General features: G+C 41.5%; 4 protein-coding genes across 10 annotated transcripts in view; 3 read left to right on the top strand and 1 right to left on the bottom strand.

Annotated features, from left to right (window-relative positions):
• LOC142150209 (hepatitis A virus cellular receptor 1 homolog) overlaps nucleotides 1–5,875 on the top strand; it is a 10,445-nt gene extending 4,570 nt beyond the window's left edge. Inside the window, exons 2-4 of the mRNA XM_075205414.1 lie at nucleotides 1,101–1,436; nucleotides 3,850–3,932; nucleotides 4,842–5,875. Of these exons, the coding sequence (XP_075061515.1) occupies nucleotides 1,101–1,436; nucleotides 3,850–3,926 (413 nt within the window). The 3' untranslated portion in view covers nucleotides 3,927–3,932; nucleotides 4,842–5,875. The remainder of the gene's footprint in view (nucleotides 1–1,100; nucleotides 1,437–3,849; nucleotides 3,933–4,841) is intronic.
• A 3,086-nt stretch (nucleotides 5,876–8,961) lies between these two features.
• Nucleotides 8,962–16,306, top strand: LOC142153046 (hepatitis A virus cellular receptor 1 homolog). Of its 4 annotated transcripts, none has more exons than XM_075210297.1 (6): nucleotides 8,962–9,261; nucleotides 10,345–10,617; nucleotides 12,817–12,900; nucleotides 14,282–14,343; nucleotides 14,907–15,006; nucleotides 16,103–16,306. In XM_075210297.1, the coding sequence occupies exons 1-6, from the start codon at nucleotides 9,189–9,191 to the stop codon at nucleotides 16,120–16,122; spliced, it is 612 nt and encodes a 203-aa protein (XP_075066398.1). In that variant the 5' UTR covers nucleotides 8,962–9,188; the 3' UTR covers nucleotides 16,123–16,306. The 4 variants fall into 4 exon arrangements, with proteins under 4 accessions (XP_075066398.1, XP_075066399.1, XP_075066396.1 ...); XM_075210295.1 differs by having other exon boundaries at nucleotides 8,968–9,261; nucleotides 10,345–10,683; XM_075210296.1 differs by having other exon boundaries at nucleotides 8,969–9,261; nucleotides 9,900–10,683.
• Nucleotides 16,307–34,616: 18,310 nt separating this feature from the next.
• Nucleotides 34,617–71,471, top strand: LOC142150842 (uncharacterized). The gene is made up of 13 exons (XM_075206018.1): nucleotides 34,617–35,208; nucleotides 36,623–36,712; nucleotides 37,257–37,318; nucleotides 38,199–38,295; nucleotides 40,076–40,128; nucleotides 50,693–50,819; nucleotides 59,009–59,347; nucleotides 61,144–61,215; nucleotides 63,350–63,409; nucleotides 64,973–65,034; nucleotides 67,486–67,588; nucleotides 68,244–68,280; nucleotides 69,965–71,471. The coding sequence occupies exons 1-13, from the start codon at nucleotides 34,818–34,820 to the stop codon at nucleotides 70,035–70,037; spliced, it is 1,566 nt and encodes a 521-aa protein (XP_075062119.1). The 5' UTR covers nucleotides 34,617–34,817; the 3' UTR covers nucleotides 70,038–71,471.
• Nucleotides 71,472–74,621: 3,150 nt separating this feature from the next.
• Nucleotides 74,622–140,091, bottom strand: PACSIN2 (protein kinase C and casein kinase substrate in neurons 2). Of its 4 annotated transcripts, none has more exons than XM_075210291.1 (11): nucleotides 139,994–140,091; nucleotides 102,974–103,110; nucleotides 89,691–89,847; nucleotides 88,629–88,864; nucleotides 87,485–87,640; nucleotides 85,957–86,132; nucleotides 83,492–83,612; nucleotides 81,947–82,068; nucleotides 81,053–81,160; nucleotides 78,305–78,495; nucleotides 74,622–76,962 (listed from the first exon to the last, which is right to left on the bottom strand). In XM_075210291.1, exons 2-11 carry the CDS (start codon nucleotides 103,031–103,033, stop codon nucleotides 76,850–76,852), a joined length of 1,440 nt encoding a protein of 479 aa, XP_075066392.1. In that variant the 5' UTR covers nucleotides 103,034–103,110; nucleotides 139,994–140,091; the 3' UTR covers nucleotides 74,622–76,849. The 4 variants fall into 4 exon arrangements, with proteins under 4 accessions (XP_075066392.1, XP_075066394.1, XP_075066393.1 ...); XM_075210293.1 differs by lacking the exon at nucleotides 139,994–140,091 and adding an exon at nucleotides 128,210–128,293; XM_075210292.1 differs by lacking the exon at nucleotides 139,994–140,091 and adding an exon at nucleotides 119,463–119,678.
• Between the last annotated feature and the right edge of the window lie 4,088 nt (nucleotides 140,092–144,179).

Raw genomic sequence — 144,179 nt, 5'->3', positions numbered from 1 at the left:
CTCCTTTCCTCCCAAACTCTTTGGCAGGTCTGATCTCTGCTTCACACTGCATTTCCGTAGCAACCTCAGCACTTGGCTGCTCAATATTAGCATGCCTGGTTACACTTACGCGTGCTTTGTAGAGCTTACTTGTAGTGTTTAAATAAAATAATTTAATTTTTTTATTTTATTTAAATAGACAAAGTATTGGATTACTCCGGACTGTGGATGATTCTTGGCAACATTTCGTGTCTCCACTCTGGGAGATCCTGGAGGGGAGGTAGAGAGAGGGTGTGGTGGCACGGCATCCTAGCCCCGCCTCCTTTCATGCACGGTCTAGATTCTCTGCATTTGCCCAGCAGGGGAACAGGGAGTAATTATGCAAATCACATCAATAAGCCCCGCCTCTGTCTGGGATCCAGGAGGGTGTCTGTTCTCCCAAGAGACCAGGGCATGGTGGGAGGGAAGGCAAATATGCTCTGGATGCATGCTTCCACCACAGTAATCAAGTATATATAAATCAGTATGAAATATAGTTAAACTGTCCTTGCCATGATAACTTTTTATTCACATGTCCCAGCATGACATAACAGCCACTGACAAGCTGGGATTGGTTGATATATACTATATACCGAATTAGTGTGGATGGTGGATACTGGTGAATAGGACCCATGTTCCCACTATGCATACACAGTCCACAGTAATGCTAGATACAAGATGACACTGGGAGGCCCACAAAAGATCACAGCCACGGCAGTCTGGCCTCCCCGTTGCTCACCTTGTACCGCTATTGTTAGTAACGGCTGGATGTGACAGGGGCAGCGTCATGTTGTGAGGATCTCATCAACAATTAAAGACATAAAATGAAATCCCACAAAAGTAGGCTCAGAGTGATTTTCAGAAGGCTGATTCAGTCACCAGATTGTGGGCACGTACCTATGAATGCGCCAGCAGACAATTACTCACATTTGTGCCATTACAAATGCTCTGTGGCGCCACCTAGTAGCAAGCCATGGTTACTGCAGAATGTAAAAAATAGAATTTGATTTTAGAATGAAAGATATCTAGGTTGGGAAGGCTTTGACATTTTATGGACACTTATCCTATAACTTTATTCACAGCTTCCATGTCAGCTGATAATGTGACAGGATCAGTAGATGAAACATTGACGTTACCCTGCAGTTATTCTGTCAGTGATGGTACAACCACAATGTGCTGGGGACGGGGCATCTGTCCATCCTCTAAGTGTAACGATGAGATCATCTGGACAGATGGCAGCACAGTGAACTGGAGGAAATCTGACCGATACCAGTTACTGGGAAACATATCACAGGGGGACGTGTCCCTGACCATCACTGGGGTGACTGAGGAAGATGAAGGAACGTACTGCTGCCGGGTGGAGATCCCAGGACTGTTCAATGACAAAAAAAAACAGATAATTGTGATGCTACATGACAGTATGTCCTTTCTCTATTAGCATGAAAATAAGAACATAGATAAATATGAAATGATTGAGCATATATATATATATATATATATATATATATATCACACTAAGATTTAAAAAATTATACAAAACTAGACAGAGAAAAATGTCCAAAGATGCGTGAAATAAACAGCACAATTATTGCTAACGCTGATCACATCCTTTCAGATATTGTTGACCAATTTCGTTTTGTGCTCATCAAATAACTGCTCCGAGCAATCAGATTTAAACAAAACCCCTGACACACAGAAATGCTCATTTACAATCTCTGCAATTTCTGGTTTAATGCTGAGTAATATGCACTACATATATCGGGTGCACAATTACAAGCTTAGAATTTAAGGTTGAGATAAAACTCCCAATTTTCAGATACCTCACCCAGAACCCTGGGAGAGAAAGACCTTCTCCTGGATCCCACCCACTTCCTAGTGTAGAGGGCAAGATGAGGGGCTCAATGATGCGATTCATGATGAATGGAGCTATTTTGACCAAACTGATGCGATTTGGTGCCTCATGCCTCCCTGATCTTGCCACTTGACATCCCCTCCATGAGATTAATGGCAGCTCACAGGGCTAATGGATTGGAACTCTGGAAAGAAATGAAGCTCGACGCTGAAGCTAAGCCTATTAGGACATGACTATTTTATCTACCTATCGGCTTTCATTTAATCATACGAATGGCGGGCATGTCTGCAACAATGTGACTATATAAATAAAATTTCCATATTATGATATGTGCTACTAATTCATTTACGTTTTTTGTCACATTAGCTGCAGTCCATGTATTAAACATAGACTGGGTCAGTTTGTAACTTTGGGCAAAAATGTTAAAATGCACTACCTGATACTTTCTGTAACATACCAGCGCCACGCCGTAGATTATTGGGGCCCCCGGGGCAGCTCATTGGAATGGGGCCCTTGTAAAAAAAAAATACCAGGCTTGTGTTTATAGTGCATTAAATATTCTATACTGCTACTACCACATAGAATATATACGGTATGAAAGAAGTGCAAGAGTATTATCCCTATCAGTCAATCACGATCTTTAGCGCATACATTAATAGATATCAACAATGGAAATGGCGTGTAAAAATGTTATAATGCTAGTGTATTGTTGAGATGGTGTAACAGCGATAACTGGATCACCCACTGAGCAAGGGTTGCCAAACCGTTGAAACCACGAGTATCCAATTGTTAAAAAATTTGTAGTGAATTAAACTCTTTCCTCCACATCTGTGGACATGCCCTTAAATTGCCAGATTCTGAAATGACATTGCCACCCTCGTATCCAATGATACTTTAATACCCACTTCTAAAGAGCCAGGGTTGTTTTTCCTAGGGCTGCCGATTGAGGTCTTGGATAACATCTCCAACAAATTGGGTACTCAAATTCCAAATGCGGCTAGATCCATGCAATGAGTGTACAGCAAAACATGGAAAAAAAATCAGATCATATGACTAATATAAAACACAAATTTACCCATACCTGGAACCTATGATATTATAAGAAAGCTTTGTCACATCTAAATATAGCCTCACTTGGTAGCTGCATATGTCTAATTTAACTTGTATGTGCTGCTCTTGGCTGTTCCTTCCATGAAATGTATCTTCTATTAGGTTTTCAGGATTTCCAGAGGTCAACTTTTACCCTCATCCCAACCTCCCCTTCTCCCCCACCTATTAAATTTTAATACGTACATCCACAGCACACAGGTCTTCTTCTACTTAGATATTACTTTGGTGTCAGAAAGGATTCTGCTGTTTATTTTGTGTATCGTTGTTGCCGTCTTGCATGCATCTAATGTCTGTGACGGGTATGTTTTGTTATACTTGCAAACTTAAATAAAGTCATCAACAAACAAAAATAGCAAAATTGATCAAACATAAATAACACATAGTCCAATTTCACCTGCTTACATAAAAAGTGCTTAAGTTTAAAGTGCCGTCTATCGGGAGCCCCTTTTGGCCAGGGGCCCCTGAGCAATGCCCCGGTGTCCCAGCCTAGATACGGCCCAGAATAATACTGAATAGCTTGCAGACACTAACAGCAAAAACTCAAAATATAACAGTATATATATATAGTAATGATGACAATATATTCAAAACAAATTATAATGGGTATTTTATAACAAAATGCATTGATTGAACAGTATTTATACACAGTAGGAACTATTTGGGGTAAATCTACACAAAGGTTGTATTTGGAAAGCATTGGATAATTATTCCCTTGACACTCCATCTGCTATTTACATTTGAGCGCTGCATTATTGTATTGCAGTTGTGTTTTCTTATCGTCCCATGTTCAAATATACACCACAGCCTATGCAATTACTCATCTGATTTGTCTTAGTGCAATGAAGATTTTTCTTTCAATTATTTTTCAGTTGAAGAGTGTCCTGATGATTCAGATTTAGATCCAACTAATGAGGAATCTTCCCCAACCTTGACTCCGAGCATCTAAAACCAGGTACAGTTTTTCCCCTCCATAAAAAGTTAATGTGGATCTATGAAGTTTGTTTCACATACAGACATACAGTTAAATGTTGTTAGCTAGTTAGTTAGTTAGTTAGTTAGTAGTTGTGACTGTACTAATGCTCTGATTATTTAATGCTCTATTAGTTACAGATTAGGTGATATTAGTCTTTGAATATCCTAATGTAATGGCTGGCTTATAGTACCAGTCACTTCATAGATGCTAACATGTGAACAAGAAAAAAAGTTAAAGATATTCACTCAAACATATTTTTTAAAAATCCTCAACCCCCATTAGAAGAGCAGGTGTCTGATATCTGTGACCTCTACCATTCCCGAAAATACTCACCTCCTCTTCCCGGAGATTCCGTAATGAGTGATTCCCCTGCTGCCGATACTATGAGAATGTTGAGATAATGTACCTAAGACACAGTGGAGCTTTTTACTCACACAAAAAAGTGCAATATCTTATAGCCACAATTAAACGTTTCACACCCAAAATATCACTCAATATAAGTAAAGCCCCTGCTCACCGGATTTCCAACAAAAAGAATTTGGGGAGCATGAAGTTGGACATAAAAGTTATGTGTGCAGCCTTGAGCAGAGCTGATTCCCCAATTGTTTCTACCTAACCTATTGAGTAACTACTGCCAGCTACTGTGGAACTACATGCATCAGCATGGCCTTCCACAATAATAAAAAATAGAAACTCACAGATGCATTTTAAAATAAAGTTTAATTGAATAAAACCCTCACAAAAAGTATGAAAACCTCCAGTTTGATCAAACCGCAGGTTAGTAATTCTCCCCCGTTTGTTTTTTCATGAGTGTACTTTGATACTTTGATACTTTGAACAGCCTGAGAAAATTATATTTTATTAATATATCTCACTTTCTCTCTGCAGGGCTAAATCAACAGGAAACACTGAAGAATACAGAGAAGATTGTGGAATAAAGGACTTGCCATCATCTGCTTATAGACAGAATAATATATAATATACACAAGTTTGCAAACACTCTAAAGGTTATTTAAAAACATTGCCCAAAGGTGAAAATTTAGACTAAACCTCTAGCAATCAATCAGCAATGGAATGTTGACTGTGTATAGTTGGTATGGTTGTATGCAACTTTCAGCAAAGTTTATAAATGATGTTAATTTCCTGTCATCCTCAGTTTCTGAAACCAGAGCTTGCGATATAACCTAAGATTAAGCCTGTCGTTTGTAAGGCAAGATGTTTATTTTTGTAGTTTTGGTGGCAGCATAGGTTAATGAAACTTCCTTTAACAGCTTTGAAATGCATAAACCACAAAGCATCATAGCTTCATTAACAGAAGCTAGCAGTGCACACTTACTTGCAAGTGGTGCTGGGGTGCTGTGTGCTAAACTCATTGAGCCTGATTCATTAAGGAAAGTAAGGCAAAAAAGTTTTCTCTTGGACAAAAACCATGTCACAATGCAAGGGGTGCAAATTAGTTTATTATTTTGCACATAAGTTAAATACTAGCTGTTTTTTCATGTAGCACACAAATACTTGATAGCTTTATTTGTACACTGAAATTTAAAATTGATCTAGGACATGCCCTACCCCAATTATAAATCTGCCATCACATTTTAAATTTACATCCTCCTCCAATGCAACATGGTTTTGCCAAGATGCAAAGTTATTCATTTTTTTTTTTTTGCTTTACTATCCATTATTTTATAATTAAATGCTATTGGTGCAGAACTGGAAATATTGCAAGTAAAGGCTGGGTGGTAAATCCCAGTTGAAACCTCATCTTGGACAGAGATTGTGACTGACTATCATCATATTGTTTGCTTCCACTGGAGTCCAAACTAAGAGGGCTTCCCAAGTGATAGAGGCGGGATCTCCACCATGTTTCTCCTTGTAAAATAATCATAATCGAATATAAGTAAAGTTGTCTTTTAGACCCTCAACTTCCTGAATAGTGTGATTTGAGACTGTGTGTTTCTCTGTGAGTTTGAGTCTCACTGTGACTCTGCCAGATATGTGTATAAAAGCATATATATATATATACAAGTTAACTCGTGCATGATACTCATGCATTCTAGTCAAATCAAGCTACTTAAGGTGTTAAAAAGGTTCTTGTTATGCATTTGGGCCATAGCCCAGGCCTCAACCACCAACCACAATATGTGCAGGTCCGCTCGGCAGTGACAGTGTGCTGCCCGGCTGCTCTGATTGTGTTTAAAACACAATCAGAGCAGCCGGGCAGCACATTGTCACAAAACACAATCAGAGCAGCCGGGCAGCACACTGTCACTGCCGAGCGGATCTGCACATATTGTGCAGCAGCCGGCAGCATTGAAGTAAAAAAGGGGACGGGGCCTAAATCGCCCCCCTAAATCGCCCCGGGTAGGATACTTTTCTAGATCCGCTCCTGGGCAGTGATGGGCGTTTCCTTATAAAGAGAAGGTGGGTGTGTCACCTGCCCTTCAAGCTAGGTCTGGGGGAGGAGTATCATGTATAAAAGCTTGACCGTGTTACTTGTTCAGGGAGATCAACGCTGGGGAAGCTGGCTGGTCTTGAGAGAGCTGAGCTATGTCTAGCTAGCGTTTAGGGTCTCCAAGTATTGCTGTGAAATCTGTACGGCGTCAAAACATTTATCATCCTGACAATAAAACTACATAAAAAGGAAGAAGTTGTTCGCGTGTGCTTCAGCAGTAGCGGGCTCTTTCCACAATATATATATATATATATATATATATATATATATATATCCTATTCCCACAGTAGAGTATAGAAATACACTGTTAGTAACTAAGACAGCCCTTATGGCCCCCTGACAGTGTATTTTTTTTACCATATTTTTATATATATATATATATATATATATATATATATATTTATATATATATATGGATGGAGCAGATCTTATATCGTTATTAGCACTTATTTATGTATATGCTAACATATTCTATGCAATCAGAGAATTTTTTTATGTACTACACCCAGTGTTGAAAAACAAAAATGCAAATGCCTGTGACACCCCTGTTATTGAATATACATATGTTGTTAATTAAGCCTTGGGAGTGAGTGCCGCAATTTTGAATAGGGTCATGTGATTACATGGACCAATGGCAAAATAGTCACCTGGAGGAATTCTGACAAATATCAGATCATAGCACAGTTATCTAGGGGCAATATATCCCTGATCATCAGCGGGGTGACAAAGAATGAAAAACAGGAATTTACAGCTCACGTGTGGATATCCCGGTTCTAGATAATGACCCCAAGAATAAGATCCTGGCTGTTAAATTGCAAAATTTGCCTGGTCACTATTGCTCAAAACTTTAAAGTACATCTAGTGATGAAGTGGTTACATTTTATAATACTATTAGCTATGGTTCATGTTCTATTACAAAACCAATAGAACAGTTACATAAATCCATAATATAAGTGAGAGCTAAAAATATATAATACCTTTAGTTTGAAAACTAAAGTTTTAGTGTTGTTTTAATGTATTTATTGTTGTTAATTGAAGGAATTGGCAGTCCTGTTTTTAGACGTCAGCCATAGTGCCATAGCTTTCCAGCATGCTGGGACTTTTAGTTCCACAACAGAGGGGAAGACTGGCTTGTAACTGCTATAAGAATATTCTCCTCACTGCAGGTCTTACAGACAATAGCTCTGACTGGTGGAGCATCCTGGGAGATGTGGTGCAGGGACTGCTGGGAATTACTGTGGCTGCATCTCCTAGTTCTGCAGATATCTCTGTCCGTGGTGCTGAACATGGTGATGTCCCAGAACAGTCACTAATACACTGATACCAAGAATCACCATTCCCAGGCTGTATATATCGGTATATTCCCACTGCATGACAACCCAGTGCTAATCATTTCATTTAATAAGAGTGTTAGGACTTATAATACACTGTAGAAATATCAGTCATTGGGGACAAAGATGTTATATTTGGAGTGTTGAGAGCAGTCTTTTACTTAAGAAAAAATGCTGCATCCATACTAGGCCTGGTCATTCAATAGCTAATTAGTACTAGTTATTTTGTTACCATTATTATGTCTGGGACTGTCAATCAGCGTGTGAAGAGGGGGAACTCAATTTTCAACTTTCTGTATTGCTCTCTACAGTTGCCCCTGACAATCAGGAGCCATTAGCCTGGGATAAAATCAGCAATAACTCCAGTTACCAGTGAGTGGTTCTCAGTGTAGAATAATTGCCATAATGTTACGAGCCGCGGCCACCGCCGCGACTCACTTCCCTCTGTCCCTGGCCGTCTCCATGACTACCGGACGGCACTTCCGGTTTTCGACCTGACCGTTGCTAGGGCAACGGCCCGTATCTGATCTGTCAGATTATCGCGCCCTGGCAACACAGGGCTATTAGGATTAATTACATTTATTAAGCCACACTTGGGAGGCTTCTTATGCCATTCAATTGCCTGTCCCTGATTGGCTGTCTCAAGTATTTAAGGCAGGGAGGGCTTAGCCTCCCTACCGGTTATAGCTTTATAGCTTGGATGCTGTCTGCTGCTGACCTGCTTCTGTACTGTTCCTGTCTTGTTCCAGTGTTCCTGTGGATACTCTGTTCCGCTGTTATTGGACCTCCTGGTTGTGACCTTTTGCTCTGTTTCTGGATTCTGCTTCCTTGCTGGTGACCCTGACCTTTTGGCGTGTTATATGACTACTCTGCTTGCTTCGAACCCCTGACCTCGGCTTACGTCTGACCATCTGTTACCATCTGAACCGACTCCTCTGGCCCTGGCTCTGCGGTGTTGTTAATAAACTTACACTACAATAAGAGTTAAGACCTGGGGCCATCCGAGTACCTGTGAGCACATCAAGCTCTACGGGAAAGGCGGCTGCTATAGGTGAAGACCTTTACCGCTAGTAAGTTTATTACGAGACCGGCAGTCTAACACATAATATGCAAGTCTTACTATAATATATGAAGACTCTACAGACCTGTAGATTTACCTCTGTTACCAGTGCAGGAAATCAGCCGTCAAGTTTACAGGATGCAGCATTGTGGCCATAAAACACATAGCTGTACAGTCATAGTGAAACATATACGATAGCCACTTGACATGCTTGGCCCTATGTATAGTTTTGTAGAGGAATGAACATTTCCCCACCATGTTGTGTCATTTAATATCTGCTGAGGAAATGACATCACCACTGTTGGCCGTCTTCTAGACACAGAGAAACGTCAACTAATTTTATGTGGAACAATATACACTGAGGTGGGAGCGGTCAGATAATACCCAGCAAGATGCCAACTGGGAGCCTGCAAGATACAAGAGGGATTTCTACTGCAATCTGTCTCTTACTCCTTCATCTCATTGGTGAGTACTTAAATTAAATTGGAAACTAAGCGGTGACGATTTTTATTTTGAAATATATGGTGAATTTATACCATCGTAACTTTCCTTTGTTATCGATACATCCCCGTTTTATACTTGAATTGTTGCTTACGGAATGTTACTATATTTCTGAGACCATCCACTGTCGAAATAACTTTTAACAAAACTAACAGAAATACATATAATAGAACTAATCTAAGATTAGGGCCTGTACTTTTAAGAAGGAAAAAAAATATTGAACTTTACCCCAGATATTTGGTCAAAACAAGTTAGATAAGCATAATGAGACACAGGTTTTTAGTAAATTTCCAGTATTTCACAATATCACCGGATATGGCCAAAGAAATATTGGCATCATATAGGGTCAAGATGACCCGTCCAAAAGAACATGTCACGTTGCCAGCAATGATGTAAGCTGGAAAGGTGTGTTTTAAGGTAATGAGTATCATCTCTATAAATGTATGAGTTAATCAAATATAGAGTGTCAATTGGCATTTGAGACCCCTGTGCGTATGTCTGCTTCGTCCAGTATGGCTGTATCTATGTATAATATCATTTTAATAATAAACTATAGAAATATTATATTTTGGAAACCTGCTCATCTCATTTATTATTTAAAGAGAAGAAAAGAGAAAATCTTATACACACTGCCTCTGGTAAGTAAACTTTCCTGTTACCAGCATGCACTGTATACTACAGAAAACTTATATTTACTTTTTGCTTCCGTTAATATTCTGCCCATAGTCTGCCCAACTCCTCCAGGCCATCCTCATGGGGCACTTTGAGGGCAGCACCTGGAGCCAGGTCACAGCATGTGAGGAGCACTTGGTACAAAGTGAGCACCAGCTGGAGAGGGACAGATAGAGGGGAGGAGCCACACCAAGATCCCGCCCACCCACTCACACAGAATTCATCCCAGTATCAATGCTCCCATCCCACCCTCAATGTAACACGGTGTTGGGGGAGGGGGGGCTGCTGTGTATTTTGTGTGTAGGGGCATGTGCTGTGGATATTGTTAGTGTCCTGTGTGGTGATATTCAATGCCAATCTCTAATTTCTTCACAGCTTTGTCCGTATCAGATGATACTGTGATGGGATCAGTGAATGATACATTGACCCTACCCTATACATACTCTGTGCATAAATACACACACTCTGTGTGCTGGGGACGAGGCCGCTGTACATTATCAGGATGTAATGATGTGATCCTACAGACAGATGGCAGCAGAGTGACCTGGAGGACATCTGACAGATACCAGTTATTGGGGAACATACCACAGGGGGACGTGTCTCTGACCATCACTGGGGTGACCGAGGAAGATGAAGGAACGTACTGCTGTAAGGTGGAGATCCCAGGATGGTTCAATGACCTGATGCGGGAGGTGAAAGTGTGGATACAAGAACGTGAGATATTTAGGAATTCCTAGAGCTAAGTACATATAGAGGACATATATGGGTTTCAATCCGCGTATATTCTGGACACACTATAATTATAAACGATCCTGGGAAGCCCATTAAAGGACAACTAGAGTCAGATAATGATACCCGGTAAATTAAAAAGTACTATTGGAGACATCTCTGGTATAGGATGAAACACGTCAGTATTTCTATTATGTCTCTTATTAATCCAATATGAAAAGTGATCTTATAACATACAGAAATGTAAGAGTTCATATAACCTGACTCTAGGCAAGACAGGTATTCTGATATGTAGAGGATTTTTTTTAAAGAACAAAACATGTTTTTTGTTTACATTTAAATATGTAATATCAAATCTTATTGCAGGGAACACATATGCTTCATTTATATTATTCACATAGAAATTCATGTTTACTGTTTAATATATTTATTTGTATTAATCTCTAAAGTTTATTATATGATTTGTTTAAAGAAAAAGCATTATTGAATGAACAAATAAGTTATAAAAGAGAAGGGCACAAATGTATTTTTTGCAGGGGGGCGCTATACTGGCACCTCGACTGGTGAGGCTACTTTGAAAATGCCCGCTGTAGTAGAAACTCAAAGGGTGATCACCAGGATGCTTCCTCTCTACAAAGGCAGTCTCTGGGCTAGTACTTATACTAGTAAAACCGTCCACACAGTCAGTGCAATATACAGGATATCTCTCTCCCTCTCAGTACCTGTGCTGTGTTCATCAAAGGGCCAGGCTCTCTCTATGTGTGTTATAGGGCATGTGGGGGCGGGGGGTCTGTGGGGCATATGAGGAGGTCTGATGGCCATGTGGGGGGGTCTGTGGGGCATATGAGGAAGTCTGATGGCCATGTGGGGAGGTCTGGGGGCATATGAGGAGGTCTGATGGCCATGTGGGGGGGTCTGTGGGGCATGAGGAGGTCTGATGGCCATGTGGGGGGGGGGTCTGTGGGGCATATGAGAAGGTCTGATGGCCATGTGGGGGGGTCTGTGGGGCATATGAGGAGGTCTGATGGCCATGTGGGGAGGTCTGGGGGCATATGAGGAGGTCTGATGGCCATGTGGGGGGGTCTGTGGGGCATATGAGGAGGTCTGATGGCCATGTGTGGGGGTCTGGGGGCATATGATGAGGTCTGATGGCCATGTGGGGGGGTCTGTGGGGCATATGAGGAGGTCTGATGGCCATGTGGGGGGGTCTGGGGGCATATGAGGAGGTCTGATGGCCATGTGGGGGGGTCTGGGGGCATATGAGGAGGTCTCATGGCCATGTGGGGGGGTCTGTGGGGCATATGAGGAGGTCTGATGGCCATGTGGGGGGGTCTGTGGGGCATATGAGGAGGTCTGATGGCCATGTGGGGGGGTCTGTGGGGCATATGAGGAGGTCTGATGGCCATGTGGGGGGGTCTGGGGGCATATGATGAGGTCTGATGGCCATGTGGGGGGTCTGTAAGGCATATGAGGAGGTCTGATGGCCATGTGGGGGGGTCTGGGGGCATATGAGGAGGTCTGATGGCCATGTGGGGAGGTCTGGGGGCATATGAGGAGGTCTGATGGCCATGTGGGGGGGTCTGTGGGGCATATGAGGTCTGATGGCCATGTGGGGGGGGTCTGTGGGGCATATGAGGAGGTCTGATGGCCATGTGGTGGGGTCTGTGGGGCATATGAGGAGGTCTGATGGCCATGTGGGGGGGTCTGGGGGCCTATGAGGAGGTCTGATGGCCATGTGGGGGGGGTCTGTGGGGCATATGAGGAGGTCTGATGGCCATGTGGGGGGGTCTGGGGGCATATGAGGAGGTCTGATGGCCATGTGGGGAGGTCTGTGGGGCATATGAGGAGGTCTGATGGCCATGTGGGGGGGGTCTGTGGGGCATATGAGGAGGTCTGATGGCCATGTGGGGGGGTCTGTGGGGCATATGAGGAGGTCTGATGGCCATGTGGGGGGGTCTGTGGGGCATATTATTGCTCCAGGTGTCATGGCTTCATATTACACCTCTGGGGATAGTCAAGGAAAAGTGGGGGGGGGGCTGCTTTATTTGTAATGGGCCCCACAATTTCTGATGGCAGTCCTGATTTCATATATACATATATAGTATAATTTATTCCCAGGTCCATCACAAGGAGAAATCCCAGTATTCCATACAGATGTTAAGAAACAACCCACTACTATGAGACAAGAAATGTTTTATACACGTAAGTAATATTAACTGTGTTTTTTAATTAATTTAAAAGGAAACCTTGGCTATGTTTATACAACACCCTGCCGTATGCCTGGAACCCCCGTCCTTTCTGAGATACAGTAACTTGATTTCTATTTTGTCTTTACACAATAGAACATGTGACTTTTCCATTGGCGGTCTGTTATCATGGCCATCCAGGATGCAAACCCAGATCTTCAGCATTACAATAGCTGCGTCTTACCCCTGAGATATTTGGACTAGTCCGGTGGCTTGTATCCCTGTCAGCTATAATACTGTACCATAGAGCTCCTGTTAAGGAACCCAGTTGAAGCCCTTAAACTAGTTACTCCCCGCAGGCTCTAACCCTATATAAAGCTCTTTGTAATACAGGTTGCCAAATGTAATTCAGTATGGTTAGGAAACCTGTGGCAGTCCAGAACTATAAGTCCCAGCATACTTTGACTACTATAGAAAAATACACCTCCAAATAGGTATCATAAATGTATTACAAATACAGAATAATGATTAACTAAACTGTGATCTGATGTTTGTATCCCGTGTGATTTACTAAGGACAAAATCGCACATGGAATCACATGAAACAAACCACAAGATCTCAAGCCGCATTTGAAAAGCATTTATCAAGTGTCTGTTTGCCAAACCACATTGCTGTGACAGGCTGTCAGTCAGAAAGGCGAGAGAATAAAGAATTAAATTAAAATATATATTTTGTTCCCTCCCTTAATTTAAATAGTGGCCCCAGCATTCTCAGCATCGGGATCGGTCCTCTAGGTAGAAGGCTGAAAAAATTATCAGTCCTCCTTACCTAGGGCCTGATTCATTAAGGATCTTAACTTGAGAAACCTCTTATTTCAGTCTCCTGGACAAAACCATGTTACAATGCAAGGGGTACAAATTAGTTTTCTATTTTGTACATAAGTTAAATACTGCCTGTTTTTTCATGTAGCACACAAATACTTGATAGCTTATTTGTACACTGATATTTAAAGTTAATAATTGTGTGCTACATGAAAAATCAGTCAGTATTTAACTTATGTGCAAAACAGAATGCTAATTTGCACCCCTTGCATTGTAACATGGTTTTGTCCAGGAGACTGAAATAAGAAGTTTCTCAAGTTAGGATCCTTAATGAATCAGGCCCCTACACATGAGTTAGTAAAACTCTGTGAATAGTCCAGACGTGCACCTCACTGCTAAATTTCTAGTATATTTTTGTTTTTGTGTTTGAACATTTTAAACAGAGGAAGATTACAATTCAATGCAAGACTCTGACACCTAGGTACACCTCGCCCCACTGCTTTGTCCATCATTTCTTTACCACTAGCTTTTATGTTTTTTCAATAAAGAATTATTTTTACTTTTCTCTGTTTCCAGATAGAAATATTTCCTACATTCCTACAATGCTTCCTCTGGAGAAAACCACACTCACATTACAGGTAACATACTTTATTTTCCATAAGTGTTCTCTTTAAGCCTTATGTACTAAAACTCACTGTGGTCCTATAACTGTAGGACTTTTTAGAATAACCAGGCACTTCCCCTTTGGGTAAACCAGCCTAGTGAAACCAGATAAAGGTTAAAATATAAAGATCACAAAAATGTAAGCGAAAAGTAAGTAGAAGTAAAAGAATTAGATTAATACACACTTTATAATACTTGCCCGTCCTGTGCTGCAGCTATCATATGGTACAAGAATATTTAAGAATAGTTATTGGGTCCAGGGATTAAGGTCTGCATTTACCCTCGCACAGTGCTGTCACCACACATGGGTACAATATATATATGTGTGAATAGATCCTTAAAGAAGAAGTAAGTTGGAAATACAAATGTGTGGGTGCTGGTACCATTTTTCAAACTTAGGGGTGGCCTTTGTCATGTGACATTTATGACACTCACGCAAAACAGGAGGCACATGCAATAATTAAAACATTTCTTTTACAGATGTAGACGGCCTTATGCCATACTGTCCTTCTAATAATTTGCACTTTTTTTTTTATAGAAGACTGAAAGTTCCTCATTATCAAATTACCAGGTTTATAGAATTGCTGGTTATGTCACTCTGATCCTGATGATTTATTTGGTAATGATTCTATACAGATGTAAGTGATTCAGTTCAAGAGCATGAAAATTTTGGACAATTTATATGTCATGTCAGTATACACAGGTGACCAGTTATCATCACACTCAAGTCAGGCAGGTGTAGAATTCCAATTATTAAAGTACTCAAGCATACAGATGTAGCAAGCCTTAAAGGGACATCATGATTTTACCACTTTGCCCCATTAGGGGTAGATTTATCAAATCTTCTAAAAAGGAAAAGTAGAGATGTTGCCCATAGCAACCAATCAGATTCTAGCTATCATCTATAAGAATGTATTGGATAAATGATTGCTAAAGTCTTATTGGTTGCTATGGGCAACACCTCCACTTTTCCTTTTTAGAAAGTCACCATTTTACATAACATTGCTATAACATAGCCTTTAAAAAAAAAAAAAAAACCATTATTTTTTCCTTGTAGTACCAGTACTGACCTCTTGGGGGACCCTTACAGCACATTGTGACGTCACTAATTTATTCCCCGTTCTAGGAACTGTCTGTAGTTTAAAAGAGCTTTCAGTACACAGATCATTTATCAATGAAGCACAGGAAGCAGGGCAAACTGTCCAAATAAATTACATGACTTTATTATTATCAGTGGTGGAATCTGGCCGGTACACGGTGGTATGTCATACCGCCACTTCTCCTACTGGCTTCATTGTGACAAATTCCATTCACTTCATACCGCCACTTCTAAATTTCCATCACTTTGACCACTGATTATTATTATTATTATTATTATTATTATTATTATTATTTTGAACTAAGTTTTAATAAACAAATAAAGGATGGTAAAGGAGGCTGCACAATGCTTCATTTTTAATTTATATATTTATTACAATTCAATTTAAATATATGACCAGACTCACGAGAGCTTCAATTAGCTGAGCACATTCGCTTTAATGTGGCCATTTAGTTCACATAATATTAATTTTGGATATAGATTATTTCACAGTGTTTAGTGTTCTCTCTCTATATGGCCACTTCCCCCAGTTGTATTTGTAATGTTATACCATTCCACTCATTGCCGTATTGTTTTCTCACCCCTCATTACTGCAGTTATTGTCATTGACCATACCCTTCTACTGTACACTGCAGTGACCAGGACGCACGGGTGAGACCAGAAATGTAGTTCTATGTATTGGGAATGAAAAACTACGGTGGCCTGCAGCTGTCACGCTGGATGAATGACCATAAAGAATTCATAAAGAAATTGTACTGTTCATGTTTGTACTTTTATTATCCGCCTTCTTATTTTCACACTGTTGAATGTATAATGTGTGAGCTGTGTGATAATAAACTTTTTACCAGTTTATTATTTATCATACCTTTATTTTTTATTTATTATCGGTTCCTCATGTAACAACCTTTTGCTAGGTATAATTGAGCGGTTATTGCCTCCACTTGATATTATAATACACTTAGGATAAATACTTGAGATACAGGTACAAGGGGTGATTCAGGAAACCCCTCCCTATAGTTCCCTGGTAATATTTAATCTGATAGATTCATGCAGACAGGCAAAAATATGTGTTATATTATATTTTTTGATCACGGCAATGGAAAGTATTAATTACACAATAACAACAGTGGTGAGTATCTTACAAAACATCCGAGAAATGTATACAGAAATCAACATATAATCTATATAATTTAACTAATCTTCTGGGTGATATCATATTACTCTCTAATAATTTATAACTATTAACAATTCTAAACTTACACAGGACAAATTTGATTGTTACGCCACTAATAATTCTTCTTTAATACTATTACACTATTTATGAAAGCACTGGTCTTATACTATAAAATATATATTCTTACAATATATTTACAGAGTTCATATATACTGTATACAACAATATTGATTGGCCGTATATCCTTGTGCAATTTTTATGATTTAATCATGTTGAGGTTTCCACTTTCAATATTGTTGCTAAACTAGATAGCCTTTAGTCAAATAAATAAATCATAAACCATATTATTTAAACCTCACTTTCTTTCTTTAAAATTGTAAGATGTTGTTGTTGTATCATAATATTTAATGTTTTATAAATGACTGACGACACAAAAGTCTGTGGGAAGATGTACACACTTCACACACTTTATATTTATGTGTTCATTATCTTACTACAGTGAGTAAGGTAAAAGGTTATTGTAATTTAACTATTTCTGCATAAAGTAAAATCTTATACTGATTATCTCTAAATTCAGTTCATTTTTTTTTTTAAAGAAAGGAACTTACTGTAGTTCAGTTATATAAGCATCAGTAGGCAAATCACAGACACTGTTTACTAATGGACAGTGGGTTGAAACACTTATATCTTACAACTGATGTATTCCCAGCAGATACTAATCCTTGTGGTGAGAGGATTCTCTACAGCTTATTCTCCTATTTTTATCGATTGCTATTTCTCAGTCTGTCACAATACTCTCGTTTGATATACTTTATTACTAAGTTCTCCTCTTCCTTGTCTCTCACATGTCCTCCCCCTTCTCTCTTCTTCTCCTCCATTGAACTTTCTTAACAACCTCACCCTCTTGTGCTCCCTGTCACCTACCCTTATCTTTTTTTTTTCATTTCTAATCATACTACTTCCTGTTTTTAATCTCAACACATATCTCGTACACACTAATGTCTAATGTCGACACTGTTTTTCTATATTCTGTTATCATTATTTAAGCAATTTCAGTAGCTCTGGTAACATAAATAAACATTCTCATTAACACTGGTTACATACAGAACGTGCAAAGTGGAACATAGCAAAACGTCTACTTTAGTTCTGAATAACAAAGAGGTGAATATAGAACATCATAACATGCAACTCTAAAAATGTAGTATATGCCATAAAATGTAGCTGTGAGAAAGTGTATATAGGGAGAACAACCCGTCCCCTTAAGATAAGACTACGTGAACATTTTTATAACATAAGAAGGGGATTGGAAACACATGCATTGTCCCAGCATTTTAAACTTCATCATTCATGCTCTGACAAATATGTAACAGGCTTTTGGGGATTACAAAAAAATTGAAGTAAGTTGGAAGAATAGGGATACTCTTTCCATGCTATCTAAATCAGAGATGAGATGGATATATGATCTTGACACCCTCATCCCCAAAGGACATAATGCTGATTTTGAATTGAAATATTTTTTATAGATGTCCATTTCACAACATGTGCTCTAGGATACAATTGTTTTTATTATGTTTTAAAGTTTTTATTGTTTTTACATTTTGAGATTTTGTTGTGGTAGAATGCATTTATACTGAATGTACCGCAGTCATACACATTTTTTGCCTCCTCCCTTCCTCCGAGGGGTAAGCATTCTGCATGGATCGCCATTGCGAATATGGAGGATATGAAAACTCACCATTACCATGTAGTTTAGCTTATATTTTGCATTAGTTAGTCCGCATTACACAGCGGGTACACAGGGTTACGGAGGGGATTCATGCCTCACTATGAGTTCTAAGAAACCAGAACTGTCATGTGTAGAAAGTATCCAAGCCTCGTTTTGTGAACATACGTGTATCGGATACGGATATAAAGAGGAGGACGCGGCTATCTACAATTTACCTTGAAAATGACTTCATGTGCAAGTCGAAACGCGTTGGTAGTCCATTCATTTTTACTCTGGTTCGCAAACATCGGGCACGGACGGAACATCTTTGGTTAAGAGACACTGGTGAACCAACTTACCTTGTCATCCTGATACTGTTTTCTGACGGAACAGCCTGTGGTGAGAGACATAGGTGAACCAATATACTTTGCCATCTGTATACAGCTTCCTGGTACGAGTCCCATGTTATTTTAACTTTCCATTTATTAAAAGAAGATAATATGCTAGATTGTCTTTTTATGTTTTTCCCGAGCACGGAACACCGATACGGATATTGAGACTGAGGAAACAATCCACATTCTTACTACAGGCGATTATATATCCAGCTCTTGTAAGCGCATACCCTAAGGGGTTTCCAGATTGAATGACCACATGGGTGTTTAGTAATATATGTAAACACGGGAGTCAATTGGACATTGCTCTTTTTTACCATAGTGTTGATGTACTACACCATCATTGTTTTTTTGTATGCATTATTCTAGATTTCAGAGAACCGTCTATAAGACATTTATGTCTATCCATAACACACACGCAGTGTGCGTGAAGAGAGCGCCAGATGTTTGTATCATACTGTTTTGTTACACATTTTAAAATAAAGTTTAACTGAATAAAAATTTGTTCATCGTTTTTCAATAAATTAAAATCTTCTTCTTTCTTTGTAACCTAATGGGAAATCCTTATTTGTTAATAATACAACGGAATTAAAACAAACATAAACACCCACATCCACTGTTGAATGGCTTTGACATTAATTGACTTGGTCACATTAGGTCAAAGTAATTCGGGGGTGGTGGTGGGTATCTGATATATATATATATCTATCATATTACATAGAGGTTACTAGATCAGAGTATATTGATGTTTTTATGATATCAAAGAATACATTGCAGTTTGACATTAAAGTGTTTTTATATTTTCGATAAACATTGGTTTTACTGAATACTCACAGACATACCTTCCATGTATTAAATTCAGAATTGCAGTTTTACACATTGTGGTATTAAAAATGCACTTTGGTGTGCGGTTTGGTCTTTAGTGAATCGCACAGGATTCAAAACCGCACATCAAAGTGTCTGAAACCTGCAGTTTGATCATACTGCAGGTTTTCAGGCATTTGTTTTTTCATATATATACTTTGAACAGCGAGAGAAAATGATATTTTATTAATATATCTCACATTCTCTCTGCAGCGCTGAATCAAAAGGAATGATATAAAACTGATTAATATGACTTTTGTGGAATAAATGACTTTTGTTATCATCTGCTTTTAAACAAAATTAACATATATTATCCAAAAGATTGCAAACTCTACAAACGTTATTTAACAAAGATGCAAATTTAGACTAAACCTCTAACAATCAATTAGTATTAAAATTAACAGATCAGCACCAGCAAGCCAGAGTGCAAAAATGATAAAGAAATAGAAAAACACAAAACATACAAAAAAGTCCAAAAGAAATACAAAAAAGATACATTACAAAACATTTCCTGCCCAAGGGAACGGGATCAAAGCAGCAAAAAAATAATACTATGATGTTACAAAAGACCACAGGTCTGAATTACGTAAATGCCCCTGAGAATCCCCTCACAAAACACAGCTCAGTTTTATGACCGCTTTTCTTTCTCTTATTTAAAAGTAAATAAAATACATAATTAAACAAGGAAGTAAATAAACCAAAACACAATTTAAGAAAATGGCAATAAAAGTGATGCAAAAAGTCACATGGTCTCTCTGAGACATGTATAATACAGTGACCTGGTGCTTCTATATGATCACAGAACTTCTCAATGACTTTAACTATCCATATAACTTACAGTAGGGTATTTATCACCCAGATGTATTTTTAAGCTGAATATGAGCAGCACTGAATAATACTGCACAGATAAGCAAGCTATGGCTTTCCAGCATGCTGGGACTTTTAGTTCCACAACAGATGGTAAGCCTGGCTTTAAACTGCTATAACTGCTATAAGAATATTCTCCTCACTGCAGGTCTTACAGACAATAGCTCTGACTGGTGGAGCATCCTGGGAGATGTGGTGCAGGGACTGCTGGGAATTACTGTGGCTGCATCTCCTAGTTCTGCAGATATCTCTGTCCGTGGTGCTGAACATGGTGATGTCCCAGAACAGTCACTAATACACTGATACCAAGAATCACCATTCCCAGGCTGTATTTATCGGTATATACCCACTGCATGACAACCCAGTGCTAATCATTTCATTTAATAAGAGTGTTAGGACTTATAATACACTGTAGAAATATCAGTCATTGGGGACAAAGATGTTATATTTGGAGCGTTGAGAGCAATGTTTTATTTAGGAAAAAAAATGCTGCATGCATACAAGGCCTGGTCATTCAACAGCTAATTAGTACTAGTTATTTTGTTACCATTATTATGTCCGGGACTGTCAATCAGCATGTGAAGAGGTCAATGATTCTCTGTGTAGAATAATAAGCAAGTCTTACTGCTTAAAGCTTAATAATAATAATCGTGGGCAGCATGGTGGCTCAGTGGTTAGCACTTCTGCCTCACAGCACTGTTTGTGAGGCAGAAGTGCCTTATCTGTGTGGAGTTTGTATGTTCTCCCCGTATTTGTGTGTGTTTCCTCCAGGTGCTCAAGTTTCCTCCCACACTCCAAAAACATACTAGTAGGTTAATTGGCTGCTATTAAATTGCCCTTAGTCTCTCTCTGTCTGTGTGTGTGTATGTTAGGGGATTTAGACTGTAAGCTCCAATGGGGAAGGGAGTGATGTGAATGAGTTCTCTGTAGAGCGCTGCGGAATTAGTGGCGCTATATAAATAAATAGATGATGATGATGATAATAAAGATGGACACATCCTTCATGCTGATGAGAAAGAGGTTTAGAAGTTATAGACCTCAACATGCTTTATACTTTTAATTTCAGAATACTCTTATGACCTGTAGGTTTACCTCTTTTACCAGTGCAGGAAATCAGCCGTCGCGTTTACAAGATGCAGCAACATGACCATAAAACACATATCTGTAGAGTCATAGTGAAACCTATATGATAGCCACTTGAAGTGGGTGGCTGTTTGTATATTTCTGTAGAGTAATGAATATTTTCCGATAATGTTGCGTCACGTAATGTCTGCTGATGATAGGGCAACCAATATTAGAGTGGACAATGTATACTGTAGTGTGAGTGATAAGATAATATACAGCAAGATGTCATCTGGGAGCCTGCAGTACACAAGAGGGATTTCTACTACAATCTGTCTGTGTTTCCTTCATCTCGTGGGTGAGTGTTTAAATTAGATTGGAAATTATTCAGAGACCATTTTTTATTTTGAATTGAATTTGAGATTTAATACCATTTTAGCATTCCTTTGTTGTTTGTACATTAATGCTTTATTCTTTGTTGCTCACTGAATGCTACCATATATCAGAGAAAGTCCATCTACTGCCTTAGCAGTATGAATACTACAGCAACTACTCAACATATAAAGCAAAATACATTTAGCCTAATCCCTGTTGACAACACCAAAAACTACAATATATCTGTTCAATAGAAGAATTTTCAATTTGTGTGTTGCTCTGTTTGTAGGGTTTACTCTGCTCAGGTTGTGTATTTTATGATCTGTTTCAGAAGGTTTATACCCTTGAAAGGACTTAAGCCAACTAGCCCCAAAAATCTATCATCCGTCACTGATTACTCATCGGCCATTTCTGTGTAATGTGAAAATAACAGGACAAAAAATTAGCAGTTTTAGTTAATTGCCTGTTTTGGCTTGTTTCTTGTGTACAGATATAAAATGTATCATCATCATCATCACCATTTATTTATATAGCGCTACTAATTCCGCAGCGCTGTACAAATTTATGGAGAAATTCCTGAATTGTTGCTGGAATCTTTGTGGAATATCTCATGGAATTGTTGGGATATTGTTGGGATAATCCGTGTAATGGTTTTCTGGCCATTTAGCACCATAATTCTGGACTAGGTAATTGGGATATTGGGTATTATTAAATAATGCTAAGATGTTGCTGGACAACATTGAAGCCTTATTTATAGATGCCCAGGAAATACCAAGTCATACACCAGTATTGCTTTATTGCAGACTCTCTCTCTCTGCAAAAGGAAATCTCATTTCTGCATCTCTACACAACTAGCGCTCTGGGATGACTTGGTACGAATTTATGACGTATTGCGAAGGTTCTAGATTAATCCACCCCCTGAGATCACATAACCTCCTTACTCCGGCCCCTCCTGATCTACCTCCAACCCCGAGCTAATCCTTAACCCTTTGTTTCTTCTCCCAACTTGGTAAGATATTGTTGACATGTTTTTGTGCATATGTTGATTTGAGTGATATGTATTCCCGTCCCGTCCCCCCTTTTTTTCTTATTTCTGTACCTCTTTTTCCTTTCTTTTAAAACCTTAATAAAAATTATTGATGATAAAAAAAAACTAGCTTAATTAGCAAGGATTGCTATTACTCGGCCCAGGGAGAAATGGTTGCAATAAACATTTTGAGAAAGACCACAATCAGAGGAAATAAAGACAGCAAAAAAATTGTGCACAAATGATTGGCGACATGGAAAGGAGCTCTGTGTGTATGATTGGGCAGGATTGTATAATTAATGCACTGGTGCGTGTGTAAGGGGTTTGTATAGTGTGTAAGGGGGCTGTATAGTGTGTAAGGGGGCTGTATAGTGTGTAAGGCGGCTGTGTAGTGTGTAAGGGGGCTGTATAGTGTGTAAGGCGGCTGTATAATGTGTAAGGGGGCTGTATAGTGTGTAAGGCGGCTGTGTAGTGTGTAAGGCGGCTGTGTAGTGTGTAAAGAGGCTGTATAGTGTGTAAAGAGGCTGTATAGTGTGTAAAGAGGCTGTATAGTGTGTAAGGGGGCTGTATAGGGTGTAAGGCGGCTGTATAATGTGTAAGGCGGCTGTATAGTGTGTAAGGTGGCTGTATAGTGTGTAAGGGGGCTGAATAGTGTGTAAGGGGGCTGTATAGTGTGTAAGGCGGCTGTGTAGTGTGTAAGGCGGCTGTGTAGTGTGTAAAGAGGCTGTATAGTGTGTAAAGAGGCTGTATAGTGTGTAAAGAGGCTGTATAGTGTGTAAGGGGGCTGTATAGGGTGTAAGGCGGCTGTATAATGTGTAAGGCGGCTGTATAGTGTGTAAGGTGGCTGTATAGTGTGTAAGGGGGCTGAATAGTGTGTAAGGGGGCTGTATAGTGTGTAAGGGGGCTGTATAGTGTGTAAGGCGGCTGTGTAGTGTGTAAAGAGGCTGTATAGTGTGTAAGGGGGCTGTATAGTGTGTAAGGGGGCTGTATAGTGTGTAAGGCGGCTGTATAGTGTGTAAGGCGGCTGTATAATGTGTAAGGGGGCTGTGTAGTGTGTAAGGGGGCTGTGTAGTGTGTAAAGAGGCTGTATAGTGTGTAAAGAGGCTGTATAGTGTGTAAAGAGGCTGTATAGTGTGTAAAGAGGCTGTATAGTGTGTAAAGAGGCTGTATAGTGTGTAAGGCGGCTGTGTAGTGTGTAAGGGGGCTGTGTAGTGTGCAAGGGGGCTGTGCAGTGTGTAAGGGGGCTGTATAGTGTGTAAGGGGGCTGTATGGTGTGTAAGGCGGCTGTATAGTGTGTAAGGCGGCTGTATAGTGTGTAAGGGGGCTGTATAGTGTGTAAGGGGGCTGTATAGTGTGTAAGGGGGCTGTATAGTGTGTAAGGTAACTGTATAGTGTGTAAGGGGGCTGTATAGTGTGTAAGGGGGCTGTATAGTGTGTAAGGTAACTGTATAGTGTGTAAGGAGGCTGTATAGTGTGTAAGGAGGCTGTATAGTGTGTAAGGAGGCTGTATAGTGTGTAAGGGGGCTGTATAGTGTGTAAGGGGGCTGTGTAGTGTGTAAAGAGGCTGTGTAGTGTGTAAGGCGGCTGTGTAGTGTGTAAGGGGGCTGTATAGTGTGTAAGGGGGCTGTGTAGTGTGTAAGGGGGCTGTGTAGTGTGTAAGGGGGCTGTATAGTGTGTAAGCCAGTAATGGCTATCATCAGTGTGTAGCCATTGCCTGGGCCTCCTGCCTATATATCAAAGACAGCAGTGGTGGTCTTTTTTTCGTTTGTTTACTGGGTCCGGGTTTCCAGCTCTACTACGTATACCCGAGCCAGCAGCCCGGCTCAAGCATGTGCAGTGTCCCAGGACTGGCTTGGCAAGCGGCAAGACTCCTCTTACCGCTGCCAGCCAGTATTACTAACCAGCTGAGCATCTCTCAGCTGCCACCGTGACCTCAGCTTGATAAATTGCTTGATAAAAGATTTTATATCACTGCAGTAGGCAGCAACAGAAATCTTGTTATCTAAGGGGTTTTAAAAATAGACATTGTTGGCTGGAGTGAGATAGAGTTCATGTGTGCGCATAGCAAAGGGACCCAGAACTGGTTTAACGGCGACTTCTCTGGCAGTGATGGTGTCACAAATCGGGATCTTAGCCGCACTTACCTCATCCGCCGCTGTCATATCACGGCTACCTGGGTCCCTTCTGGTCATCTGCAGCATTCCCGTTCTCCACACCTTCATTTGTAAACAAACACATACTGTTTGTCCTGCTGCATGGGCGCGGCCATCTTGGATGCAGTCAGGTGATCATTCCAAACCAACCAGATTCAGAAGCTGTGATCACATGAACTGATCAGCCAATAGTTGTTTGGGACATCCTATTTAAACCTGCTGCTGTGATCTGTTCATTGCCAGAACAACACACTTCTCTCCAGAGGATAGTTCTTGGCTTCAGTGTTCCTGACTGCATTACAAGTGCAGTGTTCCTGACTGCATTACAAGTGCAGTGTTCCTGTCAGAATTACAAAGTGCACTGTTCCTGTCTGCATTACAAGTGCACTGTTCCTGTCAACATTTCTAGACTGCTCATTCCTCTGCTATATTCTACAATGAGCAAAAAGATCATCCAGGCTGCTAAGTTCTGTTTCACTCATGCTCCAGCTAGTCCCAAGGGTCCCGAATTGGATCAAGACATTCAGACGACTGTGACAGTTTGTTCTGGCCTAATGGATTCGCTAGGGGAACATACCCCGAGTGAGGACTCTGTCCCATTGATCTTGTTCCGGGTAAAACCCCACCGCGTGGGAGAGTTTACCCTCTTTCTATCCCTGAGACAAAATCTATGTCTAAATATGTAAAAGAGAACTTGGAAAGGTGCTTTATTCGCCCATCCTCTTCACCGGCAGGAGCCGGGTTCTTTTTTGTAAAAAAAAAAGATGGTGGATTACGTCCCTGCATCGATTACCGAGGTCTCAACGACATTACCATCAAGAACCGGTATCCTCTGCCCCTCATCACAGAGTTATTTGACAGAGTCAAAGGTGCGCAAATATTTACGAAGTTGGATCTCTGCGGGGCCTACAATTTGATCCGTATCAGGCATGGCGATGAATGGAAAACCGCCTTTAACACCAGGGATGGGCACTACGAATATCTTGTCATGCCATTCGGTCTGAGCAATGCCCCAGCGGTTTTTCAGAATTTCATAAACAAAATCTTTTGGGACTGTACCATACTATTGTGGTATATTTGGACGATATCCTCGTTTTCTCCTCTGATATCCAGTCCCATCGCAGACATGTTAAAGAGGTCCTCAGCCGTCTCAGAAGGAATAAACTGTATTGCAAGCTTGAAAAATGCACCTTCGAAGTTGAATCCATTCCATTCTTGGGGTATACCATCTTGGGCACCGGTCTCCGTATGGACCCAGAGAAGGTGCAAGCTATTCTTAACTGGCCTCAACCATCTACACTAAAGGCAGTACAGCGATTTCTGGGATTTGCTAACTACTATCGAAAATTTATTCGTGGCTACTCTACTGTAGTAGCACCACTCACCGCCCTCACCAAAAAAGGAGCTAATCCTGCCAAGTGGTCTGAAGAAGCCCAATCTGCTTTTCAACTTCTGAAACAAGCATTTATTTCTGCTCCCATACTGAGGCAACCAGATTTAACCTGTCCATTCTACTTGGAAGTTGATGCCTCATCTGTCGGAGTAGGGGCAGTTCTCTCCCAAAAACCAGCTGATGAGCAATGGCATCCCTGCGGGTTCTTCTCCCGAAAATTTTTACCAGCTGAACGAAATTATGCCATAGGGGACAAAGAGCTGCTTGCCATCAAATTGGCGCTTGAAGAGTGGAGACATTTACTTGAGGGAGCTCGTTATCCTGTCACAATATACACGGATCACAAGAATCTGCTCTACCTTAAAACTGCACAGTGCATGAATCCACGTCAGGCCCGATGGGCACTATTCTTTTCTCGATTTGATATCCATGTCACCTTCCGTCCCGGTTCCAAAAATCGCAAGGCCGATGCTCTGTCACGTTCTATGGTAAAAGAAGAAGATTCCATCATTGTGGATCCACGGCCTATTATCAGCCCACTCAGCATCGCAGTCAGTAGACCCGACAATACACCTCCCCAGGGGAAAACTTTTGTTCCTGAGAATCTGCGTAAAAAATTGATCCAATGGGCACATTGTTCCAGATTTGCCGGTCATGCTGGCATCCGCAAAACTCAATCTTTCATATTGAGAAGCTACTGGTGGCCTACGCTTCATCAGGATGTTCAGCAATTTGTTTCCGCATGTGGCAGCTGTGCCCAACATAAAAGTTCAAGACAATCTTCAGCTGGTCAACTTTTGCCTCTGCCTATTCCCACCAAACCCTGGACCCATATTTCTATGGGCTTTGTTTCCGATTTGCCCAATTCTAATAATTTCAATACCATCTGGGTCATCGTTGACCGATTCTCTAAAATGGCGCATTTTGTTCCTCTCCGTGGACTCCCATCAGCACCTATCCTGGCTCAGCAATTTATAAAGGAGATCTTCCGTTTGCATGGGTGTCCTGAAGAAATCGTCTCAGATAGAGGAGTTCAGTTTGTGGCGAAATTCTGGAGATCCTTGTGCCAAGCACTACAGATCAAACTAAACTTCTCTTCGGCCTATCATCCCCAATCCAACGGGCAAACGGAAAGAGTTAATCAAGACCTAGAAACATTTCTCCGTTTGTACATATCCTCTTCTCAAGACGACTGGGTAGATCTGCTTCCTTGGGCAGAATTTGCTCATAATAATCATTATCACGAATCCTCTGCTTCCACTCCATTTCATACGGTCTATGGCCTACACCCCAGGGTACCCTTGTTTACTCCACTTCCTACAGCCTCAGTACCTGCCTCTGAAGTTTTCCTAAAGAATTTTTCAGGCCACTGGCGCCAGGTACGGGAATCTCTACTTAAAGCGTCCCAACGCTACAAAATTCAGGCCGACAAAAAGCGACGAGCCATTCCAAGCTTGAAACCCGGAGACAGAGTCTGGCTGTCTACTCGCAATCTACGCCTCAGAGTTCCATCTATGAAATTCGCTCCTCACTTTATTGGACCGTTTAACATCTCCCGAGTCATCAATCCAGTGTCCTACAAATTACATCTACCATCTTACCTCAGGGTACCCAACACCTTCCATATCTCTCTCTTGAAACCACTGGTGCTAAATCGGTTTTATACACCCAAACTGGTTTCTCCTGAAGTGCAGACTGAACATGGTGACGAATATGAAATTAAAGAGATCTTGGACTCTCGGTTTCGACATAAAACCTTACAATATCTAGTCGACTGGAAAGGCTATGGTCCAGAAGAGAGGGCCTGGATCAAAGCTTCTGATGTTCACGCTCCATCTCTCATCAAAAAATTTCACCGCAAGTTTCCAACTAAGCCCCAATCTAAGTGTCCAGTGGCCACTCGTAAGGGAGGGGGTACTGTCACAAATCGGGATCTTAGCCGCACTTACCTCATCCGCCGCTGTCATATCACGGCTACCTGGGTCCCTTCTGGTCATCTGCAGCATTCCCGTTCTCCACACCTTCATTTGTAAACAAACACATACTGTTTGTCCTGCTGCATGGGCGCGGCCATCTTGGATGCAGTCAGGTGATCATTCCAAATCAACCAGATTCAGAAGCTGTGATCACATGAACTGATCAGCCAATAGTTGTTTGGGACATCCTATTTAAACCTGCTGCTGTGATCTGTTCATTGCCAGAACAACACACTTCTCTCCAGAGGATAGTTCTTGGCTTCAGTGTTCCTGACTGCATTACAAGTGCAGTGTTCCTGTCTGCATTGCAAGTGCAGTGTTCCTGATTGCATTACAAGTGCAGTGTTCCTGATTGCATTACAAGTGCAGTGTTCCTGACTGCATTACAAGTGCAGTGTTCCTGTCAGAATTACAAAGTGCACTGTTCCTGTCTGCATTACAAGTGCACTGTTCCTGTCAACATTTCTAGACTGCTCATTCCTCTGCTATATTCTACAATGAGCAAAAAGATCATCCAGGCTGCTAAGTTCTGTTTCACTCATGCTCCAGCTAGTCCCAAGGGTCCCGAATCGGATCAAGACATTCAGACGACCGTGACAGATGGAGTCCATGGGACTCAATTGAAAAGGTAAGCTAACGCCATCTCTGATTTCTCCGGCTTTAACCCCTTGATAAATTAAAAGAAGAGCTGAGATGGCCAGTCTCTTCTGGGCTCATCGTAGCTTAGTAAATTGACCTCTTAGTGTGCTGTATATTGTATGAGAGCGCTGTGCATAGTGTATGAGGGCGCTGTGCATAGTGTATGAGGGCGCTGTGCATAGTGTATGAGGGCGCTGTGTATAGTGTATGAGGGCGCTGTGTATAGTGTATGAGGGCGCTGTGCATATTGTATGAGGGCGCTGTGCATATTGTATGAGGGCGCTGTGCATATTGTATGAGGGCGCTGTGCATATTGTATGAGGGTGCTCTGTATATTATTATTATTATCTTTGACTTATAAGGCGCCACAAAGTGTCCACAGCACTGTACATTACATATACAGAAAACAGAACCAAGAAACAACATGATACACAAATATATACAAACACAGGTGACAGGGTAAAGCAAATCAGATTATATCTGACAGATAGTGAAAGGGATAGTAGAAATCAGCAAGAAGAAGGCCGAAGATTAATAAAACAGGGAAAACAGGGCTAGCGAAGCAGGCCAAGAGGTACAGAAGATGAAAGAACAGTAGAAGGAGCACACAAGGAAAGAGGGCCCTGCTCATGAGAGCTAACAACCTAAAGGGAAGGGGGAGACACATAAAGGGTGGTACTAACTAGGGGAGAGAGCCAGGACAAGAAAGTTAGGAGGACTGATAGCTTGAATAAAATAATGAGTCTTAAGGGCACGCTTGAAGTCTTTGAGAGTAGATGCTAACCTGATGGAACGTGGAAGATCGTTCCACAGCAGGGGAGCAGCCCGGGCAAAGTCCTGAAGACGAGAGTGAGAGGAGGTGATCAGTGAAGTAGTGAGGCGGCGGTCAGAGGCAGAGCGGAGGGAGCGGGTAGGAGTGTAGGTAGAGATGAGATTGGAGATGTCGAGAGGGGAAGATTGACTAAGAGCTTTAAAAGTGAGGGTGAGGAGTTTAAATGTAATTCTGTAGGGTATGGGGAGCCAATGTAGTGACTGTTGGAGGGAGACCGCAGAGATAGAGCGGCGGGAGAGAAAAATGAGGCGGGCAGCAGCATTGAGGATAGACTTAAGAGGGTCGGATGACCCCAAGGCATCGGACTTGGGGGACAGAAACGAGGGTAGTGTTATTAACAGAAATAGAGAGGGGGGAGGTGGGAGAGTCCTGGCAGGGGGGAAGACTATAAGCTCGGTCTTGGAAATATTGAGTTTAAGGAAGCGTTGGGACATCCAAGATGAGATAGCCGAGAGACAGGAGGAGACACGAGACAGAAGGGAAGGGGAGAGGTCAGGGGATGAAAGATAGATTTGGGTATCATCAGCATAGAGGTGGTACTGGAGGCCAAAGGAGCGGATATGGACACCAAGGGAGGAGGTGTAAAGGGAGAAAAGCAGGGGGCCAAGAACGGAGCCTTGAGGAACGCCAACGGGTAGGGGAAGAGGGGGTGATGTAGAGACTGAGAAGGAGCGGTTGGTGAGGTAAGAGGAAAACCAGGAGAGGACAGTGTTACATAGGCCTAAAGATTTGAGAGTTTGCAAAAGGAGTACGTGGTCAACGGTATCGAAGGCAGCAGAGAGGTCAAGAAGGATAAGAAGGGAGTAGTGTCTATCGGTTTTAGCGAGGAGAAGGTCATTAGTGACCTTAGTGAGGGCAGTTTCAGTGGAGTGGAGGGGGCGAAAACCAGATTGGAGCGGGTCAAGTAGTGAGTGAGAGGAAAGAAAGGAGGTGAGACGGTTGTAGACAACCCATTCAAGGAGTTTGGAGGCAAAAGGAAGAAGTGAAATAGGGCGGTAATTAGAGAGAGAGGCGGGATCAAGGGATGGTCTCTTGAGTATGGGGGAGACAAGAGCATGTTTAAAAGAGGAGGGGAAGATTCCAGAGGAGAGGGAGAGGTTGAGGAGGTGTGCAAGGTGGGAGCAAGCTTCGGGAGAGAGGGAGCGGAGAAGGTGGGAGGGGATTGGGTCCTGTGTGCAAGTGGAGGGGGGAGAGGAAGAGAGAAGGGTATGGACTTTATCTGCAGATATCAGAGTGAAGGAAGAGAAGGAGGGTGAGCTAGCAGGAGGGGAGGGGAGAAAGGAGATAGCAGCAGCAGAGGAGGGTGAGAAGGGGGACAGAGTGGGCATGGAGGGGGGAGAGGGTGGGGTAAGAAGGGACTGCTGGGAGATGTCATGACGTATAGACTCAATCTTGGAGGTGAAGTGGGTAGCAAAGTCGACAGCAGAGAGCGTAGTGGGGAGTGGGAGAGGGGGAGGGGAGAAGAGGGAGTTGAAGGTGGCAAAAAGCCAACGGGGGTTAGAGGATTGGGAAGAAATAAGAGCTTTGAAGAAAGATTGTTTAGAGAGGGAAAGGGCCGAACTATAAAATGCAAGCATGAACTTGAAGTGGAGGAAGTCAGCATGAGTGCGTGACTTTCTCCAAAGCCGTTCTGCACTGCGGGAGCTTTTTTGAAGATAGCGGGTAAGTTTAGTGTGCCACGGTTGTGGCGGGGACCGACAAAGCTTGACGGTGACAGCCGGGGCAACAGAGTCAAGTGCAGCGGTAAGAGTGCGATTGTAGAAGAAGACAGCCTTATCAGGGCAAGAAAAAGTGATGATGGGGGAGAGGAGCGAGCCCAAGGAGGAGGAGAAAGTGGTAGGATCAACTGTGTCAAGATTCCGCCTGGTGAGAGTAACCTTGGGGGCCGGGGACAATGCGAGGGGTGGAGAGATGCTAAAAGAGAGGAGATGGTGGTCCGATAGAAAAAGGTGAATTAATGAGGGCAGAGACAGTACCGAGGTGTGAAAAAACCAGATCTAGGGAATGGCCACTGCGGTGGGAGGAAGAGTTGGTCCATTGAGAGAGACCAAGGGAGGAGGAGAGGGAGAGAAGTTTGGAGGCAGCAGGGTCTGAGGGATTGTCAATAGGGATATTAAAATCCCCCAAGATCAGGGAGGGAAGGTCAGAGGAGAGAAAGTGAGGGAGCCAGGTGGCAAAGTGATCAAGAAATTGGAAGACAGGACCAGGAGGACGGTAGATAACAGCAACACGAAGGTGGACTGGGTGGAATAGGCGGATAGAGTGTACCTCAAAGGAGGAAAAAGAGAGGGAGGGTTCAGGGGGAAGAACCTGAAAAGAGCAGCAGGAGGAGAGAAGTATGCCGACGCCACCACCTTGCCGTTCCCCAGATCTGGGTGTGTGGGAGAAGGACAAGCCCCCGAAAGAGAGAGCAGCAGGAGAGGTAGTGTCCTCAGGGGATAACCAGGTTTCAGTGATGGCGAGCAGGTTGAAGGATCTAGAGATAAAGAGATCATGGATAGAGGTCAATTTGTTGCAGATTGATCTGGCATTGCAGAGACCACAGGATAGTGGAAGAGAGTGAAGAGAAGAGATGTGGATGAGATTGTTGGGGTTGCTTGTCTGCAAGGGTGAGTAAGATATGGAGCGAGGGAAATGACAGGAAGAGAGGGTAGGAATTGGACGAGACGCAGAAATAAGAGGGGATTTGTCAGCAGACAGGAGATGAGGGGCAGGGCAGCAAGAGGTAGGGGAGGAGTGGAGATGGGGTAGATAAGGGGGTTTATGAATGGGAGAGGCAGAAGGTAGGAGTGACGTGAGGGATAAGATTAGCTGGGGGGAAAGAGAGGGAGGAGGTAGGTAGGAGCAGATTGACACTGAGAGAAGAGCAGCGAAGAGGACAAGAGTGAAAGGGTGTGAGTGGGGAAAGGGAGGAGAGAGGAAAAGATGTAAGATGGGGCAGCATGTTAGATCAGGGGCCCAGAGGCACAGAAGAGATGAGAGGAGTGAAATAGGGAGGGGGATGGGAAGTGAGAAGGGGGAGTGAGGAGGAAGAACAATATGGAAAGGTTGAACATGGGAAGCAGGGGGATAGAGGGAGAGAACAGAAGTGGGAGAGGAGTAAATCATGATAAAGCTATAGAAGGTGTGGAATATACAGTTGAAAGAATTCAGAAAGCAAGAATGGTAAGGGCTTACAAGTGTAGTGAGGAAATAGTGAGAGGACAAGAGGTGAATAAAAAGAATGCAAAGGTAGAAGGAGAGAAAAGAGGAAGAAGAGATGTAAAGTATGAGTCATGGAATAAGAAGCAGAAATGACAGCAGAGATAGCAGATGGGTGGGTTTAGAAAAAACAGGTAGGTGAAACAGGAACATCAGACATGATTGAAAGGCAATAGTATAAAACAAGGCATAATACAAGGTGCACTAAGCTGGTTATACAAATCCACAGGACAAGAGGGAGCCAGTTCAAAGTTCAAGCTAAGTGGAGTAACAGTGTGGTTTAAAAGTGTGAATCCAAGCAGCATAAGAGGAATCACCAAGTCATAATACTGCAGCAGGCCTGAATAAGTGTGAGAAACAGTTCAGCAGGGAGAGTCCAGGCAGTTAACAATCCAGGTGGTGGAAGATATCAGAGCTCAGGGCTGATTGTTGAATGTTATCCTCATCTAGCAGTGTTTGCAGGTAGAATGTTCCCCTCCTGTTCTCCTCTTGTTCTCCTCTAACTATACTAGTTAATACAGTTGTAAGAATTTCACTTAGAAGAATTCTCACTAGCTAACAGCCTAATACTGCTGTTTAAATAGGTTCAAATAGCCATGTGACCACTTTCATGAGTTAACCCCCACTAATCACACACTACAAACAAAGTAATAAAATTCTTAGACAAACAAATAGAGGGTAACCATACCATATAACTACAATGTCTGCACAATTGATCTTTAGAGATAGCTAGGCAGTGGTAGAATGAGATATTTACCATATAAACTACAATATCTGCACAATTGATCTTTAGAGATAGCTAGGCAGTGGTAGAATGAGATATTTACCACATAAACTACAATATCTGCACAATTCCAAGACTTCTCCCGCGCTGCCCCCCTTCACTGGAACAACCTCCCTCGCTCCATCCGTCTCTTACCCAACCTGTGCTCCTTCAAACGGGCACTTAAAACTCACCTGCTTCTTAAGGCCTACCAACCATCCACTTAACCTCTCATCTCTTCGGTTCTCCCCTTTGCCTCACTGGCTCCCTTCTGTGCCTGATTCTGTCCACCCTCCCTTAGGATGTAAGCTCGTATGAGCAGGGCCCTCTTTCCTCCTGTCTCCATACCTGTTCTTCCACTCCGTCTCTACTGTATTTGCCTGCCCGGAGTTTACGAAGTATTGGTATTTTATGTTTAATGTTCTGTACTGTTTTGCCCTGTATGGTCTACTGTTTGTTCTGTGTACGGCGCTGCGGAAACCATGTGGCGCCTTACAAATAAACGATAATAATAATAATTGATCTTTAGAGATAGCTAGGCAGTGGTAGAATAAGATATTTGCCATATAAACTACAATATCTGCACCTTTGATCTTTAGAGATAGCTAGGCAGTATTGTATGAGGGTGCTGTGTATATTGTATGAGGGTGCTGTGTATATTGTATGAGGGCGCTGTGTATATTGTATGAGGGCGCTGTGTATATTGTATGAGGGCGCTGTGTATAGTGTATGAGGGTGCTGTGTATAGTGTATGAGGGCGCTGTGTATATTGTATGAGGGCGCTGTGTATATTGTATGAGGGCGCTGTGTATAGTGTATGAGGGTGCTGTGTATAGTGTATGAGGGTGCTGTGTATATTGTATGAGGGTGCTGTGTATATTGTATGAGGGTGCTGTGTATATTGTATGAGGGTACTGTGTATATTGTATGAGGGTGCTGTGCAGTGATATTCAGTCCCAATCTCTACTTTTCTCCACAGCTCTGTCAGTATCAGCTGAAACTGTGACAGGATCAGAGAATGCTGCATTGACCCTATCCTGTACATACACTGTGCACATATACACACACCCTGTGTGCTGGGGGAGAGGCAGCTGTACATTATCAGGATGTAATGATGTGATCCTACAGACAGATGGCAGCAGAGTGACCTGGAGGACATCTGACAGATACCAGTTACTGGGGAACATACCACAGGGGGACGTGTCCCTGGCCATCACTGGGGTGACCGAGGAAGATGAAGGAACGTACTGCTGCCGGGTGGAGATCCCAGGATGGTTCAATGACCTGAAGCGGGAGGTGAAAGTGTGGATACAAGAACGTGAGACAATTAGAAATCTCTAGAGCTAAGTACATATATAGAGAGCAAGTGATGATATTATGGATTTCTGGACACTTAACTCACAGAGTGCAGCTATTCAGGGACTGATCATGTACGATCCTAGGAAGCCCTTTAAATTAGAACCGGAGTCCGATAATGATACCCGGTATATTAAAAAGTGGAGACATCTCTGGTATAGGATGAAACATGTGAGTCAGTATTTCTATAATGTTTCTTATTTATCCAGTATGAAAATTGATCTTATAACATACAGGAATGTCACTTCCCATATAACCTGACAATAGGTATATTGTATTTTGATATGTAGGGGGTTTATTAAAAAAACATATCTTTGTTTACATTTAAATATGTGAAAATAAAAGTGGACATGTCATTTAACACGTCTCTGAGTCGCACCCATACTTGCCAACTCTCCCGGAATGTCCGGGAGACTCCCGCATTTTGCGAGAGTCTCCCGGACTCCCGGGGGAGTGTGGCAAAATCCCGGATCTGCCCACTTCCTAGTGAAGTGGGCAGAATTAGGTCACAAACGCCGCGATTCCTGGTGAAAAATGACGCGGATTTTGGAGGCCCGCCCCCCATGACGTCCACCTCCCCTGCAGCCTCCCGGATTCCAACATTGTAAGGTTGGTAACTATGGTCGCACCCTTGTCTCTTTTGAAAGTGAGACGCACAAAACATTTATTCAGCAACATTACAAAGTGTGATTACATGCTCTCAGCTTAGCCATTTAATATCACAGCACCCGGGAGACATGGTCACATACAGAAACCTGAGCTACAAGTTCATTTATGATCAATTGACTTTGCTGGTCACTGGGTGACTCCTCCAGAAACCCAGGAGACATTTCTACACTTAGTCCGTGCTCACTGGGGGGAAACTCATAGCAAGCTGAATGCAAATTGCGTTGTTGAAGTATAATAAGCTTTTATACTTCTGCACAAATACACAAACCGCTAACTTCGAAACTAGTGTTTTATGTACATGCTTAGATGTAAAAAAAGCTTATTATGCTCCAACAACACAATATGGGTTCAATTGAACACGAGCCCATGGATGGTACCGTACGGTACCTATGAAAGCACCCATTCCACTCTAGTCACCGGCTTTGGCTAAAGGGAAAGGAAGCATGGCCTAATGATTTGGGGTGGGGATAACATGATCGTGCTCTGGGTAGGTTGGAAGAGTGGTCTAAATTTTCACAATTTTGCAGTTAGTAATTTTGTCAGCTTTATACACAACACACTGAGAGATATCATTAAGGCCGCTCCCTGCAAACAAATTAATGGATAAACAATGTGAATGGCGTGATTAGCTGTCTGTAATACAGATGCCACATTAGCATGTCTATTTCATACATACATATCTAGTATATTTTATTTTTTATTTCCAGGTCCAGCAGTAGCAGAGGTCCGACGGCCCATTTACCATAGAGATGTTAAAATGGAATTTACTACTATGAGACACGAAACATTTCATACAGGTAAGTAATATTAAATATGTTTTAATTAATTTAAAGGGAAACCATTGATAATTATATACACTATTTATCTAGAACCTCCAACCTTTCCGAGATCTTGTACCCTGAATTCTGATTGGTCCTTACACAATAGAACATGTGACTTTAACAATGGCTCACTGTTATTGTGGCCACCCAAGACCTCAGCATTACAATAGCTGCTTCTTACCTTTGAGTTATTTGGACCAGTCCTGTAACTTGTATCCCTGTCAGCTATGATGATCCTGTACCATAGAGCCCCCGTTAAGGAGCCCAGTTGAAGCCCTTTATCTAGTTACTGCCAGCAGTCTCCACTCTGCACGATCACGCTCCCGCCACTTGGTATTCACCGAGGTGCGCTGGGCCTGCTGGCGCAATTTGCATCATCACCTTGTGGTAGGTGAGTGCTCTCCGGGAGAATTACCTAGCTCTATGGGAGCCTAGGTGGTCTCCACCTAATTTGAGAGTCTCCCGGTCATTCCAGGAGAATAGGCAACTCAAATAAAAATATTTTTTTTTCTGTTTTCAGGGCACAATATTTCCAACATTCTTAACTTGCTTCCATTGAATAAAACTTCCTTCACCTCACAGGTAACAAGTTTCATTACCATCAGTCCTTGCTTTAACCATTATGTACCAAAGCGCGAAAAGTACTATAATTCTTAGATATAACTCTTAGGTCTTTTTAGACTTACCAGGTACTCCCCTTTTGGGTAGACCAGCATAGTGAGACCAGATAAAAAGCCAAAACATAAAAATCTCAAAAATATAAGCAAAAGGTACATAGGGGGTAAAATAAGATTAATACACAATTTAGAATACTTGGCCGTCATGAGCTGTAGAACTGTGAATGTCATGGAGGTACGTGGCACCATTCTTACAGGAGAAATTCCATTAGTTGATGTAATGTAAATGACAGTAGAAATCACTGACTGATCCATAATCTATTATTAATGGTGTCTCTTGTCCAGACCTCCATGACAACATTACTTTGCCCACTGTTCCTGGTAAAGCATCAGTGAGCTGAGCACTGATTATCACTGTGGTTCCTCCTCTGTCACTTCCAGCTCTTCCTCTAATCTTGCATAGCAGCCAACTGGACTGTCAAGCATTTTTATGCAAGACCCGGAGTATGTTGGTAAATTGATTGTTTAATTCAGGAACCAGAGCTGCATTGATGCACCTTATTCCATTATCTCTACCTCCCTTATTTACTCAAGTGTTCCCTATATGTTGGTGGCCTGTACATTCCAGGCACTATGGAATATGCCACCAAATATCAGTCAGGTCAATCACCAGATTCTTTGATGATTATCGGTGTCACCTTTGACTTGTAGCAACAACCTGTTTCCCCATAAACTGTACTTAAACTATGTAACTGTATAGACAGGAGTTTTAAATACATCTAAACACTGCATAATGTAATAAACTCATTATCATTTCCTTTCTCTACTTTTTTTTTTTATGGAAGACTAAAAACTCCCCTTTATCGGATTACCAGGTTTACAGAATTGCCGGTTATGTAACGCTGATCCTGTTCTTTTTCTTGGTAATGATTCTATACAGATGTAAGTTATTCAGTTCTAAAGCATGAAAATATTGGTCATTTTATATACCTGCCTGCTGTCATATGTGTCATGTCAGTATACACAGGTGGCCAGTTATCATCACACTCAAGTCAGTGTAAAATTCAAACTATTAAAGTACTTAAGCGCACATGCAGATGGAGTAAGCCTTAAAGGGACACCTATAGCATCGTGATATTAGCACTTTGCACCATTAGGGGTAGATTTATTAAACCTTCCAAAAAAGGAAAACTGGAGGTGTTACCCATAGCAACCAATCAGATTCTAGCTATCATTTTCTAGAATGTACTAGATAAATGATAAAGTTTCATTAGTTTCTATGGCCAATGCCTCCACTGTTCCTTTTTAATAGGTTTAATAAATCTACCCCTTAGGGCAGCGGTTCCCAAAGTGTGCGCCGCGGCTCCCAGGGGTGCCACGGCGCTGTCACAGGGCTGCCACGGGCAAGCCAGAGAAGAAACAAACAAAACAAAACTTACCAATCCACGCGGCCCGGGACCCAGTATCCTCCTCTCTCATGTAGCTTGTCACTGAATATCAACATTCAGTGACAAGCTGCGTGAGAGAGGAGGATGCTGGGTCCCGGCGCCGCGTGGATTGGTACGTTTTTGTTTTGTTTGTTTCTTCTCTGGCTGGCGCGGCAGAGGGGGCAGAGTGAGAGGGATCTTGACAGAGGGCAGAGGAAGGGACAGCATGACAGAGGGCAGAGGAGGGGGACAGCATGAGAGGGGGCTGCGTGAGAGAGGGCAGAAGGGGCAGCCTGAGAGTGGGCAGAGTGTCAGGATGCAGAGAGGGCAGAGTGTCTGGATACAGAGGGGGCAGAGTGTCTGGATACAGAGAGGGCAGAGTGTCTGGATACAGAGGGGGCAGTGTGTCTGGATGCAGAGGGGGCAGAGTGTCTAGATGCAGAGGGGGCAGAGTGTCCGGAGGGGGTATTTTTGCAAACAACTAAATAAGTATTTATGTCCTGACCTAAATACTTATTACATTTTTTGACCCTACTACTTCTAAAACAGGACTGCTCAGTAATTATTTTGGAGGGATGCCTTGAAAAAATTATGGAGACTCTAAGCGTGCCGCGAACTGCAAAAGTTTGGGAACCACTGCCTTAGGGAGTTACCATTTTACATCACATTACTATAATGTAGAAGCTATAGGGCCTGATTCATTAAGGAACTTAGACAAGAAATTGAGTAAATTTTCTTACTTAGGTTTTCTGGATAAAACCATGTTACAGTGCAAGGGGTGCAAATTAGTTTATTATTTTGCACATACCGTAAGTTAAATACTGGCTGTTTTTTCATCTAGCACACAAATACTTGATAGCTTTATTTTTACACTGAAATTTAAAGTTGATCTAGGACATGCCCTATCCCAACTATAAATCTATCCTCACATTTTACAAAGTTACTCCTTTTTATGCTTTGCTCTCCTCAAATGACTCAAGTCATCTGTGTGGCCCCTTCCCCCAGTTGTGTCCCAGAAAAGTACTGCATTTATAATCCTATACCATTCCACTCATTCTGTGTACAGTTTTCTCACCCCCATTTCTGCAGCTGTTGTCAGATAAAATCCTCTTCTACTGTGCACTGCAGTGATCAGGACGCACGGGTGAGACCAGAATTGTAGCTCTGTGTATTGGGGAGGAAAAACTACGGTGGCCTGCAGCTGTCACGCTGGATGGATGACGGAAAAGAATTCATAAAGAAAATATACTGTTTATGTTTGTACTTTTGTTACCCGCCTTCTTGTTTTCACACAGTTGAATGTATAATGCGTGAGCTGAATGATAATAAACGTTTTCCAGTTTACACAGTAACGTGTCAATGTATACCTTTATTTTTTATTTATTAACGGTTCTCTATACAACCCCTACATATCACGCAACACTTTACAGAAATATTTAATCATTCACATTGGATCTGACATTCTATATACCCTTATTGGTGCACTATGTAGTTCTACACACAAATAGATAGTAAATAGCAATATTCGTACACATTAATTTATTAAAATGTAACTTTTATTAATTATCTAAACTAGAATAAAACATTTTAAAACCAGCTAAATGAATTTGTGAGTGATTAGTGATTTAAAATTGCTGTCTTCATCTCCATTGCAATAAAGAATATATTGTATTCCTAATTGGACTCAATTCTCATTTGTTTAACAGTATGTTTTATTTCATGCTGAAGTTGCAGCTAACAGTAAAGTTCCTTTCTGCTTAATATTATAGTCAAGTCTTCTAGGCTTCTATGATAGCATAATCTCTTATTTTGAACATTGTATTCCTGTCCTTAAATAATAAATGGATTAATACCGTCTATCACGGTTCCCTTTTGAACATAAGTGATGGGATGATTTGCTAAACTGCCTAACATACACTATCTTTGGGATTGGTTCAAGTATTGTAATTATTAGTATTGCAATTATTATTGGTTCAAGTATTGTAATTATTAGTTGCGAATTGTAGTCCAAATATAGCAGCAAACGCTGATGCGCCCCTGCCTTGATAGAGCAATCCACAGTGAAACGCGCATCGGCATTTGCTGTCTCTCTCCTTGCCACTTTATAATATTAATTCTGCTATATTTGGACTACAAATCGCAACTAATAATTTCAATACTTGAACCTCTCTGCCCAATCACAAAGCTAGTGGTAGTAGTGTTCCAATCAGGGCCGGTGCTAGGATCCATGGCGCCCTAGGCATTTTTAAAAAATCGGCGCCCCCCCCCCCCCCCCCCCCCCGCAAAAATCGCCGCCCTCCTCCCTCCTCCCCCCTCCTCCCCCCTCACCCCGTCTCTCCTTACCTTGTCTCACCACCGCCGCCTCTCTACTCCGTCTCCTCCCCTCCACTCCCTGACACTAGTAAGTGGAGGGGAGGAGACGGAGCAGAGAGGCGGCGGTGGTGACAAAATAGCCTCTTCCCCCCTCCCCCGTGCATCTGAATGCTGTGCGGCGGCCGTGACAGGTATGGTCAGCGGTCGCCGCACAGTTTTAAAGTCATTTAGTATTCTGTGGCGCCCTCCAGAGCCCGGCGCCCTAGGCAAGTGCCTAACCTTGCCTAATGGGAGCGTTGGGCCTGGTTCTAATGGTGAAACTAATAGAGGCGCAAGCTATCGTCCACTCATATCTTAGAGGCCTCTAAAATGAAGCGTTTAGCGAAACGTACGTTAGGTTTTAGAGAAGAAGTGGAAGTATAGAGCTCAGGACAATTTATTTTAGGATTCAACTGACTTGAATATTACATTAGTGTATGATCTTACCCTAGCCGTAGAACTAACGATATATTCCTTAAGTTCATGGATAGCAGAACATTTTGCAAAATTGTCCTAAGATTACCATCAGTGTGAGCTAATCTATTCAAGCTGGTCTAGACATTTTGATATTATTTAAAACATAATAATAAACTTCAATCTACCATAAGTTGAAATCAGAATTTATCACTTCATGCGAGTCCATTTACTTGGTCTTATTACAATCGTGGTCCCAATCACTTATGCACATGAGAACTCTCTGCTAATTACCATATACTAATTCTCGATGAGCTTTATTGTCAAGTGAGAAATAATCTTGATCTATACCAATTTTTGTGTAATTTATATAATGAATACTTAAATGACGTTTTGGAGATTATCTGTTATCACTATTTATGAGATTAATAATAACCTGCAAACGGCAATACGATCCTCTGTTAGCAAAGTCGTTTCATTAGCAGCAGTGTGACCTACAGAGCTCTTCACCTGCATACCATCCTAACAGAATAAATCTTTTCTAGCTGCACCGTTATATGCATTAAGTGTATTGAGGGGTGACTACGCCGATACCGAAGAAAACAACATGAGGAGTCCGATTGGATACTACAGCGACCTGCCAAAAAAACTACTAACCAGGATGCAGATGAGTTGATGGCACTACTCGCTCTTTTGCCGACTCTATTAAATAACGTAATCTCTCATCTGCATCCTGGTAAGTATTTTTTTGTAGTTTTTTTTGCAGGTCGCTGTAGTATCCAATTGGACTCCTCATGTCAGGGTAGTCAGTACCGTTAAACTGACTACCACCGGTAACGAGGTATACCCCATATATAATTCACTTCTTAAAGGATCAGTGATATAGTCACATTGCAGCATACGCACGTTAAGGGCCTGATTCATTAAGGATCACACATTGCCGCTTTAAAGGAACCTTCATCTAAGTCGCGCTGATGTCAAAGTGAAGTGCCGGAGTCCTGTGTGTTCGGAATCACTGCCTCTCAGCAGGGCGCTTCGATCAGAGATGTGGACATTCGGTTTTCAGGTAAGTCTCTTTATTTTCTAGTCGTTTTTGTCACATTAATTTTTAATTTTTTTTGTAGGAATAAAACGTGTCGGATTTGTCAATATCGGTGACATGATTACCACCGATATAATTAATACTTTAGAGCTACTGTTGCATTAGCAACAATACTGCAACATTTTATCAAAGTGCCAAGCACATATATAAGAGCAACACTATTCGAACGGGGTTTATGTTTTGTACCATTAAATCCCATCCAATGGCATTAAGCTATAATTATTGAAATTTTGGAGGTGATAGTATACTCCTGAGTCGACCACTTCTTTGTGCATTGTTGTTACTAATAAAATATATTTTTCATATGTCTATTTATTATTATATCAACACTGAGAACTAAGCCTTCATTCCTTTTCAAAACTTTTGATAGAGATCATCTACTTTACATAGATGAGGTGTGCCTCTTATAGCGAGTATCTTTTTTCTTTGTCCTTTTCAAGTGGGATACAGCTGTCACTGGATTTCAATTAGCAAAACTTGAAATAGGAGATTTATTAAATTATTGCAAAACAATATGAACAAGTTCATATTTAACAGGTCACATTTCTTTTTTCCTAAACTCGCAGAAACACTAGAGCCAAAATAGAAGTAAGAACCTTACACTAAAGTGACAACATAAGTGAAAACAATGATGGTGGCCATTTTGTTGAAGCCAAAGTTCATTAAAACATAGTCAAATCATAACTAAAATCTGATCTGAAACCAGGTCTGAAAAAATAAAAGTCTGATGATCTGTCAGAAACACTATTTGCTGAATTGTGCATTCTAAGAGATGTCTCCATTCTTTGAAGACATTTATGATGCTAGGAGCTCCTTGCTCCCCACATGATCATATTTTCTTTCTGGAGAGATCTTATACCAGGAAAAGTAACAATAAATATTTTTTCCCATTCTCCATGACACAATTGTCCCTACTGGCAGATTTGGATGAATCTACTTTAATTATACAAATAAGTTCTGGGTTAGGATGAATCTGGAGACCAGAAGAAAGATGTCCCTGTCAGGATTTCCCAGGTATGACCACGGAGAGGGGATAAGTGGTTATAATGAGTTTATTAACAAACACAGATGACAAGGTAACTCACGAGACAGTTCAATGTGCAGATGAGAAACAGGTAACTGCAATAGTAGATTTCAACAGGCAGCGTGGAACTACAAGTACCAGGTATAATGGTTGAAGATGAAGGAGTCCAGTAGCAGGTAACAACAGTAGTGAATTCAATGGAGAAACATGCAGGAGTCCAGATAGCAGATAACAGCTGACAACTTGGTAATGCAGACAGTAGCTGACAACTTGGTAATGCAGACTGGAGCTGACAACTTGGTAATGCAGACTGGAGCTGACAACTTGGTAATGCAGACTGGAGCTGACAACTTGGTAATGCAGACTGGAGCTGACAACTTGGTAATGCAGACTGGAGCTGACAACTTGGTAATGCAGACTGGAGCTGACAACTTGGTAATGCAGACTGGAGCTGACAACTTGGTAATGCAGACTGGAGAGGAACAAAGCACATGGAAATGCTCACAGGAGTGACCTGATGATCTGGCCCAGACCGTATGAAGCAGGCAGGTGTATATAGGCCTTATGCAGGTGACACAACTCTCAGTAATCAAGAAAAATGATCCAAGTAGCACAGTGGTCCCTTTGGTGGGCAGTGGTACTACAAGTAGAATACCTAATGAGTCCAATAAAGTCACTGCAGACAGCAGCTGCAGAGTGCAAGTCATGACAGTACCCCCTCCTTAAAGGGCGGATTCCAGACGCCCAAATACTAGGAATGGTCGGAAAGGTCAGAGTCATAATCCAGAATTGGGCATGTAGTTGAGAAGGCTTCATGTAAGGACGGGAAGGGTATAGAAACCACACCACAGGGGAGTTGAGATCCAGGAGAATCTTTCTTCTTCTTCTTCTTCACTTTCTTTTTGTGGTTTTTAGAAGGTTGCTGGAAATGGAGCGAAGAAAATGATAATCTCAAGGTTGGAGTAGCCGGAGATAGAACATGTGGCATAGATGAAGCACTGGGAGTGGGATTGGCAAGTGCTGGTGTAAATTCTTTGATCACGGCCTCAGTAAAAAGTTGTAAATCAGACAGGATGGGATCTTGGGTTTCAATTAAAGGCTCTACCCATTCCAGAGCTTCCCCTGTAAAGTTGGCCAACATGTAAAACACCTGCTTTCGTTGAGTATCAAGGAGGTCAAATACAAAGGGAAAATAGGATATACAAAACTTAATGAGAGCATGAAATTGCTGAATATCCCCATTGAAGGTAGGTGGTAGCTCCGACTTGGCAGCAGGCCTGGACTGGGCGGCAGGCTTGGCAGGGACAGCACTGAGGGAAGCCTCGGGGCAGACAACACTGTGAGAAACCTTGGAGGGGGCAGCGCTGTGAGAAGCCTCAGGGTAGACAGCGCTGTGAGAAGCCTCAGGGTAGACAGCGCTGTGAGAAGCCTCAGGGTAGACATAGCTGTGAGAAGTCTCAGGGTAGACAGCGCTGTGAGAAGCCTCAGGGTAGACAGCGCTGTGAGAAGCCTCAGGGTAGACAGCGCTGTGAGAAGCCTCAGGGTAGACAGCGCTGTGAGAAGCCTCAGGGTAGACAGCGCTGTGAGAAGCCTCAGGGTAGACAGCGCTGTAAGAAACCTCAGGGTAGACAGCGCTGTGAGAAGCCTCAGAGCAGACAGCACCAGGTGGTAACTCGGGCTGAACCGCATAGAGTGGCAACTCGGGCTGAACTGCATAGAGTGGCAACTCGGGCTGAACCGCATGGACAGGCAACTCGGGCTGAACCGCATGGACGGGCAACTTGGGCTGAACCGCATGGACAGGCAACTCGGGCTGAACCGCATGGACAGGCAACTCTGGAGTGGGCTGGAAGGACAGGACCCCCTTTGGAGCGGACTGTAAGGGCAGCGCCCCCTCTGGAGCGGACTGTAAGGGCAGCGCCCCCTTTGGAGTGGACTGTAAGGGCAGCGCCCCCTCTGGAGCAGACTGTAAGGGCAGCGCATAGATGAAGCACTGGGAGTGGGATTGGCAAGTGCTGGTGTAAATTCTTTGATCACGGCCTCAGTAAAAAGTTGTAAATCAGACAGGATGGGATCTTGGGTTTCAATTAAAGGCTCTACCCATTCCAGAGCTTCCCCTGTAAAGTTGGCCAACATGTAAAACACCTGCTTTCGTTGAGTATCAAAGAGGTCAAATACAAAGGGAAAATAGGATATACAAAACTTAATGAGAGCATGAAATTGCTGAATATCCCCATTGAAGGTAGGTGGTAGCTCAGACTTGGCAGCAGGTCTGGACTGGGCGGCAGGCTTGGCAGGGACAGCACTGAGAGAAGCCTCGGGGCAGACAACACTGTGAGAAACCTTGGAGGGGGCAGCGCTGTGAGAAGCCTCAGGGTAGACAGCGCTGTGAGAAGCCTCAGGGTAGACAGCACTGTGAGAAGCCTCAGGGTAGACAGAGCTGTGAGAAGCCTCAGGGTAGACAGCGCTGTGAGAAGCCTCAGGGTAGACAGCGCTGTGAGAAGCCTTAGAGCAGACAGCACGAGGTGGTAACTCGGGCTGAACCGCATAGAGTGGCAACTCGGGCTGAACCGCATAGAGTGGCAACTCGGGCTGAACCACATGGACAGGCAACTCGGGCTGACCCGCATGTACAGGCAACTCGTGCTGAACCGCATGGACAGGCAACTTGGGCTGAACCGCATGGACAGGCAACTCGGGCTGAACCGCATGGACAGGCAACTTTGAAGTGGGCTGGAGGGACAGGACCCCCTCTGGAGCGGACTGTAAGGGCAGCGCCCCCTCTGGAGCGGACTGTAAGGGCAGCGCCCCCTCTGGAGCGGACTGTAAGGGCAGCGCCCCCTCTGGAGCGGACTGTAAGGGCAGCGCCCCCTCTGGAGCAGACTTTAAGGGCAGCGCCCCCTCTGGAGTAGACTTTAAGGGCAGCGCCCCCTCTGGAGCAAACTCTAAGGGCAGTGCCCCCTCTGGGTTGAACTGGGGAACCCATGTTCTCATGGGAGCAGATAACGTGTCTGGAATGGAGACAGAAGCTTGTAACTCAGAGCTGGAGATAGAGGTTGAAGATGGTCGGAGTCTACGGAGAGGGCAATCCTGTAAAAAATGTAAATCACTGGCACAGTTCAATGTGCAGATGAGAAACAGGTAACTGCAATAGTAGATTTCAACAGGCAGCGTGGAACTATAAGTACCAGTTATAATGGTTGAAGATGTAGGAGTCCAGTAGCAGGTAACAGCAGTAGAGAATACAATGAAGTAATTTGCAGGAGTCCAGATAGCAGATAACAGCTGACAACTTGGTAATGCAGACTGGAGCTGAGCACATGGAAATGCAGACTGGAGAGGAACAAAGCACATGGAAATGCTTACAGGAGTGACCTGATGATCTGGCCCAGACCGTATGAAGCAGGCAGGTGTATATAGGCCTCATGCAGGTGACACAACTCTCAGTAATCAAGGAAAATGATCCAAGTAGCACAGTGGCCCCTTTGGTGGGCAGTGGTACTTCAAGTAGAATACCTAATGAGTCCAATAAAGTCACTGCAGACAGCAGCTGCAGAGTGCAAGTCGTGACAGTCCCTTTCTTGTTTACTTGGGTAATTGGTTCAATTTTAAATAAAATGTCTGTAGAAATTAGCTAAATCCACAATTACTCCATCATTGGCCAAAAACAAATCTCTATGCCAGTTGAATATTGCTTTGACCTTGAAGGTTTATATTAATTACATACTGATTCTGAAACATCACTATTACATAGTAGGCCTTGTACTTTGTCCAACGAAGGTTATTACAAGACCAAGCATTGCTGTCATGAATCGTGGTCTTAGTCCCATTGATGCCACTCTGCGGTATCATATCACTGTGCATCTCCCACTTGTCAAAATGCAGCATTCTAAATCCTGAGACAAAGCGTGACTTCTGTCTGCTGCACTGGAGGCTGTCATCTTGGATGAGACTTTTTGCTACATCCTGCCTATTTTGAGCACCTGACTTCATGCACCAATTAGTTCCCTCTGCAAACTATAAAAGTCTCCTCCTACACTCAGCTAATTGCCAGTGCAACATTTTCCTAGTTCCAGCTTACCACTGTTGCTGTTTGTTTGCGCCTTCATTCTGCCTGCTACTGTACAGACTCATCCATTAACCCTTTGTGTGGATTCAGATTCATTCTGCCTGCTGCTGTACAGACTTCAGCAATTAACCCTTCGTGTGGATTCAGCTTCATTCTGACTGCTGCTGTACAGACTTCAGCCGTTAACCCTTCGTCTGGATTCAGCTTCATTCTGCCTGCTGCTGTATAGACTTTAGCCATTAACCTTTCAGTGTGCATTCAGCTACTTGTGCTACTTCAGTGTTAACATCTGCTGCTGTGCTTAATCCAGCTTTTAACCCCTCGTGTGGATCCAGGTCTCTTCAGCCTATTCTTCTGACTCACCTACTGGCTATTTGGGATAGTAGGTTACTGCTCTGAGTCTTCCAAGTTCTGGAGCCATCTCTGTCTCTGGGTACGGGCTTCCAGGTCCAGGCTTGACGCAGGCTCTGAGTTCCGAGTTGCCCGTGGCCAGTTCCAGGCTTATCCAGTTCAGGAGGTAGTTACCCATGATAATCCGCTGCCTGTGTTCTGATCCTTCCCAGTCCCAGTTTTGGAACAGTAATCTTCTGAGTTTCTAGACCCTTGGGGGTACTGAGTCTCTGGCCATGGGTCCATTCCCTCTGTTCCTGCGTCCAGGTTCCAGTCCACCAAGTCCAAATTCCAGTCGCTTATTCCAGTTTGGAGTCCAGTCCAGTTTTCCTCCTCCTGTCCTCTGGTAGAGCACATCCTCCCTCTATGAGCAAGACCTTCATCCAGCCTCCTAGTTGCCACTTCACCCATGCCAAAGCTAGTCCCAAGGGTCCCGAGATGGATCCCTGAAACCCTATTGCCATGACAATTGCTTTGACTTTAACTAAATGATATAACTGTAATCATAAGTATTTATTAGAAATTGTGAACATACACCTTCTAATCTCCCTCCTTAGCTCGGCAAGGAGCTGCGGTTGCCGACTATGTATGTCACGCCACTGTCACTATAGTTGGACGATGGAGTGGCTACGCTTTCCTGTAGGCTATGATCTTTTCCTTGTTGCTAATGTAATAAGGATAAGGACCCAAGGATTGGTCCAGGGTACTTGTCTGGGCATGGAGCTCAACTCTGTTCTCGCCCTCATGTTTGCAAGTGAATGAGACTTTTCAACATTCTCCTCACTGATTGGCTCTCAGGCTAAGTGTGGGCATAGGTACGTCAGTCGGGGATCCCTTTTATACCATATCAAAAATGACTGATATCCTCTCAGCCGCCCTTAGTGGAGCACCTGTCTTTCGATCACAATAGTGAGCTGTAACCAGGCGATTAGGAGCATTACAATGCCTAGATGTTCACAAACAACCAATAGCAGGAGAGAATGCCTCTGCAGACACTATATTAAGCTGGAGAGGCAAGGCCTATCCCTTGCCACATTGTCATCCAAGCTACTGTTCTGTTGAGTTTTGGATTTCTGTTGGAGTTCTATAATTAATTGATAACATGCCTTCTGAAGAGGAGATGGCTGGCCAAAGCCAGTCCTCCTCCACCACGAAGTGTAGGCGGCCTAACTTTGCCCATTTGGAAGTACTAGTTGAACTGCTGATGGATATACTGCATAATGCAAACCGGCATCTATCCGCCCCAGCTAAACAACGGAACTGGGAGAACATTACGGTGCAGGTCAATGCCGTGGCTCAAATTAGGAGATCTGTGACTGAGGCGAAAAAACGGTAAGTAGAGGCTTTTTATTTATGTAGCCTTTTAGTTTTTTTTCTTTTTCTTGTCATTTATTATACTGTGCTCTGCATACATAGTACACTTCTACTACCAAGACCAACACCTTTAATAAATATAGAAATTCTAACATTAACAAGCTTGCAATGTAACCTGTTTTAAATTAAGTCTTCAAAAATCCCAACAAATAGCACCATTATTTTACCTCAGAAAAAGACTAATGTTGCTTGTTCACTTCTTTCCACATTTCCCAGAAAGAAAGGAAAATTCATTTTTATGCCAGGATTGTATGGGCTGAATTTGAACTTGAATAAGAGAAAGAGAGAGAGGGATTGAGTGATTGATTTCTGGGAACTATGTGGAGCTGTGTTTCATGTTGAATTAATTATTTACATAATGCAGACTTGGTCTGACATTGCAGTGTGTGTTATCAGCCAAATGGCTCCTTGTACCAGTCAAAATCTAATACAGTTAGACTGGGCACAATAAAATATGATTGAGTGGTGGCATTAAGAACGTCATGGTTAGATATTCAATGACCAATGCCTCTGTTGTAATCTGTGCCACTTGCCTTATTTCCACAAGGTAAAGGAGTCACGGGAGCTCTCCGGCCATCTAGAAACCTGGAGAGACGCATCACATATAGCCTGGACACTGTTTGGGTGGAAATGCTTTCTAGGCAAATAAATGGAAGCATTCCTACCCAACAGGACCAGGTCTACATGTGTACCATCCACTGTCCCCATAAATACAGAAATAATTGTATAATCAGTCCGTGCATGAAAAGTCTTATACTATATTAATATCCAATCATAAAGAAAAGCTCTGACCTCATCTAATTTAGTGTTTGGTAGTTCCGGGGGGGGGGGGGCGGCGAGTAGACACAATTTGGGGGTGAGTTGGAGATCAATTTGGAGAACTATAATTATTAGAGAAAACAACATGACAATATGTCTGTAGATGTCTGGTAATGTCAGCTCTACCTATATGTCTGGAGGAAGACAGTTGTCACATTAACAGGATGCAACAAGGTGACCAAAAACCAAATAGCTGAACAGTCAAAGTGAAACTTGTATCATAGAAAGATGTAGTTGAGAAACAGTGGTCAACTCTTATGAGACCAAGAATGAACATTTCCCCACCATGTTGTGTTATGTAATGTCTGCTGAGCAGAGGACATCACCACTGCCGGCTGCCTCGTAGACACAGAGAAACGTGACCTAATTTTATAAGTAATTATATATGTTACCGTGTGAACTGTAAGATAATACACAGCAAGATGACAACTGGGAGCCTGCGGGACACGAAAAGGATCTCTACAACAATTTGTCTGTATCTCCTTCATCTCAATGGTGAGTGTCTAATTAAATTAAATTTTATTTTTATTTTGCAGTTCTATTGATTTATATCACCTTAACGTTCCTTTGTTGCCCATACGTCCCTGTTTTATTCTTTTTGTTGCTCATTGAGTGCTGCCATATTTCTGAGAAAGATAGGTAAGTAAACTGTCCTTTTAGCAGCATGTATGCTACGGAACATTTTAATTTACTTGTTTGCTTTTTCAGCATGTCACTACTATAGAGATTACTGGAACAGCTCTAGTTAACATCACATAATGACGTCCAAGGCCGATGATAGCTCTCAGGTTGATCCTTCTCTTTATCTTCTATACGATAGATAGATAGATAGATAGATAGCTAGCTAAATAGATAGATAGATAGATATTAGATAAATAGAGAGATAGATAATAGATAATAGATAATAGATAGATAGATAGATAGATAGATAGATAGATAGATAGATAGATATGACATTAAAAAGCAATGCCATTGGATCTGGGGTATAGCCGCCGGACCCTGGTTGGGAGAAGTTGCTCTTGGAGGATGTTTTGGTACCATTCTTTATTCATGGCTGTGTTCTTAGGCAAAATTGTGAGTGACCCCACTCCCTTGGCTGAGAAGCAACCCCACACATGAATGGTCTCAGGACGCTTTACTGTTGGCACGACACAGGACTGATTATAGCGCTCACCTTTCCTTCTACAGACAAGTGTTTTTTCCAGATGCCCCAAACAATCTGAAAGGGGATTCATCAGAGAAAATGTCTTTACCCCAGTCCTCAGCAGTCCAATCCCTGTACCTTTTACAGAATATCAGTCTGTCCCTGATGTTTTTCTTGGAGAGAAGTGGCTTCTTTGCTGCCCTTCTTGACACCAGGCCATCCTCCAAAAGTCTTTGCCTCACTGTGCGTGCAGATGCACTCACACCTGCCTGCTGCCATTCCTGAGCAAGCTCTGCACTGGTGGTGCCCCGATGCTGCATCTGAATCAACTTTAGGAGACGGTCCTGGTGCTTGTTGGACATGCTTGGGCACCCTGAAGACTTCTTCACAACTATTGAACTTCTCTCCTTGAAGTTCTTAATGATCCGATAAATGGTTGATTTAGGTGCAATCTTACTAGCAGCAATATCCTTGTGTGAAGCCCTGTTTGTGCAAAGCAATGATGACTGCACGTGTTTCCTTGCAGCTAACCATAGTTAACAGAGGAAGAACAATGATTTCAAGCACCACAATCCTTTTAAAACTTCCAGTCTGTTATTCTAAACAATCAGCATGACAGAGTGATATCCAGCCTTGTCCTCGTCAAAACTCACCTGTGTTACCGAGAGAAACACTGACCTGATGTCAGCTGGTCATTTTGTGGCAGGGCTGAAATGCAGTGGAAATGTTGTTTTTGGATAAAGTTAATTATCATGGCAAAGAGATACTTTGAAATTAATTGCAAATCTTCTGATCACTCTTCATGACATTCTGGAGTATATGTAAAATAACATCATAAAAACTGAGGCAGCAGACTTTGTGAAAGATAATATTTGTGTCATCCTCAAAACTTTTGGCCATGACTGTAGAGAACCGGTTATCATATAAACCCTTTTTATTAATACAAAATTTGCAAATCTATATTAATTCAGCAAATAGATTACACATACATTTTATAAAACCAATAAATTAGTATTGCAATCTATAAGCATCAGAGAGCCGATACTATGCCGAAGTTTGCAAGGAACCAATTGTGTTAGTAAAGCTCATACACAAAATCCGGAAATAATATTAATCATTTTTCTTGTATGACTTCTAAAATATTAGAAAATCTTGAGATTAGGATGTAACCGTACCAAATCAAATGTATCCTCATTAAGTCTCAGAATGAAATTAGTAACAGCCAGACCAGAAAGAAGTGAAACTATGTTAGTTCAACGCTGAGATACTTTTCCAACACTCTCTTTGTAACAGAACTCCTAGGGGTATACTTACTAAACTGCGGGTTTGAAAAAGTGGAGATGTTGCCTATAGCAACCAATCAGATTCTAGCTGTCATTTTGTAGAATGTACTAAATAAATAATCAGGACAAGTGTAAACCGCTGACGTAGCGCCTCAAATAGGTGTGCAGCCTAGTGTGTATCAGAGAAGACCCACTAATGCTTCAATAAATCGATATGTTACAAAACAGATTGATACATACATATGCTGCTGCCTATACGCCCACTGTGTCCTGGATCGGACATATACACAGGTGCTCTCCAAGCAGATCTCTGCAACATAAAATCATATAACACAGAGACAATAATGGTAAAGTATGTTCAACACATCCGTTGTTAAAATACACACTTTCCCATAGAATTCCCGTGCTTGGATAACTGTGTTATGCACCCGTGTCTTTACTCTTTACGTGAACCCCAAAGGGTATGTGCTTACTAGAATGTGGATGATATCACGCCCAAAACAGATCAGGTAATGTAGCTTCAATTCCAGCAATCACATGGGTTCCTTCGAGCTCAAAGAAATATAAAAAACATTCTAGCGCATTATCATTTATTAAAACAGAGCCAAAAGACATGAGGACTCGTACCATAGAACAAAGTACATCAGCGCATGGTAAGTATAGATCTCAGTATTCTCACCACAGCCTCTCCGTCTGTTCACTTGTAGCGTTCTCAGTCCCGGTTCCAAGTAAATATAAAACCTTGATAAAGACTTTTTCTACGAGTCGAAACGCGTTGGTTCTAACTTACTGGTTTTATATTTACTTGGAACCGGGACTGAGAACGCTACAAGTGAACAGACGGAGAGGCTGTGGTGAGAATACTGAGATCTATACTTACCATGCGCTGATGTACTTTGTTCTATGGTACGAGTCCTCATGTCTTTTGGCTCTGTTTTAATAAATGATAATGCGCTAGAATGTTTTTTATATTTCTTTGAGCTCGATGAACCCATGTGATTGCTGGAATTGAAGCTACATTACCTGATCTGTTTTGGGCGTGATATCATCCACATTCTAGTAAGCACATACCCTTTGGGGTTCACGTAAACAGTAAAGACACGGGTGCATAACACCGTTATCCAAGCACGGGAATTCTATGGGAATGTGTGTATTTTAACAACGGATGTGTTGAACATACTTTACCATTATTGTCTCTGTGTTATATGATTTTATGTTGCAGAGATCTGCTTGGAGAGAACCTTTGTATATGTCCGATCCAGGACACAGTGGGCGTATAGGCAGCGCCATATGTATGTATCAATCTGTTTTGTAACACTAAATAAATGATAACTAGAATCTGATTGGTTGCTATAGGCAACATCTCTACTTTTTCAAACCCGCAGTTTCGTAAATCTAGCCCTTAGTGTATTTAGGAGAAGGATGTCCCCAACATGCAATGGGCACACAGAATATATGTAGATTTATTCTGATAGGGACTTATATGGGGGTAAAGGCCGATTATAAAAATCATCAATTATCATATTGGCATTCACCTGTGTATTAACCCATTCCATTTTGAATCTAATTTGTAAGAATAATCATCTCTCTATCAGGGTACAGCGTTATAAATCAATGATACCAGCATTAGATAGATAGATAGATATAAATATACATATAAAGATATGTGTATATATATATATATATATATATATATATATATATATATATATATATATATATATATATATGTGTGTGTATATATATAATATATATATATATATATATAATGTGTATATATACAGATAGATATATCTAGGTGGAGAAAATATTATACAAGAGATCTCTAAAACATATAACAATATAATAATAATAATAATAATAAGTAATACTTAAAAATAATAAGGTGATAATAATAATCATAATAATGATAAAATATATATATTAAATATATATCAAAATATATAAATATTATATAATACAACCTCCATTTGATTCTATTTTGGAGAAATATTCTCTGCGTGGACTAAATCCAAAGATTTTCTTGCATTTGTAGACGGTTATCAAACAAAAGGGGGGTGATTCAATTCAGAGCGAGTTGTCTCTGGAACATCCACGGAAACACCTCAAGGCGGAGATTTTATAGGAATCTCCGCTCATTTTTCTCACACCCCATAGAGGTGCGCAGAGAAATGAGCAGAGATTCCTACCATAATGGCTATCAATGTGCGCAGAGGACATTGCGGTGATGGCCACGCACCAGATCGCCGGCACTTGAATCTCCTCCAAAGAGTATAATTCTATATAGTCTCTTAGTCATTGTAAGGTATAAAAATATCTAGAAATCATAGCTCATCAATACCAAAAACACATAAACAAATATATAAAAATAGATATAGAAAAATCTATAAAATAATTAATCTTTCCATATACTACGTTCTATCATTTAGATTTTATCCCTCACCTGGTACTTTAATTCTGTGTAGAAACGTCACAGTCTAATAAGACATAAAGTCTATGATCAGGATCATTGATTATGTGGAGTCATTAATGTACAATACTGAAGGATACAACATCAAAGTCAAAAGTCACTAATACCACTCTCTGAATTCTAACGTGTCATTGAGAGCATCGGGGTGATGTGTATGAAGTTTTAAAATCCATGCAATTTCTTCCCTACAGAGGTTCCTGCAACTGTCCCCTCCACTCAACGTGGGAATTAATAGTTTTTTACTCCTGTCATCAATAAATCCCTTGGCTTACAATTATGGGCGGAAGAAAAATGTCAGGACCCACTGTTTGTCTACAGGCCGTTTAAAATATTACGCCTGTGTCCATAAAACCTGACTTTAAGAGAGCGGATTGATCTATCTACATATTGTAACCTATAGAGGCATCGTAGTACATATATCACATATGTTGTCTCGCAGTAATTAAATTCACCAATAGGGAATTCAGAGTTAATTACCTAGGAGGTAATGTTGGACACTTTATTGTCAATAAATTCACAAACTAGACAAATTTGTTTGTTACATAGAAAAGCAAACAGCAAGAGTCTGGCCGGTACATTTCTGGTGTATTCCACATACTCTGAGCTAAAAAAAAAATTCAAATTTCTGTCCTTCCTCAACACCGCGCAATGCCTATTCTCAATCACTTTACTCAAAATTCAATCTTGTTTCAAAATAATTATTGTGTACAATGTTTTTGATGTGGTGAGATCTCGTAGTATATTTTGGTATAAATAATATAAATCCTTATCAGTTTTATTGGTCATATTTAATTCTTTCAATAGTTTTTATTATTATTATTATTATTATATATCTGCTTCCCTCATTTTTCCATATTAAGTAAATCTTGCCTATCCCATTTTAGTGCATGCTCTTTTGCTGTTTGAATCAATATTTCCGTATACCCTATTTGAACAAAATTCCTACTCATTATTTCTGTCTGGTCATTAAAATACTACTTTAGGGGGCAGGTATGTCTTAGTCTGCTCATTTGCCCTATTGGAATACTTTCCACCCAGGGTCTGAAATTACCACTTTCAAAATGTAAATATGTGCTCGAGTTCACAGGCTTATTGTAGTTCATTGCAAAAAGTTTTTTTTCCCTTACCAAGAGGGTGACATCTAGGAAGTTAACTGTTTTATGATAATAAGTGTGGGCATATGTCAGATTATCACTGTTAGAATTTAAATAGTTAACAAGAGCAGAAGCTGATGTGGAATCCTCTTTACAAATAATAAAGAGGTCAATTATATAATGGCCATAAAGCACCAGGTTCATCCCGTATGGACCACCCTAAATATAGTGGCCCTCAAACCTCCTCATGTAGAGGTTTGCAAAACTAGGGGCAAACCTGGTGCCCATGGCCATTCCCAGTGTTTGTGTGTAGAAAGTAGGAATAAAAATAAAATGTGTGTTCAAATAAATAGAATCAAATCCAGAAGAAAGTCATGGTGTCTCCCCGAGATTTCCTCATTAAAGAGAAGTATGTTACGAACGCAAACCTAAGGGAGACCACTGGCGGACCAGAGGGGGTTGATCACCCCTAGCAGCAATCTTCATACTGTAAAATTGCTGCAGAGAGTTCCGATCGTCGGAAAGGAAGGGGGCGGGGCCAACAAATCAGACTGAATGAGGGGCGTGACTATGCAAAATCACCACCCACGCAAGAAAAAAAAAGTCTAGGTCTGCCCCTGAGGGAGACAATGATCAACATAAAAAGACAAAGTAAAGGACCCATGGATGGTGAAGTAACTTGTGAATCTTTGGAGGATAATAAAATATAGGTGTAAGAGGGTGAAATAACAGAGTTTCACTATTTATGTTGTGGCTGTTACTTATCCTATTCTGGGGCTCAATGAGGATACTTTTGATTTGGGAAAAATTATTTCCTAATCTCGATAGTTCCTTATATTTTCTAAGCCATATAAATAATTAACTTAATTTCCGGTATTTCTAACTGTGCATGAGCTTCACTAATACAATTGGTATCTTGCCAACTTTGACATAGTATCGGCTCTCTGCTGCTTATAGATTGCAATATTAATTTAAAATGTATGTGTAATCAATTTGCTGAATTTATATAGACTAACATATTTTCCGATATGTTTCTTATCTAGAAATCCCCTCCCCTTTCTAGCACCTGTTACTTATATATTGAATGAGCAACTTCTATTTTGTGTATCGACATAAGGAATGTTACATGGGCAATTCTGTGTGTTTTTATTACATGGCTCTGAGTGCACCTAGAACTGCGTAATGGGGGAAATCCCATTCAAAGTAATGGACAAAACATGTCGTCTACCAACTCTCAGCTGTTGCTAAATTGACAAGTATTGGCGGATGACAGTAACAAATGAAAATTGTTGCAAAAATGCTTTGAATAGCGTATTTTTCTTTTTTTAAACTCTTCATTTTTACTTTTTTATTAGCGGAACTGAAAGCCCAAATAATATGCGACAATGAGTGATTTTTTTATCGCCATGATTGAAAAATTGGCCCCTAAGGGCACCAGTGCGCCCACTCCGTACTTTTCATGGAGTGCCCAACTCCTCCCCTCTGTCTGTGCAAACTTTTGCTCCTCCACAAATGCTGCCATATTGCACCCATGCCCTTGTTTTGCATTGCGTGGAAAACGTTTTGCATGTCATAAATTACCTCTCCTGTACTTTCCATTATTCCTATTTATGGCACAGCTGTGAAATCTTATGGTCTTATCTACTGACATCTGAAGCTCAATAGTCAACCTGCATGATGCCTTATGCAATTATATTCTAGGATATGCCTTTTGTATTATAACTTTATTAGAGTGGATTATTGCTAAAGGAAATGTTTTAGATAAAAATATTGACTAATAAGTGGGACTAACGTTAAAGTAAAGTGCTTCACAAATATTTTTTTGTTAGTGGACTGTAAGATTTCTGATATTTCCTCTATTATTTGTACTATTTTAGTATATTTTTCAATTCATTTTTATAGTGCTGTACACTGTATGAGGGCGCTGTGTATATTGTATGAGGACGCTGTGTATATTGTATGAGGACGCTGTGTATATTGTATGAGGACGCTGTGTATATTGTATGAGGGCGCTGTGCATATTGTATGAGGGCGCTGTGCATATTGTAGGAGGGCGCTGTGCATATTGTAGGAGGGCGCTGTGCATATTGTAGGAGGGCGCTGTGTATATTGTAGGAGGGCGCTGTGTATATTGTAGGAGGGCGCTGTGCATATTGTAGGAGGGCGCTGTGTATATTGTAGGAGGGCGCTGTGTATATTGTAGGAGGGCGCTGTGTATACTGTATGAGAGCGCTGTGTATATTGTATGAGGGCGCTGTGTATATTGTATGAGGGAGATGTGTATATTGTATGAGGGCGCTGTGTATATTGTATGAGGGCGCTGTGTATATTGTATGAGGGCGTTGAGTATATTGTATGAGGGCGTTGTGTATATTGTATGAGGGCGCTGTGTATATTGTATGAGGGCGCTGTGTATATTGTATGAGGGCGCTGTGTATATTGTATGAGGGCGCTGTGTATATTGTATGAGGGCGCTGTGTATATTGTATGAGGGCGCTGTGTATATTGTATGAGGGCGCTGTGTATATTGTATGAGGGCGTTGTGTATATTGTATGAGGGCGTTGTGTATATTGTATGAGGGCGCTGTGTATATTGTATGAGGGCGCTGTGTATATTGTATGAGGGTGCTGTGTATATTGTATGAGGTCATTGTGTAGTTATAATCAGTCCCAATCTCTACTTTTCTCCACAGCTCTGGCAGTATCAGCTGAAACTGTGACGGGATCGGTGAATGATACATTGACCCTACCCTGTACATACACTGTGCACATATACACACACCCTGTGTGCTGGGGGAGAGGCAGCTGTACATTATCAGGATGTAATGATGTGATCCTACAGACAGATGGCAGCAGAGTGACCTGGAGGACATCTGACAGATACCACTTACTGGGGAACATATCAAAGGGAAACTTGTCCCTGACCATCTCTGAGGTGACTGAGAAAGATGAAGGAACGTACTGCTGCCGGGTGGAGATCTCAGGATTGTTCAATGACCTGATGCGGGAGGTGATAGTGTGGATACAAGAATGTGAGACATTTATGAATTCCCAGAGATAAGTACATATATAGACAGCAAGTGATGATATTATGGTTCCCAAGCTGCATACATGCTGAACACATTATAATTCACAGAGTGCAACTATTCAGGGTAGAATCATTAACAACTCTCTGAAGGTAAATGTGTTTAAAGGAGAACTGGGGTTAGTATATTTAATAGTACTGAAGACGTGTCCATCCATCAGTCAGTATTTCTACAGTGTCTCTTGCTTATCCAATATGAAAAGTAATAACGTACAGATACAGAAATGAAACAGCTCATATTCCTGACAGCTAACATGGTGTATTTATATAGTTAGATGGGTCGGTAGAGGGTTTATTTTAAAAAGACCCTGTGGTTTATTTTACACTTACGTGTTAAAACATCCTTTACCATGTCTCTCCCCTTATTCAAGTGGGGCACATAATTCAGAAATAGATTACAGATAATTATCCATGTCGCCCCTGCTCACAGTTTAGGTGGTATAGGTGCTGTTCCCTGGCACTTACCTCTCTAACTCCTCTGGATCAGCCACCCAGCTAGTAGCTCGGTCCTCTCATCCTGAGGGTGCTGTAGATGAGTAGAAGAACAGGTGGCACACTTGGTACCCTCTGGTGGACATACCTAGCTTCTGGATGTCTCTCCTAGCCAACATCCACGCTCATGACACTCAATTCCCAAGTAAGGCTGAGAACCTGGCTTGTCTGCAGTTCTCGATATCTCACAGCAACTAACAGACATATCTCCAACTCCTCTCACCATTGCTGCGTTCCGTTCCCCCTCTCTCAGGCTGACGTTCACACTTGACATACAACTGCAGGCATTATATCTTCCCCCCACTTTAGTCGACAGGTAACAAGAGGAATTTCGGACTCCAGTACAGTTTCTTCTTGGGGCCTCTTCCATAGCCACAGAAATGGGCATGGTCACTCCAGGTTGTTGGTTCCTCCCACTTCACAGGCAGTACCCCCAGGTCCTGATTCTTTGTGCCCGCTCCTCTCCCTCTTGACGCCTCTGCCCACAGGTGGCACACGTATACACGTATCTTATACACAGGCAGGCAAGGAAGCATTGCACAAATAACAGTGATTACATGCACTTTTCATAGTCTTTTAACATCACTGCACCAGGACAACATAATGACAAACAGACACCCCCAAGCTACAAGTTCATTTATGATCAATTGACTCTGTTGGTCCCTAAGATCACTACAGGAACCCAGGAGGCCTTTTTACACCTATCCCCTAATCACGGGGTGTACAGTAACTAGGAGAGCACCCCGGTTAATTACTGCACTGTCAGCGGTTTCATTATATACTACAGAAGTCATTTCTAAACAATTTTTTGAAAGTAGAACTTCTTAAGCTAAAAAAAACACTGCTCGTGAAATTTTCTGTGTTTTTTTCACATATGCCTTAATTGACCCATTTTATGTGACCCGGACCTGTTTTTTTTTTTTGGTGGAAAAAGGTAGCATGAACGCATCATTTTGCTGCAGAAAAAAAATATTCACAATTTCCCACATGGGAATTTTGGAAGGTAGATTCGCGCTTTGATAGATACCAGTGAGGTCACTCCCAGTGAGACAACTAAAGGATTAACACTTTTATGGGCACGATTACCTGTCTGTAACATAGAGGGCCAGATTAGCTTGTCTATGTTTGTTTATATATATATATATATATATATATATATATATATATATATATATATATATATATATATATATATTATATTTTTCCAGGTCTAGCACCTAGAAGTAAGACATTGTTTCATTTATTTTACAGCAGAAACAGCAAAATCCCATGCAGATATTACAACACAGTTCACTACTATGAGACAAGAAACATTTTTTACAGGTAAGTAATGTGTGACTATATAAGAATCTGGCCAGCCCTGGTTTAAAAAAATCTTCCAGTTATTAAGTTATCAATGAGTTGGATGTAACTGTCAACATTTTAAAAATAATTAGCAGCTCTTTCAACACTACCATGAGGTGGCTGCCCAGTGTCGTTTGTTGTTTTTAAATTAAATGTCATCCAAATCCATCCAGTATAAGGACCAGAACAGGCTCCCCGGATCAAAGTTCTGCCCAGCCTACACCAACGGGGGGTCCGACCGGGACCCTACCCCCTAAAACCTGGCCAGGATACAACAGAACCACCTTGCGTTGGTTTCATCCCAATCGGTGCAGGGGTGTCCGAATGCATAACTGGACAAACAGAGCAATGATTTTTATATATTAGATAGGTCTGTTAGTAAATAACTTAATAGCAAACCTTTAACATTTTTATATACCACCCTGCCATAGATTTGGAACCCACATCCTGATTTCTGATTTATCTTCACACAATAGGACATGTGGCTTTACAATCTGCTCCACGGGTCTTCAACATTACAATATCTGCTTCTTACCTCTAAGCCATTTAGACTGGTCCTCTGACTTGCATTCCTTTTACATATCATGAAAATCGTTGAGCTCCTGTTAATGAGCTCACTTGCAGTCCCTTAGTACAGGTTGTGCCATGATACCGGATACACTGATCGATAAGACCCGCAGAGATGAAGACGAAGGCTTGCTGGTCCTCAAGCTCCATTCTTCAGTCAGTCCAGTGGGAGCCCCACGCCAGCCTTAACACTCAGTTCTTCCAGGTTGCAGAGAGACACAGAGCCAGTCCCTGATGATGTTCCATCTTTTTGACTCTAAGGCGGGTTTCATCCTCCTGGTGTTCTGGATTGTCACATCTTGAACCTCTGGGCTGGATCACTCCTCAGGTTTTGGTCCTCTCCTTTGAGACGCCCTGCCACAATGTCTGGGATGTCCAACAGTATAACCGCTGGGGGATGGATGGAGCCAGCCAGGCACTGTTCCATGAATTAACCCTTGAATTGCTGGGGCTGCAGAGTATCGCTCACTAAATGATCAGCACTTCTTCCATACTTCAGCTGGGCTTGTGGAAGCCCTCCTTGGCTACCAGCAGTGGCATCAGCTGGTGCTTAGGGCACCTCTGATACAGACTCTGCTTTTCACTGAAAAGGAAGTGCCCAGGGTGACTATTGCTCATTTGTAAACCTGATATCAATGGCAGCAAAAAACATGGTTAAATATACATCACATATAATGAATGGTTACAGCTTACAATGTACCTCATTAACAATATGTCGGGGCACTTATACACAGGCAGGCAAGGAATCGAGATGGCCCCACTCCTGGAGGTAAATGTATTAAACTAAGGATTGGTGAAATCACACATTTTCTGCAATTTTGACGGCCATATTAAAAACGGCAATTTTATTAAAGGCAAAACCTAGAGCGCACGCAACAGCACCCAATTCAACCTCTCAGGTACTTGTATTTCAGCCGTATCTCTTGCTTCAGCTACAGGTCTGGTCTAAGTGCCAATTACTAGTGATGACGGCCGTGTATGCATGCTATAACATGTGTTTGCAATCAGGAGCAACTGTAAAAATGTATTTTATGTACATTAGACATTAATAACATCCTAACAAATGTATTTCATTAAAAATAAATAAACTAAAAAAAAAATGCCTAAATTATTAACAGGTGACATTAGTTCAATAGTATTTTTGTTTTTTCTCTGCAATCTTTTGTTATTTTATATTCCACATATGAACTGGACGTATCCTGCAGTGTATCTTCACATCGGCTCCTTGTCGAATTCGGCCGTATTTATACCCGATTTCCGTGAGCTTTAAAACAAACGCACATTGCGCTCAGTCTGCGTGCCTTGATGAATCAGGCCCTTTATGTTTAGTCTTCTCATTGCTCACTTCAGTTTTAACCCCTTCCTTGTCTGACGATCCGCTCCAGTTCTTTGACTTTGGCCTGTAGTGACTGTTTACTCTGGTTAACTCTTTGTTACCTCTGTCCACTCTCTTTCTATGTCACCCATCTCCTCTGTCATTGGTCCCCATTATGACTTCATTGCCTGATTCTCTGTGTAATTTTCCTTCTTTTACCCGAATCTCCAGATTTACCTGTCATCCCATCACTGTCAGTCCTAGTACTATCTGGCACTGCTCATTATTTTGGTAAGCTGAACACCTTTTGACTAAGTAATACCTATTGGCTGAGTTGTCACACTGAGTTTGAACATTTTATATAGAAGATTACAATTCACTGCGAGTCTCTGGCACCTAAGTACTGTCAAAGTCGAATAATTGGATGAAAGAAAGTATATGTGTAACAAAAGGAGGCATTTAGCTGGCAATATGCAGAGAAAGCAGGGAAGTAGAGTAAAACATTGGCACAGTTATGTACCTAGGTGGAGATTAAACCAGGTAAAAACATGTGTGTAGTTTAAAATTGGTTTACTTACATGATTTAAAAGCTGCTTCCTCTCAGCAAACAGACAGGGTGGGTCTGATAGTCTAAACAGAGCCAGGGATGGGCGTTTCCTTTTAAAGAGAAGGTGGGTGTGTCACCTGTCCATCAAGCTAGGCCTGTGGGAGGAGTGTCAGGTATAAAACCCTGCTTGTTTCATTGTTCAGGGAGATCAACGCTGGGCTAGCTGGCTGATCTGGACAGAGACTGGACTATGTATAGTAAGCGTTGAGGGTCTCCATAATTGCTGTGCAAGTATACGGTGTGAAAACATTATTACCATCCTGACAATAAAGAACCATAAAAAGGAAGAAGTTGTACGCGTGTGCTTCACCAGTAGCGGGCTCTTGCCACAATTGATTAATATTATTTTACCGTGTCATTGCGATCAGTACGCCACGTGTTATGACGCAATCGCACAATAAATAACGCACGCATACACTTACACATTCACTTGTACATAGTTTATTTTTATAAAAATTCCAACCCACATTCATTTATGACAAATGTTATTGAGTTTATAGTTAAATATTATAATGATATATGCACTTTAGTGAGATTCAAGGTTCAAGTTTGGGGTCATTCTAATCCCCTAATTATCCATAGTAATCCGGTTGCATCGGCTTTAAGATCGTATCTCGTGTAAGCTAGTTATGGAATATAGGGAATTAATGATCAGGATGGTTCTGTGTGTATAATGTTAATAGACCAGTTTGAACTAGCTGTCGGCGGGAAGATTAGTATGCATCTGATTGGAGAGTTGACCCCCACCCTTGGAAGGTGTCGTTTGAACTGACCTATTAACTACACTATACTGGATGTCCTGGAGCCTGAACCTATTCAAACATGCCAAGTCATCGGTATTGTATTTACTGTAACACCAAATGTATATATATTGCTCTCTGGAATCAGCTTGCAGTCTCTTTGACCACAGACTTCAGGATTGAATGACTGTAAGCTGGATCCAGCGGAGCGCGGCGTATGTATCGGCTGTACTTATTTATTTAATTGTTATTATTTTTCTTTTGCTAATAAATCGCTTTGTGAGTTGGAACCACACATATCGCATAGACAATGATTATTGGTAAACAATAAAATAACTTTAATAGTACACTTTGTCCCCTAATTTGTCTATTATTTTTTTTACTATTTAGTATTATTTATTTAAAAAGCTCATGTAAACACATGCAAATGATCAGTAGTATTAGTATTAAAAGTCAGTGAGATCTTGCAGTAATATGTATAATATAGTCCTTCTTTTCTATGTCCAGGTACCAATATATCTGATGTTCTTACAACTCTTCGTTTGAAAACACATTCTGACACCTTACAGGTAATGTGCTTCCTGTTCCATTAATTACTGTGTTTAAGCCTTATGTACTAAAGCACGAACAGTACTGTAATTCTAAGTTCTTAGATATAACTGTAATACATTTTAGGATTAGCCGGTACTTCCCTTACGGAGAGACCAGATTATTAATCCCAACTAGCCTACTACACCTGCCTATTCATACACGTTTTTGAATACTTGGCCATCGTGAGCTGCAGCTTTTCATATAGCTATCAAGTATTTTTGTGCTACATGAATAAAAAGCCATATTTTTCTTACATGCAAAATAATAAACTAATATGCACTGGAACATGGTTTTGTTCAGAAAACGTACTCAATTGTTTGCTTAACTTTCCTTAATGAATCAGGTCCATAGTGGGTAATGGCCTTAGACATGTCATATTTCTCCAGAGACAAATAGAGAAATTATCTATAATGGTATTATTTCTTTTTGTGCTACTTTATACTAATGTATCTTGTTTCTTTTTTATAGATTTTATGCAATTTAGCTACCAAAATATGTGTACTTTATGCAAAGTCTGACACTATTATAGGATCTAGGTAAAAAAGGTCTGCATTTTAGTTTTAGCTTTTTACCCTAATGCTGTGCTCTCATCACACATGGGTATGAGTATCCATGTGCACAGGTAAATTTGGATAGAGCCAGGGGTTGGGATCTGGCACCATTTGGAGAATTTTGTGGAGACCTTCATTCTGTGTGACATTTATACAATAACTAAAGCAGTTTAATTGAATTGGGAGGATCATAGGGAACAAAATCGTGTATTTGCTGTTTTACAAATCAATGTTCTATTTTTGTTCTTTTTTTAGTGCTTCTTACTTTGTATTTTTTAATTATTGTGGATGCCTAGGGGATACATTTACAAATACTTCCCAAAAAAACAATAGCTGAGTTGTTGCCCATAGCAACCAATCAGATTGCAGCTAACATTTTCTAGCCTGTATTAGATGAATGTTAGCTAGCATCTGATTGGTTGCTATGGGCAATACCTCCAATGTTGCTGTTTAGGAGCTATAGTAAACACTAAGGCATTAGATGGAGAGTTATCTATATCTCAAAGCAGTTTATATTTACCCGCCTACTCCTTAGGCCATCACAGACAGACTAGGTGCTATAACGGAAGCCACCTGTGGGAGCTACGGTAGTCAGGACCTGGTTAGAGTGCACTGGGATATGCCGGTTACAAGTCCTGCAAACACTAAAGGGACAAGTGATCCCTATGTCCATTCTGCTCCCCTCCAATTCACGTTACACAACTTGAATGAGAGAATATCTAAACTGTGATCAGACACTAAAAGTACATGTAACTACTAAAATAAAGGAAATACAGAGTATATTAGTTCATCCTGAGCCATAGATTCTACCAGTGTCTGGAACTAGAGGCACGTAACACCGTTCTTCCAGGAGAAATTCCAATACTTTATATTTTGTAAATGACCGTAGATATCACTGACTCGGGTACTGATCCATAATATCTTTCACTCATAGCAGACCCTGATTAATGCTTTGTCTCCCCCAGAATGTCATGTCAGCAACCTTACCCACTGTTCCACCTGAGAAATCAGTGAGCTGAGCTCTCATTGTCACTATAACTCCTACCAAGTCTGTTACTGACAGCAATTCCTCCAATCATGGTAGCCAAAGTAATTGTCCGTAAAAGCCAATTGGACTTTCAAGCATTTTCAAGTATATTGTGATAAGGATTGTTTAACGAACTCAGTAAGCTCAGTTGCTTTGAAGCATCCGATTCCAATATATTCTGCCTCCCTCATGTACTCAATTGTCTCCTTTATGTTGGTGGCCTGTACCGCCCATGCGAGGCCGCCAAGAGATATTTCAGGCCGTTGCACAGCAACTTCTTGGGGTTCCTTTCACAGCCACTGAAGAGGGCAAGACCACACCAGGTTGGTGGCTACTCCCACTACAGAGGCACGCGCCGGTCTCGGTACTGTGTACCTACTCCTCTTCCCTCTTGAGGCCCCTGCTCCCATGCACTATTAAATATGCCACCGAACATCAGCAGAATTTCCAAAACTCTGTAGTCTTTGTTTCTGAGATTCTCATTGAGAACCGTTTGATGTTTGGTGTCACATTAGAACATTAGCGCTAAACTGCTTCTTTATAAAATACAGTAAACTACATAGGTAGGAGTTATGAACACATCCCAATATTGCCTAATGCAGTGGAACCTAAACTTTCTCAGTTCGAAGCACCCTTAGGGTCTCCTATAATTTTTTCAAGGCACCCCTAAGCTAAAATAATTACCAAGAAGTCCCCTGCCTTGCTTACCACTGGCCCTTGCCGAGGCACCCCTGTGAGACCGCCGCGGCACCCCAGGGAACCGTGACACACAGTTTGGGAACCGTTGGCCTAATGTAATAAATGCATTACATATTCCTTTCTCTCTGATAATTTATACTTTTTGTTTATAGCAGAGTAAAGACTCCCAATTGCCAGATGACATAGTATATATGATTGGTGGTGTCGTCGCTCTGATCCTGCTCTTATTTCTCTTTGCAATGATTCTATGCAGATGTAAGTAATTCAGTTCTAGAGCATGAATATATTGCTCATAGTATACATGTCATGTCATTATACTAAGGTGTCCAGTTATCGTCACACCATAAGTCAGGCAGGTGTACTACAGCCTGTTAGTTAGTGCCTAAACAGGAGAATCTCCCTCCATGCAGTTGATTAATGTAATTAAACATACACTGTAACTAACAGAACCACCAACAGGATCGGGAAGGGATGGGTGCCAGGCTAAATTGTGCTGCCATCATGACACACTGGTAATGTGCCCTCTGGGGGTTTCTACTGGTAAAAGGTACAGAAGAACCACTCCATATGATTGTTATGTAACAGTGTTAGCCCACATCCGTAAAATAAAAGTGCCCCAGGTGAAATTTCCCCTCTGAAGACTGCATTTTGTTTTGTAGATCAGCTAATAGATATAGCATTGAGTGTAGGCTATGTGTGCCCTTTAATAAAAAAAAAAATTCAGTTGGGTACCCGGGTGCAGGTAATCTAATGTAAGGGTCAGTCTGACCCGGTGAGCTGGCAATTGGCTGTTGCCCCAAGAACAAAGCTGCCTTTACTCTGGACATGTACATATTCATGTTTAATATAGTTGCATATCACATCAAGATATACTAATGTCTAATGTATCTCTAAATACATTGATTTACAGGGAAGATCTACAAAGAGAAGAAAACTAAAACAGACAGGTAATAACCAAGCAGTAGACATATACACATTATTATTTACCAAACTTATGTACATTGGTTTTCAAGATTGTGCCCAGAACACCCAGAGTCCATTGATTGGTGTGATTGGGGTGGGTGCTATTATGGAAATGGTGGAGGATGCAGGCAAGGTGTTTGTTCTGAATGTATTTTATGTTTTGGGCAGTTTTTATTAAATTGCAGTAAGTGTCTTAATAGAAGTATAGGATAAGGCTCAATTTCCGCCACCTCAAAATCAAGTCCTTTTGTGGGGGGTTTGGGGAATGCTGTGAGCCCTTCAGTAGAGCAGGGAATGACCCCATCGCTGTGCCTTCTCCACTACTTCATCTCATATAAGTAATCCCCCCACAAAAAATCAAAATGTCATTCATTCATTCATATAGTTTTCAAGGTAGGTGCACTCATGCTCCTAGTCCACACTTAACTTCACAAATGTGACCAGCTTACTTCATACACACGAGGGATGTTGGCAACGCTACACCAACTGAGAGGGATTATCAGCAGAAATGGTGAAATTACAGACCACATTGACTATTTCTACTCATAGCCCCCTAAATTAGTTAAGTGTGGTCACTGGTTCTGCAAATTGGCTCATGTGTATGAAGTAACTCTGTTGTTAAAGAGTTAAGTGTTATACAACAAGAGAATGTAGGCTGCAGCTGCAAATGTGTATATTTAACATACGCAATTACAATTCTGCATTGTATTTATATATACAGTATAACAAATGCAAATTAAAACATACATTTAACCCTCCAACAATGGGGAACAAATAATTTAACTATGAGTAAAAAAAATGAAAAAAAACAACAAATAAAAATCCATGAAATCATAGGCTGCGGAACGGGAACGGGTGTAAGCACGTAGTCAAGGTACAGTAAGGGCGTGCCAAGATCAGGGGCGCACACAGCAACGTCTTATACAAGCTTTGGGCATATCAAACATACGTGTTTTTCATACGTCGTATGACTTGCACCAGCTACAGGTCTGGTGTAAGTGCTGAGTGATAGTGATGACGGCTGTGTATGCAGCTAGAACATGTGTTTGCAATCAGAGAGCAACTGTAAAAATGCAGTTTATGCACAACAGACATTAACAACATCCTAATAAATGTATTTTATTGATAATAAAAATAAAATAAAAGAAAAAAATATATATATTATTAACAGGTGACATTGATTTTTTTTTTTCTGTGTTTTTTTTTGGGTACTTCACATAGTTCATATATGTATTGGAGATATCCTGCAGTGCATTGTCCGTTAGAGCAGAGCGGACCTAGACCCATAATCAGCAACAGACGTATCTAGATCCGCTCATTGTTGAATACGGACGTGTGTATAGCCGATTTACGTACAAAACAACCACACAAGACGCTCGTTTTGTGTGCCTTTATAAATCAAGCCCAAAGAACTTAAGAGTTAAAATCAACAACAAAAAAGCAAAACTGTCCCTCTGCCTAATTTTAAATGTGATTATGTTGGTTATAATATGCACATGTGTTATCTCATGGCAAGAAATACAATGGGACAAACTGTGTAATGTGTTTATTCATATGTAATTTAGGGCATTTTATGTTGTCCTTTTTGTTACTTTAGTTTTTTCTAATGCAATGTTTTTGATGTTTCGCTGTTAATAACTGTATCTACTACTGTTTTTGTCTTTGCAGCACTATGTCCGTGACAAACATGGATGCTTTGGAAGATGCAGAAAATCAAGCCATAGAAAATATCTACATATGAACAAACTGAACGTTTTTCGGGGAAGAAACAACTTTATTGCATTTCTTTGAATTTGCCAAAGTGCTTTGATTTATTCCACCTGTATTGAAAATGATTATGTGCAATGTGACACTTACCAACATTTTCCAAAGCAAAATCGGGATATAAATACGCCCACTCTATGATCTGTCCAAACCACACCCATATCCAGTCTCATTCTGGATAAACCACGCCCACTTGTCATTAGACCACACCCCATTCAGGGCATGCTGGGAGCATGAAAATAAATGTTGAAACCCCCTTTGTGATCCAGTTTTCTAATGTGTACCAACCCTGCATAACTTTGATAGGTTCCACTTAGTAGTTTTTTAACAGGACTGTGGAACATAAGCATGAAATCCTCAATTATTGTCCCCAGGTCTCCATCCTGGGTACATCAGAACGAACCATCCAGGTGAGGTGTCCATGGAAGGACCCCTTCACCATGGCTCTGCCTTGTGATAGCCCAACTCCAAGTGGCTTAGCCAATGGCAAGTCAACACCCACAGTCCCCAACTGCATTGTGTTGCCACAAGAGCATTGGAATTTCTTGGGGGCAAAAGACCGAAGAATTGTTTGATAAGTCTGAGTTGGGGATCGATGTTCCCATTTCACTTATTTATGTGAAGAGACTTGTTGACAGATGCATTGCCAAAGCGCCATTCCTAGCAGATCCAGGTAGCAGGAGTGCGTTCCCCCAAAAGCCAGGAGACTAAGCCCTGGTGCTGTTTGATATTAACAGCAGTGTAGGGGACACAAACCTGAGGATGTGTGCCAGTTATATTATTTGGTTGTTTGTGTTTCCCATACATGTTAGCATGCAGTTTTACGATTTATTGGAATTTTGATGTTCATCGCCATGACAAATCTAGAGGTTATAATAAATGTGCTTTGTTTTTCAACAATTTTATTGGTACCCAGCCCCTCTGGTCCCCAATAATGGGTCTTGTTAGGCCAGACTACCACTCAGATACAATGCAACCAGCCATTATAGGGCCTTTGTATAGTCCTAATTTGCTGGGTATCATCACAGGGCCCAAGAATCAGAACTAAGTGAAAGTATTGCATTGCAAACCTGTTAACCTTTAAATGTGCAGCTGACCAAGAGACATTTGATGAATCTAGATGGCCTTGCAAAATACTTTTTAAAAGTTGCAACGCGTTGGTTAGGCTTTGCTGTGTCCATTTCCGACGGATCCTGTTAGAAGCGCACTGTGTACAACCCAGGTAGTTACTTTGAAGCACACATCTTGCACTGTCATACCATCTAGGTCTGGTTGGAAGCAAACTTCTTATAAGATATTTTATTGCCATATTTTTTTTTAGATTGTATTTTTTAACTTTATTGTGTATTAGTTAATAAACAATTATATGTTATGTGGGGCTATGTTTCCTTTTAAATCTATGCATGGATCTCAATTAAACACATTGCTGGAGAGTTGGATCTCCTCTTATTATAAAAGATCACAGAAAAAGAAAGATGGGCAAATACACAACACTTCTAGTAATTTTGTGCACAAATGGATGCTAACCACTGAGCCCTCGTGGATAGAACATAATATATCATTGTATTTCAATAAATAGTGTTAAAAAGCATCTAATATTAGGGATACAATGAATTTAAACCTACTCAGTTTGGTAAAGCTTTGGGGGCTAGGCCATTCAGACACATTTCCCAGTGTTTACTGCTAAATTCCCACTTCGACCACTGCTAACACAGCTAAAACATCTTTTGCTCAGGTAAAGTGTACATGTTGCCTGTACACAGTGAAGACAGTCAATATTAAACATACGACTATACAAAGGGAAATGATAACATCTCGCAACTAATCGAGCTTATTGTTTAAAAATGTACTACACTATATTGTTTTCCTTTTGTGGAGTTTTCAGCCACTTAACTCTCTGATAGACCAAGGGCTAGATTTACTAAACTGCAGGTTTGAAAAAGTGAGATGTTGCCTATAGCAACCAATCAGATTCTAGTTAGAATTTATTTAGTACATTCTACAAAATGGCAGCTAGAATCTGATTGGTTGCTATAGGCAACAACTAGACTTTTTCAAACCCAGTTTAGTAAATAAACCCCTAAGACTCCTATATGGATGTATCTGTAAAAGGTCAAAGTAAAAAATGACCTTGTTCTAATTTGTACGCATTAATCAGATGAACTCTTTATTCACCTTTGGTACACGGCCACTTGCTATATTATAGACAGATAATCTGTCTTCTTTACTATGTTTGGTGTTCTTGATTGTTTACAGCAATTTACACCTCCAGAACAATTAAATACAACAATATGTTTTACATTCATGTGAAATACGAATTATGTAAAATTATTAAAATAAGGCATTATCTCCTGTTCTGGTTTTACTGCCTACCAATATGTGCAGTAAGCTGAACTTGTGCTTTAATTAATGCCTCTACAACATGGATCCACCTATGTTCCTATATGTGGAATAACCCATTATCACAGGTATGTGGACGTATCATATGTAACCTGAAGTGCCCATGCAAATTTGCTGCTGAACTAACCATGATGCAAAAGCATTGTTTTATTTTGCATACAGGGAAATACTGGCTGCTGTTGCTTGTAGCACACATACCGACAGCTTAATTTTTACACTACAAATTAAACGTTGAGCTAGGAAACGCCGCCTCCGAAAACTTAAATCTGTCTGCTTATTTTAAATTTGCACCCTGCAGTACAATATGGTTTTGCCAAGATGCAAATTTCTATTTTGCGCCTAACTCTAAATGAAGCCTTCACTATTTATAATATTACGTTACAGCTAGCATAAGCGGATATATACACCGATCAGCAACATTAAAACAACCTGCCTAAAATACCCCTTTGTGCCGCCAACACAGCTCTGACCCGTAGAGGCATGGGCTCAAGACCTCTGAAGGTGCTCAAGACAATAGCAGCACATTCTTTAAGTCCTGTAAGTTGCGAGTTGGGACCTCCATGGCTAGGACTTGTTTGTCCAGCACATACCACAGATGCTGGATCAGATTGAGATCGGGGGGAATTTGGAGGCCAAGTCAACACCTTGAAATCTTTGCAAATGCTCCTCAAACCATTCCTGAACAATTTTTGCAGTGTGGCCGGGCGTACTCACCAACACCACATTTTTTGGATCTCAGGAACACAGGTGGATTAGTCCTATAGAAAGAGCAGTGTTAACAACAGACGATGAGGTGTTCTATGCAGTACTTATTGTGGCTGTTGCATGCTTCTTTGTTTAAGGAGGTGGTATACCTGACACGAAGCAGTTTAAAAGGCTAATGAAAAATGTAGCTCCCTGAAGCAATATACAGTAGCACAGAAAGATTCCCTACTATAAAGAATAAAAATCTTTGCACTATCCTGCTCTCAGATCCATCAGTCTCCCTCTCCCAACGCACCTCTTCCGCTTCTCCTCTGCGTAAATCTCTTCATTGGCTCTTTCAGTTCAAGCTCCTAACCCTCACTTACAAAGCCTTTACCAATGCATCTCCCCTTACATCTTTGACCTTGTCTTGAAGTACATACCTACCCGGCCACTCCACTCTGTCTCTGACCTCCGCCTCAATTCACCCGTCATTCCCTTCTCCCAAGACTTCTGCCCTTAATCTTTGGAACTCCCTACCCAGTCTCACTCGACTCCCCCCAAACCTTCAAATTCTCACCTTTCCTACAACCTCCTAACCATTCCATCACCTCCTCATCCTCGCCTGCCATCTCCATTTTCTCCCAGTTGGTCCTACTGTCTCTCACCACCCCTCCCTCTAGAATGTAAGCTCTCATGTGAGTCCCCATAGCATTACTCACACTCATCTGAGCTACTTATATGTATTACCTCGTCTATTTGTTTCTTGGTTCTGTATCCAGTGCTACAGAATCTGTGGCGAGTGGGTGTTCTATAGCCCCAGAGATTATAGATATGGGCAATGGGGTGGCTCAATGGTTAGCACTTCTGACTCAAAGCACTGGGGTCATGAGTTCAATTCCTGACCAGGGACTTATCTGTGTGGCCTCCCCAAGGAACTACAAACCAGTGTCCTTCAAACATGCCCTCATTTCACCCATATTTTCCTCTCTTTGAAGCTACTGCCCAATGTTCTGCTCCCCTTTGCATCCAAAATTCTTGAATAACTTATCGCTAACAGACTGATCCACTTTCTCCCATCGACCTCCTTTAGTTGTCTCCCGTCCACTTCTGAAGTCAACCTCAAAGTGACCAATGACATTCTCCTACCCAAGTCTAGACAAAAGGCCACTTATAACTCCACATACTCCTTGACCTTCCCACCACTTTCAACGCAGTATGTCGACACACTTAATTCCTTTGGACTTTTCAATGCCCTCTCCTAGTTGGCCTGCTCTCGGGTCATTCCTTCAGCATCTCTATTTCATATTCTCATCCCCCTCTCTACACTTCCCCTCTCTGAGCTCATCCTTTCCTTCGGCCTCCATTGACAACTGTACGCAGACGATAACAAAATCTACAAGAACTTTGAACAACAGAGACGCACATATACGTATTAAGTGGAAGCCATCCAAATAACCACACGTGCACGCTTGGAGAATTTGAATAAAATATATTTGTATTCTTTTAATAGGATTACAGCCAAAGTTCCATGTGTGGCACAACTTACCCAATACCACAAATCAGCTTTATGTAGTTGTGCTAGAGTATGCAGTAAAGACTTTCCTCAACAACAAGTTTCCATAGAATGCTTTATAAACGTTATACTATTGACAACACATCATTATAAATCAGGAGGTTTCATGCCGTGCAGGTTGCCTCATTCCATATGGATTTGCACGACAGTCCAAAGGAGGGAGACATGTTATCCGACTAGTTGGGGATCTAGTTGTGCACTAGGGATCCATTGGATTCTTGGACTCTGGCTCCTGATCCATAATGCATTGTCTGGACTTGTGGCACCCACCTTATGAGGTAAAATCGGTGGTCTTCTTTCTCGGATAATTTCAGGAAGACAAACTCTGGTTTACAAGACCAACCAGTGGATGCCACCTTCCCGACTCTTTTCCTCTAGATGTGGAAGACGGTACAGTGTTTCGCTACGGGGATCCACACAGAACGAAGAAGCTTATTTAGCACAACTCACCAATTCCGAAATTACATTTTCACAACACTTTTTTTTTTTTAGTTTATTACTAAAATTTCTCAGAATCACAGAATACTTAAGACTATGATACAGCAAAACTAGGAGCGATTGAAGGTCTAGAATTGATAACAGTCTTCAAGCATAGTCTGCCATGAAATCCACGAGACGACATGCGTTAAAGGATTCTCTTCTGAACAATTCCAATGGTTTATATATATATCTATCTATATATAGAGGCATAAATATGTATATTTTTTTCCATAGACACACAAACGCACATTACTCTAAACACAGCGTTTGGGCACTTTTACAGTAGATGACGACATGAAGAAAGTCTTAAACACACATGTAGCCTTTTATTTAACCGGTGAAACTAAAAACAGCTCTTCTCCGCATCAAGTCTATTGTAAAGTGAACTTAAAATTGAACCCGTGAGCCCTATCCCAACATTAGAAGCAGTAAATAAATAACATCATGGCTTGGTTGGTCCTAGGAATTGGTTACTTCGTAATACTTTGCAGCTGACCAACAGGAAAGTCGCCTAAAACTTAACCGATAGTCAGTAAGTCATCTTGATAAAGGTTTTCCGTCATCACAATTGACATGATAGACCATGGAATGAGTAGAGGGTGGGGAGTGGAGGGGACAATAGACAACATCTATAACTCTGTACGGTACAAGGGAATGTTTAACTTGAGGAAAGGGAAAGGGAAAGAGATCAAAACACAGCAAGTTAGTTACAGATATTAAGTTTAGGAAGATTCTGTGTAATTACATCCAGGACGGTTAAAAGAAAAAAAATAAAAAAAAATTAAAGTTAGGATGATTGGGGGAAGGGGATGTGAATGTTGCAATATGGGGGGTTAACACAAACCCATAAGACAAAACCAAAAAGGTGAAAACTTTTGTTGGGGGGACGTGAACCCAGCATTAGGATTTCAAGCACTTCCACAAGTTTCTGTAACATTAATTTAACACTATCAAGATTATTACTACCTAGGGTTGGGGCCACGGACCATATAACTAAGGAGTCACATGGTTACATCATAAGATAAAATTCAAGCTCATAATTTATACACTTTGTAAAGTAAAGAAGAGTATCTATACCTCCCCCCTCCCTCCCAAAAAATAAGACTCATAACCACTAGCTTTAAATAAGACAAAAATCTCATTAAAAAAAAAAACAAAAAACAAAAAAACAGAACTGCAACGCTTAAAAAAGAAAAAAAAATTATATATATATTCCACATTACAGAGAAGGTCACTTCCAACAAATCATACGGATACGTGAATGCGCAGAATCAATGCAAGGCACGGCCCACAACAGCGACCAATAATAATAAAAAATAAAAAATACAGCAAGAAAACAAGCAGGGCTGTTTCTTCCTCAATGCGCTGATTTTTCAATGTGCAAGAACAGCTACTTGTATGGTAGCGGTGCCTCAAATTTGAAAGGGGGAGGGGAAAAAAAAAAAAAAAAAAAAACAATTAAAAGCAAACATCAGGATCCTCGGATCTACCTAATGTATGCAAGTCATTCCTAGTGTTAACCGTATCCTCCTTACATTGTAATATATACATGTTATGTCGCATTCAACTCATCCCAGTGAACAGATTACAGGTTATTATGAGAACTAGGTGTGCGCTAGAGGCGGAGGGGGAAAGAAGTCGTTCGAATGTCACTGCACTGACTCCACGTAGTTTGCAGGGTACAGGCCCACTTGCCCACTTTCCAGGCGTCCTTTACACCAGCCCTGCTCATCTTCATCTTCTGTTTTTGTAAATTCCTCACCTAGTAGAAGGAGAGAGAGAGGGGTCACATACAACACGATTCGCCGAATATCGGAGAGATTTCAGAAGGGGTATTATATGAACACATACCTACATAGAAACACATGTTTTTAAATGATCTTCTTGATAAATAAAAACAAACATATCCAAGACACTTTGTTTAGAAATGGTTTGGTATGCTTTGGTTATTGGTAATTTGACCATGAATGGCACCGGTGATATTTCAGGTAACCAGTCATATTATTATATTAAATAAAGCAGAACACCAGTATCCCGAAAAATCTTTAGCTGGAAGGGGAACAAAGAAGCCAGAGATGGGAAGTCTAGCATTGGAGAAATAAACAGAATAGGAAAGAGTAGATTAATATAGCAGCAATTATATACAGTACACCAATATATATATATATAGATTTCACGTAATTTTTCTGTTTCATTATTTGAAATGGGAACAGATTTTAATTTATTTTGTGCCACAGATGCCAGAAAGTGGGCATTGCTCAAAAGTCAGGCAATCATGGTGCCTAGGTACACAACTTTGATAGTCATGTAAGATAAGTAAAGAATGTGCCTAGAATTATTTGAAAGGGTTACGTTCTATAATATTTGTCCACCCTGAAGTATGCCGGGCCTTAAAGAAAGGTCTAAATGCTAAGAGGAATAAAAGGAGACTCAAAATACATGAAGAGCTTACAATCTAACTAGGATATTAACGTCAAAAAAATGGGAAGCAATGACAGTATTCAGAAGCGCTGATCCATTCCGTAAGTGCAGAAAAAAAAAAGTTCTGACACCATTTACATCAGCAGCAGTGACGAATACAATCAGTCAGTGCTTTATCATGCAACTGGCAAGGAGCAAGCAAGGTACCCATTAGCGTGCCAAATGTATCCATTAAAGAAAAATGTTATAGTATTTTCACATTCGTGCTCTGAAAAAGGACAGTCGTTATGTAGCCTCAAAGCCGTTTTGCATTTCTTGAAAATGCAGCCTGATCATTCCTATGTAATGTCACTAGTTTTCATTGATCAGAAAAAGCCATTGTGCTTAAATTAGTAGAGAGTTAAAGACTAGCCGTCTGTCCCTTAAACATAGTGGAAGCTGACATTTTGTGGCAAAAGCAAATTTTTTTCAGGAGAAAATCTCAATTCCATAGGAGCCAGTGACATCACTATTGGGTAGACACTGGTTCCTAGTGGTTGGCTGCATAATATTCACTCCACCCACAGAATGGCTAATAGAGAGTGCAGGAAACAAACAAACATTCTTCTCACACTACAAATGATGAAATTTTGCAGCGTTTTAAAGGAGTTTGTCTTATATTTTTTGGATTTTCGCCTCCTTACCAGCTTTAAAGCTTAGTTCATCCGTCTCCTGCCCATCGTAGTCGTAGAGAGCTTTGACCCGAACCTCCTTTGCGCCAGAAGCATCTTCATCGAATGGGTTGCTATCTCCATTGGTGTCATTGCTGGTGAAGGGGTTGTTGGATTCGTCATCGGACCATTCGGTGGGATAACTCTTTTCATAGCTGCTGACGCTGGAAAATAAACAGATGCCAAGTAAGACCCTATTCCTGAGAGTGGGACTGGCCCGCTATAATGACACTGTATATTAAACACGCGTGACGGACAATGCATTCTGCAGTCAGCTTAGCATGTGTAGTCCAGCTTACACTTCATCAAAACTAAAAACCAAAACAAGTTTGTTAATTGAACGGTATTCATACAGACATGGTCACCAAATCCGTCACACCACATATTACATGTTGCATAGTCATTAAAAAATAAATTTTAAAATAAATAAAAAAAATCAGTATGTTAACAGGGAGAGACATCATTAAAAAAGAATATACCATGGTAACATAAAAATACAAATATTAATATTGTCATTTCTTCTTAAACACGAAGATGTTATTGGGCCATTGACCCTTTCATTCAAAGAAGCGTCATTTTAATTTCATTTAAGTCCCTGCGAAATGTTTGTGTGGGAGGGCATCTCTCCAGACTGTACTGTGATGCATCCTATTTCTGGCTAGCTGAAGATGAGTCATACTACTCAACACGTATAATAAGAGGGCCGAGTGCTATGCTGTAATGCTCATACAGTAATCATTTTTGAGTTATAGTGTCCCTACACGAAATTAAAAAAAAACTTGTCATCAGGGCTGTGGATGTCAATTTACTACAAAGCAGACAAATATGAGCTTATTCTCCCAAGAGGATTAACATCAGCAGGTTCTTTATACCCCATGATTAGCAGTGAGGAAGGGTGTGGAAGCCGCCCCGCTACACACAGACCGCATGACTCTCTCTCCAAGTCCAGTTACCAGACTACTCTATGCTCGCTACCAGGCGGGCTTACTCTATGCCAGTGTTGGCTAACCTGTGACACTCCAGGTGTTGTGAAAATACAAGTCCCAGAATACCCATCCAGCAATAAGCTGCTATATATTGCCAAAGCATGCTGGGACTTGTATTTTCACAACACCATGAGTGTCATAGGTTAGCCAACACTGCTCTAGTGCTGCGAGCTCTGGTGTAAGCCGGGCTGGGGCAAGAGTGCAGTGCATTAAGAGCTTCAGTTGAATTCCTTCAACAGGAACTGTAATGGAAAAATTATGGTACAAATATATGTTGGATAAAACAATATTTATGTATAAAATCTGTATGGTCATATGGTTTTCTGTATTCTGTTAAAATCTTTTTCTATGTTATACCCTACAATAGGGCATTTATTCATAGGATGTTAAAATGGTCAGCAGCTGTCAAGCTATATAGAGACAAGAGTGTAAGAGGTCACATATGCCCTTTGACCTGCTTAGACATAGAAATATATATACTATAATGAGGTTGTAGAGATTATATATAACCAACTTTGTCCTTATGTGGTATATTCTTTAGTATGTGAAGTGGTTAGTGACGTATGTAAGAGGGGTGGTGTTACTTCTATATAACTTCTGTCTAACATAGAGGATATTGCCTGTTTCACGATGAATACAAGCCAATTGCATATGCAATTTGTAAGAATAAAGATAACCTTTGCTTTTTCAAATATTTATATTTTTTTGAATCATTTATGCGTCGACAGAACATGGGGGAACCCTGTCTCAACAAAAACCTGAAGATGCCATAATTAATTCTCTGGGCAGCACCGTGATCAATAAATAAAAGAAACTAGGATTACAGAAGTGCTATACTCGGTTCTTAAACAGTATCCCAGTTGAACCGGTAAATCAAGTGGCACAGTAGACAACTCTGTAAGCAGCACAAAGTTCTAAGTCACCGACTAGGGATGTTGGTTTTTCTCATAGAAGTAGAGGAAAAATAATGGTGTTCTGACATATAGTAGATGCATAATATCTTCACTGGGATCAGAATAAGTACTAAATATTAAAGTCCGTGACCCTTCCCTTTTGTGGGTAATTTGGAGAACAAAGCCAATCAGTTCACTATGAAACAGATATCATCAATACCCGAGGCTTACAGTACTCCATTCACAAAACATCTGCCTCCATAACATGTAGACAAGAGGTACACATGACATTTACAAGTAGCATTACATGCGATAGAAGTCTAGCAAAGCTTTCAGTTATTTGTTTTTTGGGGACAGAACTCTCTCTAGGCTCTCAAACTGGTATTTTAGCCCCTGTTTACCAAGGCCAGTCTTTCCAGTCACTATAGGATAAACACATTACATATACATTATATATTCCTACAAGAAACCATACAAGTAGTGAAATAGATGCAACTCCCCAAGTTGACTTCATACAAAACCATAACCAACACATGTAACACCTTGTGCTAGGCACAGAAAGTATAAGAATACATAACATGGACCGTGGAGTTTTAGAAGGACCTGTTCTCCCACATGCCAGCAGTTAATCAGCATAGTTAATAGGCAACCGAAAGAGAAAGTGCTGTTAGTGTCCAATGCTAGGAAGAAGGTGGGGGAAAAGTTTGTTATGGAGGGTACAAGTGGATGTAATAAGGTTGTCATGCGTTGTGCTCCACGGCTCCATTCTCACAGCCCCGACTGAAAGACCAAAGTGCACAGAGGAAACTTGGAGAGATAACAGGAAACATCGCATCACCAACTTTTTAGTTTTACTGTCCTCCTTCTCAATAATACTGCTCGTCTCCTCTTCATCTTCAAAGGGATTGTTACTTGATTGTGTGGACTGTACTGACTGGACACTAAGGTGGCTATTTGGGAAGAAGAGAGCAGGAACATCAAGATACCAAAATCACATTAAAAAAAATTATAAATTATTATATTTATACACACACGTAATCATTAAACATTGGTTGAACAGGACACACACACACACACACACACACACACACACACACACACACACACACACCACATTTGTTTCTTGTAAATACAGAAACAGTGTTTACCAGTTTGCTATTTTTCCTTTTGTACAAAATTTGTATTCATAGATTAGATGCATTAAGGGCTTCCAAAAGAAATAAGCAAAAATGAACATTGAATATCATTGCTTGGTTCTGTTATTCACACTGGTGATAAAAATGTGCTATGTTTAGGGGGTCAGACATTCAGGATGATTGAGACTGTTTTTTATAGTATATTTTTATATATTTTATTATGCCTTCACTAGGTACTGTCAGAATTTTAGCTTATATGATCAGTTTTAATTAAATCATCAACTGAAACTGAGCAAGCTGAATGCATTAAATGAAAAGCTGCAAAGAACCAAAAACTGATATGCACCCAAGTTTACAAAATGGTAAAATTACAGCCAGAACACACATTGCAGACATTTCCCATAGTGCAAACACTGTTGTATGAAGAGTGTCTTCTAGAACAGCATAATCTCAGGTATTTTATAGGCATGTGTGGTGTCCAAATAAGGACTTTAGGCAGAGGGGGAAAAAAATTCAGGTGTTAGAAATTGCTAAAATGAACAAGGTTAGGTGCAAACTGCAGTAAAGTTGGCAAATTAAAGACAGAGGTGACCACCCTACCTGCTGTGTTTGTTCTGGAGGGTAGATTGCTCGCCCCCTTGACTGATTCCAGTTAGAGTGACGCCCTCTGGCTTCTTTTTTTCTCTTCTACTTAGGGTACGGTTTAAGTCAGAAGACCATTCCTAAAGAAGGGTAAACACGGAGATGAGATGCCGTTTTGTAATACCACTATTTCCCCATAAGAGGGCATCAATGTACCAAAAACCGTACTACACATTAAAAAACGGGACAGAAATTTCTAGAGGAAAGAAAATTAATCACAAAAAAAAACAAATAAAAATCTGCACCGTACATGCAAATAGATATGAATATGGTAAACAGGTGAGGGAGACAACACTTGCAACAAAAGAGGAGACCCCAACACCGCAACAAAAGAGGAGACCCCAAGACCACAAAACAGAATGGAATTTAGAAGATGAACAATGCACTGTTGCCATGACAATATGAAAACCAGAGAATTTGGCCTGGAGGTTAATTACCCAGTTCTCTCTTACATGGACTGTTTACATTAATACAAAACAAGAACGGATCTTTCAACATTCTGAGAACCGCTTTGATCTGCAGCCACTCTTTATTGACAAACAATTATATTAATAAGACTAGATAAATACAAATAGATGAACATATCATTGTGTACATGACTTCTATATTTGAGCTTAATGGAACAAACGAAGGTGTAGAGATAGGGTAGATTTTATTGAGGTAAACGTTTGATAAGCACAATGCACAATTAGGGAGGTGGCTGATATAGCCTCTATGGGGTGTAACCATTGAGCAATAAAATCTTATAGCTCTGGCTGTTGAAGGACTAAAAGTACCAGCACATCCTGCCAGCTAGTGCAACAATATGTATCCTAATTTGTGTGCAGTAACCACAGAGCAAATCTAAATATCATTTAAACTCCCTATGCCACAGAAAAAGGTATAGGCTTCCGTGCTGTGCTGGGACTTTTAGTTCCACAAGACTCACAAGTTACCTACTTCTGCCGCAGACAATAGAGCTCACTGTACAACATAAATGACCTTACAGACACATTACTTACTTCATCCTTGTGCCAGGGAAGGCAAGAAAGACAGGAGGAGAATTATTAACATAAGGAAACAGAATGCAATCATTTAACCCTACGGGTGTAGTAGCAGCAAAGAAATAAAACAGAACAATTCTAACCAGTTACAATAAGTCATTGGTTTTATACTCCAGAGACATCACAGCAGCCCTGCCTGACAGCGTAACATGCAGAGCCGTCATGTTGGCTGATGGGGGCGGGGAGAGCGCTGCTCTGTCCTTCAATTCTCTGCATTGCTGAGGGATCAGTAAAACGACAAAGGTTGGGACTGTGAAACCAAATCAGCACTTTTATTAGAGGATTCAGAGCTTTGCTGGATTACACACAGGCGTGTTCTGGATGTGCCGTCAATAGGGAGATACAATAGATTCCAAGTTTAAAAGATGTAGATTTATTTTTAGCAAACGGCAAAAGGAATCCGTACTATTAATTCACATTGCGGATTGTGACCCCTTTGCCCCATACAAAAAGCTCTCACCTCAAACTGGGGCCAGTTCATAGACATTCCGGGGCCGTGATTGTTCTTGAACCATTTCAGGTCCTCCGGGACATCGGCGGATTTAATGGCGTACTCCAGGTCTCTATATATACTGGAATATCTGATTCAAAAGGAAAAATATCAGTTAGATCTCATAGTATCCAAAAGTCAGCGGTTTCCAAAGTTCTATTTGCCTCCAATTCTATATTGAAACAATAGGTTTAATTGGAGTTTTATATACAGAGAGCATTTAAAGACCTAACTAGCACAGGATTAGGTGCCCACAGATTGAAGTATGTACTGAGCTACCGAGAATAACAAACATCAGCTATTTAAGTTTAGTTCTTCTCTCCTACACAGAGGTGGAATCAATTCTGTCAGTAAACCAATATTCATGTAATTTATACAGATGTGTTAACAGTTTATTACACAGTTTCTTTAATAACAGATCCTAAAATTCAGCAAGCATGCTTACAATGTCTTTGTAATTGCTTGGTTAATGACCTAGGCGCTTGATTCAGCACAGATCTTAGCAAAATGCACTGGACTGCTCGGGACTAGAGATGCTCACGGACCCCCGTGAACTAGTTTTGGTTCTGGATCAGCTTTGTGTTTTGGAGTTTTTAGAAAAAAATCCTAAAATATGCTAAAAAAAAACAAAAAAAAAAACAAAAAAAAAAAAAAACACATAATTTTGCTTTTATTGTTCCTACATTATTATTAACCTCAATAACACTAACTTCAAATCATTTCCAGACAATTTTGACCACCTCACAGATCACAATATTATTTTCATACGTTCGGACAAATACTGCAGCGACCTGGCTGGATGGTAAGCGACAGAGCAATGACACAAACACACGGCAGATCCTAGCACATCTAGGAAACATTGCCACACAGCAGTGGCAGAAAAGAAAAATGGGGGTTCTCGCTCACTCCCACCCCCCGCTATGTTGGATCTTAAAAATTAATTCAGAACTCGCGAGATCAGATGACATCACAAAGACGTTTTGCATCGTTTTCGATTCCGAGGGTGCGCGACAGTACCGAGCCGGCTCAGCTCGCAGATCCCCCAAGTTCCGGTGTGTACGGTTTTCAAAGAACAGAGCCTGAGCGTCTCTACTAGGGACCCAATTGTCACTTCTGCTTCTGACTTCCAGATAATGTCAGTCATCAGAGCCCGATTCACAGCAAATGGCCAGCGGGACGTAGTAAACATGTTTTACTTTACAGATTTGTATTTCAGTTAGTAATCTATATATGTGACACACTGTTACTCATCTTAACCAGTTGTGTTATTCCTCTCCCTCCTGTATGGATTTGAATTTACACTGCTTAACTGCACAAGTAGAGGACCAGTGGGAGATCAAGCCTGAATCAAAATAAATCCTTACAGTATCTAACATTGACTTTATTCTCCAGCAGAACAGACTTCTAATGCTGCAGCTTTCCCTCCCCCTCAGGTCTATAGATTGAAAAAGAGCGGCAACTGGCAGTATCAGCTTGTGCCTGCATAGCTATAGTCAATAAGGTTGCCCATCAAGACTCCCAAGTGAAGCCATGTGTAAGGTGAAGCCATGTGTAAGGTGAAGCCATGTGTAAGACGCCGCAGTGCGTAAAACAGGGACATATAATAAATGCAGACATGAAAACAAAGGGTTGGGAGGACCCTGCCCATGAGAGAGCTTACAGTCTAAGTGGAGGAGGGCACAGGTGATACAAGAGGAACGAGCATGGCCAACACTGGAGATGGGACAGATATGAAGGTAGTACAGGTGGGAGTAGGTTAAGTTGTAATAAAGAGATGGGTTTTCACAGTCAGTAATGATTTGGAGACAGAGAGAGTCTGATTAGGCATGGTAGGGAATTCCATAAGTGGGGAGCAGCACGGGAGAAGACTTGTATGCAAGAATGATAGGTGTTTACCGGAGACAAAGCGCAGGTCAGAGGTAGATCTAAGAGGGCAAGAGGGAGAGTATTTTGAGATGTGTGAAGGAGTGTAGTTGAGGGCGGGTAATTTGAATTGGTTTCTGGAGGACGCAGGGACCCAGTGTAGGGATTTGCAAAGTGCGACAGATGTGGAGCTGGCAAGACCAGAAAATCATTTCATTTTTATCATAAGCAACCCCCTTCAAAGTGTATGCAAGGTCTTAACATGCCCTGCATACACTTTAGGCAGCTATGACCATGCAGCCCATCAATTCAAGTCTTGTTCAGACTGATGTGATGGTCTTCATTCTCACGAATGGTTGGGGAATGAATGGCACCAATACACAACATAACTGCATCCACTCTGTGCGAGTGCACTTTAACCAAGTCTAACTCACTTAGTTACTATACAGCGCTTTAAGCAGTGTTTAATAGAACGTCATTTTCTTCTTCTCTGGCCCCAGCAATATCTCTGCGGAGGTCACACGGACCTGGGTGAAGCCCTGAATGGTCGGGAAATAAATACAATCTCTTACCCATCCAGATTGGACAGGTCAAGGTGTTTCTCCACGTCCAGGAGCACATCGCGGAAGAAACGCACCCGCTTATCCTCAAACTGCTGACACTGCTCGAACACCTGCTCCATGTTTTCCATGTACTGTGGGGTGGCGCCGTCCAAGTCTTTTAGAGCCTTTTCGTATTTCTCTTTGCTCTGGAAGATCGGACAGCAGAAGAGAAGCGTTAGAGCCTCACAAGTGACCTGATCATTCTAGAACCACATGCAGGACAGGAGATGGGAATTTTACAAGATCCGTTATCAATATAATTAAACATATATATTTTTTCCCTTTTTGACAGGCAGCACGCAACTAAAAAAAAAATAAATGCAGTGTCATCTAGCGTATCGGAATTAGTAGAGTTCTCTAGAACAATATCTGGAACCCAGTCCTCAGGACCCCTAACAATGCATGTTTTCTATAACACCTTGCTTTAGCACAGGTGTATTTATTACGGACTGACACATTGTAACAGATCCACAGGTGGTGTTAATTATTACCATTGTCACCTGAACAACCTGCCCTGTTAGGGGTCCCGAGGACTGGGTTTGAGAAACACCGATCTAGAATAATGGTTCATTCCACTACATCCACTGTGTGTAGGTGTTGGGTGTACTTACTGTAGAAATACACAGACAGATTATAACATAAATAACCTAATCGTGTTGAATATAACTACCTGGAGGAAAAAAGCAGCGTTCTGAAAAATTAAAACGTAAACCTTAAAGTTTTCTCTCTCAAAAAGTACCTCCAACTAATTGCCGTGATACATTTGAACAAGATACAAGTTAATGTCATAAAAAGTTGCGTTGCGACACCAATATCTCCCTGTGTCTGCTTCACAGACTACCGTACTTGTCAGTGGAAGGAGTAAGTTCCCCCAACAGCACAATCTGAGGTTGCCTGTTGCAGTCAAGCCCCTTATGTCATGAAACAGGTGGCAACGACATACAGCCTGGACCTCATCCAAGTGAAAAGGACATTGTGTCCCACAGGATCAGCACACACCCCTGCTGAAATAAACTGTGCCGCTCCGGTGACCCGATTGACTACCGATTGTTTGACACCTGCCAGCATTGGTTAGCGGATACCTCACAGGCAATAACGACCAGCGAACTAGCGTATATATGAACTTTTACTTTAGGTTTTATCAGCTAATTAAGTATCCAGAAAACCTATGTTAAACTTTGTTAAACAAAGATCCTGAAGACGCTGCATATATATTTTGTGCTACAAGAACTGCTACAAATCAGCGTTCTGTACAGTGGTACCTTAGTCACAGGAAACCAGAAGGGCTAGGTGTGTTTCAGTGTTATATATATATATATATATATATTTTATATTTCTCAGAACACAACACAAAAGAATGTAATGTTGTCCTTGCAGATTACGGTGTATTTGCTCTGCAGGGCGTTACACAGGTACTGTACCAGCTCTGGGATTTAACAACTGGAAGATTTCCTGAACAAACAGAAGGGAGACGCAGATTAGTGGCCTCATCCATTACCTTCTGCGAGTCCTGTTTGCTCTTCTCCACTTTGTCTTGGAGTTTCTTCAGTTGCTCGGGGTTGAGGGCAGGGTCGGCTTTGCTGTTGGTCTCTCGGGAGATGGCGAGCTTCTCCTCCTTACACGCAGCATGATAGATTTTCTTACACCCTTCCACCTTCACAGAACACAGACCGAAAAACAAGACCATTAAAAATGTTCAGATTGGCAAATTTCAGGTAAATTAAGACTTATAAATGGCAACGTGTGAGCCGGACAGGGCTTCCAAACTTGAACTGGTGTTTCCTGTCCCTTCTTATCTAACCTTTAACACATAGTTAGATATTTTCTTGTTTCAGGGTTGAAATTGTTGTCAACTTGTAAAGGACACTAATTCTAAAGTAAACCAGGAGGTACAAAACTAATCAGTAAACATATAAGTGTAATCTGAATTCAAGCCAAGATACAGTAAGAACTTTTTGTTTTGTAATGGCCATTCAACAAATCAGAAGTTTTTACAGGGAATGAATACTTATTTTGTTTTGCCTTTGTACAATACAAATATTATGGAATACAATGTATAAAGTTATAGAACTTTTGCCCAAGTAGGTATAGTATTCGGTAAATAGGAGAAAATGACCATGTATACTTCAGACTAGTTTCTATTATGGTACAGGTATGTCTGCTTGCACATCTCGCCGTATAGCAGAGCTGCCATTGTTTGTCTTCTCTTCCCATTGTCAAACTCACTTTGGGTACAGACCCAAAAGGTATTTTAGATGCATTTTTTTAACAATTGGAAACATGCTTATTAAGGGTTAGTGTGTATTATATAGGCTTTTACTAGCATTTCCTAAAGGAAAGAAAAAGTACAAACTTACAACTGCCTGGACAAATTTATGAAACAAGACTATGATTTGCAGGTAATAAAGATACAATGACTAATGCACCAAACAGTGCTACTAATGTAATCAGCACACTGTCCTATTGGATACTGACCAGGGATAGGTCAGACATTGCGATGGATATTACTTGGTGTGCGCCCCATCACAATCTAGTTAAGCCCCTGATGTCTTGCATATACCTTGCCCGTACCAGGCACAATGAAGACTAAACTTGGAGTCCTTTGAACACAATGCCCCCACCGACCACTTCTGGCCTCTTACCTCTTTCAGTTTCTTGGCCCATGGCTTCTGTGCTTTCCTGAAGCCATCTTCAGCCTCCTTGGTTTCCTTAAACCCTCCCATCATCTGTTTGTGATAGGCCTCCTTCTGCCAGTTCTTCATCTTCTCAAAGTCTTCGTTCATCAATGCATTCTTCACCTCTAGGTGGAGCTCGCTGACTCTCTCCGCTTCAGTCATCACAGCATTCCAGGCCTTCTCCACAGAGCCGTACTGAGGGCCTAGAAGAGGCATCAAGGAGCTCTTACACATACACACAAATAAAAACCAGCCCTAGTTCATTAAAATTAATTCTTGGTCATTAAATCAGACTCTTGAACATTTCTGCACTAGTGTATTCTTTAGATTAATGTCAACCATTTGCACTAGCACGCAGGAGTATTTACAGCCGCAATACCACAGGTTTTTCTTTGCTTTAAATAGCAAGTTAAATACCATTCAAGCATGCATCCGAGTTATTTATCCTCCTACAAAATTTCAAAGAGACTCAGCTTACTACATCATGTGTCATGTTACTGTGGTTGCCATGGCAGTCACAAAACATTGAACATTTTGTAAAATCTGAACAGTTCTCAAGCATTACTAGCAATCTGAAGAAACAAACCAAAGAGAATGGTAACTATAAAGAGTCTTCTGATAGCCTACCCATACTTTTATTTTTCATGGGATTGCTCCTAAGTCAGCTGTATTTTCTAACATGCTCTGTAAAGATCAGCAAGAATTTATCCTTTAGGAGCTAATGATAGTTTCTTATAGTGCTTAAATAAAAGCATGCTTTATGACTTGACATATTGATTACTTTAGTACACACTTTCCATACACCATACTATTTTTTTTTTTGCAGACAGATTACAAACATTAGCGACACCCTCCAGGACCTTTCTGCCCATTATGCCCCCTGCGGTCCGTCAAAGCAAGAGTCCCGGCTTGACTGGTCCATCAACATCCCCCAGACTCCACCCCTTGTTTTTCCAAATCAAGTCTCTAAATTCAGTCCTTCCTACAGGTTTCTAGCTGCATCTATGTATCATGTTTCAATATTCCCACCTTTCTCCACTAGTTGCTTCCATCTCTTGGACCATTCCGTTAGTTGCTGAGCGTACATCTTCTCGATCTTCGCCCGCTCGTGGATACAGTTCATTAAATCATTGCAGAGTCGGTGCCCATCGTCAATCCTTTTGACGGCACGTTTGTAATTACCAATCTGACAACAAAAAAATAAAAGATTGTTCACAAGACGATCAACACCTATAGAAATGCACCATCAAGTATTTTTTGCATTTTGCACATGGGACATGAAATCAAAAGTGGAAAAAAAAATGTGATCCAAAAATATAGTGCGCGCGTAGTGGACACCTCTATATATAAAACTATATTTAGAGAAAAAAAAAGAAAAATTAAGAAATCTAATTAGAATTACATTAAATTTCCCAAATATGTAAGCTGAGCTTTCCACACCAACCCGAAACGTGACAACATGTAAGAATCCGAACTTTCAGCACTATTGCCAAAAGTGCTGCCTCTATGGCAAATTTGGCTACACAGAAGGCCAGATTAAAAGGTTCCAGACGTTCAGAAGTAGGGACAGTGTTCACGACCCAGCTTGGTCACACGCACTGATGGATGATGTCATTCAACAAGATATCTTCTGCACGATCAAAACTAGCTGGGCCGTGTTTGATTGTGCAAAAAGATGACCGTGTGCCACAGATTGCAATGCATGGCTAGTAAAGTTTTAAAATAATCCAGTTGACCAACCAGCATATCATGGACCTCACCATCTACAGTGTATAACATTTAGCAATATAGCCAAAATATATAAGCCGAATCCATTAACGAGCATTCAAAAAACCTCTTACAGCGAGCGTGTCACCCAATCACCCCTCTTTGCTGATCATTTCAGTCTGATCACTATGGATATACCCCAGGACCCAGGTTGTAAGTGTCAGCATAATCCTACTCATTCTTTAGATTGTTGCAGCATTGCGTAGATGGGGCTCTCTCCAACCATAATGTGTGGTATTACAAGGGTGTAGGTCTGTGTGTCACTGCAACGCAGGAGCGCCTCTGATCATATGAAGTGTATGCAAACACAACCATGTGTTATATTTATCCACATCCATTGGTTTAAAAATCACTTATAGGAAGTGTTTTTTTAACCCTTCCTATAATCCTAAACATACCCCTGCACCTTCACAATCCCCCCACCCTCCCTCACTCAGACCGCTCCAGATCTCTACTTGCACAACAGGGGGAGGGGGACAGATATATTGAATGAGGCGCTTACTTGTACTCTATCCAGATTTATTTTCCCTACAGGAGAACTTTATCCTTAGTAATTAATTTATTTATACCAAGGATATACTATACACTTGGAAGTTGTCTCAGAGGCTTGTCTCCATAACTGAATTATTAATGGTAAACTATTTTGACGTCTTGCATACAATCCATCTCCACTTGTGACCTGCAGGGAGAAGTACAAGGATGACATGAGGACCACTGGGTACTAGAATGAAAACTGTGCACACTTTATAGACCAGTCTCAAAACAGCGATTACTTAATAAGGTTTAGCAGATAATTCTACTTTTTATCATATTATTGGTTTGAAAGACTTCATTGTTACGCTGCAGCTTTCCCCTCCATCTCAGCGGTGTCGCAGTGAATTGAGAAGCATAATATTGGTGCAGCCCAAAATCTTGCTGCCTCCCCTGAAGGTAGAGGACAGGTCCTTATTACAGGGGTGGATGAGGTTACCTCACTCACAGATTTTACAGTGTGTGCGATATGAAATGGTCCCTCAAATTGCTTGCAGGTGAACTAGACATACAGAGTTAATCATGGTTTATGTGAAAATGATCAGGATTAGTTATATGTATATTTAAGCTCTGCACAACCAATATTATAGTCACTGGACGCCCAGATTTTCAAACCCGTCAACCGAACGGTCATCACAATTTGATTGTGCTGCCAAACTTTACCGGGGTCTGTCCAAAGACACACAATTAGTCACATGCCCAAGTCTGTCGCTTCCAACTACGCAACATCGCCCGCATCCGTCCTTTTCTCTCTCAGGATGCCACCAAAACTATCATCCACGCACTCATCATCTCCCGCCTTGATTATTGTAACCTCCTCCACTCCCGTCTCTCCCCACTCTGCTCTATACTCAATGTGGCCGCAAGACTCATCTTCCTCTCAAAACGCTCCTCCTCTGCCTCGCCTTACACTGGCTCCTCTTCCCCTACAGAATCCTTTTCAAACTCCTCACCACCACCTACAAGGCTCTCTCCAACTCTACTGCCCCTTATATCTCTAACCTCCTCTCCATTCACGCTCCTGCCCGCTCCCTGCGCTCGGCCAATGACCGCCGCCTCTCCTCCACTCCGATCACCACTTCCCACTCCAGAATCCAAGACTTTCCCCGTGCAGCCCCCCCTTCTCTGGAACGACCTCCCTCGTTCCATCCGTCTCTCTCCTACTCTGTGCTCCTTCAAACGTGCACTCAAAACTCACCTCTTCCTCAAAGTCTACCAACCATCTACTTAACCCCCATCTCCTCCCTTTGCTCGTCCGCCATTCTCTCCTCTTGCCTCAACTGGCTGCTCTTGTCCCTGGTCTGTTTACCCTCCCTTAGGATGTAAGCTCGTATGAGCAGGGCCCCCTCCCCTCCTGTCTCCATACCTGTTCTTCTGCTCCGTCTTTACTGCATATGACTAGCCGGAGTTTCTGAAGTATTGGTACTTTTTGTTCATTGTTCTGTATGGTTTCACCCTGTATAGTCTACTGTTAGTACTGTGTGCGGCGCTGCGGATACCTTGTGACGCCTAACAAATAAATAATAATAATAATGTAGTTCTAATGCAACAATGGCTGTGTATAGCAGTACATACAGTAATACAATAAAAAATCTCAAATGTATTACCAAAAAGTAATAAAAAAAAAACAAAGACTCCAATTCAGGAATTCTTTACATATTTTCGCTTGTTAAATCAGTTTAGCAACTAATGCCTGAAAACTGCAATAAAAATATCAAGAATAAATTTCTTATGGGTGTATTCCCGACCTGTGTCCTGGAATATTGTTACCTTAACAATAAATTGTGCATTACATGGAGCCAATATCATATATATGTATACACAAACACCTACACGTAAGAGAATGTGGACATGTGCGAGGAAAACCCGAGTGTAATCTCAGCTAGCTGCACATCCCTCTGGTATATGTATGCACTATGTAAACAAGGAGGATGATAAAATACAGCCACTATCAAAACTGAAGCCTGCTGCACCAAACATACATGTCTCTGTACTCGTCCTCATCTGTAAAATAATAATAGTGGCTCAGCCGACAATTTACCTTCCTGCCCCCTCACCTGGCCTGGTACAACTTACACTAATGAGAGTAGCTCCCCGACTGCCCGCTGAAATCTCCACTAATTAAATGCATCTCAGGAAATCTGCACAATTTAAAAAGGATTCCTATTTAATACAGAAAAAGATAATTCTATAAAAGGAACGTTCATAGCGAGAAGAACTAGAACGTCTGTTTGTTGCAAGAACATCATAATGGTGTTGGGTGGTTTATGGTGATTATTTCCTACTGTAATAACTCACTGCAAAGTGCATAGTGGAATTTTGTTTTAAGACGGCTTCTTGCGGAGCAGGGAGGGAGTCATAATAAACAGCACAGGCTCCCGGGAACCAGAACCAAATAAACGGTCTAATGAAGGAAGGCAGGAATCAGGTTGGACGAGTCTCTGTGCCTGGTTATGTAACCTCTTCTATCCCAGTATAAACAGAGACCCACTGAAAGCTGCTCTTGTTCTCCTCCAGCCCCTGATTACATTCGGGCACAGAGACACTGGGATACAACCTATAGGAACTGTAAATACTCCAAATTCCTGCAACAAAATCCATCCTTCCCTGATGACTGCAATGCAGAGGTTAACCCTGTAGCTCCCAAAACAGCTCTTTACTCCCGAAATAGCAACTTTTACAGATTTCTACATTACTCATAAAGAAAGGTGTTAAGTACATCAAGTACTAGCAGTGCTGCCCTGAGCTGTAATTAACAAATAAGGAAACAAGATGTTCTAGGTGATTGTGTTTGTTTTTCAGTGCAGTCTCACAGAAGATTACAGTAAAAAAAAAAAAAAATAGCCAAAATCTATCAAATACTGCCAGGGCAATATAGAAAACTGAAATGGGTTGATTCAAGACTGTATAGTAGACATTAAAAAACCAGAAATAAAAAAAGGGAGGGCGGTGCAAGAGTCACAAATCAGTATTTAAAAAGAAAAATGCAGAAGTGACGGACTGTCAGGGAACAATTATATTGTAATTCACACCCGCACCATCACTCTGGTGTCTATTCTGCATTTAGTCCTTTTGCTGCCCATTTTTGTCGAGAATTCCAGTTTAAAAAAAAGTCCCAGCACACGGATATTTGCATATTCCTTCCCACAATTCCTAGGTACACTAGTTCCCCTTTTCTTTTGGAATTACAAGCTGCCGTCTTTCCTCATGTAATATTTTTAAAGCATTTTATTTATTTTTTTTAAAAAAAGCACAGCTGCATTAAATAATGAGTAAGTGGCACATAGCCACAAAAGCATCCAGCCGCTATAAAACCAATGTGGTGAAAATGCCGTGTGACTGCGGTATTGTTTTAAGACTGAGAAAGAGGTGTTGGCAAGGCAATAAAAACCACTAGATTCACCAGACGAGACGTTTCATCTGGAAGAGGGGAGAAAGCAGTCACTGTAGATCTGATATACGAAACCTACGGCTCGCCAGCAGTTGTGGAACTACAAGTCCCTGCATGCAACGTTTAGTAGTTAGAGCACCCGGAGAGACACACAGGCTGCCTTAGCCGGCTGCTGCAATAGACGGACGGAGGGTGAGGCTGGAACACAACACAGAGCCCCAAGGAAAGTGCAAAGCTTCAGTAATTCTCTAGTTTAAAGCAGAGATGGGCAACAAGATACTTTAGAAACACAAACTGCTGCTGTGTTATACAAGTCTCAGAGAAACAGTACAGAAAAATCAGGTTGTGCAACAGATCTCTATTATATAGAACACACAACACTTACGAGTACATTTCCTACAAAGACTACGTAAATTCAGCAAAAGGATAACAAAATGACACATTCATTTAACTTGTAAGACATTTGTTCTATGAATGAAACAAAAGTAATTACCACTCCTGAAAATTACATTCATCTCATACCTTCTTTATTGTTAAAGCCAAGTAATTAGCCAACCATTACCATAGATACAAATGAGAGTTTCCGTGTACGAGTTTTATTGAGCGTTTATAGAAACATAAACCCTACATCTAAATGAAGCATACTAAGACTATTGGAACACATCCGTTATAAATGTCAGGGTCCATTTTCAAGACCATCATCTACAAAGGAACAAGGGCAGGACCTTAAAAAGGACACGTCCCAAAGAGGGACCTCTGATGGAGGAATGCAGGAAGCAGACAATATACACCAGACAGACTTAAGCTGGGTACACACTACAGAAAATTCAACCAACTTTTTATGCCGAGCGATTTTACATGCGACCGATGGTGCGATCGCTCGGTCCATGGACTGCATACACACTAGCCTTGTTTAGGACGATAAAGGGAAGAGCGGATGTCCCGTTAGCGACTTTTTACAGCCATGTTGTCGTGAGCAATGACTGTAATTTCGTACTCACTGTTGTGGATCGGTTGGAAGTTTATACACACTACACAGCGGAAACGAGATTGGAACTAAAATATTAAACGGTACGACCAACCAAATGAGGCGACAATCGTCCATTTGGGCAGACTTTCGACCATCGTGTCACTGCACACACTGACCCGACTTTTGAACGAGTGGTCGTATGTCGGCTGATTTAGCCGATTATTGGACGAAAATTGTGTAGTGTGTACCCAGCTTTATTATTTAAAGCAACTATTTAGAGATACACGAGTTACAAAGCACCTTAATTATCTCAAACTGGCTGAATAGTTTCCTGCGCATTGAAAATAAACACCCAAAATCTCTCAGAGGTAAAAATAAAAGAAAATTATTCAAACATAATGGGACCGATTCATTAAGACAAGTATAATGAATGTAATGAGCGTCTTTCTAAAACGTTTACGTAAATCTGTTATACGCACATCCGTATTCAACTAGAAGCGGATCAGAAGGATAGACAATACATACGTGGAACATAAAGTCCAAGTAGAACACACAGAAGAGGGGGGAAAAAAAAATTAAAAAAAATTAAGTTTTCTCCTTTCAATGAAACGCATCAGGATGTTACTGTCTACTGTACATGACATTTCAAGTCCCAATACCATAAAACAGATTTCTATTACATTTTGAATTCAGCCCTTGTTTAATGGACAATCTTTAATTTAATGGACTTTAAACACCGCACACATTATATTTTTCTCAGAAGGGCCCAATGTGTTTAAGTCATGTAAACAGAAGGAGAGGCCCCATCATATCTGGGATAACATTACAAGAAAAACACATGGTACGTAAAGCGCTCTACTGTATCGCACGTGTGGTATATGAATCCCAGCAATGTTTTCTAATACCTTCATTGACAAGGAATAAGCCTCATTCACATTCAGCGCTGACAGTGGTTGGATTTATGACTAGCACAGAAGAGTGTTTGATATGAACAGCTCGGCCTCTGTTCGGTGCCATCTGATAGCAGCTAACTGAATACATTCACTGAGAGCTCCGTCTGAATGGGAAGGAAACACTTGTCCTACTGTGACCTAGTTTTCTCTTCCGCTCTGATCTTCTTCTACACAGCTCAGAGTTCACTCAACAGAAAATTTGCCAAAACACATTCTGAGCGCTCCTCCTACAGCACCAAAGCAGACACGATGCCCTGAAAGATTAATAAAACCTCCACTGCCTTTTGTTGCCGCAGATCCCAATTGAAAACAGATTGAAGCAGGATATTTATTTTGACACCGATCCACAAGGTATTGAGCGCCATGTCAAAATCGAAATAAAATATTCCAAAACCTTTACACAAATGACTAAAAATAGAAGTTTTAAGATGTAAATATTACTTCTACCCCTTGTTACTGCCAGCTCAGATTTACAACCATTTAGGACATCAGCTCAACAAGTCCCACAAATCTGTTCATCGACTTAACCAGTGTAAAAGTAGTTGATCACCTCTTGGCAATTCTCTTGCTCGTATAAATATCCCTTTTCTCTGTGTGAGCTCTTACAGCATGGCAGATACTATCTGAAAACATTCAACATGTATACAAGAGTATTCTAAACTAGTTAGAGATCTGATATCTGAGGAAGTGCCCCCAGACCACTGCTAAGGCGTAGTACAAGCCACAATGCAGAAGTAGAATTAGCATGAAACTACAGCCATATAACTGAACAAGATGTCCAGAAACTAATCCTGAGGCGGCGCACACAGGGCACTGCGAGGCCAACTGTGACTTCATCTATGGAAGGCAGTAGCTGCAATGGAAGAGAATGTACAAAGCCCTGCACAAAAGAGGGCCATAAAGGAAGGGTCATAAGGAATCGCACATGATTTAGAAGGGGGAGTGACAAAATCATACTTGTGCGCAAAAAGTTTATTAAACATCATTCTAAGAGGTAATTAGGGCACAAAAACTGTTCAGCAGCCAAATAACAGCATCCCCCCCCAATAAGTATGGCGATGGCAGCATCATGTTATGGGGATGTATTTTGGATTCAGGGACAGAATCAGGATTGGTGGGAAGTTCAGTGGTCCACATTACAAACAAAACGGTCTTTCAGCAGTGATGGAAAGCACACAGTCTCAATCCTGTCAAAAGTCTGTGGCAAGACCTCAGAGGGGCTGCCCATCGCTGCTGTCAAACTACCCTGGCCCGGCTTTAGCAACCGTGCAAAGAATGGGCAAAACTGTTCCATCTTAGTGTTAAACAGTCAAAGAATTCTGCAATAGCTGCCAGAGGTGTTTCAACTACTGACCAATGGGAAGGATTACCTTATAAACTAAACTATCATGTAGTGTATCCTGGGGGCAGCTATTTTGTGGCTAGAATTAATTTAAGAGAAATGGGCTGCTTAGCTCAACTATTAATGCTAATGCTGTACCTGTAATCCTCAGCATCCCAGAGCCAGGAGCTAGCGCTGTACCTGTAATCCTCAGCATCCCAGAGCCAGGAGCTAGCGCTGTACCTGTAATCCTCAGCATCCCAGAGCCAGGAGCTAGCGCTGTACCTGTAATCCTCAGCATCCCAGAGCCAGGAGCTAGCGCTGTACCTGTAATCCTCAGCATCCCAGAGCCAGGAGCTAGCGCTGTACCTGTAATCCTCAGCATCCCAGAGCCAGGAGCTAGCGCTGTACCTGTAATCATCAATATCCCAGAGCCAGGAGCTAGCGCTGTACCTGTAATCCTCAGCATCCCAGAGCCAGGAGCTAGCGCTGTACCTGTAATCCTCAACATCCCAGAGCCAGGAGCTAGCGCTGTACCTGTAATCATCAATATCCCAGAGCCAGGAGCTAGCGCTGTACCTGTAATCCTCAGCATCCCAGAGCCAGGAGCTAGCGCTGTACCTGTAATCCTCAGCATCCCAGAGCCAGGAGCTAGCGCTGTACCTGTAATCATCAATATCCCAGAGCCAGGAGCTAGCGCTGTACCTGTAATCCTCAGCATCCCAGAGCCAGGAGCTAGCGCTGTACCTGTAATCCTCAGCATCCCAGAGCCAGGAGCTAGCGCTGTACCTGTAATCATCAATATCCCAGAGCCAGGAGCTAGCGCTGTACCTGTAATCCTCAGCATCCCAGAGCCAGGAGCTAGCGCTGTACCTGTAATCCTCAACATCCCAGAGCCAGGAGCTAGCGCTGTACCTGTAATCATCAATATCCCAGAGCCAGGAGCTAGCGCTGTACCTGTAATCCTCAGCATCCCAGAGCCAGGAGCTAGCGCTGTACCTGTAATCCTCAGCATCCCAGAGCCAGGAGCTAGCGCTGTACCTGTAATCATCAATATCCCAGAGCCAGGAGCTAGCGCTGTACCTGTAATCCTCAGCATCCCAGAGCCAGGAGCTAGCGCTGTACCTGTAATCCTCAGCATCCCAGAGCCAGGAGCTAGCGCTGTACCTGTAATCATCAATATCCCAGAGCCAGGAGCTAGCGCTGTACCTGTAATCCTCAGCATCCCAGAGCCAGGAGCTAGCGCTGTACCTGTAATCCTCAACATCCCAGAGCCAGGAGCTAGCGCTGTACCTGTAATCATCAATATCCCAGAGCCAGGAGCTAGCGCTGTACCTGTAATCCTCAGCATCCCAGAGCCAGGAGCTAGCGCTGTACCTGTAATCATCAACATCCCAGAGCCAGGAGCTAGCGCTGTACCTGTAATCATCGAAATCCCAGAGCCAGGAGCTAGCGCAGGGCCTGTAATCAACATCCCAGAGCCAGGAGCTAGCGCCGTACCTGTAATCCTCAGCATCCCAGAGCCAGGAGCTAGCGCAGGGCCTGTAATCATCAATATCCCAGAGCCAGGAGCTAGCGCAGGGCCTGTAATCATCAATATCCCAGAGCCAGGAGCTAGCGCAGGGCCTGTAATCATCAACATCCCAGAGCCAGGAGCTAGTGCAGGGCCTGTAATCATCAACATCCCAGAGCCAGGAGCTAGCGCAGGGCCTGTAATCATCAACATCCCAGAGCCAGGAGCTAGCACAGGGCCTGTAATCATCAACATCCCAGAGCCAGGAGCTAGCACAGGGCCTGTACCCTCATACATTTATCACAATATATATACCCCCAGCAACAAGTATTATTCAGTTACCTTATGTATCAAGTGGACTCAACGCCGTCAATCAGTAAAGAGCAATGAGTCGGCCTCATAGGGCTCTCCGGGCCTTTACCTGCAGCCCCCAGATCCTTCCTGCTTTAATGTCAGGTTGGATTGTTATAGCTTGTAACACTTGTGTAAAATGTCTGCTGGTGTTATTACAGATAGGTGTCAGCAGCCTCTGAGGGTAACAGGTTGTCTACTGCAGACTCTGATTGTGAAATTGTTTGGGCCCAGCCATCTTTACTTTCTGTTACTTATAATAAGTGTCGCGATTACCTCAATGATTAACGCTGCAGAATATGATGGTACTTCATAAAATAAAATGGATATGGCAGCTCCCAACCCCTCTCAAACTAAAAAAAATGTTCTTATTTATAATAGTAGGGTGTACATAAAAAGCTAAAACCAATCAGGAGGATCATCATCAACATTTATATAGCACCAGCAGATTCCGTAGCGCTTTACGATTGGAAACAAACATTAATAAAACAATACTGGGTAATGCATACAGAGGTAAGAGTTCCCTGCTCACAAGCTTACAATCTATGGGACAATGGGAGTCTGATACATGAGGGTGAGTGTTACATCATATTGCACAATGGACCAGCTAGAATGCAAAGGTTAAAAGTATTGAGTGGGCTGTGTGTGTGGCAATATTGGTCAGAGGGTTGTTGTCTTGTGTTAGCTGTGTAGAGGGTGGTAATAGGGGAGATAAAGATGGTGGTTGGGGAATATTATAAACTTGTCTGAAGAGGTGGGTTTTCAGAGAACGCTTGAAGGTTTGAAGATTAGAGCAAAGTCTTACTGTGCGAGGGCGAGAATTCCACAAAGTGGGTGCAGCCTGAAAAAAGTCCTGTAACCGAGAATGGAAGGATGTGATGAGAGTGGAAAAGAGACGCAGATCTTGTGCAGAACGGAGGTGTCGAGTTGGGAGATATTTTGAGACAAGTGAGGAGATGTATGTTGGTGCAATTTTGCCGACGGCCTTGTATGTTAGTAGAAGAATTTTAAATTGAATTCGTTGAACAGGCAACAAATCTAGAGACTGAGAGTGGCTCAGCAGAGGAAGAACGGTTTGCTAGGAAAAGCAATGAGAGATTTACCTAAACAAAAGCTGTACTAGGCGGTGAAGACTGAAGCCAGAAGGGCATACATTTTAAAATATACTGCGAACAAAAGTTCAAATCAGTTTTATATACACAGTTATGTTTGATACCAACGTTCTGTGTGAACAGAAATGGGACATGACTACTGTGCTGCTGGGGACCCTGCTCCTTCCACTATATAACTGTCAGTCTGTGGCTTCCTGCTACCTCCATTCTTGTCCTCACATCATGCAGCCCTGTCCTCACTAACACTACCACTTGAATGGACAGGTCACTGCCTCCTTCTAAACATTGATCTCCTGCTGCTGTGACCACTCCTCAGATCTATTGAAGTGGACAGACCGAGGACACCAGAGAAAACAGATAAGTTAAGAGCACAGTCAAACTAAGTGAAATTAAACCCTACCTTGGACTCTTGATTAGCATCTGGTACACAGACAAAATGTCAAAAAACACGGAAAAATCCCACAAACCCAAAGCCCATAAATTAAAAATTAATAAAACACTTAAAAAATATCCCTCTGGCTCATGTATTGACTCAGACAAGACACCTATTCCCTGAATTTCAGCACAAGCTCCTCGGCTCATTTTCCCTGCACATCTCATACAAATTTCACAACACACTTTTGACCAAGCAGCTTATCTCGTGACTGCCAGATGTTTATGGTTTCAGGGAAAAATTACATCAATTTTGACATTCACAGCACACACAGATTTACCTATGTAGTATAAATACCGAACGGTAGATGAAGGCTGGAAGCAGACAATGGCAGATTACAGAATACGTGTGGACTATTCTCTTTTAACCTCCTATTTCTAGGATGGGTTGGCGGGGAAGGGGGGGGGAGTGCTCGGTCCTCTGAACAGGCTGTGAGCCCAAATTCCAGAACATGTGAAATCCAGAAAGAACTTCCTTTCACTCGCTAATAAGTTCCTTTCGGGGGGGAATCCTGGGCTTATGACTCACTGCAATTGTTACAAGTTTCCTACAAAACTTCCAGATGACCTCACGTCATGATTAGTCTGGTAGAACAATGCGGAGGGAACAGGGGACACGGCCACACAGCTCAGCATTTATTACTAACACAAAGCAGATGTAGCCCGTGAGCGATTAAACCTCTGAAAACAGTATAGTAACAAACCCTTAACTTGAGGGACCTACTCCATTTAAAACTCTAGAGAACAAACAGAATAGGCTGTAAAAATTAATATCAAGGATAAATGTCCAGATGATGCCAACAGTAGCTGAGAAACAACTACAGGATGGAGGAACATCTGACAGCATCTGCAGGGGTAAATGTAAGAGGAATCTCCTTCTCATAATACCAGTGGTCCTGCATTGGCAGCCACGAGATCTCAGGCCCCAATGCAGAGAGTGTGACCTCAGATTTTCACACATGAGGTGCAGTTGACATCAGACAGAGTCCACCACAATACAGCGACCCAGAATGTGTGACCAGGTAAGTCAGACAGTCCTTAAAGTACAGTGCCATAAAGAAACCTCAAAACATGGTATGAGCAGGCTCCTGTTGCAATCCTAGAGTGCTCCTGATAGTGACTGGACCAGGACCCTTAGTCCAAGGCAGAGGTGCTCAAACCCAGCCCGGAAGAGCTACCAACATGTCATGTTTTCAGGATTTGCCTGTAGAAACAGGTGGAATAATTACAGACCCAAAAATAGATCAACACCTCTGTATGATCAAAGAAATCCTGAAACCATGACTTGTTGGTAGCTCTTGAGAACGGAGTATGAGCACCTTTGGTCTAAGGGCTTCACTCTAGGGGGTAAATGTATCAAGCTGAGAGTTTTCTGGCGGGTTCGAAAAGTGGAGATGTTGCCTATAGCAACCAATCAGATTCTATTTATCATTTATTTAGTACATTCTACAAAATGACAGCTACAATCTGATTGGTTTTGCAAACCCGCCGGAAAACACTCAGCTTGATACATTTACCCCCAGATCTGAAAACTGCAGCTCAAGTGAATCGCTGAAGAGTTTGTTCCTAACAAAAGCAAGTCTTAAGTGTATGACAGATTATTTGTGGGATCCCCCTTTTTCTGTATCATTTTTAGGATGAAAACGATATTTTAAAAATATAACCGAAAAATTAACCTAGACACAACTGCAGCCAGTGTCCATAACACTTTTGAATAAAAGTTAACGAAAAAGATACTCATGCAGCTTAAAATGCAAAGTGAGGAACGGCCCCGTTCTAGCTCTCTAAATTAATTCCACATTGATCTGGTTTTCCATACTTTAGAATTAAAAACAGTCAAAAAGTATAAGTTGTGGAACAGACAGTTTAGAACGACAAAGCAAGATTCCGCTGGTGAACCGGTCCCGCTCATTACATTCTTTACTGTGGGTGGAGCACTGAAACAAGTAGCCAATAATACAACTGGTTTACCTCCCAGAAGCTGTCGCTGGACACTTCTACCCCAACCGAGTCGTCGAAGTTTCCAGACATGATTATCGATGAGAGAACCCAGAGTCAAATCAGAAGGCGATAATCCTGTGTGTTCCCCTTTAGTCGACAGTCAATACCTACAAAAAAAAAAAAAAAAAAGCTTATTAATCAAATACATAGAACATTGAGAACTATATGTAAAAACAGATAATGGTAACTTCTTACACAGTTAACAAGTTTGGGGCAACCAGTACTCCATCGATGTACATAATGTTTCCCCTAGGTCTAGTACTCCCATCTTATGTACCACACTAACTGGAAAGCTAGTGAACGGTTCTGTAAAAACCAAAAATATCGCTGCTTCTAAAAACTAATCAGATGCAATCATATTATGCAGCAGAGAGGCTATGTAGGCATTCACATCAGTCCCTGCCCCGAGTAGCTTACAATCTAAACTCCCTACCTCAAAACACAGGGCAATTTTTTAAGGCAATTAACCCATAACTATTTTTCTGGGCTGCAGGAGGAAACTGGAGCATCCGTAGACACCCACGCAAACAGAGAGAACATACATACTCCACACAGATAGGGCCTTGGTTGGACTCAAACTCATGATACCCAGGGCTGTGAGGCAGCAATGCTAACCACTGTGCAGCCCCCTAGCATCCAAAAAGCAAAAAAAATACAAATATCACTATAAAGAGAAGTTTTCTGCTTCAATGAAACGTCCAATTATATATACTTCAATTAAGATCTGCCCTGAATGTACTCAGTCCCATTTAAGTGATCACCTGAGAGGCGAAAGATCTCCGTGTGTGTGTGGATCATGTACCTAGTACATTCTAGCCAATGATAACTATAATCTGATTGGTTGCTATGGACAACACCTCCACATTTCCTTTTCAGAAGGCTTGATAAATCTAGGCCAGGCCTGTCCAACCTGCGGCCCTCCAGATGTTGTGAAACTACAAGCCCCAGCATGCCCTTCCAGCTATCAACAGGTTGTCTACTGGCAAAGCATGCTGGGGCTTGTAGTTTCACAACACCTGGAGGGCCGCAGGTTGGACAGGCTTGATCTAGGCCGTGATCTTTTACAGGATAGCACTGTGCCTTTAATGGAGGGTGGAGAGTTTGAAATAATTGCTTGGAGACTTGGTGTTCTGCATCTCCATTTAAATGTAGCCGCTTCACTGTTCAAAACATCAAACCTATTAACAAGAGTGTCACATGTGCAATCTGATAAGTTCCTTTCTGTGTAACTAAAGAACAATGGGTGACCAATCTAGTAAATACAGCAACATTGTCTCCCAAGCCCAGTTATTGGTTATATCAGCTATGTGTGTAGTCTTATCAGATGCAAAGCTTAATGGTCTATAAAGCATTGTTCCTTAAGAGTAAATGGAAATAAAAAAAAAAGGGAGTGTAAGACATTATTGTAACCTTTACATCTGTAATACAGGTGAAGTCAATAGGAAAAGGGAAGTTTAATCATTCACAAATACCTGTGGGCCATACCATGGAAGAACTTTACTGGTTTGCATTGAATGTACTTGTATAGCGGAGTGAAAGTTATTCTGTTACGTTATATTTTAATATGCTCCCTGCAGTGTGCTTTAATAGGCTTAAACCTGCTGGTCTGGATGAGTAGAAGAAACGCTTACTCCATGATCACACATCAAGCAGTCGCCCCCAGTCACCATGTAAGAGAGGCTGAGAGTCGCGCCCTACAGTGTTTTTCAAGAGGTTAACGGATTAAAGTCTGGGGTAAACTAAACTGAATTAAAATAATCACAGAATTCATGATTTGAAACAAGTAGAAGCTGCTGCTCCCAAACCTAGATGTAAAGTTCATTATAATACTGCGCCTAAGAGTAAGAAGCGCCCTTCATAGCCAGCGGCGGCTATATCCTGACAATTTACTATTGTAACATCCAGCAAATACACAGTTGTGTTTGTTTTGAAAACCCCTACAATACACCATTATGGAACCTCATGATATGCATAAAACAAACCCCTAGAGAGGAATAAAAAGCAGTCTGTGTATAAATGTAACAGCGGTGCCAAGGACACAGAGCTGAGGTCATCTCGCTCGCCTGCAACCTGCACGCAGTGTGATGGAAAGTGACAGCAGAGAACATTAGGTCTCCGCACTCCATGGAACAATCGTTTCCTCAGGTAAACTGAAAACAGTGTCTGCCAAACAGGCGCCCACAACAGTGTAATAACTATTTACATTGGTAACACAGAAGGAAGGCTCTCAACAATGCAGCTATGTACTGTCAGCCCTACTTGCTGGGACACAGATCAGGACCTCGATGTGGCCCTAAAAGCCCCCAGTATACAAAATACAATAACCCAGGATATTGTCTGTCTTCTACGCATGCCAACCTGTGAACGGGTAGTAGCAGAGTTTACAGGGGATCCATGATCCTTAAGAGAACTGCAGAGAGGTCTGTAAAACCAGATCCAAACAATTCCCATATATGAATATGATTGTTACGTTCTTTTCTTTACTACGCTCTCTCGAGCAGGATTCATGCCAACCCTATGCCCTTCTACCTGCATGGATATTTTGGGTTTATTTTCATAGAAATTGTACACAGGTAAATTAAATGGACATCAACCTGAAATCTCTATTTGTGTACGGAGATGGAAATGTGAACATAGTTTTTGTGGGCTCATCCACAGAAGTGGAATACTCTCTTCACAAGAGAAATGTGTCAAGAGTACATCGCTGGCAAGGGATTTATTCAAACCTCTGCCATACCGGGTACACTGTCCACATACAGCGTAATGAAATACACTACATAGAAGAAAACAAGTGATACAGCCACTTTTTTTTTTTTTTTTTTAGGGGGTCCCTTCCATGCTACATTGTATTGCTGTCCATGTGGACAGTGTACTCTGCACAATATAGGCATTAATAGATTCCTCACCAGCGGAATACTCGGATTGCATTTGGGACCCACTGTGAGCATCACACACACACCTGTGAAACAGCCCTTTATGTTCCATATTTGAATCACATTTCTGAAGAAACCAGCGGGGTTTATTTGCCAGTATTGCAATAATGTAAAAAGAATTAGTACTAAACCACAGCAACCAGTGTTCACCTGTAGTGAAAGTTCCACAATGAAAGCAACTGATTGATTGTTGTGGTTTAGTACAAACTTTGCGCCTGTGTCCTAGTGAGTTTGCCTGAACACAGGAGACCAAGTGGTCCTGTAAGAGTCCTCTAACCAATGTCTGGCACACAAAGTACTCCTACCTACATTTAGTATGGGATGCGCTGCAGATAGAGGCGTGGGTGGGAGATTTTACCATAGAAGGGCTTACCTGAAGAGACAATATTGCCATTTAACCGTTTCTGTTCAAATCTGTAAATGTATTTCTCCACATTATATGATAATGTTTTATGAACGTGCTTAGTGTGAATAGGCAAACACTATGACTTGGGCACATAAAGCTTGGCAGGAATGGCAGTTCAGTATTATGCAGCTCCAGGAAATCTGTTTGTAGGAGGGATGGCAACTAACTAGGTCTGTACAGAAAGCGTCACCTGACAATACGTCCGTTTTATTTTACCACCCTCAAAAAGATGACATCTGTCAGAAATATTCTGCAGTCTGGCCCAATACAAAGTACAGTCACACAGAAACCCATTCCACGAAATGCATGAGTAACTAATCAGGCCTGCCTAACAATTATCGCAAATTGCTAAAGTAACCAAGCAATGAAGAGACACTTGCTTGGCACATCTGCACACAAGCTTCCAGAAACACACAATAGCCCCTGATTCGTGCAGCCTCCCCCTCTAATTAAATCCTATTGACTCCAGGTCAGCTGCTGAGAGGGCTTAGATCACCTGATCTGGGATTTTGAACATCTGTAGTGCTTAAATGTGCTGAGCTGAGAACACTGTCAAGGTCTTAAATTTGATCATGTAAATAATAGGACATCTGGACAGGGCACAATGGGGAAGGGAAAGGAAAGACAGACCTTGTAGAAGGCATACATTTTGAAGAGTACCTTTAATAATTGTATTGTTGCTCGATTGCGTCTAGTGCAGCGAGAATCAAGCCTTCGACACGGTTCTACATCATTGCTTGGCTGGCTACAAGATAACGCAACAAAGCTTTGGGACAGGCACTCATTTGTCTGCTCTGCAAGGTTTTCAGACCATCATGACTTGGCTATGCACCCAATGACTCCGTGTTTGCCCACTGACAGACGGCCACAGAGCGAGATGGTGACAATCATTTATCAACGTGTGGTCTACCATTTGCCTCCAAAATGCTCGAATGGTTGGTTTGCCTACACATAGCTAGATTTTCACCATGGCCTTCTGGAACATCTAATCTAGCTCACATACAATGGATCCCACAGAGGCTGCCTTCACAAAAGTAACAAATGAGCGAACTGCTTAAAGGTCAAATTTTCTATGTTTAACCTAGTTTATGAGCTAAATTCAATAACGTGGCTAATGTGCTCACTAAAATCATACAGCCTCTTGATATCAGAATGACAGCTCTGTCCTAGTTTTCCTCGCACCTACCTAGTCTCTTCTTTTCCAGTTATTTTGCAAACATGTGTTCACCCTCGGCTAAGCGCTCACACTAGAAAACCAGTCTAAAAATCTATAAATGCCTATTAGCTATAGCCTACTGGATGATGCTCCAACGGATCAAGGTACACGTCTAAAACAGAGCTCCTTTTAATTCCTCAAAATGGACCAGCACTCCTATATCCTAGTCAATGGAATGGTCATAGATCTTGTACCAAAGCAAGTTACTCAGGTGTGATGTTTAATGCCTCTGATTAAACACAAATGCTTTTTCCTCAATAATATTACCAAGATCCACACTTGCCTCTGTCACCTTACAGCTAAGAATCAAATTCCCACCCTTATCCTCAGCTGTTTAGATTACCATCACCTACTACTAAAAAGCCAGCCATCTTTCTCAATGGCATTCTACCCAAAATTGTGCAGCGAGAGAATCGTTATGGTAACAATACTCAGCCATCTCTTCCTCACCTCCCAGAGTGAAAAGGTTCTTGTGTTGAGATAATAATCTTTCAATTACATTTCTTTATCTTTCTGGCTCACTTATGCTCTTCAGAGATTATATATCTACGCCAATGTCCTTTACTTGAGTGACAAAATTAAAGGGCTCTTGCCCAGCTAGAAAAGCATTAGCGTACAAAACACTTGTATGCAGACGTATACTATATATTGCTACATATGTTCTCCGCAGTTCCAATTGGGTTTCCTCCCACTACGCAAAGACATATGGATGGTCAACGTCATTCCGCAAGCAGACAGTTACCACATTTGTGTGCCCGTTATGGGGAAATTAGATTGTACGCACCACAGCAAAAGATAGAAGGTTGTCATTTACAGACTGAGATCTTCATGCAATTTTCAGTAAGAATTAAGAGCCATTGTTCACTTCACAATAAAATGAATAGACAGACTGGTATATTATAAAAGACCTTGTAGATATTATATGAATCAAATAGGACTACACTACACAACTTCAATCCTTCTACTATTAGTCAGAATTTAGAGTCTCTATCCACAGATTCACTGTTGCATGGTGGGGGGACATGACTTAAATCAGGTGAATAGGAAAACACAGGTGGTATTGCCCCGAGCCAGCAGATGCTTTGCCCTCATTTTCTAAGCTGCAGTAGAATGTTCCAATTGGATTAGTTTATAAACATTTTTTTCTTTGCACGGATTTCCAGAAAGTTTCCCTGTTGTATTTCCACTCCAAGATCCTACATCTTTATAAGAAAGCGATGCACAGAACTCCTCAGACCATGCAGAAACACTGCCTGTTCCTGCGGTTTTGTGTATACAATTGGCACCAAATGTAACACTGCAATTAAATGGAGAGACGGAACAATGAATGAAAGCTGCACGCAATTATAACATAACATGAACGAGGTCGTCGCCCCCACCCCCCGCTGATGACGCTCAGTCAGGTACGCAGCAGCCCCTCCTCCAAGTTCTCTTATTTTCCAAAACACATGTGCAGAACGCCCCAGGCCACCGTCAAGCAGCCATAGCAACGACGGAGGGAGAAGACGTGCTCTCGTTGTACAGCGATGTTTAAAAATAACCCAGAGTTTGAAATGTCATCTGAGAGCTGCAGTGAAACACTGGAACGCAACTAAGAATTAAAATAAAGTGCGGAGAGACTAACAAGTTGTGTTGTGAGACTAATTTAACATTATAGAGCTTGCCTCTACCATAATGCTGTATGTTCACAAGTAAAACGACTGCTAAATAAAGAATAAAATCTGTAAGTCTCCAGCACAAACCATTTCAGACGGACCTGTCCATCGGAGGGCATGAGTTGTGGAGATTTTGTCAGCCAATTTATAACACGTGTAGGACTCCACTGACCAAAGATGCCAGAGAATGACCGAAATCTGTACAATAGGAAATCTTTCTGGGTGTCCGTGTAGCCAACCCCTAACGTAGTGCAACACTGGCGTCTAACTTTCCAGAGACATTTCTATTGAGGTTAATGGATGTACATCTTCTCTGCCTGCTAAATGTAAAGACTCCTAAATTCTACACCCATGAGATATATAGACAAATATATATTAAAGTGAAGCGGCTGTATAGAATGGCATTGTAGACTCGCAATGGCCTATTGGTCATACCGCAGCATTTTGAATACTGCAATCTTTATTACTCAGAAATCTACAAGACAATTCACTAGACCCACCGAGCTTTGTATTGCTCTGTACTTTCCACGAACATCTCCATAAAAAGCTAATCGTACATATACTCAGCTGTCACCTACAGACAATGGAGGCCACACTTTTGTGGTCTCTACCACTAAAGACTGCAGCATAACAATTACTATTGCACTACACAAATACTTGGTTGTGAAGTGTCTCTGGCTCTCTAAGCTTGGAAGAAGGCAGGCTGTCAATTCAAACTCTCAAAATGGCTGCCTCCAATGTGCGTAGGCGACTGCTGCATTTTAAATCCGTCCAGCTGGCAAGCATGAAACATTTCACTTATTTCAGATATTTTATTCAGGTTAATATACCTCACATATTTATGTTTAAAAGCTTGTTTAATCAATAGAATGGGTGACTAAACCCACTAAGATGTACTAATGGGTCTGTGCACGTTGTATCAAACTACATTGTTTTTAAAACATTAAAGGATTAGTTTAAAAAATAAAATATGGCTTCTATTGCTGCAATATAAACAGTTCGATTGGCTGAAGAACCCATCTCCTCCTTATTGGTATACAATGTCCCTGGCAGCGGATAAGGAAGAGGCAACACACAATGTTATTCCACAGCATCCATTCATACCTGCACTGCTGAAGTGACACGTATGTGACCTGCTGCAGGTGGCTGCTATGTGGGGAACACACAGGCAGTACATACGGAAACAAGAGATGGGAGCACGGATCTTAGACACTTCTTGTGTTCTTGTTTACACCACAGAGGACATTAACACACACCACCCACACACAAAAACAAAGAAAGGCCCTGTTTGCAATGTGTATTACAATTTTTAGCTGTATATCTACGCAAATATATTTAAATAGTATATCTAACTACAGCTCAGCTCTGCAAAGACCGTTAACTGGAGAGCATGCATCTTGCAAAACCACATTTTGTGCATTGCATTACGTTTACTTGTGTGCAGTTTAAAAGCACATTTACACCAGGCAGGCGTAACCAGCATGCAGAGATACTACGGTCTACACGCCTGTCCTCCACTTGAAAGCAGCTCAGTGATCAGCTTGAAAATGAGGCTTTACTGAAAGCTCCTCACCATCTGTAAGAGATCACAATTTTGCCCGAGTGTGGGGACAACCTGGCCTCATATTAACAGGCTGTTAGTGCGGAGGTCATCAGATCAGGGACGGCTCTATATAAAGCCAGTTTCCTCTCTGCAGTGATATTGCTGGATGCTAATGAAATGATCGAATGCATTCTCATGCAATGACCGTGTTACACTGAGATGCAGGAGGTCTGTAATGAAGTTAACACCTATACGAGACATGAGCCTTGATTCAGTTATCCAGCTTTATTCTTTGACATAATAGAAGGGAAAGAAAATTTGAATTTGCTTTTTATTTTCCATTTGAAAAAGAAAACCTGCACATATTCCTTTTATGGAAACAAAAGTAAGGAAAGGTCTGCCAAGAACTCCAAGATCATCTAATAATAATCTACACACAGCTCATGTAAATCAGCGATATGGAACCAACATGATTCTGTCTAGAAAACGCACAACAAACATTGATTGCATAACTCATAGGAAGGAACCAGAACACTGCAGAGATTCCTTAAGAAAATGTATTTGTAAATATAAACCAAGTATTTATTTAGAATACACCATTTACTTTCCTCCGCTTTGCTCTAAATATTCAGCAGAAATGGATTTACTTGTATTTATTAACAGAAGTAGAAACAGTCGTGCTCCCTGTTCAGTTCAGCTGTGGTCAAATGAGTCAGACTCCAGTCTAACAGCGCCCCCAGGGACCAAATTAGCTGAAAATGGCAAAGTACCCGATTAGATTTAGCAAGCAAGAAGTTATCAACAAAAATGACTCTCAAACAAGGATACCACACTGAAGGAGATCTACAGGACATTGTTGTAAGCAAAGACGACGCCAATCCAATGCTCTCCACCTGGTGAACTACAAGGCTCAGCCTCTCTTGCCAGGCTTCATCTTAGGTTACATCAAGTATATAACCCCTTTAATTTAAAAAAAATGGCAAAATTACATTCTTCTGCCAGAGAAAAAGTAACAAGAAATGTACAAGCACCCGGTCTACATTGAGAAGTTTGACATCCAACAATACAATATGTTGGTGATTGGCTCAGTCTTAATTCCAGTAGTAGATTTCTGGTTAATTTATATATAGTAAGTATTCAGTTTTCCTGTATAGGAAACTAAAACAACAGGGTGGGGCATGGCACAGATCAACAGAACAGAAAGCATGATGGGTCCAACATAAAACGATCTTTATAAGAGTTACTTATGAGTAACTTGGCAGCATATTAATGGTTATAAACAGAAACGATGAGATTCACATGACTTTCCATGAAAATAGCTAAATATATCATGAGAGCAGTTGTCTCCCAGAGCGGCACCATGTAGACACTGCGTAGAAGACACGACAAGTGCACACACATGACCACTACGGTCTCTAGCACAGTTATTAAACATTGTCTACCCACAGCCACATGTCTGTATACTGCGCAGGATGAGACCGTGACGCCCACTGACCCAACATTGTTTGTTACCACCATGAAACATCCAATCACTTTCCAGGGCACCCTGTGGAGGGGAACAAAAGTTCTAGCATGGTGGCAGTAAGTAAACCATTACCTGGTACCTTACTTCATTATGAAACACGCCTGGTGATGGCACATTGGTGGCCAAGAAGTTCCAGGAGACCAGGACTACAACCACTGGGGTATTAAACCTATGGACAGGGTTTGTTTTAGAACAGGATGTCCTCTCAATTCCTCAAACTTAACCTTGCCAAAACTAAGCTCATAGTTTTTCCTCCCTCTCATACCTCATCCCCTTCTGACCTCTCCATCACTGTCAACAACACCTCTATCTCCCCTGTCCCCCAACTTCGCTGCCTTGGTGTCATCCTCGACTCCGCTCTCTCCTTTGGCCCCCACATCCGCTCTCTTGCTAAATCCTGCCGCTTCCAGCTGCGTAACATCGCTCACATCCGGCCCTTCCTCTCCCAAGATGCCACCAAATGCCTTATCCACTCTCTGATCATCTCCCGCCTGGACTACTGTAACCTCCTCCTCACTGGCCTCCCCCACTCTCATCTCGCTCCCCTTCGATCTGTTCTTAACGTTGCCGCTAGGCTTATTTTCCTTTCTCGCCGCTCCCCTTCTGTCTCCCCCCTCTACCTAGCCCTTCACTGGCTCCCATTCCCCTTCAGAATCCTCTTTAAGCTCCTCACACTCACCTACAAGGCCCTTGCCAACTCCACTGCGCCCTACATCTCCACCCTCCTCTCTATTCATGCTCCATCCCGCCCTCTCCGTTCTGCCTCGCTTCTCTTCCCCCCCTTATAACCTCCTCCCATGCGCGTAGCCAAGACTTCGCCCGCGCTGCCCCCCTCCACTGGAACATGCTCCCTCCCTCCATCAGAACTTCCCCTAATCTGTCCAGTTTCAAACGGGCTCTAAAAACCCACCTTTTTCTTAAAGCCTTTCTGTCTCCCACTTAACTTCCTACCTTATCTTCTGCCTCCGCTCCCCTACTCTCCCTCTCTCCCCTGCGTCTCTCTGTCTGTCCACCCCTCCCCTTAGATTGTACGCTCCTCTGAGCAGGGCTATCTCTCCTCCTGTTCCACCACTTCTAACTCTGCTCTCCACTTAGCCCTTCTCCTCCAGGGTCCTCCACCCCACGTCCACTCTCGCTCCCTCCTCCCCCCTGGGGGTCTCCCTGTCTTTTGCTCCCTCCTTCTTGGGCCCCGTCGTTTGCGGATCCTCCCTCCCCCTTCCCTCTCTAGCTGTGCATTGAGCTTATCGAGTTACTGTGTTTACTGTACTGTGCTGTCTCCCATTGTATTGTAATTTGTTTGCCCCTGTACGGCGCTACGGACACCTTGTGGCGCCTTATAAATAAAAATTAATAATAATAATAACAACAACAGAGGTTGGCAATGTCCTATGGGTATGTCCAACAAGATTAGATTATACCTCAGTATAAATGTGTGGAGCCACATTCCACCAAGTTCATAGAACGCGCATGCACATCTTTAGTTCCTCACTCTTAGGGTATATACAGAGACAGAATTGGAACCATCTGCGTTTTATTCCAACTATTCTGCACTGAAAAAGGAAGCAAAATGGAAAATCATTGGGATCATTTTTCTGGGGAGATCTACTCAACACATTAAAAAATTTGCCTCATTTTCAGAGCGCACAGTACGCGCAGCGCTTAACTAGGCCTATTCTGTATTTTGCCACCCGCTTTATAAACCCATGTGCGTTGACAGAAAGCTATGTACAGCATAGACACGCACGTTCAGGAAAAAAACAATACACCCGGACGTGGATTTTCAGAATGGAGCTAGCCGAATACTGGCGCAATAATTGCACAAGAAGATCAGTAGCAGTTTCCTGAGGATGTGAACTGATGAAGTGATCTGTATTGGTCCCACTAATTTTCTGCAATGTTCAGTCTGATGGATAAATACAATACTGCTAGATGAATCACTAACACCAATCTTTATACAGGAATACATATCAGAGTTCTCGTAATAAAAGGAGACACTGTAGGAGAGGGGAGGGAATCCTACAACAAATCACTTAGGGCCCACAAACTGAGAACATCAGGCCAGATACACACGTTATGCAATTCTGTCTCCTCTATTTTGAAACAAACAGAGGAGAGAGTGACGATCAGAGATTGACCTCTGCGGAGGAACACTGATGTCAGACACACAGCAACACCAGTCAGATGATGGAGCAGGGACAGTGAAAGGTAGAGCATGTTCCGCTATCCTCCTCGGCTGTTCCATCATTCTCTCTGCAAATACGGGCAAGTGCGCTTATAAAGTGTTACAACATTACAGCCGATATAAGGAACAAACATCCTACTGAAATTCAAGGGCTCATTGGTTGTGCTGGAAAAGTTGTATTCCAGCTGCGGTGGACTCAGGAGTGATCCAACTGGGTGGCCTGAGTGCAAACAGCCCAAATCTGATCTGAAAATATTGCAGCTAAAGAACACAGAATCTAAAATAATTCAGGATTCACAGACACAAATCAACTACAAAACGCACACAAATTTCAGCTTTACATCTAATTTTATGACGGCCATGTATAACCCCTATGCTTCTCATACCATGCATCCACTTAGCAGAGCACCCTGCCAGCATGGAACGCTGCTCTGCAGACAAACAATCAATTAGTACATGGAATCACAAAGACAGCCATTAATGCAAAACTCAACCACCACATCCAGGCATCTCCACCGCAGAGCCCAAGAACAACAGCGTTACTGTCAGTGCTTAATTTAGTATAAAAAGAATAGCAATTGTTTTTTTTTTATGAATTGCAAGGAAGATTTTCATCCCCATCGACCATTTGAAAACATTGGAACCATCTTATAGATGCATAATGTACAGTACAATGTATAAAAACTGCAGTTATTTACATACCAGTAGGAGACAAAATAAAAATATATAAATAAATCCTAGTTATTACTTTAACATATGGGGAAGCCCTATTTGGCAAATCTCTCTTCATAGGTACAAGAAATACCATATATGTAGCAACACAGGCTCTAGATACCTACAAAACACTGCCCCCTACTGGATAAGTTATTTAGAAACACTGTAAAAAGACCAAGTGATACATTTTGTACACTCAGTCAGTGCATGGAAAATGTGGAAATTAGGAATATTACACTGGAACAGGGAGCCTGGGGATATACAAGCACAAAGCTTCATTTCCAGTATAAGATTGGGCAGCACTGGTTCAGAAAGTGGAAGAACTTCTCATTCCGTTTCTTTACGTTTTGGGGGTCGTTTGGGTCAGTTTCTCAGCGAGCCGCCGAGTTAGACATTAAAAGCAGATGTCAGATTGCTCAAATCTGCACTAAGCCATATGAACCAATGTTCGTAAAACATAAAAACCCTCAGTATTCAATGTCTGGTCTTATTCACATTAACTTAAGACAGGGCCTAGATCATAGACATGTAGGTGCACATTCCAGGGACACTTGAGATATTGTTCAGAGTCTTCAAAAAAAAAAATAATAAAAAAAAAAATAAACTAATTATATTAAGTTCTTTTCTTATTAATTACATCTGTCTGCAGCAGAAACAGTCATTACTTTAATGCTGTTTCCAGACAATTTGATTTAGACATTCCATAATGAATTGTAGGATATTAGTGGACATCATGTGTTTGAGAGCCGTGAATTATTTATCTCCAACAAACAAGAAGCCTAGAAAACAGACTTAGACATTCTCGGAATCTTGTGCACCGAACAAGGAATGGTCGCACTTTTAAACTAAGCTATTAGGAACCTTTGTTTAACTTTAAGAGCAATTCCAAAAAACATTATTGATACATACAGCTTATTAGATTAGAAGGCTGCTTATCACTGTCTGTGGTAGCCCAGATATCAGTTTGTTTTAATATTTGTTGCAGTGGATGAACAAGGGCTAGAATGTACTGCTGCAGAATATTTGTTAATGGGAGGGACACAGATAGGACGTACCCCTTTGTATTCATATAAGAACGGATTAGAGGCAAACGCCAGCCCTTTATGTTGGAGGCGAGGTAGCGCAGAGGTGCATGCTGGTTACCTGTATGGAGGGCAAGACAGGCAGACCCACCAATAGGGAGGGGGGGGGGGTTTGGTGAGGATACCATTTAGGAGGGAACGTCTTAGTGTCCTTTCAAATTTGTAATAAAAACCAGGACACTCAACTTTTATATTCCGATAACAAAAATACATTTCATTCATGCAGGTTGTCCAGTTAACCAGATGCAGTGTCAAATCCAGGTTTTTAATAGAGGCAATTCTGAGGAACAGCCAGATATATAAACTATACACAGTCCCTTTGTGCCAAGGTTCACCATCTTCTGCAAGTGTTTTATTTCCTGGCATCCCTGGCGATTTAGTGATGGTTAATATCGGCTGCTGAAAGAGTAACTGATTATGTCTCCTATGTTTGACAGTCACAGTTAAAGGGCCACTAAACCTAAAAGACAAGTTTCCTTACACTAAAGAAGCTATTGAGAACATTCACAGAAATATACTGTTACTGTTTGCAAATATTGACTGAAATTGGGATACTTCACAATATATTACCATTAGCAATGCAGCCAATAACCTATTGTTCTACGTTACCAGCCACTTCCATCTGAGGAGAGACTGGCTGCAGCATACCTCAGAGGGATTACGGGGCAGGATGTCAGTTGTGCATAAGAAAAGTTCTACCTCCACAATCACATAAATAAGCAGCCTTCTATCTGGGATCTAGTAGACTTTAAAACAAGGTAATGGGAAGTTATTGATATTAGACGCGACTCATTCTATGTCCACATCAGTGCTGTGCCCGGCGCCATTTTCTTGGAGCCTTCAATCATATAGGACATCTGGAGTCTGCAATGGGAAATCTGTATTGTCCAAGGGAATGAGCTACAAATGCTGTATTATGTGATGCATCACACAAACTGGGGGGCTGCTCTCGGACCATGAGGAATAGCAGGGGGAGTTTCATCTGGTCACGGAGGTACACTGCACACTGGGCAGTTATCCCAAGTTTGTTATCCCATAGACTGTAAGACTTATTACTGTGTTTGTACCAAATATGGCAACCCCAACACGATGCCTGAACACAGTGGAAGGATCATTTTTGTCAGCAGTACCAATATTGAGGGGACTTTACAGACAGTGTTGTCTCATGTCACGGATTCCTAGCGAGAGGATTGGCTGTTACCTTATGATTATTTCCAGAAGAGGAGAGTGTAGGAATTGTGTAAGACCTGTAAATACAGTTGAAATCAACTGGAACTAAATTCATTTTTTATATAAATTGTATCACCATTCTTGCACCTTTATAAGCGTAGATATTTATGTCAGGCCATTGAGGCATTTAGCGCAAAACACAAAAATTGAGAAAAAGTATCTAATCTTTATTTCATCATATACAAAATAATAATGGATATTAACATATAGATCAAGAGTTAAGCTGGGTACACGCTACACTGTTTTCGTCCAATAATCGGCTCAAACAGCCGACATACGACCGCTCGTTCAAAAGTCGGGTCAGTGTTTGTAGTGACACGATGGTCGAAAGTCTGCCCAAATGGACGATTGTCGCCTCATTTGGTTGGTCGTACCGTTTAATATTTTCGTTCCAATCTAGTTTCCGTTGTGTAGTGTGTATAAACTTCCGGCCGAACCACAACAGTGAGTACGAAATTAGTCATTGCTCACGACAACATGGCTGTAAAAAGTCGCTAAATGGACGTTCGCTCTTCCCTTTATCGTCCTAAACAAGGCTAGTGTGTATGCAGTCCATGGACCGAGCGATCGGAACATTGATCGCATGTAAAATTGCTCGGCATAAAAAGTTAGTCGAAATTTCTGTAGTGTGTACCCAGCTTTAGGCTACTAAAATTTTATTTAATGAAAATGTGAAGACTAACTCAACCATTCTCTCCATCACAGCTCACTTTCCACTTCATTCCACGGAGCATATTCTTAGAAGAAATCTGCATTGAAGAACTAGCACAATGCTTACCAAAAGACTTATATTCTCTTAACATATTAAAATGATAGAACTTGATAAGACCAATCCCGTCCTTTATTCCGAGCCAGCATGTAAACATTAACATTATATCTGCACTCATTGCTTGTGAATGTGAGGCCTTCTCCAACAGTCAATACATTCCATACTATCACAGGAATTTAGCACGCTCCCCTAAACCACAAGCTCTCAACATTAACTACGGCATCAAAACTGGAATTCCAAAAGAATCTATAATGAAATAGATTTCAGATACATGTTTAAATAAGAGCCCATCCTACGCAAAAATCATTCCTCAAATGTGTTTATATTCACAAACACCAAGTGAATAAATAATACATTAGCTCAATATATTCATTAGCACTACCTACACAGACCAGATGGAACATACAACTCTAATTAATCATCTTTAGCAGCTAGCAAGGCACAGGTGGAAAGCAAACAGCGTAGGGGAATTTCCACTGCTCTGAGCTCGATGCAAGCCCCAAAATTAATACAACTTCAATGCAAAAACAACAAGAAAACCAAGATGGAGGGTGGGTAAATAAAAATACAATACAATTTAGCTGAACTTTGGCGAGGTCACTTTGAAGAGCACCCACTTTAATTTTGTGTGTACAGCGGGGGTTAGCACCCATCGATCTATGTGTATAGCAATATGACACTACTAGTTATACATACAGAACCCTATGCAAAATACAGTGCAATGACCATCTAATTTATCACAACATACTGCAGAAATCCTCTACAGAAGCAAAATCAAAATTGATAATCCGAGACAAAACCCTAAGAAAGCGAAACAGAATCATTTTAACTGTGTCAATACCATCTTATCCCTATAATTGCAGCTACTCTGACCGCACAGATAATCAGTCACAGGAATTACACAGGGAGAATCACTGGTTTGCTCTTAAAACAAAAAGACTGATGGAGGAATGGCTGAGAACTGTACAACAGCTCCAGTCACCAGAAGAGTCTCCAGCACCGAGCAGATCCGTGACAGCAAAGAGAGCGCATAAAAGGGAATGAAACAAATCAATGAGCAGACAGCCAGTCAGAGCATGAACATCAGATTACAAAAGGGATTTCTCCCGGTTCCACCTGAGGTGTGTGTGGGTGATAGAAGAATTCTCTTTCTAAAACCCTCAGAGGCCAGATGGTGCGCTGCTCTGAGGCTCCTGGTACTTACAGACTGCTGGTGTTGACAGCGCGGTCTCTCTGCATCATCAGCATTCAGTCTGCAGGTAGCTGCGTCCTCCTGCACAGCTGCTGTGACCTTTCCGTACACGGGCACAATCCTCACACCGCATGTTTCATCATTTCCTGTGTGCAGCTCGGGATAAGGTCATTCCTGCACACTGCAGCAGGAATCCTGCACCCAACCCCCCTCTCCAGCCTGCACAGTGACATGTTTACATATTGCAGCAGAGGAGCGGGCCACCCCCACCTCCTCCCTCGCAGGTATAGGGACACGTCAAAACTACTCCCTCAACCCTTGGGCTGGGAGCTGTGCGGAGACTGGGAGAACTCTGATGTAGCAATCGCTGCACGGATCTGCATCTATAAAATACTCACTATATTATTTTGTTTTACCAAGCACAAGAATATGATCTGCTTATTAGAAGCTCATGTGGGCAATACGTTGGCACAGTGGTTAGCATTGCCGTCTCATGAATACAGGGCACTATCTGTGTGGAGCATGTATGTGCACCACAATCTAAAAAACTGGCAAGTTTATGGCACCACTGATAATTCAGTCACTTTAACCACTGCTGATCTATTCTGCATTGGGATTAATGCACAAAGAATACTAGCTGAAATTATTAGCCATAGCCCCCGTCCCGATTCCCCCTCCCCCCCATATTAGACACTGTTTGCAAACAGTAACTAGGCTCAAATGGCTACAAGGATAACCGTAGGTAAAAGCAACAAGACATGGCTCATCTGTACTCCAATGTCAGGAACACTGCTCCAATATAACCATTGCTACAAAACAAGCAGTTCAAGTCACTCAAGTATCCCTGAATTTGCCAAAATGCGTGATTAAGACTCTGCAACAGACACAGCCTAGAATTACATTTTGCCCCAGCTGTGTCTAAAATACACACACAGATAAACAGACCCTAGGGAGTGCAGCCATAGTACTTGTAATCTACAGAGACACTCTCTCCCCCCCCCATTAAAAGCTACCCATTAACCATGTCAACACCAAAAGTGACTTTACATTACAAGAGAAAGCAGACAGCCTTCAAGACAAGAACCCGATTGTTTATGCTCCTCCTTTATTGTATCAGCAATAAACTGCTCATTTTTTTTTACAGTTGTGGTTATAAATAGGTCACCACAAAAAAGGACTTTGTCCTGTATATACCAGACAAGAGAAGTGCTGAGTACAACTCAACAAACCTGCTGACAATTTAATAAAAGGTCTGTTTTTAGAAAAAACATGGTGATGTGATCTCAAATAAATACACAACAACCTCAGGCCAAGGTTGTCCACCAATAGGGAAAATAAGAAAATACACGTGCTCATCGCATTCATCATTCAGTATATAGAGAATAGAAGTAGGCCCATCACCACACACCTTAAAGCCTGTTTTTGTAGGACAAGTTAAAACATGGGTTGATCGTGCGAGTCATAATTTGATCCAAAAGTCAATTATGTCATTTCACAGGTCATAAGAACACAAATGCAATTCTAATATGAAGATATGCCCAGTATTTAAAAGATTAAAAGAACAGAATGTTGCATAGGAGACATGAAGGCAAAAATAGAGGTTCCGCAATAACCGGAGTTTCCACTCTAGATCCATTAACTCGCTCAGAGTATCCAGTTTTAGGTGGAATTCCAGAAATGAAACAAAGAAGCAAGATTATAAATCCGGGGTTTGGCGACTGCCAATGTTAGCCATGGTCAGGGGGAGGTTATCCTTGTTCCCCTCTGCAACGTTTTATCAATGCAGTGACTTAATAAACGCCTTCCTGCAATTTCCCAGACCAAGGACCCCCCCCAAAAAAAAACACCCTGCAGAAAGCCAGATGGACGCACCACAGGTAATTCATATCCTAAGTATGTTCAGTTCACATGCGCATATTGCTGATGCATCAGTTTTAGCACAAATATATTTTTTCTTTTCAAGTGAATTTTAAATGAATTTTATTTTTTGCATTTCATAGCATATACATTGGGAAAATATAACTTTAAATGAAATATATGTATTAGGCAATCAATTCCTTTAAAAGGCTACATTTTAGTGGATTGGCCAACAAAATTATTAATTGTAAGCACAGTGCACCATTTAATATTGCCAAGAGTACAGTTATAATTAGAAAACCAATAAAGTTTAAACAATTAGCGCACACCCAACAATTTACATAAAACTTTACTCTGGCTCTACTCATTTGTCATCTCTACACTTGGGATAAGAGGCCACTTTTAAAAGGGACCTCACTGCTTCATATATTTTGTTTGGTTTTTTTTAAGCTCTCAGAGACTCCAGTAGGTCTGCATATTACCAGAACTAGTTAATTCAGGGCCTGATATGGAGTAATCCATGTGCACCATGTAAAGAGGAGACTTGCGGAAAATGTGTCGCACTGAACGGTCACACAACGTGCGCCGTTTTGAGTTATACATGTTTCCACCTGCACTTGCGCATTGGGACGCTCGGTACAGTAGGAGTGAAGATACCGATCCACCACACCCCTTAGACAACAGTCACATTATTAGGGTGGGTACAGCCTACAGGTTTTTCACCCAACTATCGGGCAGATTACACGATAAACTATTGTTCTGTCTGACATCACATCAGTGTGTACGCTCCAGCGATTATGTTTTATCATTCCAAAGCACATCGGTATCATTTCATTTGTTTTTCTAAACGGATTAAAAATGTCTATAAAAACGATAGAACGGTGCTGTTCCAATCCTGCAGTGTGCAAGCACTCAGGACCGGCAGTGTACGCAGATCCCCACAGAGTTTAGTCACAATCTTTGCAGCCGATGGTTACGACAGATGAAGAGCACAGATCTGCAGGGAAATCCTGTAAAACGTGTATATAGCGTGTACACCTAAACTGGCATTGTGATTGGGACTTCCACTGGGATATCATTAATGATTTTACCAGCGACTGGGAGAAATTTTCTGTAGTGTGTACCCAGCGTAACGCACGGCAAGATATTCCGTTTAGGTAGATTATCTTTTGTGCATCCCATTGTCCTGGTGCAAGCTCCCAAGTTGATGAACGCAGCAGCATTTTTGTGCTCGACATATCCATAAGCTAGATTTGAAGAAGTTGTACATATCCAAGATATGTACAACTCAAAATACAGCCAAACAGACATAAGTGTACGAATTCCTCTTGTCTACTTCCCTCTGGCCCTGCACCCTACGAGTGGCTCCCAACTCCAGTCCTCAAGACCCCAACAGCCAGTGCAGGTTTTAAAGATACCAATTTGTAGTTTGAAAACTGCTTCTGAGTAAGAAGAAGAATATAAAATATTGGAGTGGAATGCATTCCTAAACTAATTTTTGACCAATCCAGCTACAAATTACCATCTGTAGGCCCAATAAACTGAAAGGACAACCATAAAGATGACAGCAACAAGGGCAGTACCCATACGACAAAGGCAGATACTCTGTACGGACCTGGCTGCGCCAGTAGAGCTTTAAAATGAGAAAGGACAGAGTTCAACTACATGAAATGGTAATTTTTCTCCCATGTTCTATTAAACATGAATTATCCCTTTGTGACATGAACCCATTAGAAAAACCAATCCCAAAACACAAGCCGCTGATTACAGGCATTAAAGTACATTTCTTACGCAACTATTTTAAAAATAGTTTTCTAAATTGTGTTGATAGGTTTACACAACATCACTGCTAGGATACAGGATGGAAGCACCCAGCAATATCATAGGAGGATTAAAAATACAAATTAGTGATTTCAGAATTAAATGAAACACACCCAGTGGCCAGGCACTCCCAGAGCAGTACAAGTGCCTGGTGGCAGGACAGTCACACGTAGGGACGACACGAGGGCGGCTGGGAACGTCAGTAAGTCGGACAGACATCAGACCAGGTTCCCTACGGTGTCATCTCAATCATCCGATGTGCAAAACTACTGACAAACACGTCCTGACGGCTGCTTCAGACAGACACAGTATAACTCAGAGCGTTCACCAGTAATAAGTGCTACAGACAAGGAAACTACCTTCAGCGACACAGCTGAGGTCTTGGCCTTAGATGTGTCACTACTGCTTAATAGCAAATTCACTATATAGAGATTGTATCCACCCCAACAGTACAATGAATGTTGTGAAAAGACTGATGAAAATGGAAGACGAACCAGACCAGCGAGAGGATGCACTGTACGCACTACCCACGCGCCTCATTCACATTTTCATCAGCTTTTTGCATTTTTTTGTGTTTTGGGAATCTAGACGTCATTAAACCGGGACAGCGCTCTAGTAGGACTATGTGCCAACTAATATATAAAATTACAAAACCCTAGTTATTGTAAGTCCAATTGGCAACACATGGGCCAGTTGTGGCTCCGCAAACCCTTTATATGGACCTCCAATTATTAAAATCCTCCCCAGAACCAACTTCCTGGGCGTAATACAACTAAGCATCATCTTTGACACATCTTCCCTCCCAGTTTCCCAGAAAGGAGGAGGAGGGGGGGGGGGGGTGAAAGGTTTGTTACCAAATTATTTTTTTAATGCAAACTCAACAAAATAAATCCTAAGAGCACCAAATACTTTCACAAAGTGGCAGCGACATTTCTAAAACACAGCCTAGCAGTGCAGATGACACTAGTGGTATCACTTGGTGCCTCAGTCAGTCTCCTCGTACATGTACAAGATGCAATCTCACAAATCCGTGTCTGCCGCAAGGGTGTACACGGGGTACATGTCCAACTGGACCCACCCTGAGCAACAGGTTCAAAGGCTTTTTCTTTTTAAACCAAATTGACTGCATGTGGTGTCTCAATTAACTTCAACAAATACATTATTTTATTTTTAATTCATCACGCTGTTCAATCTAATCCAGAAAATGAAAGGCTGCCATCTGCACCTGTGTGACCACACTGCTTGGGCCACATTTGAACCAGGTATCCAATTGTCTAGTGACCAAATTGGAAACTGATCAGAAGAGCAGATTTGCCCAAGTGTGTACAACATTACTGTAATAAAACGCACCACAGTGGTTCTATGTAGAAAGGACAGGCCCACTTTGAATATTGAGAATATCTGGCCTGCTATAGATCAGTGCACATCTGATGGATTAGGAAGGATAGTTCTCTTTGAACAGGCTGCACTGCACACACTGTGGTCGATTGTATCAATGTCCATCTGAAAATCAATGACCCACAAATATGCAATCTCAATCTTGGAAGAAAAAAAAGTAAATATTTAACAGATACCTTGGTCTCCTGTGCAGCAGAGGAGGGAGGACACATTGCAGACAGCCCAGAGTAAAGCAGCCTTGGCGTGCACTTAATATTTTACCAACTGCGTAAATAATGTAACAATGCTTGTGGATAGCTCTCCAGTGTGCACAGAATGTTTCCTTGGAGAAATGGGTCTTAAACGAAGGTGAAAGGTCAGAGAGAGGTAAGGCGTCTTACTGCAGCGACGTTCTATCACAACATATGAAATTGCTGCTCTTCGCTGTGATGTTTCCATGTCAGATTTTGGAGACATTTAATAGCAAAGCCTGAAGCTTATATTTTAATCTTGCAAAGTGAAGTTACTACCAGAACTGGAGTTACAAACATACATGTCCGTTAACACTGGACATTAACCAAGACAACGCTGTATTGATGGAGGTCAAACACTTTATAATATATCGTGTTATACACAGAAGTATGCAGGGAACGCTGGCACTAGTAGTTCTACAAGCAGCAGCCTACCCAAGAAATAATGGCTGAATGCGCATGCAGTAACTTTACTTTTGCAGGCCTGATTCCCCTTAGGGAATTCTTAGTCCCTAATAAGACAGGGACTCCACATTACAGGGTGCCCCAGAAAGAATGCTAAAGATAACCATTTTATATTGCATCACAATGAATGTCAAGATCAGAGGACATTTAAAACCTCTGCGCCAAGCATACTTGACCTTGGTTTGTACAAATTCTAAACAAACTCACAACGCCGGCAAGTAATGTCCAATATAACGTTAGCTCAGTGCCAGATGTGAACCTGTCCATCAAGGCCACACAGGACATGCTTTAAAGGCCTAACATTATCATCATCAGCTATTTATATAGCGCCATAATTCTGCAGCGCTGTACAGAGAACTCTCACATCAGTGCCCATTGGAGCTTACAATCTAATTCCCCAACATACAAACACGCGCCAATGTGTTAGGTTAATTGGCTGCTATCAGTAGTTTTTGGAATGTGGGAGGAAACCGGAGCACCCGGAGGAAACCCACGCAAATATGGGGAGAATTCCACACAGATAAGACCATGGTCGGGAATCGAACTCATGACCCCAGTGCTGTGAGGCAGAAGTGCTAACCACTGAGCCACCGTGCTGCCCATACATTATGACATCTCGGTGTCAGAGCAAAATGATCACACAACCTATGCAGCGAGTTACTGCTGTATAGACAGATCAATGCATGACCAGTCTATAGTCACATATTACATAAGAGGCTGTCGGTGCTCCTTGCCTGCACTTTCAAATCCTTGTCAGAACAGTAGTAACAAATCAAAGCCGAGGGGAAGTGAAGAGGGGGTGTTACGTTTGAGAATACTGTAACATTAGGGCAACCGATTTGTGCACTTTTGGATTCAACCATTTTTCAAACACTATCATGATAACGTCTCTCTCCTATCAAGTCAAAAAGAAAGAAAAAAACCCAGAATAAATTAACATGCTGCCTCTGGCAATCCTCGCTCCATTTTCAAAAGACGCAGACAGAGATCAGATCAGTCCAGGAGGAGAAAGAAAACTCATCTCAAAAGTGGAACTTAAAAAGGAAAGTGGCATCCACGTTAGTTTATTAGGGAACTTCTGATCCGCATGTGGACAGGATTTGCAGTTTCCTGTTTAGAAGATTCAGCCTTGGCAGCCAAAGCAGGTCTGTGGTTTGACGTTACCACAGTTGTGATGCAAACATGCACTATGGATTTAATGCAACCTTATGATCTCATTCAGACTAGTGCAGGGTTTCCCAAACCCAGTCCTCAGGGCCCCCCAACAGTGCAGGTTTTCCATTTCTCCTTGCTGGAGCACAGGTGTATTCATTACTGACTGACACATTGTAACAGATCCACAGGTGGTCCTAATTATGTCACATGTGATCCCGAAAACCTGCCCTGTTAGGGAGCCCTGAGGACTGGGTTTGGAAAACCCTGGACTAGTGTATGGCAAGATCTCGCTAACACAGCAATGATAACGGAATTAGAACAAATTGCTCTGAAAATGGTTCAGACAACGGGATAATTGTCCACCACACTTTCCCGCCTGAGATGTCCAGATGAGCAGAATAAGAAGCTGTGGATCATTGTAGGGTGTACATGTACAACTTTTCAGCGTTTGTCATTGACCCACAGATTACACCCCAGCCTGTCTTCTCTGTGGATGCACCACCACCCCTACCCCCATTTCAGAATCAGAGAAGGTCATTCTTAAGCATTAAAAACACATAAATAGTCCAAGCTCCCACACTACCAATGGAATATCGACCCTTGTTTTATTCAGCGCTGAACAAAAATTGTTTTTGGCTAGAGTAATGCAGTGACAATATGCTTTTCTAGCACAATGATCAACTATGGTCTATGACTGACTTCTCCCCTGCAGACGGAGACACAGGTTTCTTCTCTGTTTAAGAGAAAGTAGATGCTAAGCAAAGATTTTAGACTTACAATTTACACTTTTTTTTTTAAAATAAAATCACATCATTATTATACAAAGCCCCCCAATACTTGCCGTATGTGCGTTTCTGATTATTGATCACATGCTTTGGTAGTGGCACTGCTAAAGTAATTAAGTAAATGTCAGAATAAAGCACCCAACATTAAACCACTGTAAACACATTCTAATACTAGTTCCAGTATAATTATATTTTAAGGAGGTTACATTTGCAAGCGTTGCTTAACCCTTTACAGACTATTAAACTAAACACACCTTGCAATGGTTATAATGGCAGTCATTTCAACAATAAGGAGAACCATGCAAAATTACATAATTGAAGATGAAACGTAAATCATACATATGTCACGGCAATTAATGCATACTGAAAGCAGTGTCCTGCTACACATACACAGTTAACCTGTCGCTGCCTGAAAGCTACTCTCCTAGGTGACTGTGCAGCGGGAGCTGGGCGAGGGCTCCTCCCGAGGTATTAAATCTCACAAGGCTGCTCTGCACAAATGTTAGACACACGCAGGTATAATGATATTAGTCTGCAGGAACGTGAGCAACAAATAAAGTGATGAAAGGCACCTCAGGGACTGAAAGGTGATGCCCGTGATGGTTTTTAAATAAACACTGCAACACTATGCAAAATAAAAAAATTGAATGGAAAAAAAAAAAAAAAACGATCTCCTCTCACACAAACAGCTGACGGAACATTCAGATGGCTAAGTACTGTAAATGAGATTAGCATCTCTCTAAATAGTGGCAGAGTAATCTAATAGCACAAGGCGGATGTACAGGCAGGAATGTGAACCTGTACACTAGAGGCCAAACACAAGGACAGCAGCAAACGTGATCCCTAGAGAAAGAAAATAAAAAGATACAGAACACATCTTTCAGTGGTCACCTTTACAGCATGGATTTTTTGTTATTTGTTTTTAAAGAGAAAATATACAATAGACCGACATTGAATGGATACAGAGATATATAACTAGATTAGAGGTCATACTACGCTGGTTTTCTTAATACACCAGCTTTTTATAGAAGCCAAATATGTAACGGACCTCCATCAGAGGTAGAAACGTTGCGGCTAGCCGTCACTTTCAGTACTACAACTCCCAGCATGCCATGTAGTGTTCCACAACATCTGCACTGTGCATAAGCCTGCACTTTAATACATTCGGAATGATGTAGAAATCCTGAAAAATTACCCTAATTTTTTTCTTCTTAAAAACCAACCACTAAATGTGAAAAAGCATCTTAGAAAAAATATATATATATATATATATATAGTGTAGCCAATCTCATTACGAAGGTCTAAATCCCTAAATGCCCATGGTCCTTCCTTCTTGGCTCCCCATTGGAGAGACTAGATAAACACTGATAAACTTTCCTCCAAGTAACCCTCATTGCTGACAGATGCTTGATGGCAAAGCACTGGAAACACCAGGTCCTCCTTCCAAGCAGCAGTTCCTCCATACAATATGTACTTGAAGACCATAAACTTACTCACAAATTTACCCAAACTTTATGCGATTGGTTCAGCTATAACAAGGCGCAATGCCTCCAATAGGAGAAAAAGCTGTCGCTGTTATAGTTACCAATTCTGCTTTTAACAAGCGGAATTGGACTTGTTTCCCCCCCCCCCCCCCTCCAAGTTGCGAGGATTGTTTTTTGCAGGTCGCGTGTTATTGGTTGGGTACCACGGGTTGCATGCGTGTCGATCTCAGGCATCTCTCAACCTTACTTTAGGTACTGCCTGGGACACTCCTAGAATTCCGATCCCTCCTCTCTTCCACGTATGTTGCTTTTCTAACTTCTCCTCCCATTATACCACAAGTCCTGCCCTCCTCCCTACTTATCCTTTCCCTGGGTATGGAGGAAGCACTGATGCTTTCCTGTTACTTGCTGTGGTTATCCCGTTTTGGCAAGTTTATGTTCATATAACTTTCTTGTTTAAACACTAATCTACACCCCCCCCCCCCCCTTCCCTCTAACAGCATCTTCTTTCTCTCCCACATTAACTGTAAACCAACGGCACAACAACGTTGGAAAGCAGCGGCTCTGTCCCTAGCTATACGGGGACGTCTGCAGTCACTTCCTATATATTGTTTCGTTTAGTGCAATAGTGTTCCGCAAAATTCTGGGAAGGGCTTAGGCGTGCCCAGCGTGAGAAAAGGTTGCAGAGCACTGATCTATAAAAGGCCATCTGCCCAAAGAGACCCCTCCCAGGGCTTTTCAGACATCTTTCTGTAGCCAAATTCAAGAGTTTGGTTCTACAGTTAACCATACACCACTAGTATAATTTTAGTCTCCTGTTACATACTAGTACTTCTACTCCCCAGATCAACAAATCTGGGGATGTCAGGGGTCCCAGCTCTGGCCTCAATTAAACCTTGCCCCCACCCCCATTCTCCAACCACAAAACCCTGTTATACAACCAACGAAGCTTGGTACTACCTGTTCTTTTTACAAATACCAACAAGCATTTTATGTTCCTTCTTCCATATTAGTCCAAATAATCATGTTTACCTGGTGGCTTGGTCATCCATTCGATTACTTATCTAGACTACTCATCACTCTTGTCGTGGCTTTTTGTATTGTATCTGGAAACAAAATTCTTAAAATATATATCTATACTCTATAAGAACCTAAGATATTGTTCTCTAATCCTCTTATAGGCACAAGGCCAAAATATCAGCTCAACATGTAGAACAGGTCCAGGTCAGTCACAAACGACAATGGGGGGGGGGGGAGGATGGGCAGCCAACCGTACGTACTGCGATTAGTCAGAACGGTCCGCACAACATCATGGTTGGACAATCTGGTGAAACCCATCAGCACGTGTGTAGCCAACATTACTGAAAGGATATCTGACATGCATAGGAACAGAAAGGTCCCACACAAAACTAAACCTTATGTCAAACATGCTGCCGTCCTGACAACATCACAGGGAATTTAACGTTGCCCACAAACGCTTTCCACACCAGATCAAGGAGCAATTAAACAATGATGATTGATAAACAAGGGCTTTAATTGAGGCCTTTCATAGGAAGTAAAATGAGGAAGCAGTCAAATCGCCATCCCTACCAAAGAAAGAAGAATCACTTTATAAAAAGGTCAGAATGAGACACGACAATACCAGAGATTAGACAACGTTAAAGTACCATAAATCTATTTCATTATTGATCCTGCACTGGATACGGCAGGCTGAACAGTCTGCAATAAGACAAGAAGAGGGAAACTAGATTAGGATCAGGACAACCACATCAGTATTGTACATCAGTGGATGCCATCGCAACAGGAGCGAAAACACATTTTTTCATGCAGCCCCAAGTGAAGACAAATTAAATTTACAATCCATAAATCCAAATAGTTTCTAGAAGTAAAAAAAAACAAAAAAACAAAACACGTCATTAAATGTCCAATAATTAAATAAAAAATGTACAGCTATATGATCATAGTGAATTGGAAATCAGAGTACACTTGTGATTACTGTCGACCTGCCCATCGTATGAATATTGGGGAGGTGTCAATATGATAGGAACTAAAGACATCCTTGAGGCATGAGGCTCCAAATGCCTCAAAGATGGCTCCGGTTCCTAGTGAATGGATGGGCTAAATACATGTGATAAGTGTCTCATCCAGACAATGGATGTCTCCACAAGTGACTGGCCGACGTTAAAGCTGTGGAATACAATTATAATACACACACACACACACACACACACACACACTAGTAATTTCGTCCTGTAATATCTATGCATTGTGCCACAGATTGACCAGTTATTAAGCTTCACCTTTAATGCTAGGGGCAATGGGTGCGAGGAGGGGCTCACATGACACATGTTCTCTATCCAACCCGCATTACAGAGAATGAATCTAAAAAAAAAAAAAAGTGACAATTATACATCTAGTTACAAATCTCATTACTAGGTTAGCAAATCTCCTCTTAGGCTGGGTACACACTGATGCAATCATCGTGCAGATCGCACGATAAACGAGTAAGTACGCTCCCACGATCATGTTTTATCGTACCCAAGCACATCACACCTGTTGATTTGCTTTTATACGCTTCCTAAAAATCACGATCAACAAGGCAATGATGTCTGGTTGTGAGTGTGTACACACTTCCACATTTACCAGTCACAATCTTTTCAGCAGATGGTTATGAGAGATGAAGATCACAGATCTGAAGGTAAATCGTGTAGATGTGTACACAGGAATCTGCACGTTCATCGGGACCTTCAGTCGTTGGTGAAATAGTTAGAGACATTGCTTAGGTGTGTACCCGGCTTAATGCTGCACTACACACAGGGGAATTCCACCTTCAAAGAAATCGATTTTCCAGGAAGATTTGTTTATGTTGCCAAGAGCAACAAAAATACCAGTCACTTGGTGAAAAGGCATAGGACAAAAATATAAAACAAACAAAAAAGTTATCTATGTAGCAACAACAGCATGAGGCATTCACAAGCCAATAAACTAATGTCATCTATTAAACAGATTAACCCCCTCCATATCAATTTTATTTTTTTTTTGCTCCACTTTCTCTGGAAATGGTTTATTGTTTAGTCTACACAAATTAATGATTTGGGTTTTTCTTTTGTCAGAATCGCATATTGTAATAAACCAAACTGATAAACACAGGAAAATAAAAAACACATCTAATAAAAAGAATGGCAGGCACATGCCAAACTTAAAAATCGGTTTAACATCCTATATGTGCCAAGGCGCAATGCACCCAAACCAACTGTACCACTCCCCTACTATGTTGCAGATTGATAAGTAAAGTATTAATGTCACTGTAAAGGGGTTGAGGATAGGAAAGAGTGGGAGGGAGCCCATGTTCTCCATGTACAGTCAACATGTAACCCCCTTTTACGCTGTAGGGGTAGTCAGGCTCATTCACACCGATCCATTTTTTAATGCTCTTTTTCACGAACGCCTGAAAAGTACAATAAAAAAAAACAAAAAACAAATAAAAACAACAATAAAAGAAAATAAAATTTGTTATTATGGGCCCATTGTTCCCACTAACACATTCTAAAATGTTAATCATGCATTTACATTTCTAGAGCTCCCCGTTTCTCATGTGTTAATGCACACTACCAGTACAGTCATATATATGAAAAGCATGCAATAGTTTTCATCAATTTTCCCAGGGCCTCTGTATGTGAACCAGCCCTGAGGCAACTTTAGAATAGGTGACGTACTGCAATAATTTAAATATAAGGTCTGTAAACAAGATTATGACATCAATGATTGGTGGATGCCCTTTATAACCACTGTGCTGCAGCAGGATCATTTGGAGCACTGAAGTCAGGGGTTTGATGCGGAGAAGAAATGCAAATTGTAACGTCCACACATGAAAGCAGATGACATCTCATTAACACTGCGCGTCCTGGGCCATCTCTGTGATCAGTGTGATGATCCTTGGGGGATTAGAAACGTGAACACGAGACTACAATACAATCACAGGATCATTCATAGGCGTTCCTTGCCCTCGAGTTAATTGCTGCTTCAATTGAAAGTCAAATAAACGTCTTGTGAAAAGCCTGAAGGCAGAGATGTTAGGATTTTATGCCACACAGATTAAGATGAAACAAAAACAGATCTCACAGCAATATACACAGGTTTACATCAGGTAAACTGGAAGGATAAATTGAACCCATCAACTAGACACAGTGCAGGCAGATATTTTGTGGAGAAGAACCAATATTCATAAAAATGGAACCTATCAAATTTCTTAGAACTAGTCATAAGGGGATAGGTAGGCAGATTCTTACAGATGTTGGCTCAGCACACAAAATAGCTGCCAGCACTATATCCAGGAGAAGAGTCTACGTTAAATGTGGCGAACAGAAAATGCCATTTACATGCATGGTTTAATTTTGCTTTATTTTATATACATGAAGTAAAAAGGTAAGCCTTTAATTACTGCACCCGGGTTCTGCATAACAGAAATCCAGTGTTTACATTGCTCTCTATGGGGTAAATTTATCAAGTTGAGGGTTTAAAAAAGTGGAGATGTTGCCTATAGCAACCAATCAGACTCTAGCTATCATTATGTACAATGTACGAAATAAATGATAACTAGAATCTGAATGGTTGCTATAGGCAACATCACCACTTTTTTTAAACCAGCAAGTGGCAAGATGGCCAAAGCTGAGGACATTAAGCAGTGCCCTGCAGCCCAGACGTGGCTGAAGCATCATCTTCCTCATTCACAAGCACACACTTTCATAATGTGACAGCTGGTCCAAATAAAGACCTTCAATGCCATCTAAGATAAGGAGCCAAAGTCACAAATGTATCAATTTCCAACAAAATAATTTGCTACTTTTGTGCAGCAAAAAAATTACAGAAAACAATGCATGTTTTCCCCAGGTATAAGAAAGGCATATAACAGGACTGTAATGTCAGATTGGCCAGCTCTGCAAAGCTATGTATTGCTTACCACAGACTGTACTTACCATTCACAAAACACCACAGTGAATGTTGCCCATCACACAGACACTCACATCACCTAATCTAAGCACGATCTACAATACTATATAATCTTCTTCACCCAGGGAAATATAGACCACTTCAGTTCTAGGATCTACTGCAATTCTGCCTTATTAAATAGAATAACGGTTAATGTAACTTAACTAGGCAGCAACAAGTAAGGGGGTAAGTAACAGGTCGCTCCCTCTGGAGTAACGTGGTCTTAGCACCAAATTCCCTGGTGAGCCAGAAAGTCCTGTAACATTCCCCTACTCACCAAATCTACAGGTGGAGCCAGAATGCAGAGTCTTACCTCTCCCAGGTGTTCTACTGCCCATGCCCCACACCAGGAACATAATAACTGCTGACATAAAGCGATCATAACACAAGGGCGGGCTAGAACACCATATTCTGATGGCAATACCTACAGGTCACAGTTGGCAATCCGAGGATAACAAACCCTACTGTGCCCACTGGACTAGCACCACCTTTTCCTCTGCACAATACGCTATTTCAGACACCCCCTGATGAAGTCACTCTGCGATGAAACACGTTGGAACCAATTGGATGCGTACACGAAATAGGCCACCCCCCCTCTGACGCTGCAGAGATTCCCCGGGCATTCTGAAGTTTGGTCCAGCTGACTGTGGTTGAGATATCGCTACGGGGCACCACCGCATAGCAGGGGACTTTCAACAGCCTAAAGAAACCTTTTTATGCACGTATGTAAATGCTAAATGTAAGGGTTTAAATATTATATTTTTATTTCAATAAACAGCCAAATGATATTACACCACGAGGTATTTCTCTCTATTCTCTCCTATATAGACACATTATCTCGGTGAGGAGAAGGAGGATTAGAACGAGAGGGAATTAGAAGGTTTTCGTGGTGATACATCTTGAAAAAGGAAAATACATGTTTATAAAAGTATATGGATGAGACATCTGCATTGTCTTGGACAATTTTATTGTGAAGAATAAGATCACTTGGTGGACTGTAATGTTTTGAAGTGTGCGCATTCATATACTATAATGTTGGAAGTTTGAACACCAATCCCTGTGTATGAACTACCTCCCTCCTTGCGCCCACCTCGTATGCTGTATATTTTTTGACATTTGTTACCATTGGAGACAGCAGGCAAATCTCCCGCTGAGGCAGTGGCTGCATCCTTATCCCTTTCCCCCATCCCTCTTTGCGTTCGCCCATCGCTGTTTTTGTTTCTATTTCAGGAGGTGCAAAAAGCAGCTGTCACCATTTTCCAACAGTTCATGTTTTCAGGATATCTTTAACTGACTTTTGCATGATTTAATCCATCATCAACAAAAATAGCACTGTGAGGGGTGCAGTGTCTGGAACCTCCACCATGTGCGAGATACTCACCTTGCTGTTATGGTAAATTCTGTAGCAGAGGTAGCAATTTAACCTCTCCTACCGCTTATGCTGCCATTTCATGTCCAGATGGAGTTCCTCTTTGAAAACCTGGCATACAAAAAAAAAAAACAACCCAAAAACACAGCCTAGTTTACATGATGCACCACACTCCCACCAATTCCTTTTCTGCATTTAGTCTTAATCTTGTGACATTGGTTGGCAAAAAAAAAAAAAAAAAAGTATAGCTGCAGAACATGGAAGTGGATGTGTAAACTGCTCATACATCTGGTTTCTTGCAATGCATTGTTTAATCAGTGCTGTAATTTAGGTAAACAATTCAAGGTAAGACAAGCTTTACCAGTAACAGTATCTCAATTAAGTTCAGAATACAGCAGACATCCTGCAATGCCCTTTTCAAACAATGCTAAATATTTGTAACAGGCAATTTTGATGAAAATGAAACCGTAAAAGCCTGAAAATGTTTTCATGATTTTTCTAAGCAAGTCAAAGGCTGCAACAGGGAAGAGATGTAACAGACTGTGGCTAAAATAACAGCTTTACTGAGAGATCATTTTACATATTCACAAATAAACACTTTATAACATCTCTGAAATTCCACATCTCATTTTGTTTCCTTGGGTGAAAGTTTTTCATTTTCTTTAAAAACCTTACCTGATGCTGCACATTGTTCACATATTATAGATACAATGTATATAATTCTACAAGTATATATTACACAGCAAACAGCAACCAATATCAAATATCCAGAGCCATTTCCAGCATTGTATTGTTTGAAAGTGCACATCTGTGTTCTGGTATTTGTTAGAACAATATTATTCCAGGATTATAAAAAGGTACTGTACCGCGAACAAGGTTAAACAATAATGAAATGTGAAGTTAGCTTAACTACAATAACAATATCTAGCCAAGAACACATAGGAAATCCATAGTGTAACATTTTATTCAGATAAACCGTGCCTTTGATAATAAAAAATAGTACCCACTGATGGTAAACTTAAACATTCTCTTTTAATTATATGGGATTGCTGTGCATGTACATCTTATCTGTCTACAGGAGCCTTGCACACCTGGGGGTATATTTACTAAACTGCAGGCTTGAAAAAGTGGAGATGTTGCCCATAACAACCAATCAGATGCTAACTATCATTTTGTAGAATGCACTAAATAAATGAAAGCTAGAATCTGGTTGCTACAGGCAACATCTCCATTTTTCAAACCCGCAGTTTAGTAAATATACCCCGTGGTGTTATACGTTGCTATATTCACTCAAGGTGAATGCCACAGACTGAGCTATAAAATAGCTTTAAAAAAAAAAAAAAGCTACAGTTCCAAAACAATGCAAAAAAAGAAAAAGTTGCAAGTGTTGTAACAAAAAAAAAAAAAGTAGATAAGAACAGATCTGTGCCTTTAGTTTAAGGGTACACAGTTTACACTTAATCAGATACAGACTACTGCCATATGCAATGTATTTAAACAGACTTCCTTACCTTTGGGATATCCTAACACTGTAGGGTTTCCCAAAACAAAACAAAAAAAAGCGAGAGACAGGGGAATACCCTATAAAACAGTGTGCAAACATGAAAAGCATTGCCACCATGTGTATAGGCAGCTGGGGATGTTCTCTTTGAAAATGCAGAGAAGAATCTGTACTTCATACCAAGGTGATTACATCACTCAGCCTAGGAAACACAGAGGGTGTGCAATATCTGGCTCTTTCCTACAACCAGTTGCTAACCAACATGAATCACAATTTACAGTGTAACTGGGAGTGGGGATGCTTGTTGCTACATCGTCACTACAGGCCAAGCCAAGTTTCACCGAAATGGCTCAGCCCATCTTAATGTGGATTCTCTGTAGAGTTCCCGACAGAATGATTAGCAATGAAGCAAATTGCCAACATAGTAAAAGTTGCAGGATTTAGAACACCAAGAGGCGTACCTGTGGCCTATTCACAGCCGAGGTGCATTAACTGTAAGTGCAAGGCAAACAGGTGAGCAACGGCAGATCAAATTAGCTGCAAATAGCAAACTGTAGCAAGAGCTGCCAGTTTCAACAATAACTGGTCTGATGAGAAAGCCACAGAGCAGGATATCATAGTCGGGTTGCAGTGCAAAAACCAGTCATCACAGTTGACAGTGCACGATTTATGAATTCAGTGGTGGAAATAGACTACAGAGCAGTGGAGGAAGGGGCCATATGGTTAGATGAATCATCCACCGCCACGTTCTCAACAAATATATGAGTGTATGCTTAATGCCAACCTGAAGAACTCTACAGCCCTGAGCGCTGCTTCGAAGGGCTCGGTGGTTCTGTCATGTTGGTGACGTTTCCTGGCATGTTTTTTGGTGCAGTCGCTCTCCTAGACAGCAAGGTCGAATCACATTGCGATACTAAATGATAATCTCCATCATGTCACAGCACCCCCACCCCCTGCCAGAAGGGTCCACAGTAGTCCGAGGAACATGACACTAATAATATTCATAGGTGATGGCCTTCTCAGTCACTAGATCTGAACCCAAGGAACACCAATGCCTGAGACAATGTTTTCCAATATTTTAGTCATGTACACGGTGACCCAACGAGTTATTTAGAGACTTTATATTAATGTTTAGCATTTTTGTCCTTTGCCAAAAATGACAGATTTTATTCTCAGTGATGTGCCGCATAGTGCCTCTGGAACGGTCGCAGATGTACTCTGCAGCATTGCAGACTTTGCACCCCACTAAAGGTGCACAGGTGCCTTTTTTCCACCCAAAACACTAAACAGAGCTACAAGAATATTCAGAATTTACTACGTAGTGGGTTATTAAATCAAATTTCCCATGAAAAAAGCATCATGGGACATGTAGTTTGCCCCAACATAAAAACAACAACCAAGCAATGACCATATTACCTTCTGCATATTTATAATAGATCATTCTATAACTGAACTTCCATTCTAAACACCTAACAATCTGGACAGGAAGTCAGAACACCCCCAGTAACATAGGCTTGCGATTCCATAATGGTGCAAATGGTTAAATAAAATTTATAGATCTATCCCCCTCCAAAACTATTATTGATCCAAGATAATGGGACAGTTACATTCCTACAGGCAATAGTCAGAGACTGTGGTAGGAACACAAGGACAAATTAAAGTCCTTCTGAAGGCACTCTGTCCCACACCCTCCAACTGCTATAAAGCTTTATTCTTTGGTGGACTTTCTGATTATATAATGTTTACCTGCAAACACACAGGGATGTGGTAAAGGACATTTTACATTTACAAACTAAAGGCACAGGTAATTTATACAGACATAGGGCCAGAATTACAAGCCCAGGATAAGAATGGAAAATAGCTCAACATGACCCCCCCCCACCCCCCAATAGTCAGATACTAATAGGGCTATGTAAATCCTGATCACCTTGGCCTAATCCAAAACAAAACCTGAAGGCAGATGAATGGTTGTAGATTAACACACATCAGAGACAAAAACAGTATTGTTTGATTTATTTCCAGTTATTATATAGCACCTACATATTCCACAGCACTTTAAAGAGAAAATTTGACTATTCACATTACTCCCCATGTAAATCTTATAACCACACATTTAAATAAAAACACCTGAACATTTTCAACTATAACCACTAAGCCAATAACACAGGATCCAGTTCAAGGGCACATTGACACAGGTTAGAAAAGGTTACAGTACTGAATGCTAATCATATATCAAACACAGTGCACATGAACAGAGGCAGGGATAATGGAAATCCCATGGCCAGAGGTGTGTGGGCATCAGTCAGACACACATCAGTAACAACAGTCACACAATCCTGCAGTAATGCTGACATGAACAGCCAAACACTACTGGCTCTATACTCTCTGCAAATAATTAACCTTGAGCACTAGAAGTAATGGACACACCTACACAGGGGCAGACAGATTGCACCACTGGTTACTGCAAATCAGCTGTGCAAAAGCAATGATACCATATACCCTTCAGACCCATAAATTATTGCATTTCTAGATATAATCAATAACTGAATGCCATGTTCAATGCAACTCTGTATGTATACAGCTAGGAAATCATTTTGCATTATAACACTATAGCTGTTTCAACATAGAGCGCTAATAATGCTGTATAATAGATCCATATATATATATATATATATATATAAAAAATAGTAATATTTCTAGGGTGCTCAATGCAGACAGATAGGATATAGGGCAGCTGCCAGATTAATGGGCTGAATATCCCTGTATAATATATATCCCATGGAGTAGCATAGACCTATATAGTAAGTTGGGGGTTACTGTGTACATAGGGAGTGGTCACATGACACAGACATGTCAGGTATAGGGGTGGGATATATCACATAGCAGGACAGATAAGATACATATGGTGAGATACAGACATATACAGTGTATAATGTATATCCCATGGAGTAGCATAGACCTATATAGTAAGTTGGGGGTTACTGTGCACATAGGGAGGTCACATGACCTAGACATGTCAGGTATAGGGGTGGGATATATCACATAGCAGGACAGATAAGATACATATGGTGAGATACAGACATATACAGTGTATAATGTATATCCCATGGAGTAGCATAGACCTATATAGTAAGTTGGGGGTTACTGGGCACATAGGGAGGTCACATGACCTAGACATGTCAGGTATAGGGGTGGGATATATCACATAGCAGGACAGATAAGATACATATGGTGAGATACAGACATATACAGTGTATAATGTATATCCCATGGAGTAGCATAGACCTATATAGTAAGTTGGGGGTTACCGTGTACATAGGGAGTGGTCACATGACCTAGACATGTCAGGTATAGGGGTGGGATATATCACATATCACACAGCAGGACAGATAAGATACATATGGGGAGATACAGACGTATACGGTGTAATGTGGGACATATACATGTAATAGCTGTAGGGTAGACATGACACCGGACAGGCTCCGTTACCTCGTGCTGTCTCCGGCTCCCCGGCTTCGCCGCTCCCCCGCTCGGTTCCCTGTCAGGCGGGAGCTGCTCCAGCCCCAGCCCGGCCACACCCAGATACCACGACTGCTGACAGACTATTGGCTGACGCCGAGCCCAGCCGTGACGTCAGAGGAGGGGGAGGAGAGAACCGCTCACAGGTCCTCGCTCTCGCCTGTCACGTGATGGGAAGGGTGTTTGTGTGGAACGCAGAGCTGTGGTCTGTCAGACGCTGATGCCGAGCGCACATACACAGCGTGCGGGTTATATATATAATAACCATATAGTAAGAGCATATAGCGGGGGTTATGTATAAGGACCATATAGTATAGGAGCATATAGTGGGGGGTTATATATAATCATATAGTATAGGAGCATATAGCGGGGGTTATATATAACCATATAGTATAGGAGCATATAGTGGGGGGTTATATATAATCATATAGTATAGGAGCATATAGCGGGGGTTATATATAACCATATAGTATAGGAGCATATAGTGGGGGGTTATATATAATCATATAGTATAGGAGCATATAGTGGGGGTTATATATAATCATATAGTATAGGAGCATATAGTGGGGGTTATATATAATCATATAGTATAAGCATATAGTGGGGGGGTTATATATAATCATATAGTATAGGAGCATATAGTGGGGGTTATATATAATCATATAGTATAGGAGCATATAGTGGGGGTTATATATAATCATATAGTATAAGCATATAGTGGGGGGGTTATATATAATCATATAGTATAGGAGCATATAGTGGGGGTTATATATAATCATATAGTATAGGAGCATAACAGGGGGGTTATATATATATATATATATATAACACCATATAGTATAGGAGCATAATGGGGTTATATATAACCATATAGTATAGGAGCATATAGTGGGGGGTTATATATAATCATATAGTATAGGAGCATATAGCATGGGGTTATATATAACCATATAGTATAGTCGCATATAACGGGGGTTATATATAACCATATAGTATAGGCGCATATAGCGGGGGCTTATATATAACCATATAGTATTCAAGCATATAGCAGGGGGTTATGTGTAATAACCATATAGTGGGGGGAGGGTATATATAACAATATAGTATAGGAGCATATAGCGGTGGGGGGTTGTCTATAATAACCATACAGTATAGGAGCATATAGCGGGAGGGTTATATATAACCATATAGTATTCAGGCATATAGCAGGGGGTATTGTATAATAACCATATGGCTGGGACAGTTTGCGAGCATACAGTAGGGGGTTATGTATAAGTATATGACTGGCTGGCTATAGGAACATACAGCATGAGATGATATATAACCATGGCTTGTGGAATATAGGAATATACAGTGCTAAATTTTATATAATTATATAGTTGGGAGATATAAGAACATACAGCACAGGGTGATTTATAGCTATATGGCTCAGGAGGTATTTGGACATACAGCACCAGGTGGTGTATAACTTTATGGCTCAGGAGGTATAGGAATATACAATGCCAGGTAGATATATAACTTTATGGTTTGAGAGATATAGGAGCATACAGCGCACAGTGATAGATAATTATATGTCTCTGGTGGTATACAGACATACAGAGCAGGATGATATATAACTATGGCTTAAGAGGTATAGGAATATATAGCACCAAGGGGGTATATAGCATAGGTATATATAGGAATGTGCAGTAGTAGTGAGGTTTAAAAACACTCAACATGAATGTATAGCATTACATTGAGTGATATACTTCATATGGACAAAAGTATTTGGCTACAACTGTTAATTGAATTGAGGTGTTGCAATCAGACCTGTTGCCAGTGTTGTATAATATCAAGCACCTAGCCATGCAGTCTCCATTTGCAAACATTTGTGATACAAAATGGGTCGTTCTGAAGAGCTCAGTGACTTTAAGTGTGGTATTGTGATAGGATGCCACCTTTGCAAAAAGACGGTTTGTTAAATAAACTGGAAGCATTTAGGAATCACAGCAACTCAGCCAGGAAGCAGAAGACCATGTAATATCACAGAGCGGAGTCAACGACTGCTAAGACGCATAGTGCGTAAAAGTTTCCAACGCTCTGCTGATTCCATAGCTAAATAGTTCCGAATTTCCACTGCCATTAATGTAAGCACAAAAACTGTGTGGCCGGAACTTAATGGAATGGGTTTCTATGGCCGAGCAGCTGCATGCAAGCCTCACATCACTAAGACCAATGCCAAGCGTCAGATGGAGTGGTGTAAAACACACCGACACGACTGTGGAGCAGTGGAAAACGTGTTCTGTGGAGTGACGAATCACGCTTCTCTGTTTGACAGTCAGATGGATGAACCTGGGTTTGGCAGATGCCGGGAGAACGTTACCGGCCGGACTGCATTATGCCAACTGTGAAGTTTGGTGGAGGAGAGATACTGTTATGGGGCAGTTTTTCAGGGTTTGGCCTAGGCCCCTTATCTCCAATGAAGGGCATACTTAATGCTTCAGCATATCAAGTCATTTTGGACAATGCTATGCTTCCAACTTTGTGGCAACAGTTTGGGCAAGGACTACAAAGACAAGGTTTGATGAGTTCGGTGTGGAAGAACTTGACTGGCCCGCACCTGACCTGAACCCCATCGAACACACTTTGTGATGAACTGGAATGGAGATTATGATCCAGGCCTTCTCATCCAACATCAGGGCCTGACCTCATAAATGCTCCACAGAATGAATGGGCACAAATTCCCACAGAAACACTCCATCTTGTGGAAAGCTTTTATCGCTGTAATAGGGGGACCAACTCCATATTAAAGTATATGTATTTGAATACAATGTCGTTACAGCCGCTGTTGGTGTAATGGTCAAGCGTCCGAATACTTTTGTCCATATAGTGTACTACATGGTTAAAGTAAATGTATGTCTGGGCATCTGTCCATATGTGCTTGTTGGACATCTCGTTCAAAAATCATGGGCATTAATATGGAGTTGATCCCCTCTTTGCTGCTATATCTGCCATTGTTCTGGGAAGGCTTTCTATTAGATTTTGGAACATGGCTGTGGGGATTCACATCCATAAAGCCACAACAGCATTAGTGAGGTCAGACACTGATGTAGAGCGATAAGGCATTCAAAGGTGTTCCATGTAGTTGAGGTCGGGGCTCTGTGCAGGCCAGTCAGGTTTCTCCACATCAGATTCGGGAACCCATTTTTTGATGGACCTCTCTTTGTGCCTGTGCATTGTCATGCTGAAAGAGGAAGGGGCCTTCCCAAAACAGTTGCCACAAAAGTGGAAGAACGCATTTCTCTAGAATGTCATGAGAATAAAATTAACCTTCATTGGAATTAAGAGGCCTAGACCAAACTATGAAAACCAGCCCCAGACCATTATTCCACCTCTACCAAACTCTATAGTTGGCAGTAAGCATTTGGGTAGGGAGCTGTCTCCTGGCATCCACCAAATCCAGATTCGTCTGTCAGACTGCCAGATGATGAATCTGCGTAGAACGTGCTTCTAAAGTTCAATGGCATTGTGCTGATCTAAGGCTTGGTGTGACTGCTTGGCCATTAAACCCAATCCATGAAGCTCCTTACGGACAATTCTTGTGCTTTCAGTTTGGAACTAGACGGTGAGTGTTTCAACCGCAAACTGATCATTTTTATGCGCTTCGAAAGTCCAGTTTTGTGAGCTTTTTGGATTTTTTTTCAAGATTAACATTACACTTGGTCAGCTGAGGTTGGCAGGAAACAGAGCTTGGAAGTTCAGCCACGGTGGCCGCTTCTCCCCGACGTCCCGGCCGTCTCCATGACCGGGACGTCACTTCTGGTTTCTCGGAAGAGTGCTCTAAACACTGTGCGGCCGCCGACAGCCTTAGAAGTTAGAAAGGGGGTGGGGCTTAAATTGCCCCCCCCCCCCCCACATCACCCGGGGTAGAAAAAATTTCTAGATCCGCCCCTGTCTAAACAGCGTGTGTTCTGACCCTTTAGCCTGTGCCTTAGACTCCGCTTCTTTGCCTGTGACCCTGACCCTTGGCGTGTTTACTGACCATTCTGCTTGCCTGTGACCCTTGGCTATCGTCTGACTATCTGCTGCCCTCTATTCAGCCTCCTGGCCTGCCGCTACGGGCCTGTATTACCAATTCACACTACGCCTGGAGTTAAGTCCTGGGGGCATCTGAGTA

This window comes from Mixophyes fleayi, chromosome 4 (assembly GCF_038048845.1).
Source record: "Mixophyes fleayi isolate aMixFle1 chromosome 4, aMixFle1.hap1, whole genome shotgun sequence".
Lineage (NCBI taxonomy): Eukaryota > Metazoa > Chordata > Amphibia > Anura > Limnodynastidae > Mixophyes > Mixophyes fleayi.
Note: the sequence above shows the minus strand (reverse complement) of the source record. Positions and strands in the feature narration are given on the sequence as shown.

Coding starts and splice junctions, on each gene's coding strand:
- LOC142150842 (XM_075206018.1), top strand. CDS start 34,818: ATGAGGGTGCTGTGCAGTGATATTCAGTCCCAATCTCTACTTTTCTCC. Junction 65,035..67,485: donor CACATTCTGACACCTTACAG/GTAATGTGCTTC, acceptor TTTTGTTTATAG/CAGAGTAAAGACTCCCAATT. Junction 68,281..69,964: donor AAGAAAACTAAAACAGACAG/GTAATAACCAAG, acceptor TTGTCTTTGCAG/CACTATGTCCGTGACAAACA.
- LOC142153046 (XM_075210295.1), top strand. CDS start 9,189: ATGCCAACTGGGAGCCTGCAAGATACAAGAGGGATTTCTACTGCAATC. Junction 14,344..14,906: donor AAACCACACTCACATTACAG/GTAACATACTTT, acceptor TTTTTTTTATAG/AAGACTGAAAGTTCCTCATT. Junction 15,007..16,102: donor GGTAATGATTCTATACAGAT/GTAAGTGATTCA, acceptor TGTACACTGCAG/TGACCAGGACGCACGGGTGA.
- PACSIN2 (XM_075210291.1), bottom strand. CDS start 103,033: ATGTCTGGAAACTTCGACGACTCGGTTGGGGTAGAAGTGTCCAGCGAC. Junction 88,865..89,690: donor GAAGCAACTAGTGGAGAAAG/GTGGGAATATTG, acceptor TGCCTCTTCTAG/GCCCTCAGTACGGCTCTGTG. Junction 78,496..81,052: donor GAGGACAGTAAAACTAAAAA/GTTGGTGATGCG, acceptor TTTATTTTCCAG/CGTCAGCAGCTATGAAAAGA.